General features: G+C 43.3%; 3 protein-coding genes across 5 annotated transcripts; 2 read left to right on the forward strand and 1 right to left on the reverse strand.

The window, feature by feature from the left end:
- Nucleotides 1-9,262: 9,262 nt before the first annotated feature.
- LOC115157001 (translation initiation factor eIF-2B subunit gamma-like) lies at nucleotides 9,263-56,469 on the forward strand. The gene is made up of 12 exons (XM_029704833.1): nucleotides 9,263-9,551; nucleotides 9,812-9,962; nucleotides 16,158-16,315; nucleotides 21,069-21,228; nucleotides 21,587-21,698; nucleotides 33,230-33,319; nucleotides 35,405-35,538; nucleotides 35,657-35,847; nucleotides 36,114-36,176; nucleotides 38,606-38,754; nucleotides 41,813-41,916; nucleotides 56,278-56,469. The coding sequence occupies exons 2-12, from the start codon at nucleotides 9,815-9,817 to the stop codon at nucleotides 56,328-56,330; spliced, it is 1,362 nt and encodes a 453-aa protein (XP_029560693.1). The 5' UTR covers nucleotides 9,263-9,551; nucleotides 9,812-9,814; the 3' UTR covers nucleotides 56,331-56,469.
- A 7,537-nt stretch (nucleotides 56,470-64,006) lies between these two features.
- ptch2 (patched 2) lies at nucleotides 64,007-93,830 on the forward strand. The gene is made up of 20 exons (XM_029704835.1): nucleotides 64,007-64,642; nucleotides 66,524-66,716; nucleotides 75,859-76,048; nucleotides 76,148-76,217; nucleotides 76,352-76,443; nucleotides 79,478-79,673; nucleotides 79,796-79,917; nucleotides 81,573-81,720; nucleotides 82,755-82,886; nucleotides 83,022-83,270; nucleotides 83,550-83,675; nucleotides 84,427-85,309; nucleotides 86,261-86,403; nucleotides 86,606-86,786; nucleotides 86,900-87,180; nucleotides 88,328-88,465; nucleotides 88,692-88,834; nucleotides 92,163-92,532; nucleotides 92,666-93,185; nucleotides 93,396-93,830. The coding sequence occupies exons 1-20, from the start codon at nucleotides 64,496-64,498 to the stop codon at nucleotides 93,428-93,430; spliced, it is 4,359 nt and encodes a 1,452-aa protein (XP_029560695.1). The 5' UTR covers nucleotides 64,007-64,495; the 3' UTR covers nucleotides 93,431-93,830.
- Nucleotides 93,831-105,772: 11,942 nt separating this feature from the next.
- LOC115157003 (kinesin-like protein KIF2C) lies at nucleotides 105,773-126,606 on the reverse strand. Of its 3 annotated transcripts, XM_029704836.1 has the most exons (22): nucleotides 126,363-126,606; nucleotides 124,220-124,314; nucleotides 121,233-121,316; nucleotides 121,075-121,123; nucleotides 120,951-120,983; nucleotides 118,931-119,080; nucleotides 118,584-118,697; nucleotides 118,266-118,366; nucleotides 117,577-117,672; nucleotides 117,441-117,495; nucleotides 117,183-117,345; nucleotides 116,891-116,981; nucleotides 116,722-116,785; nucleotides 113,699-113,790; nucleotides 113,406-113,548; nucleotides 110,804-111,008; nucleotides 109,497-109,607; nucleotides 109,151-109,218; nucleotides 108,985-109,081; nucleotides 107,996-108,079; nucleotides 106,288-106,381; nucleotides 105,773-106,137 (listed from the first exon to the last, which is right to left on the reverse strand). In XM_029704836.1, exons 1-22 carry the CDS (start codon nucleotides 126,421-126,423, stop codon nucleotides 106,061-106,063), a joined length of 2,127 nt encoding a protein of 708 aa, XP_029560696.1. In that variant the 5' UTR covers nucleotides 126,424-126,606; the 3' UTR covers nucleotides 105,773-106,060. The 3 variants fall into 3 exon arrangements, with proteins under 3 accessions (XP_029560696.1, XP_029560697.1, XP_029560698.1); XM_029704837.1 differs by lacking the exon at nucleotides 120,951-120,983 and having other exon boundaries at nucleotides 126,363-126,603; XM_029704838.1 differs by lacking the exons at nucleotides 118,931-119,080; nucleotides 120,951-120,983 and having other exon boundaries at nucleotides 126,363-126,604.
- Nucleotides 126,607-144,179: the final 17,573 nt, after the last annotated feature.

Consider the following 144,179-nt stretch of genomic DNA (forward strand, 5'->3'; position numbering starts at 1 on the left):
AATGCCTTGTCTGTCAGTCAGCACACCAGCAGTGCTTGGGGAATGGGAGATTGTGTCACGTAAACAAAAAAACTAAATGTCCCCAGCCAGATGTGACAATCCAAACAGTGACATGCCATGTGATTATTGAGAGGAGAGGCTCCAGCCAGGCCTGACATAAACAAAACATCCATCATGTCATCACAGGGTTTAATACAGACACAGCTTGGGATCCCACCATGGGAAGTTTGGTCTGTTCTAAGGATACCTCCCAAGTGGCACCTTATTCCCTATGTTTTCATCAGAGCCCGATGGGCCCTGGTCGAAAGTAGTACACTAAATAGGGAATAGGGTGCCATTTGGGACACGGTTTAAAAGAGCGATGGAACATATGCTGTGCAACAGGAGGACAGTCAGCAACAGTCATGAGTGAGTCCGTGTGGATTCTACCCCTTGGAGGTTGCCTCTGGCTTGGCCTCTGCGGCTGTGTGTGCGTGGGGACACCCAGTGGAGTTGTGGCTGCCTGCAGTGTTGGGAGGCCGAGGGGAGAGAATGGTGGTTAAAGGACCTCACAGACAGACAGAGGCCTGCTGGGCGGACAGAGACAGAGGAGAGGAGACACACACAGAGATCAGAGAGGCAGGGCAGCGTGCTGTTTGCACTCTTGTGGCTTTGCCTCACTGGGCTCCCCCCTAAAACAGGCCCCAGCAGAGTTAGGGCAGTCACCCACACGGCCAGCACCAGACACGCACACAGATGAATGTCCGCTTGCTAGCACTCATAAACACACACGCACTTACACATAGAGCACAGATGCACACACAATCATACCCCTAGAGGATAAACTATAAAGTGTGATGATGTGCTTATGTTTTAGTTACATACTTTAGATTTTGCTTTATAAACCACAATTGGTGCCAGAGAAGGGGAATTTCTGTTGGAACGACCAAGGAACAACCTTCATGTTTTTAAACAATTATAAAACCCACAACATACCTCCCCTTTCCCAGCTCACCCTCATCCATGTTTGGGTGGGACTGTTACTGTAAATCCAGGCGCTACATAAGGTAGAGTAAACTCCTATCTCTTCTTCTCTCTGCTCTGTTTTATATCAAGCTAGCCAAACTACAAGCTGCCCAGAGTTATGGGAATCATTAAGCACTAGAAATATGAACAGTGCCAGACATGTGTAAAACAGTCAAAGACTTGACACATGCACTCACCAGGCATAGCACTGCGCACAGACATGCCAGGCCCTTCCGACAGGGAGTTGCCCACTGTTTATTGCTTTGGCTCATCAAAACCACGCAGTCTAGATATTTCCTGTGTCTGGAACCCGTGTCTTGGACCTTTTCGTGTTGGAGTAAAAGGAGCTTTACAAATGTAAATGTGAAAAGAATGTATCCTAGAGGAATGTTTTATGAAGCAGATCAATGAAATGACAGTAATTATAATCACCAAACTCTAGAAATAGGATACACATCAACTGCTAAAAGGACCAGCTAAAGCTGTGGTTCCCACATTTTCTATAGTCCCGTACCCCTTGAAACATTCAACCTCCAGCTGCGTACCCCCTCTAGCACCAGGGTCAGCACACTCTCAAATGTTGTTTTTTGCCATCATTGTAAGCCTGCCACACACACACTATACGATACATTTACTAAACATTTACTGTACATTTACCCACTTCGTGGGAAGTGACTAAGAGCTCTTAGAGGACCAGGGCACAAATAATAATATAATAATAATCAATCATTTTGCTCTTTATTTAGCCATCTTACATATAAAACCTTATTTGTTCATCAAAAATTGTGAATAACTCACCACAGGTTAATGAGAAGGGTGTGCTTGAAAGGATGCACATAACTCTGCAATGTTGGGCTGTATTGGAGAGAGTCTCAGTCTTAAATAATTGTCCACACACCCCAGGTCTGTGCATGTATATAGTTTTCATGCTAGTGAGGGCCGAGAATCCACTCTCACATAGGTACGTGGTTGCAAAGGACATCAGTGTCACGTCCTGACCAGTATAAGGGGTTATTTGTTATTGTAGTTTGGTCAGGACGTGGCAGGGGTGTGTTTGTTTTGTGTTGTCAGGGTTTTTGGGTAGTGTTCTATGTTTTGTATTTCTATGTTCTATTTTCTATTTCTATGTTTAGTTTATTGTTTTGACCTTCAATTGGAGGCAGCTGTTCCTCGTTGCCTCTAATTGAAGGTCCTATTTTGTAGGGGTGTTTTTCTATGGGTTTTGTGGGTAGTTGTTTCTTGTTTAGCTGTGTGCCTGACAGGACTGTTTTCGTCGTTCTTTTTGTTCAGTGTTCATTTATTTAATAAAGAAGAAAATGAGCATTCACATCCCCACTGCATTTTGGTCCAATCACTACGACGCCCGTGACAGAACTACCCACCAACAACGGACCAAGCAGCGGAGGACGGAGCAGCACCAGGAGAGGAGCTATCTGGAATCGTGGACATGGGAGGAAATTCAGGACGGGGCTGGACCATGGCACAAGGCTGGGGAATACGTTCGCCCTAAGGAGGAGCTGGAGGCAGCCAAGGCGGAGCGGCGCCGTTATGAGGCATTATACGCGCAGATTGGACAGTGTGAGAGGCAGCCCTCCAAAATATTTGGGGGGGGGCTCACGGGGAGTGTGGCTAGGTCAGGCAAGAGCCCTAAGCCAACTCCCCGTGCTTTTTATGGGGAGCAGCGGATCATGAGAGCGCCGGTCTATGCGGAGGTGCGCACAATCTCGCCCATGCACACGCACAGTCCGGTGCGAGCGATCCCAGCCCCTCGCAAGTGCCGTGCTAGAGTGGGCGTGCAGCCTGGTAGGAGTATGCCTGTGCAGCGCATCTGGCCACCGGTGCGTCTCCTGGGCCCAGGCTACCCTGCGCCTGCTCTACGCACGGCAGCCATCAGGCTTCTGCACAGCCCTGTTCGCCCTGTGCCAGCAATCCGCCCGTGTAGGGCTACTGTGACTACCCAGCCAGGACGGGTGGTGCAGGCTGTGCGCTCCAGACCTCCAGTGCTGGTTCATGGCCCGGTGTATCCAGTTCCTGCTCCTTGTACTAGCCTCAAGGTGCTTGTCCCTAGTCTGGCGTCTCCAAAGCCAGCACCACGCACCAGGCCTCCAGTGCATCAGCCCAGTCCAGTACGTCCTGTTCCCGCTCCTCGCACTAGCCTTGGGGTGCGTGTCCCCAGTCTGGTACCTCCAGTACCAGCCCCACGCACCAGGCCTCCAGTGTGTCAGCCCAGTCCAGTACATCCTGCTCCTGCTCCTTGCACTAGCCCTGTGGTGCGTGTAAATAGTTTGGCGTCTCCAAAGCCAGCCCCACGCATCAGGCTTTCAGTGCGCACTCCCCATCCAGAGCATCTGGTGACAGTACCCCGTCCAGAGCTTCCGACGACAGTACCCCGTCCAGAGCTTCCGACGACAGTACCCCGTCCAGAGCTTCCGGCAACAGTTCCCCGTCCAGTGCTTCCGGCGACGGCCTACAGTCCGGAACCGAGAGAGACAGCCTACAGTCCGGAACCGAGAGAGACGGCCTACAGTCCGGAACCGAGAGAGACAGCCTACAGTCCGGAACCGGCGCAGCCAGAGTCGGCCTACAGTCCGAAACCGGCGCAGCCAGAGTCGCCCTACAGTCCGGAACCAGCGCAGCTAGAGTCGCCCTACAGTCCGGAACCGGCGCAGCCAGAGTGCCCTCTAGTCCAGAGCTCCCAGAGTCGCCCGCCAGTCCGAGGTCTCCAGCGATGCGCATCAACCCGAGATCTCCAGCGACGCGCATTAGCCCTGAGCCTTCAGCGGGGGTGGACAGGATAGGTTGGGGACTAAGGCCAGAGCCAGAGGCACCTCTGTAGTGGAGGATTGGGGAGGGGGGGGTGTAGCACAAGAACCGTCGGTGACGGTGGCCACCCTCCCTTCCCTCCCTTTAGTTTGGGTTTATTTTTGTGTTTTTTATGTTTAGGTGCATCCGGGGTCTGCACCTTTGGGGGGGGGGGGGGGGGACTGTCACGTCCTGACCAGTATAAGGGGTTATTTGTTATTGTAGTTTGGTCAGGACGTTGCAGGGGTGTGTTTGTTTTGTGTTGTCAGGGTTTTTGGGTAGTGTTCTATGTTTTGTCTTTCTATGTTCTATTTTCTAGTTATTCTATTTCTATGTTTAGTTTATTGTTTTGACCTTCAATTGGAGGCAGCTGTTCCTCGTTGCCTCTAATTGAAGGTCCTATTTAGTAGGGGTGTTTTTCTGTGGGTTTTGTGGGTAGTTGTTTCTTGTTTAGCTGTGTGCCTGACAGGACTGTTTTCGTTGTTCTTTTTGTTCAGTGTTCATTTATTTAATAAAGAAGAAAATGAGCATTCACATCCCCGCTGCATTTTGGTACAATCACTACGACGCCCGTGACAATCAGTGTCTTAACAGAGTGATTTGCCAAGGCAAGTAACTTTGAGCGCAGCCCAATCCAGAAATCTGGCCGTGACTTCTGTTAAAATTCAATTTTCACAGAACCGCTTGTTGCAATTTTGATGAGGCTCTCTTGTTCAGATATCGGTAGGTGGACTGGAGGCAGGGCATGAAAGGGATAATGAATCCAGTTGTTTCTGTCGTCTGTTTCGGGAAAGTACCTGCGTAATTTCTCACCCAGCTCACTCAGGTGCTTCGCTATATCACATTTAACATTGTCCGTAAGCTTGAGTTAATTTGCACACAAAAAATCATACAATGATGGAAAGACCTGTGTGTTGTCCTTATTAATGCAGACAGAAAAGAGCTCCAACTTCTTAATCATAGCCTCAATTTTGTACCGCACATTGAATATAGTTTTGGAGAGTCCCTGTAATCCTAGATTCAGATCATTCAGGCGAGAAAAAACATCACCCAGATAAACCAGATGTGTGAGAAACTCGTCATCATGCAAGTGGTAAGACAAGTGAAAATTATGGTCAGTAAAGAGAACTTTAAGCTCGTCTCTCAATTAAAAAAAACCTGTCAACACTTTCCCCCTTGATAACCAGCGCACTTCTGTATGTTGTAAAAGCGTTACATGGTCGCTGCCCATATCATTGCATAATGCAGAAAATACACGAGAGCTTTAACAAAGTTAACCATTTTCACTGTAGTGTCCAAAACGTATTTCAAGCTGTCAGGCATTCCCTTGGCAGCAAGAGCCTCCCGGTGGATGCTGAAGTGTACTCAAGTGGAGTAACGGACATATACCAGGAGCTGTGCCAGGCCCGCCACGTCTGTTAACTCATCCAGCTGTAACGCATAGAATTCACTGGCTTGTATGCGAAGCAGTAATTGTTTCAAACCATCTCCTGCCATGTCACTGATGTGTCGTGAAACAGTGCTGTTTGATAAAGCCATTGTCTGTATCGTTTTTTTTTTTTTCTCAGCATTGTCCAAGCCATATCCGCGGCAGCAGGAAGAATTAAGTCCTCCACAATAGTATGGGGCTTGCCTGTCCTAGCCACTCAGTAGTTCACCATATAAGATGCTTCTAGCCCCTTGTTATTAATGGTATCTGTTGCTTTTATACATGTCTTACTACTCGAAAGTCGTCTTTATTCTTGCTCAAAAAACTCCCGTGGCTTATTTTTCAATTTGCATGTTTAGTTTCTAAATGTCTGTTCAAGAGCAAAGGTTTCCCGTGAGAGAGTAATGGTTAATGTGATTGGGATGTTAATTATTTGACTAGGCTACCTGTATTTGAAATTGTTTTGTTATTTCACTGAACACTAGATTGTTTAATTTTATTTTTGGCAGTGAAACAAGGGTACTGAGGCAAGAAATAAACCTCACCCAAATGTATAGCCCCGTTGGAAAAAATAAATAAATAAAAAATAATATATATATATATATATATTTTTTTTTTATATATATATTTTTTTAATGTGAATCACGTTTTTATTTGGCGCACCCCCGAAATACACCCTCCTTTTCTCAAGAGTAAAATAGTTATATAGTTAACCTACATATCACTTGTCACTACTTCTCCCATAATCCTTAATCTTTCGGGCAGAAGATAAAACGAGTGTTTTCATACTGTTCAGCTTGTCCAAACAAGAATCTCACGCTTTGTGCTATGCTATCATTTCAGGGAATCCTGTGAACGACACATGTCCTTTTGCTGCTGCCTGTAGGAGAATAACATTTGAAATGTGTGGACGTACAGACAGGCTCAGAGAGAATGTTTATCTATGTCATCGGTGGATGACCGTGAATGGGCCTGTTTTTGTTTCCATGGCAGCTGGGGCCCCAATGCTGGCCCTGGAAGTGGCGCAAACACAAACCACACTGAACATGTTGTGCTTCAACCGCACTGCAACTCAGAGAGAGGCGGAGGTTGCCCGAGACAAACTCCTTGGGTGGTCTGTCCGGTGAATGTTTATGATCTAAACCAACCTAATCCAACTGGCTTGTTTAAGGGAATCGAGAATGATTTACAAGAGCTGCTAAAGCCAGGAATAGGAAATCTGAGGAAATCACGGCAGCCTTATGGATCAGGCAGGGCTTTTGCTCTATCTCTTTATTCTTATTATGGCCCTAAAAGAGTTATTTACATCAATGCCTTTGATTGCCAAAATGGTCAAGCTTTGATTGTCATGATCTAGGTCTCAGTGGATTTGCAATGGGTTATGAAGTTATGAAGTTTTGCACCTGCATTTCCATGGTTTCGCATCTATCAAATTACCCACAGAAAGAGGAACGACAAATCTTATTAGAGGCTAGGTTTTTTCTTTCTTTCTGAAAATACAATAACATGTGTTGAGTCTGTGCAGAGTTTGAACTTGAACGGTAAAAACACAACTTTAGTTTTAATACTCCCTCTTAAGTTGCACATTCTAACATAGTAGATCTAACAATTGGAAATTAGATATTACATCATTAGCCTAAATGTATAGGAATCATTGCCGTCTGGCCAGGGTTACTACAGGATATTAATAATATAAAAAATACATCTGATATTTTCAAAGCACTAACATTTGTTTCGGAGGTATAGCAAAGCCAGAAAATAGTATGGTCTCATAATACCTCTTATAAACGTTTGTTTACCCTTTTAAGACACTGCCTTGGTCTGTACTTTGTACCACACTACTAAGAGCACATTTTCTGCTACTTATATTATTATGAGATTGCAATTGGACCTCACAGTTGCCTCTTCATGTTTTGGGGCCAGAAATGTGGAATGTCATGCGAATGTTGTGAAAAAGGAAAGGGGATAATCTCACAGTCTCAGTGCTATGGGTTGACTTTTATGATAGCCTTAGTTTTAGCCAGAACCACTTTTAATGACAAGAGTAATGCCATCTGCATGTAGAAAACACCTTGTAACGGGGTTGATGGTGAGGACCAGGAGAATATAAAGAAACCGTTTGTAGTAGAAGCATGTCATGTGATCCAGATTTGAATAATGAAGATCTTTGGTCCGTGGCTTTTATTCCATCTCAGATTAGTACATGCTGCCATATTCTACATGAATCAACCATTGTGAGTGACAGGATCATCAGAGCCAGATTCTCATTCAAATTCAGGCAAATACAAATGTTGTACTTGGATGTTATGCATGGCTCGTCTCTATTTTTTCAATCATACTTGAATGTTTTGGATGAAACAAGGTTAAAGTGAAAGTTCACCCAAATTACAAAGTTACATATTGGGTTCCATACCCTGTAGACAGTCTATGGACAAGGTATGACAGGAATACATGCTTTGGTTTTGCTTACCTGGCCACTGTTTCAAATGCCAACTTCCTAGCATTTGTGGGACAAATCCAATGGAAGTCAATGGTACTAATATAAGCATTTTCACGCTTCATGTCCAAATCATCTATAAATAACTTAATTGAGTTACACAATCAGTTTTTCGATCCTTTAGGTCAGATGATTTGGACATTAAGCATGAAAATGCTAATATAATGTAGGTACCATTGACTTGCATTGGATTTGTGCCACAAATTCTCAAAAGTTACAATTTTAAATAGTGGCCAGGTAAACAAAAACAAAATAATGTATTGCTGTCACATCTTCTCCATAAACTGTTTACAGGTAAAGGAAACCAATACGTCATTTTATAATTGGGTGACTATCCCTTTAACCTTCCCTTTTCTTTCTGATAGGCTACCATGTGGTGATTTCAAATTCATTTTTAAAGGATGAACTAATGATTTCTGCCTTCCATATAATAAAAATAAAATGTGTGTGTTTAATTGGTTATAAAAATGTGAGTACTGTACAACTGATTTTTATTTGTGATCATTAAGTGGGATTTCATTGGCAAAGTGTCAGTGGACCAGTTATGTACCCTTGTATTGAGGAGGTAAACTACTACACTCCCTGCCAGTTGGCAAACTTCGCTGCCATCATTAACACATGATTATCCTGGTGGTCTAACTGCTGTTCTTCACCACAGTAAACATTCTTGTGACTAAGCAGCACTATGTCAAGGTGACCAGAAGGAGTTTAAAATGCATTCTCATAGTTGTGTCAGTGAACATTTACACAGTTTTCCTCTTTCCCTTCCCTCTCTTCAGAGTGAACTGCGACAGCTTGTCTTGTTATTTCAATGTTTCCACTACAGGCAGCTACCAATGAAGCTCATCTCCAGTCCAGAGAAAACAAAGCCACGCCACATTCCCAGAGTTAAATTTGCTGTTACGTCGGAAGTCTGAGAATTGGAGTTTGGGCTCTGTCTGGAGGAGCTGGGTGACTGGTAATCTGCACTGGTGGGGGCCTCAGCCCAACCTGGAAATTGCTGGTGTGAGTCCTTAGGAATCTCCCTGTAAAGACACACAAAGTACATTTTCAGCTTTCCTTTCCTAAATTTTTTTATGATAAAATCATTATAATAAACTTCATGAAAGCATTTTTAAACATCAACTTTTTCAAATGAGCATGTCAACCAAATAGCAAATTAACATGGTGATAGCCTAAATAAAAAATATGTGATAAGGATAAAATGCAGAACAGCAAACATGAAAAAGCAAAAAGTTATTTAATTCTCACAAAAAATAAACAACAAATGTATTGATGGTGATACTGATAGTGTTGGTTTTGTTTAATGTTTAAATCCTGAAATGTTTAGTTCTGACCAATGACTGTATGAACAAAATATATGATTTTAAATCTAGTTTTCTCCCTGGACGATTTTTGATGATGATGGTGATGATATGGATTTTGTTGTTTTTGTTGACTGTGTAAATCCTGAATTGTTTCATTCTGACCAATGACTGTAGGAACCAAAATATCCGTTTTTAGATATAGTTTTCTCCCGGACCGATTTCTTCAACGGTAGGAAGTGTCATCATACAAGTTAGCATGGTGCTAGTCAGTTTATCGAATTGTCTCTAATACTATTTTATTGTTTCACAAAAAGTTATTACCACGTAATGGTGAAGGTCTGTACATATAATAATAAGCTCATGAAATGTTTGATCTCGGTTGAGACTGTGGAACATTTCAGGATAGCGAACTATTGGTTAGCTTGTTAGAGAACACTAGTGACAGCACAGCGCTGTCATATTGGGGACAAGTATATTGCTGCTGAATAAATCCGTTGACGTTCTCCAATAGGTAGGTCACGTGATTTGCTTTATCTACTGGGAGTAAACCTGAAAATTGGTAAAACTGCTTGCAAGTACTTAATACGTTTGTTAGCGATTGAATTGTTGGCTATTAAGGTAGCTAGCGTTAGCTAACTGAACATCTTTGTGTGGGTTACGTTTTTGGGATAATGTAGAAACGTATTTACTGTATGACGTCAGCAAGAGAGCAGCACAATCATGTTGATGTGGTCATATAAATTGGACCGCTGGTGTGTGTATGTATAACAGAAGATGGAGCTGCAGGTAGTATTGATGGCTGCTGGTGGTGGTTCTCGTATGATGGACCTGACCTACAACACCCCCAAACCTCTGCTACCTGTAGGGAACAAGCCCCTCATCTGGTACCCCCTCAACATGCTGGAGAGAGTGGGGTTTGAAGGTAATATTCTCTACATTTATGGCTCGATCCAATCAAACCCACTTTGGTGTATTACTTTTTTTCATGTTCAAATAAAATCCCAGAATCATGGTGTTGGATACTACAACTACCAAGTGGACTCCCTCTGGTAGATGCTTCCTGTTTTCAGAATAAGAGGTGTGTGTGTGTGGGGGGGGGTCCAGTCGTGCTTCAAACTACCTCTTACAGGCTGCAATGACACTTTCAAGGTAACACAAAGGAGCTAAAAACTTCAACAATGTAAAAGATATTCACATTTCTGTGTGACCTGAATGCAACAGATACCACTTCTCCATGTTATTTAAGACTGTATGGGTAACACCGCCAGTGCCACCTCACCTCATCCCACATGACAGAGCAGCCCAGCATGGGAATGCAGTGTGACCCAATAACATCCCCACTCACGCCATATTTCAGGGTTCCCCAACTGGCGGCCCGGGCCGAATTTGGCCTGCAGGTGGTTTTATTTGGCCCCCTAAGTTTTCTGAGCAAGAAAAAACAGATTTTAATTTTGGAAATCTCTTCCCAAGTATTCCAACGCATAATAGAGACACGTGATCGTATACAAATGTGAGCAAGGTTTGAAATTATTGTTTTAGTCCAATATTATAACTGGGCTTCTTGCTGTCAATTTGCAGTCTACAAATTATTTGTAATTATGTTCCGGCCCCCGACCACCCGCTCAATACAAATCGTCCTGCTGCTAAATCTAGTTGATGATCCCGCCCATATTTGTTGATGCATGAACCAATGGCGCAATAAAGGCCACTTAGGGACTGTGAATAAAAAGTACTGCTCTAGTGCTGTCAGTGGCAGAGACATTATTTCTAAAAGGATGTATACCACCTTTACAACACCTTGGCCTCCTACTCCTATGTGCGTTTCTTAGTATTTGTTTCAGAATATAATGAGTTGGCTTATAGCCTAGCTAACATGTTTTTTGGAATACATGAGTCTAGCTAAGAAACTTGCAGTTAAGACAAAGTGAATGCATGGGTAGACCTATTTACAGTGTTTATAGGTCCCGGCAGTGGAGTCAGTTTGCTGCCAGGCCTCTATGTAGCTCAGACAGGCTGCATTTTGGTAATGATAAGTCAGAGGTAATTATTGGGGGATAAATGACTAAGATTGTTATAGAGAGCACTATTTTCTCCTCTAATCATGTGGCCCAGGGCTTGATATAGGACTCCTCTCGGCCTAGTTGTAATAGCCACCACTGTGGTCTGGGAAAGCTGTTCTTGGCCACCTTTTTGCTTCAGTAAAGTGCACATGAGGGCCCTCCACTGGAGTGTCAGTCTTCTGGAAGGTGTGGTGTGTCTGGTTAGGAGTGAGTGGATTTTGGGGTATTTTTTAAAATGATTTCTTGTTGAGTTCCTCATTATCCTTAGTGTTGCAGTAGCCCATGGTCATTTCCATGTAAAAGGAGCCATGAGCACCTACGTGAAGTTCACAGGAGCATGTCAAATTGGGTGTCAGGTGAAAGCTAAGAGTCTATATTTTAGAGAAATGAAATTATATGTATGTTTTCAACCATTTTCCATCCTAAAAATTTGGAATAAGCAAAGGCTTTGATTTCTTGTCAAAAGATGGAAAATAGATAGAAAACATCTACCATAAAAAGTCTTAGAAGGTATTTGAAATACATGAAAATAATAATGTTGAAGTAAAGACCCCTGCCAACTGATATGAACACTTTTATGTTTAGTTTAGGATAATTGTTTCTGCCTTCTGAAACATTGTGCTTTGAAATTCCATTACCAAAAACCCACATCTTTCAGATATTTTCTAATTTGTCTTCCTCATGAGGAGGGAGGATAATGACATTTCACAGAAGTAACAAGTAAAGGTAGACCTATCAGTTAGTGTTTTTATTGATATCAAGTAGAGTACAGTACACAGTAGAGCACACTGTGTTGTACTCTACTGTACTGAGCTCTCCTGTGCAAATAATACCCAAATATGCAAAGGATAATATTGCATATTTCTACCTTTTGTGTACCTATTTAGAATACATCACCATGAAGAGAATGACATTCATATCCATAATTATGTATTTCTGTGTAGTATAGATCAGGGAACTACGATGAAATTCCTTTACCACAATTCTGTTACTTGATATAATTCAATAACCAAAATAGTTTTCAAACTCAATGTGTCATGCCATAGCTGACACCATTCTTTCTGCAGACATCTTGAATCTTAATTCGGAGCAGATATTTAAGAGTTTTTGGGAAATGTGTTCACATAAAAACTGAGGGAGATTTTACATCTGTATCTGCACAGTTCTTTCAGTAAATGTGTTTAGTAAAATGTTCAGTGTAAATTGTCAAAAGTAGGCCTTGTGCATAGAATTTTATGGTTTGTTCAACTTTGTTTGGAATACATTTTAAGTAAAAAATCTGATTCTTCCTTAACCATGGAATTTCCCCTAAAGCAATGTTTTATCATACACATTAGGGGAATTTCATCATAAAAAAAGCTAACTGCTTATTGTTAATAGAGTCCAGTTTCACTAATTAGTGCATAGAAATAGGTGAAATTGAGTTTTCAAATGGAGATACTGTAGTGAAGGTTAACATACTATTCTAAAATTGTGTAGCTGGTCCACACTCAGTTTATTTTTAGTGTTTATTTCATTCAGGGGTAGGTAGATATACAAACGTTTTGGCCTAAACCTTCGTCAGTGTCATTAGCATCTCCTCTGAAGGTGTGCTTCTTTACTGTGGGCTCGTTAAGGGTAATGACTGACAGGTGCACATGACAATAATGCATTAAAAAAAAAAACTTTTTATAGTAACGCATTGGAAAAACATTGGGCTTTGGGCTGCTAATACATCTATTTCTTTCAATATGGTCACCTCTACGTTTATCCCAAATCTTTTCTATACCAATACACTGCAAGTCATCAGTTATATGGCCCGCTTCCATAACATGTCTGGAAACAGGACAGGCGACATCACAGCGCCAATGTAACATTTGTTTTTGCAGGGAAACATTAGCAAATAAACTACATGGGTAGTGTTGCAGGTAATACAGGAGTTTATATTATATTTACGGTTGGAGATGGGACACATTAAAAAAGGGTTGGTGATTGGATTTACAGTGCCTTCAAAAAGTATTCATACCCATTGACTTATTCCACATTTTGTTGTGTTACAGCCTTTGTTTTCTCACCAATCTACACACAATACCCCATGATGACGGTAAAAACATTTTCATGTATTGAAAATGAAATACAGAAATATCTCATTTACATACAGTTGAAGTCAGAAGTTTACATACACTTAGGTTGGACTCATTAAAACTCGTTTTTCAACCACTCCACAAATTTCTTGTTAACAAACTATAGTTTTGGCGGTTATGACATCTACTTTGTACATGACACAAGTAATTTTTCCAACAATTGTTTACAGACAGATTATTTCACTTGTAATTCACTGTATCACAATTCCAGTGGGTCAGAAGTTTACATACACTAAGTTGACTGTGCCTTTAAACAGCTTGGAAAATTCCAGAAAATTATGTCATGGCATTTGAAGCTTCTGATAGAGTAATTGACATAATTTGAGTCAATTGGAGGTGTGTCCTGTGGATGTATTTCAAGGCCTACTTTCAAACTCAGTGCCTCTTTGCTTGACGTCATGGGAAAATCCAAAGAAATCAGCCAAGACCTCAGAAAGAAAATTGTAGACCTCCACAAGTCTGGTTCATCATTGGGAGCAATTTCCAAATGCCTGGAGGTACCACGTTCATCTGTACAAACAATAGTACGCAAGTATAAACACCATGGGACCACACAGCCGTCATACCGCTCAGGAAAGAGACGCGTTCTGTCTCCTAGAGATTAACCTACTTTGGTGCCAAAAGTGCAAATCAATCCCAGAACAACAGCAAAGAACCTTGTGAAGATGCTGGAGGCAACAGGTACAAAAGTATCTATATCCACAGGAAAACGAGTCTTATATCGACATAACCTGAAAGGCCACTCAGCAAGGAAGAAGCCAGTGCTCCAAAACTGCCATAAAAAAGCCAGACTACGGTTTGCAACTGCACATGGGGACAAAGATCTTACTTTTTGGGAAAATGTTCTCTGGTCTGATGAAACAAAAATAGAACTGTTTGGCCATAATGACCATTGTTATGTTTGGTTGAAAAACAGGGACGCTTGCAAGCCGAAGAACACCATCCCAACCGTGAAGCCCGGGGGTGGCAGCATCATGTTGTGGGGGTGCTTTGCTGCAGGAGGGACTGGTGCACTTCACAAAATAGATGGCATCATGAGGATGGAAAATTATGTGGATATATTGAAACAACATCTCAAGACATCAGTCAAGAAGTTAAATCTTGGTCGCAAATGGGTCTTCCAAATGGACAATAACCCTAAGCATACTTCCAAAGTTGTGGCAAAATGGCTTAAGGACAACAAAGTTAAGGTTTTGGAGTGGCCATCACAACGCCCTGACCTCAATCCCATCTCAAATTTGTGGGCAGAACTGAAAAAGCATGTGTGAGCAAGGAGGCCTACAAACCTGATTCAGTTACACCAGCTCTGTCAGGAGGAATGGGCTAAAATTCACTCAACTTGACCCAAGTTAAACAATTTAAATGCAATGCTACCAAATACTAATTGAGTGTATGTAAACTTCTGACCCACTGGGAATGTGATGAAAGAAATAAAAGCTGAAATAAATCATTCTCTCTAATATTGTTCTGACATTTCATTCTTAAAATAAAGTGGTGATCCTAACTGACCTAAGACATGGCATGTTTACTAGCATTAAATGTCAGGAATTGTGAAACACTGAGTTTAAATGTATTTGGCTAAGGTGTATGTAAACTTCCGGCCTTAACTGTAAGTATTCACACCCCTTAGTCAATACTTTGTAGAAGCACCATTTCAGCAGCGATTACAGAGTCTTTCTCGTTAAGTCTCTAAGAGCATACCACACCTGGAATGTGCAACATTTACCCTCTGTTCTTTAAGAAATTCTTCAAGCTCTGTCAAATTAGTTTTCATGTCTTGCCATAGATTTTAAAGTAGATTTAAGTCAAATCTGTAACTCGGCCACTCAGGAACATTCACTGTCTTGGTAATCACCTCAAGTGTAGATTTGGCCTTGTGTTTTAGGTTATTGTCATGCTGAAAGGTGAATTTGTCTTCCAGTGTATGGCGGAAAGCAGATTGATCCAGGTTTTCCTCTAGGATTTTGCCTGTGCTTAGCTCCATTCTTTTTCTTCTTTTTTTTTGTCCTGAAAAACTCCCCAGTCCTTAACAATTACAAGCATAACCATAACATGAAGCAGCCACCACTATACTTGGAAATATGGAGCGGGGTACTCCGTAATGTGTTGTATTGGATTAGCCCGAAACATAACACTTTTTGCTGTATTACTTTAGTGCCTTGTTTCAAACACAATGCATATTTGGGGACATTTCTATTCTGTACAGGCTTCCTTCTTTTCACTCTGTCAATTAGGTTACTATTCTGGAATAACTACAATGTTGTTGATCCATCAGTCTTCTATCACAACCATTAAACTCTAACTGTTTGTGACTTGTTAAGCACATTTTTGCTCCTGAACTTATTTAGGCTTGCCATTACAAACGGGTTGAATACTTATTGACTCAAGACATTTCAGCTTTTCTTTTTTAATAGATTTTTTTTACTTAGAGATGGGGTATTGTGTGTAAGTCAGTGACAAATGTTTTTATTTTAATACATTTTAAATTCAGGCTGTAACACAACAAAATGTGGAAAAAGTCAGGGGGTGTGAATACTTTCTGAAGGCACTGTAGTTGATTTGGATATGTAACACGAAAATGCATACTATCCCACCTGAAAGACGTAGTCTAGTCAGAGCCATCCCAGTCCCTATAGTAACTTTATGTGTGGCAGTATTTACTGTTAGCAGCCAACTAGCAAAGCCCTGCAATTAGCTTTTACAAGGCTAAATACAGCAACAGTAAGCAAACTACTTTAGAAGGAAAATTTCTGCAGTCAAGACAACCGTTACAATGTTTTCGATGTGTAAAGAAGCAAGTATTACATTTTAAGTGTTTTGAATGATTTTTTTAATGCATATATTCTGCAAGTAAGTAAGTAATACATTCTGCCATTTGTCCCATATGAGTGACTGGGTTTAGTATTCCTAAACATCTTTGTTGGTCCTCAATAGAGGTAATTGTGATCACAACCAAAGAGGTGCAGAAGATGATCAGCACAGACCCCAAGACGAAGCTGGATGTGAAGATGAAGTTAGACATAGTGTGTATCCAGGAGGATGCTGACATGGGCACCGCAGACGCCCTCAGACACATTCAACAGAAAATAAAGGTGGGTCACAGACTCAGACAGTTGATCTCATAAAGTGCATCTCAAATGGCAGCCTATTCCCTACATAGTGCGCTCCTTTTGACAAGGGCCCATATGGAGGATAAGATTGGCTGCTCTCTGCCCATGCGTTGGCTAGATCTAATGTGGGAGCTCCTGGGGGTTAAATCCTAACCTTTACTTATGGGTGTATTACTAGGAAGTTGACGTAAATCATCCAATGAAGTCAATGGGAAATTTGCCCAAAAAATAATGTGGAGTTGAATAAACTGATTTCAGGTTGAGATTTGACTTTCAGCACTAAATACTGTTTAATGTATCATACTTATTGTAAACTGGAGATTTTAATGTGTTTAATGTCATTTTGAATGTGATATCTATCAATATACTGTACAGGCCTATCAATGCAGACCACATGAGTGTGCTGTATGTCCAAGACAACATGGTCTCATAGTAGAGCACCTTGTTGATAAGGTGGAATCAATGATTAATTGCTTTGGTATTTGGGGGGCACAGTTAGCTGATAATGGCTGATCATTTGAAAGAATGAGAAAATGGGAGAAAATGCCTGGACAAATGTTCTCAGAGTGTGTCAGTGTGGGTAGGGCTGTAGCTGGTGAAGGTGGTTCAGCCAGTGAGGGAGTGAGGGTACTACTAGCCCCAGAACGAGCCTATAGAAGACAGGCGCCCCATGTTTCACCTGGACACAGTATGGAAAGACTGAGGTCAGCGAGGCTATTAAAGCAGGAGATCCTGTGTGCCGCTGGGTGACCACTGACCCGTGCGTTCCTGGCCCCGGCTAAGCGAAGGGCCTCATTTCACCTGCTGCAAACCTGCCTCCCCCACTCCTTCCCTACAGCCGTTCCCCTCTCTCCCCCTCCCCTTGCTGCTCTTCAAACAGATGATGTCAGAAGCAGCCCGGTGCTGTCCAACGCACGGAGAGGATCACTGAAACCCACCCTGGTCTGTAGCATTCTGGAGCCAGGACAAGGAGACATGTTGATGGGTCTGGGATCACTGGGGTACAGAGGGGAGGGATATGGACTGTTGACTGGATGGCCTATCTTTCTATATTTTGTCATTTTTTTTGTTGTTGTCCAAATTAGATCATATTCAATGATTTTCGTTATGGTTTTATACACATTGATTTATTCTAGTAAGGAGTAAGTAAACCAGAGATGTTGTATTGTAACTGTATGAAGTATTAAGACAAGTTCAGACTCATGAGCCCCTATTCAGACTCTGTTTGCATTAAACTTACAGTAAAGCCACATTACAAAAACACAGACATATCCATTGACTGTCTGGGGGCAAACAGAACCAAGCGGGCTCAGCTGGCCTCCAGGGAGAGAAAGGGACTGGCTCCAGCATGCTCCCTCCCTCCTTCCCTCCCAGTGCCTCCACATGCTTTTATACCTAATCCAGCACAGTCACGTAGATTAAAGGCATTGAATTGCACAGTCCCCCAGCACACAAACCGACCCTGAGGTGATGAGAGAGGAAACCCGGCAATGGGGCTCCAAATCCCTGCATAGGAATTACTCTGTTGTCTCTCCCCTCCCAGACCATCCCATCAACACGAACACACTGCACCTGGGGAATGATGGGTGTATCTGACTAAATAATGTAAATTCCATTTGCCTAAAGTCACATATTGAGAAAAAGATTAGTGTACAAGGACTTTGTGTTCAGTGTAGTGATTTAAGCATTAAGCCACATTGACGTCTGTGATTTGGGCAGTATGTATGACACAGAGCAGGCTTCTCATGCGAGTGGGGACACAGGAGACATGGTTGAATGAGAGCGGGAGGTCAGGAGTTCTTACTATTCCCTCCCATGCACACGCACACACACACACACACACAGAGCTTTTGGTAGAGCTCCCCCTCAGTCATAAGTGCATACAATAAAAGAGACTACTCTTGAATAAGGCTAAAACAAGTTTGAACCAGTCAATATTTTTCTGATATTTCATTTTTGGGCAATTGTTGGTGATGAGGTATGAATAAGAATGATTAGAAAGTAATTGTATTGTAATGCAATTGTAACTATTGTGGGATATTATTAGCCTTAACTATGGGACAAAATGCATATTGAAAAAGGCCTCCCTCCGCATTATTATTCATGCACACATAACCCAAACTGTTAAATCCAGATCAGTTGTCACTGGAACGTCTCAACTGTAAATGCCAAGTTGAGAGTGCTCAGCAGAGACTTAGCCTTATGAAACCAGAGGTGTCTGGCTGATTGATTAGTCCGCTCAATGAGCGTGCGTGCGTGTTGTGTGTGCGTGCTCCGTGTATATGCTCAATGTGTGTGTTTGTGCGTGCCGTGTGTGTCCGTCTATGGACTGTGTAGAGACAGCAGGAATCGAGCGGGCAGGCACTCCTGTCAGATAGAGAGAGCACACCCTCTCCACAGTGCTGCGTGCAGGGTGGTCTCACCTGGCTGAGAGGGGAGGGAGCCTGGGAGGGGGAACAGGGCCTTGGGGCAACCAGGCAGAACCAGGCAGGGGAGGCAGGCAGTGTGGGTGGCCCTGACCTAACCACCAGAGATCAGGCCTGCTGAAAGGCCACAAACCCTGTCAGATAATCCTCCAGCTGACACCATTCCAGTGTCACATATTACGTCCCAAATGGCACCCTACTCACTGTCTTGCGCACTACTGTTGACTAGGGCCCACGGGGCTCAGGTCAAAAGTAGTGCACTATATAGGGAATAGGGTGCCATTTGGGACAGCCACAGAGTTGCCTACTGACGGTCTGACAACCCTCAGTCCGCCTCCGACCCACCAACCTACCACCCGACGGGACAGCGTGTGGGGCGACAGACAGACCGCTCCCTATTGACCAGCAGTAACAAAGGGCTTTTTGCCATTGGTTAACTTGGGGCTCAGAAATAGAAATGAGTGCTGTGTGTTTAACCATTAGGCCCTGTCTAGCAAATCAGTTTACTCTGACATTGTGACTTCACCTAATGGGGTTTATCCCAGCTGCGACAGTATACAACATTGTACAGCCAGATGTATTAGATGCGTATGTAGTTATGTGACCTGACCTGAATATAGTAAGTGTAGCCTATTTCTATTTATGTCGTGGTCATGTAACTTGTGCCTCAAAGAGACACTCAACGGGATATATTTCAAGCAAATGTTACTTCGTCACGATTTACTGTGAAAAGTTTTACAGAGCTTCAAAGTCTTTCTTGACAATATATGTTGAAAGCAAACCCTCACCCCCACACATGTCTGTTCTAACAACTAAAACCGGTCTGAAAACCATAGTGTTGGGATTAACAATAGGAGAAGATGCTCCGGTAGTCTCTCTCCAGTAGCACAGAGACAGACAGTGGAATTGGGGCCCCTGGCTCTGGCTTGGTTGTTATCTGTTGACCATGTGTGCTGTGGACTGTGGAGCAGAGCAGAGCCTCACAGAGCCTGACTGCTGAGCTGCGTGCCCCGTGTGCAGAACGTCACGGCAGGGCCTCTCCCCAGGCCTCCCCAATGAGGCATGCAGCCTTTATAGAGCCAGGCATGCTTTAACAGGCCTCACTCCTCACTCGCCTTCCCTGTTTATTTATCCACAGGCCCAAGATGGCCAGAGCAGATGGGAACCAGACATCTCAAACAGAAACAATGGCAAATGCAGCGCAGGATTAATCGCTGGATTCCCCTGTGCCCCTTGCTACACTACGCTAGGCTGCCTGGGAGTTAGGAGAGCGCAATGTTTATCAAGGAGGTTCACCATCCTTTAACGCTCCTTCTCGCTCTCTCTTTCTCTCCACCTCCCTCTCTCTCTCTCCACTCTCCCTTCCTCCCTCCATCTCTCTCCACTCTCCTCTCTCTCCACCTCTCTCTCCCTCCACCGCTCTCTCTCCACTTTGCCCACCCCTCTTATGAACCCATTTTTATTGTGACTGTCGTTAAGAAAACATGGCCAAACTTTTCATGCACTAAGGACTTTTTGAGCATCGTTGGCTCATATGTTCATGCATATATGCACGTCGTTTGAGACGAATGTCACAGCTGCGAAGAAGCTCGGGTGTTTTGAGCATAACGTAAAGCTGGACGAAATAAAGTGTATTTCAAGGCTGGAGTGCGTGATAAGTTGTTGAGCATTGGCTAGGGACAGCTAAATGTATTTTCAATTTCATTTGAAGGGTGTTCCTCCTATTAGGCAGAATAATGTCACGGACTCTGATGTGAAAGGGTCCTGGGCATGCTGTAGAAAAAGTTGAAGAGGATATTGTCCTAGGTCATCACTGTCTTTCTTTCCTTTTAGAGATAAATGAATTGTAACTTGTATGCCCTTTTGACTAGTGTCAGCTGTGATATTCTCCTATCCAAGTCATGAACTGCTATGTGTTCCGAGTTCTCTGTTGTATCTGTGATCCAATACAACCGTTTAGTGGGGCCTGACTGTCTTGAGTGAAAACCCATCCTCCTCTTCTCAAGCCACTAACTGTCTTAACATTAGTGTTGTTTAGGCTTGGGCGATACCCCGGTATACTGTATAAACGGTATATTTCGGCGGTATGATTTTCAATACCGTAATTTTGTACAAATATATTATAAATAAATGATATCCGGCTCAGCGCTCCAGCTATGCATTTGATTTGCTAACTTGCTAGCCATCCAAGCTTCTTGGTTACAGCAGAGACATTTAATCTCCTCCTGGGTCAAGATCCCTGTTGCCTAAATTGTTTTGTCAAGGCACGATGCTTATGAATCTCTGTGGTCCTCCATGTCTCCCTCCAGACGGACATCTTGGTGGTGAGCTGTGACCTGATAACGGACGCTGCTCTCCACGAGGTGGTTGACCTGTTCCGGGCTCACAATGCCACCCTCTCAATGCTGATGAGCAAAGCCCACGAGTTCACGGAGACTGTCCCCGGACAGAAGGGCAAGAAAAAAACGGGTACACAAGATTCACAAAATTACACAACTGCCAGTATTACACCAGGTCTGCACAAAAAAGTGATACACCGCACTACCACGTCATATAATCTGGCAGTAGTTTAATGGATGACATTGAGACTTTTGAAGTTGCATTTCCAAATAAGGCTATTCCTCGGTTAACTGTTCATTTGCTTGTAATATTCTACAATCAAACTCTTAAAAAAAAAAATGTTTTAAATCTGTCTTATTAAACCCAGTGAACATCCATAGGCCTGGATGTTAGTTTACAAGCCGGGCAGATAGCAAGCTTGTTAGCCGTGTGGTGAGATCTTAGCCATTGCTGTGTGATTGTTCATCTGGTGTCTTCCTTCTCCCAGGGGAGCAGAGGGACTTTGTTGGCGTGGACGGAACAGGGAAGAGGCTCCTCTTTATGGCCAACGAGGCCGACCTGGACGAAGGTCTGGTCATCAGGAAGTCCATCATGAGAAAGTGAGTATTACTTGAGCAGCACAACCAATGGTTAACATTGGTTATTACTCAAATGCATTGCTCAGAGGCATAATGTAGACTCCATAGGCTATATCGCGTATGGCTCTGATACTGCTCATTATCTACCAGGCAATGTATTTACTCTAATGGGATGTTATTGGATGCCTTGTAGGATTTTCATTCAAATCTTGTAATTGCTGTGTTGAAGTACTTAATAAATAATGCAACCTGGAACTGGGAAGCACAACAACTAACACCTCTCCGGTTTAGCAATTCAGGGATACATATTTTATAGCTATTCCTGTTCTGACTGCTAGCTTGCTATTTTTCTCCCAATCCTTATCAAGCCACCAGGTTTTTTTTTTTGTGTGCGTGTGTGTGCGTGTGTGCGCGAGTGTGTGTGTGCGCGCGTGCATGCGCGAGCGAGCACACAAGGTAAGGCGTGGGAGTGGAGGATTGTTGGAAGGAACAATGCAAACTTGCTCAGCTCTGACCCTTCATTTGTGTGGGATTGCTAATAAAAACACAGCACTCCCCAGCCTTGACTGTCATGAGACTTGCCAATTACTCCAGCTATACAGGGATTTGCTCCTGCTTTGGCTGCGTTCTGCTGTTTTTCCACGGCAGACCCCCTGTTCCAGCTGAGTGCATGCTGTGGCCCTTTTTCTTTTCTTTCACTTGTTCTCTCTCTTTTTCCAACATCCATTTAGATGTGTTTTTCAAGAGGCTTTAGCGTTGAGGTGTGTGTGTGTGTGTGTGTGCTTGCTTGCATTTGGCTGTTCCTAAGCCTTCTAGTTAAGGTCTTATTCCATCACCACCCTAAGTCTTAAAAGATTTCAAGCAGAATTAATGTTTGTTCAATTGCCAAAGGTGTAGCTTAAATCCTACATGTATACCTGGCCAGATGGATAAAATGACATATTGATGTAAAATACTTGTAGATGTGCTGCCCACCATGAAATACATCTTGGGATTAGGCTGTTTAGAGCTGATAGAACACCATAGGCATTCTTTTTTTTAAATAAATAGCTTATCTCAATAATGATCAAATACTGGTGCGAATCATGAACCCCTTTGTAGCATTATGTTGCGTCCCCAGTGTGGCATGTGTGTATGATGCCTGTGCTGCAATAGGAAGAGGCTGTGGAAGCTGTCAGCACCCTACCAGGGCCTGGACTGCAGCCCTGGGCCAGGATTCACACAGCATCTCAGAGTAGTGATATAGGATCGCTTTTACCTTCTAGATCGTAATAAGTTTACGTGGACGGGGGGGACTTGATCCTAGATCAGAACTCCTGCTCTGACACTATACTATAGATACGGCCCCTGATCCTAGATGGGCACTTCTACTCTGATACTATAGATGCGGCCCCTGATCCTAGATCAGCACTCCTACTCTGACTCTATAGATACGGCCCCTGATCCTAGATGGGCACTTCTACTCCGATACTATAGATGTGGCCCCTGATCCTAGATCAGCACTCCTACTCTGAGACACTGTAAATATGGTCTCTGCTCTTAGGCTTTGGTTCTGGGGTGTAGGTCTGGCTCTGGGTTATGGTCTGGGCTTTGGTCTTGGGGTGCTGGTATTGGGCTGTGGACTCAGGTCCTGGGCTCTTGGCTGGGCTGTGGGAGCTGGTCTGTTGGGAGCTCGTAAATACTTCAGGGAGCCAGAGCCACTGTAAATCCTGCCCAATAAGAGAGGGGCCGCAACAGCTGCAAGCACGCTTCCCTGCAAAAGGAAATCAGCCACACACACACACGCTAATGTGGAGATACACACACACACACACACACACACACACACACACATGTACGTACATACTAGAGCTGGGACGATAAACCAAAAAATATCGACACCGACCATATCAATCACTTATTGTTAGCATTTTTCTGATATCGTTGATTATGATAAGTAGCCTATACTAGAGAAATGTCAAGTTTGAAGTGGAATAAGTTTGCTAATATGGGTGATTGTGCAGTGCAGCCAAAAAGGTGATTTCCTGTGTTTTATATATATAGTGCCTTCGGGAGTATTCAGACCCCTTGTATATTACCACATTTTGTTACGTTACAGCCTTATTATAAAATTGATTAAATCGTTTTTTTCCCCTCATTAATCTACACAAAATACCCCATAATGACAAAGCAAAAACAGTTTTTTAGAAATGTTTGCAAATGTACACAAAAAAACTGAAAATATCACATTTACATAAGTATTCAGACCCTTTACTCAGTACTTTGTGATTACAGCCTCGAGTCTTCTTGGGTATGACACTACAAACTTGGTACACCTGTATTTGGGAAGTTTTTCCCATTCTTCTCTGCAGATCTTCTCAAGCTCTGTCAGGTTGGATGGAGAGCGTCGCTGCACAGCTATTTTCAGGTCTTTCTAGAGATGTTCGGTTGGGTTCAAGTCTGGGCTCTGGGTGGGCCACTCAAGGACATTTAGAGACTTGTCCCGAAGCTTAGGGTCGTTTTCCTGTTGGAACGTGAACCTTCGCCCCAGTCTGAGGTCCTGAGCGCTCTGGAGCAGGTTTTCATCAAGGATCTCTCGTACTTTGCTCCGTTCATCTTTCCATCAATCCTGACTAGTCTCCCAGTCCCTGTCGCTGAAAAACATCCCCACAGCATGATGCTGCCACCACCATGCTCCAGGTTTCCTCCAGATGTGATGCTTGGCATTCAGGACAAAAAGTTCAATGTTGGTTTCATCAGACCAGAGAATCTTGTTTATCATGGTCTGAGAGCCTTTAGGTGCCTTTTGGCAAACTCAAAGCGTGCTGTCATGTGCCTTTTACTGAGGAGTGGCTTCCGTCTGGCCACTCTACCACAAAGTCCACAGAGGAACTCTGGAGCTCTGTCAGAGTGACCATCGGGTTCTTGGTCACCTTCCTGACCAAGGCCCTTCTCCCCGGATTGCTCAATTTGGCTGGGCGGCCAGCTTTAGATAGCGTCTTGGTGGTTCCATACGTCTTACATTTAAGAATGATGGAGGCCACTGTGTTCCTGGGGAACTTCAATGCTGCAGAAATGTTTTGGTACCCTTCCCCAGAGCTGTGCCTCGACACAATCCTGTCTCGGAGATCTACGGACAATTCCTTCCACCTCACGGCTTGTCAACTGTATGACCTTTATATAGATAGGTGTGTGCCTTTCCAAATTATGTCCAATCAATTGAATTTACCACAGGTGGACTCCAATCATGTTGTAGAAACATCTCAAGGATGATTAATGGAAACAGGATGCACCTGAGCTCAATTTCGAGTCTCATAGCAAATGGTCTGAATACTATTGTAAATAAGGTATTTCTGTTTTAAATTTGTAATACATTTGTTAACTTATGAAAACCTGTTTTCGCTTTGTCATTATCTGGTATTGTGTGTCGATTTAATGAGTTAAAAAAAGAGTATCCATTTTAGAATGAGGCTATAACATAACAATGTGGAAAAAAGTCAAGGGGTCTGAATACTTTCCAAATGCACTGTATTTCCACACTATGAGGTTGGAATACTACTGTGAAATTGTGAACATGATTTGAATGCCCTTTCTAGTGTAAGAGCTGTTTGAAAAGACCGCCTGAAATGTCAGCCTGTTTTGGTGGGATGGAGTTTTTTGGTCTGCATCACCAAGCGGTAAATGAGTTAATAGAACAGTAAGAAAGAGTTCCAAACCTCTCTGCTAATAAGTTCGTTTTTAGTTTTCCCTTCCCCACTCAGACCACTCCTAGACAGGTACTTATTGTTACCCAACAATTATTTGATATTGAGATAAAAATGGCACGTTGGACCTTTATTGGGACAATTGATGGCTACAACCATCAAATTAGTAGTTTAAAGGATAATGAAATAAAAACTGTTGTGCATGTTGTTATAAACATATTGTTCTATTTATCATTATCACACCAATTCAGGCCATTTTATCGAAATATGGATTTTTGTCCATATCGCCCAGCTCTAGTAAATACACACACATGTATAGACACAGACCATGTGGACTTGTGACACTACATTCATTCTGAGCTTACTTAGACTGAAAAACGTGTGTGTTTGTGTGTATATAGGAAACATCAAGGCCTACCCAAGATGTAAATTGTATCCACACATAAACAGGCACAAACATGCACAACTTCAACTTATTTGCATTTTTTTAACATTAGCAACCGACCCTAGTTGAGCTTTAAAAGAGAAGTTGTCAATGAGCGCTAGGCCACTTATTGAGAGACTGAGGTGTAGTGAGTTTTATGATATCTCAAAGCTGTCGGCTAGCCTAACTCTTAAGCTAACCTAAGTATCGACGCTTTGTCGCTTATTTCAGCCTAAGATGTCAAAAGTCTCTTTGACTCCGTTTCCCCCATTAACCCTCTTTTTGCGGGTTAATGGGGGAGTGTGTAGGAAGTTTGAACACGGTGTTAAACGTCTGAAAGTCTCCAGTCGTTCCCTGGCTGTTTGTCTAAGCTGTCTCCAGAGTCTTTACTTGTCTGCCGTTGTATTTATACAGACATGGGCCGGGTGACGTATGGAATGGGAACGCTGGGCTGCTGTCACACATGCTGCTGTCCTGTCCTGTGGTACTGCTAACCTGGGACCTTTGATATCAATGCATGAGTTATGCGAATGGGCAAGTTACAAACGCTGATCTTGTGTTAGAATCTTAAGTTAGTATCCAGTCCTTAAATATAATGATCTCTTCAGTTATCTTACCGGTATTTTTTTTTTGTTTTGCAGTCCTCAAACTGCATGTTCTTGACCCCTGTCCTAGATTATCACCACATTTTCCCCATGCTAGTTGTCTGAGTGGTGACACCCTTCACTACCCATTTCCACATGTGAGCTGAAATGGAAGCTGAAAACCTTCTACACGTGATATGAGTTGGCCCTGAATTGATTTGACAGTGTGAAGGCTCCTGCAGGTTCCTCTCGCATACAATGTTGCTCCACTTTCCACTGTAATCTCAGCAGAGGTGAAGTCATAGCCTTCATACAGTATGTACTACCATACAGTGGCGTAGCTTCAGCCGGTGCGGTTGCACCAGGGCCCGCGACGTACATGGACCCCGGGTCTGCGGGCCCCCTATGTAATTTGAATACCGCGCCACCATACCCAAGTATTAATTGTTGACGCGGGTCCATCACATCTAGGATTTGACGAGAAGATCTTTCTTTAACCTAGGCTATGATAAATGATCCCACTGATGGTTTCACCGTCAAAATGTTTTTTTAACTACATAAGTCAGCATGATATTTTAGTGTATTGATGACAATAAATCAAATTAATTTGCTAAATAAATCATATTATTCGATTAGTTTCAATACCATCTTAAAAGATAATGAAATGCATTCTGGGATTCATTGTGCAAATACTCTCTAAAGCGCTGTTGTTTCTGTCATCGTTTTAAGCAACAGTTGAGCTAGCTATCAAGAGAACGGACAGAAAAAAATAATTAAAGAGAGAAAGTCGAGAATAGAAAATTACAGATTTAAAAATCAGCAATGTATCAACACAAAAGTGGAGTCCAAAAGAGGAAGGCCAAAAATGATAAAGCAAACGAAGTACAGTATTAAATTATTTTTAATTAGATTCATTTTTTAAGTGCAGTTCATGTGCAGCCATTGCTAGCACAAGCAATGTAGCAGGACCAGAAGAGGATGTAGGTTTCTCATCGCCAGCAGCAGCTTTTAGCGGGTCAAGTGAACCAAGGCCAAGCTGTTCCATCGTGCCAGAGAAGCAACTTTGACAGAGGATATAGGTTGTCAGGTATCGGCGGATACGACCCTGAGCACAAGTCAGGCCGGACAAGCTATCCCCGGGCGGGGAGGAAGAGGAGCAGGGCGAGGCTAGAATCGTGGCGGCTGAGGAAACAGGTGGAAGTGGGACAGACAATCTTTTTACCTATTCAACTGACAGGGGGCATTATGCAACAAATGTGGATGCAAAAGTTAAACGGCACGTTATTGCATTAGGCTCGTGTAAGCCTACTGGCCTATTCCCAAGAGATGACAAAAGGCGGTGTTTTTCCGTGTTGTGTTACACCACTACAACTAAGGCTGGAATCAAATTACCACGTACATGGCTATGTTATTCGGCCAAGCTAGATTGCGCATATTGTGAGCCTTGATTGCTGTTCGGAGATCGGAGTGCCACTTCTCTGATGCGTGGGTGAATGGGGTGAGAGATTGGCGCCATCTAACATCCAAAATAGCATGCCATGAGACATCCCAGATTCACATGGGTGCCTGTTTGGTATATGAGCAATGGATGCTCAATGGCACTATTGACGCAGAAATGGAGAGAGGCGTGCGTAACGCAGCAAATTTCTGGCGACAGGTGTTGGAGCGCATAGTTAATGTAACTCACACATGCATCATGTAATTTGGCGTTCAGAGGGCACCGTGAAAAGCTGGGGCAGGTCAACAGTGGGAATTTTCTCAGTATAATTGAACTGCTGTCATTTTACGACCCAGTTCTGAAAGAACTTTTAGAACGCCCTGCAGGATCCGTTAACTATCTCAGTCCTCAAATCCAAAATGAGCTGATTTATATCTTAGCCGAGCAAGTGAAGTGTGACATTCAGGGAGAGATGCAGGAAGCCCCATTTTTTTTCTCCCTTCTTTCTATTATTATGGACACAACACCGGACGTATCCAAAGTAGACCAGTTAAGCCAAGTTTATCGCTATGTGAAAGTGATAAGGGATGCAAATAATGTCGCCACAGATCTGACCATCACAGAGTTGTTTTGGGGATTTCTGGAGACTGCTGACACATCAGCAGCTGAGCTTCAACATCAAATCCTGGGCAGCATAGAGGATAATGGGCTGGATATTTCTAAATGTTGTGGGCAGGAGTATGATGGAGCTGCTAACATGAGCGGGGTCTATTCGGGTGTGCCGGCCAGAATATCCGAAAAAGAGCCGCTTAACCTGGCTCTCAACGACTCTGTCAAAAATGTGCCAGAGATTAAACAGTTTTATGATACTGTTATACATGGTCAATGTTGAGTGGTATATTTGATTTTGCATCAGAAAAAGATATGTGGACGTAATGAAGGCCCTCACCAAGATTGTGCTTTAAGTGACAAGAAGGACGAGAGGGGTGAATCAGCATTTAGTTGTTCTGCAGACTAAGATTTTAGAAAATGTGAACTTGGTCTCCAAAATGCTACAGGCCAAGGACGCAGACCTGCACAGGGCAGTCAGCCTACTCAAGGACATGATAGAGGTCCTGTCCGGATTCCGACAGGATTTTGAGAAGGCCAAAGTCACTGCAAAGAACCTTGCCGACAAATGGGGAGATCAGAACGCATTTGAAGACACTCGGAGAAAGAAGGCAAGGCGTCATTTTGATGAGCTATGCGAGGACGAGCGACTGTCTGATGGGGAGAGTCGTTTTAGAGTCAACGTCTTTAATGCAAACCTTGACATCGTTATCCACCAGCTGTCAACCAGATTTAAGTCTGCGGGCAACATCTAGTCAGTTTGACTCCATCCATCCCACTACCCTGGCCAACGCAGATGATAATGATGATGATGATGATGCGCTCTACAAGACCGCCAGCTGGCTGGCTGAACATTACAGCAAAGACATATCAGCAAGCTTCCATGGCCAATTACTCTCTTTCATGGCCTGTTTTAAGAAGGAAATAGCAAAGCACACTACAGTGAGAGACCTGGCCAAGATGCTCATTGTGGATTACAATTCAGTCACTGCTACATTTGGGGAAGTAGTTACAGCGATGCTCCTTTTTATGACTCTGCCTGTAAAACGGTAGCCAGTGCCGAGCACTCCTTTTCCAAACTGAAAATAATGAAATCATACCTGAGGAGCAGCATGAGACAGGAGAGACTGAGTGAGTTGGCCATTCTGTCCATTGAAAACACCAGGGCCAGAGCCATGGATATGAATGCCATAGTCAACGACTTCGCAGAGCGCAAGGCCCGTCGAATGTTGTTAAAAGACACGCTGCCATTTAAGAAATCTGTTTGAATGCTCCTCTTGATTGATTTGCTGGTGTTTTTGCTATAGGCCTCTGCGGGAGGCAGATCATTTGAAATACCGGTATGTCAATTTTGCCACCGTGCATAACCTCAGCGAGCATGTACTGGGTCATTAGCTGTTTTTCTGTGTTTCTGTCAAGAGATTGATCTATATGTTTAGGTTTTATAATATAGGCTATTGCCTATTATTTGCAGAAAAAATAGGGTGTTTTTTGACCGCTTTGTGCTTTCCTTGGTGCTGATCGACTTATACGGGTTAATTTCTGACTGCCGTCCATGGTGCTGAATGTGTTGGCTATATTGCGGCTTCTCTGGTAACAGCGTCAAATGTGCCCATAGATTAGGTTCTGCTCTGCTGTTACAATGCTTAGTAATATTAACACACAGCCTTACCAACAAAATTATTTAAATTTTAAGGGAAATATGGGTGGTGATAGGGGCCCTTCATTTTTTGGGGGCACCTGGGCCTGTCATGATTAAGCTACGCTACTGCTACCATAGTTTAATTCTCTTTCCAGATGAAACCATGGATTTGTTCATTCACTTGAGGTCTACAGTACCTGGTTCCCGCAACACTAAATATATTTGAAGAATGTAGTACCATTGCAAAACTAGTAATACAGTATGTGTCTTGTCCCCTGTGTGCCATGAAGCACACTCCTCAAACATTCCTCTCTTTAAATAGCGTCAATGTATTGTCCGATGGCAGGGAATCTATACATTTAACTGCACATTTTCCCAGCTAACTACCCAAGTCTGGACATTTTGGGGCCGTTTGTATTTACCTTCTGTGCTCAGACACGAGAGAGGACAAAGAGCCAAGGTCTTTATAGTAAAGCGAAATGTAGCTGGATGCTTGAGCAAATTTGTCTGGGCCTTGCAGTGGTGTTGACACAGACTAGGTCCAGAACAGCAGTTAGCACTGTCCCCTCAGAGAGAAGCACAAGGACTATTACCTCACAGCACTGCTGCCATGTGGAATGTGCTCATTTAGGAGGTAGATCCTACTTCATGCTGAGGTTTTTAGTAGTCAGTCATAACGCTTGGGAGTGAATCACCGTAGCCTGAGGAGTTTTGCAACAATGTTCTGTTTCACTCATCAGCCAGGCCTCCTAGACTACCAGGAATAACACATTAGACTTGTTTTGGAAATGCAGTGGCTTATGGCCAAACGATGCGTATTGTATTTCTACTAAAATTATCACCCAAATGGGGATCCTTCCATCAGCATGTAGACGGATAGACTAGGCCTGTAGCCGCTCCTGCTTGTGTTTAACCATGGTGTCCTGCTCCGTAAAGGGCACTTGTCGACCCCCCCCCCCCCCCCAACCGCTCCCATCCTCGCCAGACCACACCTGACCCCCAGCCACCGTACACTGATCCCTGGGTGTCTCTCCTGCTTGGCCTCCCTCCCTGCCCGCCCGCCCGCCCGCCCGGCCCCACAGGTGCCAAACAAGGATGTCAGATGCTGGGTGTTCCTATAAATCTTTGTTTACTTCCATCTGCATTTGGCGTACAGTTCACACACACACACACAACCTGTTTGCTGTGGTCTGTGTGTGGACCGGAGGACCACATTGGGACCACATGTGGGTGGTGTGATGTGCTAGAATATTCCTGTCTCTGTTTTCAGCCTCTTGTTGGTGGATTCAACACATGGCCCCTCTGTGAGCTGGTTAATGGAATGGCTCAAAGTTGTCATAATTTACCTCTTGCCTGTTTACCCTCCTCCCCCTCACAACGTGATTTATACGGCCCAGCATCTGGTTCTGAAATCTGCATCGCCAAACAGACCTCCTGACTTATTTATGTTTTAAATCGCATTCTTCACCCAAGAAAAGGAGGAGAGGGGAGGCTCTCACATAAAGCCCCGGAGATGAGATGGTTTTCTTATGGTTTCGCTTCATAAATGTCACATTAAGGGGAGACGGGGCGTATGGGGGGCCCAGTTGAATGTGACACCACCAGGCAGGCTGGATAGTCGGTTTGTTATGGTGGTGCTTCACCACTCTGATCATGGTGGGTGTTAGGGGGAGGGTTCATTTGTTTCACCTGGTGCTCTGATCCAGAGGTCATATAGAATATAGACTAGTGAGTGTATGATATGGCCTTTTATGATCCATTGCCTTGGTTCTGTCCAAGGAACTGTTTATGGAGTCGGGTCTCCTGGCCACTTTATGTGAGCAGTGCTTACAGAGGCCATCTCACAGGATGAGGCCTGCTTTCACCATGGCCATATCTACTGTGAATACAGTGCTAGCTTTGCTAACTGACATCACTGTCTTAGAGAATTGATGTTGGCTTCTGTAGGCAATTTCAACTGTAGGCTTAGATTTAATTCTGTAACTAACCACCATTCGGCAAGTATAGAACGTTATATTATCAAGATCATTTTACCCGAGGACTTCAAAAATAAAACCCAAACAGCAATTATTCTCAATTAAAGCGTTTCTACACGATACCACCACAATCTCTGATCCTGTGAGTTTTTCCCATCTCTTTCTTCCTGCCTGGTGCAACAACCTTTGGTTTGCCTTCAGCTGCAACTCAGAGACTTCCCACATCACTCAGACAGCCTGGCTGCTGCTGCTCTCAGATGAATTAGACTGGCCTCCAGGGCAGGCAAGCAGCCGCCTCTGGGCTGTGTCTCAAATGGCACCCTATTGCCTATGTAGCGCACTACTTGTAGTGCACTATAAAGGAAATAAGTTGCCATTTTAGCGCTGGGCTCTATAGCAGCCTGCCCTGCCTGAACACAGAGGATCTATACCCAGAGCATTGTCATGTCAATTGCAAGCTGTAAAACAATTGGGGGGTCCGCTGGTGTTGGCATCTGACCAGTTAACGCAGCACTCACTGCAGTTCAGACTGGACACGGTTGCCATGACAGTGGCAACCGTTTCTGGGGCAGGGCCTGTGGACAGAGGCTGGCAGGGGACAATACACAGATGCAGGACTTTTATATCACCTCTTTTCTTTTTATCATAACAGATGTTCTGTTCTGTCACATACTGCTTTCAACAGAGTAATTAAGGAGGTAGAATGAAAAGCTAAATGAAAGACTGTAGTTATTTTTACTCTTTGTCATCTAATTAAAAAAACATCTGGAGAAGAAAAACAAAAAGTGGTTTTGCTCATGTAAAGAAAGAGGCTTGGTGCCTCAGTGTCTGCTACAGGATACTTTATAGTGTGTTGTGCCATGAACAGTGACATTAACTGTGGTACTGGCACCACCTGTGTTCTCAGTAGCCAGTTACGGTTCCCCTTAAACCTGTGTAGTAACACTGTTATTACTCTAACAAAAGTGAAATAGGGAATAATCCTTAGCCCTCTCGGGTGATAGCAAAATTGCTCTCAACTCCAAACCAATTGCTAGAGTATGTAATAAGACATGTTAGTACAATGTTTCTATAACAACTACTATGTTACAACACAGTGATAGAGGTAATGCAATCTAAAACGTCTCCGATGGCTTTTTAGTTAACATGTGATTTGATTTACCCCCTACGTCTCTGTCTCTCTCTCTTTCATTTAGACATCCAAGGATGCACATCAAAACTGGCCTTGTGGATGCCCACCTGTACTGCCTGAAGAAGTCTGTGGTTGACTTCCTGGCGGATAACAAGTGAGACCATTTTACTTTGCTTGCTTCCTAAATGGCACCCTATTCCCTGTAAAGTAGTGCACTGTGTAGGGAATAGGGTGCCATTGGGATGTAACCTTTGTGCATGTAATTTTCTCACAAATGTGCTCGTGTTTTATGTTTAATGTATATCAAATGAGTTTAAGGTACCGATAACCATCCACATGAATGTGAATACAATGTATTGCTATACGCAGGTGAAATATTGAACAGCACCTTTCTTGCCAAGGTTCATGCGTGTTGAATTTGAGTTAATATGAGAACAGGCTGTGACTATGGAAAGGCTTTGAGGCTGGTAGGTATTGTTGTCAGGTGTTAATTTGTTTTACAATGTGCCACTTGAGCAGTTTATTAGGCTTTTAGCCCCCTTGTGCGTTAGTGTCAGAGGTACACCTCAATCACAACTGTGTTGATCATCTCACTTCCTCATACTTCTGGTTTTCTTTTAAACTGCAATCACTTTGGACCAATCAGAAAGTCTGTTTATTGCCCACAATGGGGCAACTTTTTGGGGTTACCATATATATTAGGACCACCGCCATAGACTGACATGTATCTTCCAACATATTGAAGTCATTTAATGGATCTCTATGGCCACCACCACCAGATTAAATGGTCCACAATTTAAAAGATGTACTGGATCATTAAAATCAAGGCCAAGCAATTGAAGGCACTGATAGATGCTTAGACCACTTAGTTGAAGTGTGTCCCACTTTGATAAATGTACATCCTATTGATGTAGCCTATATTTTTAGTGGTGTTACATTCATCTACTCACATTCACCTGCCCATACATCCTAGGCAGGGGATACTTCAGAACTGGGATGGGGACAGAACAGGGCTTGAATGAGAAATGGGTCTAGTAATTGCTAGCCCCCACCCTCCTGTTCTTACCCCTCCCCTCCCGCCACCACCAGCAAGACTAAAAGCAGCAGCATAACCTCTTCCTCCACCCACCCCCCAGTCCAGTACCCCAGTTTGTCCCCCCCGTCCCTTTTGTGCTTGTTAAACTGGCATTGTGAGGAGACCCAACAGCTCCTTTAAGTGGTGTTGAAAATAAGTGCAGGTGGCAATAATTGGGGAGTGCATTGACTCACTCACTCGCCCGGCCCACTTTCCCTCCAAATAGGAATTTTCTACTCGGGGTTTACATAAATACTCTGCATTGCAGACACTTGTTCCTGCTGCTTCCCATTGCTTTAACATTTGAATTCACCAGTCATCCTGATATAAATATAATTTTATGTTATCTGCCACCCAGACTTGGGAGACCTCAAAAGCACTAACCGCTTCTTTCTTTCTCTCCCGCATCAAAGTAGGTGGACTTTTTTTTGTCCCCCTTTTTTTCATGTTCTCTCCTTTTCCTCCCTCACTCTCTCTCTCTACCTCTCTCTCCATCTCTTTCTCTATCTCTCCCTCTTGAAGCTGCTCTGCTGTGGAGCACTCAAGGAGAAAAATGGACAGAGTAACTGTTGTTTCCTTCTCTGCATTCAGATGGAAATTCTAATCTCCCTTAAAAGAAACTAAAAAGAGTGAGAGATGGAGAGGGACATTGAGTGCAGTGCAGGAGAGCGGAGAAGGAGGAGAAAGTTAAATTGCCTACTGGGCTTACATGGTAGTTTGAAACCACGATTCAGCCTAATCTTTTTTAACCTGTTAGGAAAGCCATGAACGTGTACACTGTGAAATGATCGTGCTTGTTTCTTTCTTTTCTGGTTAGCGGTAACCCTCAATGAGCAGAGATGGGCCTAGAACTTGTGAAAGCGTTCAGTACATGGTCATTAGCCATGTACACTCAAAGGCATTCCCCCCCTTCTCACCCCCTCTCCCTACTTCCTACTTCTATCGTTTTGATTGGCCATGAGGAAATATCTGAATCAACATAGAAATATTATGAGTAGAATTGCCACGGTCAAATGTTTTACTCATTCTGATTCTATGCTATTACTTTTCAAAAGAGTTGGGGGTCAAATGTTGGACTAAATGAGAGTCAAATGTATTTTTTACTTTCAATGATTGTACATATTTCAACAACTGAGTAAGTATTGTATTTTGTTTTTCTCCAAGGTCTGTCTCTTCGATTCGGGGAGAGTTAATCCCGTATCTCGTCCGCAAACAGTTCTCTAAATCCATGACCTCTCCGAATGTCAACGATGAAGCTGATCAGAACCTTAAGAAAAAGGATGGCAATGCAAACTTGGGTAATGAAACTATACTTGAACATTTTAAGAGAGTTTCCATAGCTAGGTTGTAACTCACTTCATGCACACACACACACATACAAACTCAACTGTGTGTATCTGCTGTCTGTGTGTGTAGAGATTCAGATCTTGTCCAGGGATGAGGTGCTGCTGCAGCTAACCCGGGAGAGGTCCTGTTGGAATGACCATCGTGGGGACATGAGTGAGGCCTACCACGGAGGACGCCTGCGCTGTTACGTGCACATCATGGACGAGGGCATGTGTTACCGCGTCAACACGCTAGCGGCCTACATCGAAGCCAATCGCCTGGTAAGTGAGAGAGTGAAACTAGATGTACTAAACGTGTATTCATCTGTTTCGGACTGCTTCATGGCTAGCATGCTCTTCTCGTACACTGCTTTCTTTACCTGCCACATCAAACTAATAGCCGGCTCTGTTAGTAACCCTAACTTACAACTTTTAGATGTGATTAATATGACATTTTATCTGGTGAGGAACATGCTCCCTGTACATTACTGGCATTATTGTTTTATCCTCTTCAATGAACATGTATGCTATATTGTCTTGTGTTCCAGGCCCCTAAGCTGTTTGATGAGCCTGCAGTCCATCCATCAGCAGCGATATCTGTGCGCTGTCTGGTGAGTAGCTAGCCTAGTAGCTAGATGGGTGGTTCTCTTAGACGTCTGGCACAATGTTTATTTTCAGACTGCATCCATGAGTCTGTGTCTGAGTCATTAGCAGGTTGTAGTAGAATGAGCGTTGTGAGTGAGGATGCCATTAGAGTGAGTGTGTTTTGGTGAGTCACATGCTATTCTTATTAGTTGTCTATGAGGGAAGATGCTCTAGGTGTGTGTCATAGGGGATTAAGGAGCATAAGAGGCAGGGGAGGCCACTAGCAGAGGCCCTCAGCTCCTCTTGCCCTGTTCAACAGTTGGGGACTTTTGGCCACTACACCTCTTACAGATGTAGGATCTTAATTTGAGACAGTTTGCTACAGCAGGAATTATAATCCTGCAGCAAAAGGAAATGTGAATTTATTATGTGGATTATAATTACCATTTCAAAGTGTAAATTACAAACTTCAGAAGCCTTTTTAAACCTCAAATACATTAAAAGTTCCTGCATTTCTGGAAGGTTCTGCAACAGGATGATCAAATTAAGATCTTACAACTGTAGGTTGCCTCTCCACAATCTTTATGATCAAACTGCTCTCCAAACTGTCAAACTTTTGAATTCTAAAGTATAATCCTACTGTTGTTCTGTCTTTCCTATCATTCACAAATATATATATATATATATATATATATATATATATATATATATATATATATAAATATATATTTATATTAGTATAAACTTAGCAAAAAAAGAAACGTCCTGTCACTGTCAACTGCGTTTATTTTCAGCAAACTTAATGTGTAAGCAAACTTAATGTGTAAATATTTCTGTGAACATAACAAGATTCAACAACTGAGACGTAAACTGAACAAGTTCCACAGACATGTGACTAACCGAAATGGAATAATGTGTCCCTGAGGAGGGGGGGGGGGGTCAAAATCAAAGTAACAGTCAGTATCTGGTGTGGCCACCAGCTGCATTAAGTACTGCAGTGCATCTCCTCATGGACTGCACCAGATTTGCCAGTTCTTGCTGTGAGATGTTAGCCCACTCTTCCACCAAGGCACCTGCAAGTTCCCAGACATTTCTGGGGGGAATGGCCCTGCCCTCACCCTCCGATCCAACAGGTCCCAGACGTGTTCAATGGGATTGAGATCCGGGCTCTTCGCTGGCCATGGCAGAACACTGACATTCCTGTCTTGCAGGAAATCACGCAAAGAATGAGCAGTATGGCTGGTGGCATTGTCCTGCTGGAGGGTCATGTCAGGATGAGCCTGCAGGAAGGGTACCACATGAGGGAGGAGGATGTCTTCCCTGTAACGCACAGCGTTGAGATTGCCTGCAATGACAGCAAGCTCAGTCTGATGATGCTGTGACACACCGCCCCAGACCATGACGGACCCTCCACCTCCAAATCGATCCCGCTCCAGAGTACAGGCCTCGGTGTAACGCTCATTCCTTCGACGATAAACGCAAATCCAACCATCACCCCTGGTGAGACACAACCGCAACTCGTCAGTGAAGAGCACTTTTTGCCAGTCCTGTCTGGTCCAGCGACGGTGGGTTTGTGCCCATAGATGACGTTGTTGCCGGTGATGTCTGGTGAGGAACTGCCTTACAACAGGCCTACAAGCCCTCAGTCCAGCCACTCTCAGCCTATTGCGGACAGTCTGAGCACTGATGGAGGGATTGTGCGTTCCTGGTGTAACAGTTGTTGTTGCCATCCTGTACCTGTCCCGCAGGTGTGATGTTCGGATGTACCGATCCTGTGCAGGTGTTGTTACACATGGTCTGCCACTGTGAGGACGATCAGCTGTCCGTCATGTCTCCCTGTAGCACTGTCCTAGGCGTCTCACAGTACGGACATTGCAATTCATTGCCCTGGCCACATCTGCAGTCCTGGCATGCAGTCCTGGCATGCCTCCTTGCAGCATGCCTAAGGCACATTCACGCAGATGAGCAGGGACCCTGGGCATCTTTCTTTTGGTGTTTTTCAGAGTCAGTAGAAAGGCCTCTTTAGTGTCCTAAGTTTTCATAATTGTGACCTTAATTGCCTACCGTCTGTAAGCTGTTAGTGTCTTAACGACCGTTCCACAGGTGCATGTTCATTAATCGTTTATGGTTCATTGAGCAAGCATGGGAAACAGCGTTTAAACCCTTTACAATGAAGATCTGTGAAGTTATTTGGATTTTTACGAATTATCTTTGAAAGGCAGGATCCTGAAAAGGGACAATTCTTTATTTGCTCTGTGTGCGTGCGTGTGTATATATGTGTGTATATATATATATATATATATAAGAGTTTGATTTTTACACTGGAAATTTGATTCACTGATATAGTAAACTGTAGGAAGGGAACAGATTGAAGTGTACATTCTGGTGTGGTCTTTTCAGCCTATGATCTCTTTTTCCTGACAACGTTCTACCACGTCTGGTTATTGTCTGCCAGATTGGTGCTGACAGCATAATAGGAGCATCCTGTCAAATCTCAGACAAGGCATCCATCAAAAGGTCAACGATCGGCGCGTCCACCACCGTCAGGGAGAAGGTCAAAGTAACCAACTCCATCATCATGCACGGAGTTACCATTGAGGAGGGGTGAGTAGAGTCTACTGTATACAGATTTGGACCATTTCTACCACTGTGTCCTTAGACTTTAGAAGCTGTGATCCCAGGACATTTTACCAGGTAGTCATAGATGACACTTTATGGTAGAGAGAAAGCAGTGTAAGCAACACTGTTATTTCCATTTGGAAAAGACTGGGTAGTAAACTCCCTTCTCCAATTATGCCCAGTATAGTTTTAAACCACAAAGGGGAACCATCAGGTTTTAGAGGCCAGTGTGTATGGATGACTCCGGAGTATATGTGTGTTTTGGTTTTACTATCTTTGTGGGGACCAGAAGTCCTCACAAGGATAGTAAAACAAGGAACATTTCACTGGTCCCCACAAGCAAAATGCTTTTTTACGTTTAGGATTAGAATTAGGAGTTAGGGTTTGGGGTTAGGTTAAATATTAGGGTTAGGGTAAATAGGATTTGGAATGGGAATCAGTTGTTTGGTTCCCACAAGGATAGTAAAACAACTGTGTTTGTGTTTGGGTGGGCTGCAGTGCGAGGAGGGGACTGACTGCCTGAGGCTTGTTTTATGTGATATGTGGGGGAAACAGAGAACACTATGTTGACAATGTCCATTGGTGGGCAGTGAACCAGAGCACGCTTACAATGGCATACATAAACACATAGGTGATGAATATACATGGTTAAACTATGCTGTAGCTAGATTCTCAGCAACAACAACAACTTCCTTCATAAAATCACAAGTGGAATTTCTTTTTTTTCTTTTTTTTTACTTTTACCTGTTGTCTACCTTTTTTAAAGTGTCATATTCAACTATTTATTGTGGGTGGATTGCTGACTATGTAAACCTACTATGAATAGTTAATTTTTTTCAGTCTAGCATTGGGAGACATTTTTAATTAAAGTATTTTCACTCGTGCTGGCTGTTTGAAAGGATGTCCTGGCTGGTGATTTGAAAACTGCAAGCATGACATGAATCACAGGAGAGAGGCCACTGAGAAGTAGAAAAGGAGCCTGTTATTTTAAAATCAGACATCCTCAAATCCTGGGGAAGAGCTTTATCTGGCAGAGTTGGGCTTTAGCACAGTCCCTCTTAAAGACAGGGAGGCCTGAGCCAGCGGGGGTACCCTCATGTCCGAGTTAGTGCACGCATAAAGAGAAAGAAAGAAAGAAAGAAAGAAAGAAAGAAAGAGAGCGAGAAAGAGAGAAAATAGGAAAATAAAGAAATGGCAATTATTTCGCAACATAAAAAAAGATGTAAGAGGGGATTAGCAAATCCCTGGCATGTTAAAGAAGGCACTTGCATTTTTTGGTCCCTTTGTTTGCATGTAGGAGTGCTTGTTTACAAAGCAGAGGCTATTTGGGGGGGCTGCGGTCGAGGTCGCAGGGAGGCAGGCGGAGGATGTGGGTGGTTGAGGTGTGGGGGTGGGGGGTCACAGCGAGGAGGAGCACAGTGTCAGTAATTAGTGGTGTTTCAGTTGGGCTTCTTTGGTGGTCTCTCTGTTTAAAACTCCAATCCTTGTAATCTCCCATTGCCATCAACCCCCCAGCCGGTTCCCTCCCTCCCTGCTACCCCCCCTTCCTCTCCCTCCCTCCAACCCTACCACCACCACCTGAACAGCCCCAGTGCAGCAGCAGCCAATACAAACCTGCCTGTGTTAGTGGCTGCAGGGCCAAGCTCGTCAGTCTCTCTAGGAGGGAGAGACATGCATGTTGCTCCCCAGCCCGCCCCACAGAGCTCACTCTGTTTCTATCCTCCAGAGGAGACTTTATGGTGGCCTTAGTCCGGACTGCCAACCCAGGTGGTGCAGAGCATCAACCATCCCCGGGCAGGGTTGTCGGTTCCCCAGCTATCCTAAACTAACCCAACACAGCACCACCACCTCACAGACTTTCCATCTGTTGATATTCTGATTGTTAGCATGCCTTTGCCTGCCACCCAGGGTCTGGAGTTTCACTATGACAGTTACACGGGGGAAGATGAGATTATATCCTGAATTGAGATTCATTGATTAATTCCGGATTTTCTCTATTATTGATCAAATAAAATCATACCAAACTTTAGTTAAACATTTTAACATCTCAGTTTAAATGTCGAATAGACACAATCAAGGTAATGAAGGAACAATTAGATGTTTAAAACATGATATTAACAGTTAATGAGGAATTTGAAAGATCACGGTCTACTTACCATAGAGAATTGCTACCCCACTCAAATGAATGAGTATACTGCCTACCTAGACATCACATAAGCCTAATGTCTGAAATCCACTATTTAGACTGAGCTCAGTACCCATAATAATTATAACATAGGATCCAGAATGAGGGTTTTATTTTGACATGGGGCGTGTGCTTGGTCTCAGCCTTGATGAACACCTGTCTATGTTTTGTCACCACCGGCCCTCAACAATATAAAAAATAAACCTGACGATATCGAATACCTAATATTCTAAATGTTGATGATAGTGTATCATTTGCACACACACAAGGTAGAGGCTGGTGTTTTTCTTTAATATGTATGCTAATCTAGTTTCTTGAGGAAAATAAAACAGGACAGCTGAAAACTCTGAGGGGTCATGTTTCCTTTAAGGGAGGGGTTAGAGGCAGGAAAGGACAAGGCCCTCCCTCTGCTGTGCAATTAGCTGAAGACATGAAAGAGAAATTTCATTGTAAATATGCTCTTCATGCTCCAAGAAAAAAAAAGCTGGCCTGGCCCAGGCATGTTAAGTAAACATCAAACTGTGCACATAAAGTTATAAAGTTTTATGGTGCCAAAGTGATCCCATGAAAAAGTGTGTGTGCGCGTGCGTGAATGAATGAAAGCCTGTGCAGTTGAAAGCATCTTCTCAAATATTGCATCCAGAAAATGTCCTCCTTGAAAATGAAGCCTGGTCGAGTAAATGTTCAAATATAGTACACAGGATTTTAACTTTGCATTAGGTCAGAGAGCAAGTGTCCAATGGCCAGAAATCAACTCCTCTGCGATGTCTTCGCAGGTACCCACAATCTGCACAGAGTGATAGTGTACTAGTTCTCAAGGGGACGTCTGGTTGATGGTGCTGTGTGTTTGTTCTACAGGTGTAACATCCAGGGCAGTGTGATCTGCAGTAATGCTGTGATCGGCCGAGGTGCAGACATCAAATATTGCCTGGTAGGGAGTGCCCAGCGCATAGAGCCAGAGGGTGAGCATACTACTGCATATTACTGCCTCACCTCACCTTGCCATCACACACTCAAGTCCCACTCACCTCCACTTTATCCAGCAACAGTAGGGTTGCAAAATTCCAGTAACCCAAAATTCCTAGGTTTTCCAGAAATACTGTTTGTAAGATTCCTGGAATAAGGACGTAGAGAATACGTAGGAAATCTGGGATTTCTGAAAAATTTGGGAATTTGGGGAAAGGTACCTGAGTTTTGCAACCCTAAGAAGCAGGAAATAACACATGTTACTAGCCAAAGTAGCATGTGTGAACTTGTGTGGGTCAGTGTTTATGTGACTGTGATGCGTTTTATTCTACGCTTTCTTAGATCGCATTAAAACTGAACCCTCTGTGTATAATTGAGCTTTTACTTTTTGTATATTCCTAATCCCCTTGTCCATACTCTCTAGATGGAGCTGGGGGGGGGGGGGGGGGGGTGCTCCTGTGATTTAGTCAGTGTGTGTTTTTGGGATTGGGGGGTGGTGTGGGGGAGGAGGGGTCTGGGGGCTGTTGAATTCCGGGTGGTCCTGGCCTGTTCTCTAACCTCTCCATCAATGACACTGCCAGAGGCGCCCCTAAAATGTCCAGGGCCTGCTCAGCCTAATTGACTGAACAACAGGGTGTTGCTACACCACGGCCCCCTGCACCAAATACTGCAACATTACCCCCCTCCCAACCAACCCCCTTCCATCCCTCCCCATCCATGTTCCAAGTTCTCAGCCCGGCCCAGTTATCAGAGTGCAACTGGACCTGATTAGCCTGCCGTAACCTGGAAAGCACTGGCTTATGGAGCGGCTCCCAGAAATCCCAAATTACAAGCTAGACCCTTGTACTTCCCACACATTCAGCCCCACAGCCCAGCTCAACACAACCCAGCACAAACCCCCCACACAACTCCTTTTAAGTTTAAAGCACAGAAAGAGAGCACAATTCAAAGATATCCCTGAAAAAAGGCTAACCGAGTCTGTAACAGAGCAGAGGTTAATATAACCTATCATTATAAAAGCATTACTTATAATAACTGCAATAAATGTCTCGAAATAGCCTGGAGGATGACAACAACCGCTGTCTTTAAGTTCTACACTCAAAAGCCCTTTGATTTCATCATATCAAAGCTCCAATTTCCCGTTCAGTTTGAATGTTCTTAATCTTAATGAATTAAAAAGTAACATCTTTTTTTCTACGGACTGGCTGTGATTCCGGATTTTCTGAAACCTGGAAGTTTTCTGCGCATGTTTGGGATCCGCTGCGCGCTTCCCCATCAGAGTCCTTTCAGCTACTGCTCAGTGCTCATTCTCTCTGTGACTACGTTGCTGCTTCTTCGAACAAACTTAGTTCTTTGTCTGTTGTAGCAGTAATCAAAGCAGACATCAGCACGACACAACAGGCAGTCTAGCGATTTCATGTTCTTTTTTTCAGGAGGGGAGTTAGCCTTCATGCAGCTATTTAGGCAAGTTATATGTACACAGCATGTCAACAAGCAAGACGCAGACAGGCAGTCAATAGTGATTTAAAGTGCAAACATTAGCTATTGTAGTTATTTTTTCAGCAACTCTGACTATATGCCAGCATAACTATAAAGATTACATTACACAGAAGGCGGAGTTTTGCCCCAATGCAATGTGTAGACTGCGTCTTGCTTGTGCTATGGCAATATCTGTAACAACAGCCTTCATATACAGTACCAGTCAAAAGGTGACTACCTCATGAAGCTTGTTGAGAGAATGCCAAGAGTGTGCCAAGCTGTCATCAAGGCAAAGGGTGGATACTTTGAAGAATCTCAAATATAAAATATATTTTGATTTGTTTAACACTTTTTTGGTTACTACAATGTTCCATATGTATTATTTCATAGTTTTGATGTCTTGACTATTATTCTACAATGTAGAAAATAGTCAAAATATAGAAAAACCCTTGAATGAGTAGGTGTGTCCATCCTTTTGACTGGTACTGTGTGCATATGTATAAACTCAGCAAAAAAAAGAAACGTCCTCTCACTGTCAAATGCGTTTAATTTCAGCAAACTTAACGTGTAAATATTTGTGTGAACATAAGACTCAATGACTGAGACATAAACTGAACAAGTTCCACAGACATATGACTAACAGAAATGGAATAATGTGTCCCTGAACAAAGGGGGGGGGTCAAAATCAAAAGTAACAGTCAGTATCTGGTGTGGCGACCAGCTGCATTAAGTACTGCAGTGCATCTCCTCCTCATGGACTGCACCAGATTTGCCAGTTCTTGCTGTGAGATGTTACCCCACTCTTCCACCAAGGCACCTGCAAGGTCCCGGACATTTCTGGGGGGAATGGCCCTAGCCCTCACCCTCTGATCTAACAGGTCCCAGACGTGCTCAATGGGATTGAGATCCGGGCTCTTGGCCGGCCATGGCAGAACACTGACATTCCTGTCTTGCAGGAAATCACGCAAAGAATGAGCAGTATGGCTGGTGGCATTGTCCTGCTGGAGGGTCATGTCAGGATGAGCCTGCAGGAAGGGTACCACATGAGGGAGGAGGATGTCTTCCCTGTAACGCACAGCGTTGAGATTGCCTGCAATGACAGCAAGCTCAGTCTGATGATGCTGTGACACACCGCCCCAGACCATGACGGACCCTCCACCTCCAAATCGATCCCGCTCCAGAGTACAGGCCTCGGTGTAACGCTCATTCCTTCGACGATAAACGCAAATCCAACCATCACCCCTGGTGAGACACAACCGCAACTCGTCAGTGAAGAGCACTTTTTGCCAGTCCTGTCTGGTCCAGCAACGGTGGGTTTGTGTCCATAGGCAACGTTGTTGCAGGTGATGTCTGGTGAGGACCTGCCTTACAACAGGCCTACAAGCCCTCAGTCCAGCCACTCTCAGCCTATTGCGGACAGTCTGAGCACTGATGGAGGGATTGTGCATTCCTGGTGTAACTCGGGCAGTTGTTGTTGCCATCCTGTACCTGTCCCGCAGGTGTGGTGTTCGGATGTACCGATCCTGTGCAGGTGTTGTTACACGTGGTCTGCCACTGCAAGGACGATCAGCTGTCCGTCCTGTCTCCCTGTAATGCTGTTTTAGGCTTCTTACAGTACGGACATTGCAATTTATTGCCCTGGCCACATCTGCAGTCCTCATGCCTCCTTGCAGCATGCCTAAGGCGCATTCACGCAGATGAGCAGGGACCCTTGTCATCTTTCTTTTGGTGTTTTTCATTAATTGTTTATGGTTCATTGAACAAGCATGGGAAATGGTGTTTAAACACATTACAGTGAAGATCTGTGAAGTTATTTGGGTTTTTAAGAATTATCTTTGAATAAGGGGTCCTGAAAAATCGCCGTTTCTTTTTTTGCTGAGTTTATATATCAGTATACATGCATACAGTGCACTCAAAAAGTATGCAGACCCCTTGACTTTTTTCACATTTTGTTACATGACAGCTGTGTTCAAAAATGTTGTAAATAGTTTTTTTTCCCTCATCAGTTTACACACAATACCCCATAATGACAGTTATAAAATAAATAAAAAACTGAACTATCACATTTCCAATAATGTTCAGACTCTTTATTCAGTACTTTGTTGAAGCCCCTTTGGCAGTGATTACAGCCTTGAGTCTTCTTGGGTATGATGCTACAAGCGTGGCACACCTGTATTTGGGTAGTTTCTCCCATTTCTTCTCTGTAAATCCTTTCAAGCTCTGTCAGTTTGGATGGGGAACGTTGCTGCACAGCTGTTTTGAGGTCTCTCCAGAGATTTTCAATCAGGTTCAAGTCCGGGCTCGGGCTGGGCCACATTCAGTGACTTGTGCCGAAGCCACTCCTGCATTGTCTTGGCTGTGTGCTTAGGGTTCTTGTCCTGTTGGAAGGTGAACCTTCGCCCCAGTCTGAGGTCCTCAGCGCTCTGGAGCAGGTTTTCATCAAGGATCTCTCAGTCCTTGCCGCTGAAAAACATCCCCACAGAATGATGCTGCCACCACCATGCTTAATCGTAGGGATGGTCCCAGGTTTCCTCTAGATGTGACGTTTTGCATTCAGGCCAAAGAGTTCAGTCTTGGTTTCATCAGACCAGATAATCTTGTTTCTCATGGTCTGAGTCTTTAGCTGCCTTTTGGCAAACTCCAAGCAGGCTGTCATGTGCCTTTTTACTGAGGAGTGGCTTCCATCTGGCCACTCTACCATAAAGGCCTGATTGGTGGAGTGCTGCAAAGATGGTTGTCATTCTGGAAGGTTCTCCCATCTCCACAGAGGAACTCTGGAGCTCTGTCAGAGTGACCATCGGGTTCTTGGTCACCTACCTGACCAAGGCCCCATTCCCCCGATTGCTCAGTTTGGCCGGGCGGCCAGTTTTAGATAGTGTCTTGGTGGTTCCATACGTCTTCCATTTAATAATGATGCAGGCCACTGTGTTCTTGGGGACCTTCAATGCTGCAGAAATATTTTGGTACCCATCCCCAGATCTGTGCCTCGTCACAATCCTGTCTCGGAGTTCTACGGACAATTCCTTCGACCTCATGGTTGGGACCTTATATAGACAGGTGTGTGCATTTCCAAATCATGTCCAACTAAATCAACTAAATGTATTGAAAAAGTATTAATTTTCTAAGGTTTACCATAAGACATGAACAGAAAGCATCAGTGATTTGTGTTTCCTACAACTTTCTGAAGAGGCAACGAGAATGCCCCTTGTCTGTCTGTCTGTGTGCGGTGTCTACCAATTTGTGTAGCCGTTAGCTAATGAAAACAGTCTCTGGTAGATAGATAGAAAGTATTCTATGCTTAACTGGCAGAATGATATCATGATTATTATTATCAATCCAGTGGGTATTTGGTTTGCAAACTCATGTGTGCTACAATAACACTGCTAAACACAGCCTCTTGCTTCGTGCTCAATTGAATTAAAGGGTAAAAAACAAAGTACATTCTCAGCTTTTTCCCAGACCTCAAAGGTGATGTCTTGATGTGGTTTAAACATTGTTGTGCACTTAGAACATCTAATGTTGTTTTTGTGTAATTTTGAGAGTGGAAACCTGAAATAACTGTGAAAAACAGAAACATTCGAAAATGTGGGCTATTTACTTAATTTTTCTGCTTTAATAAAATAAATTAAACATTTCTGTTTTAATAAAATACATACATCAATCAATTGAAATAAATAAACTAGTCCCTAATCTATGGATTTCACATGACCGGGCAGGGGTGCACCCATAGGTGGGCCTGGTAGGGCATAGGCCCACCTACTTGGGAGCCAGGCCCAGCCAATCAGAGTGAGTTTTCCCCCACAAAAGGGCTTTATTACAGACAGAAATACTCCTCAGTTACATCAGCTGTCCGCGTGGCTGGTCTCAGACGATCCCGCAGATGAAGAAGCCAGATGTGGAGGTCCTGGGCTGGCGTGGTTACACGTGGTCCGGTTGTGAGGCCGGTTGGACATACTGACAAATTCTCTAGAACGACGTTGGTAGAGAAATAAAAATTAAACAGCTTTAGTGGGCATTTCTGCAGTCAGCATGCTAATTGCACACTCCCTTCAAACATGAAACATCTGTGGCATTGTGTTGTTTGACAAAACTGAACCTTTTATTGTCCCCAGCACAAGGTGAACCTGTGTAATGATCATGCTGTTTAATCAGCTTCTTGATATGCCACACCTGTCAGGTGGATGGATTTTCTTGGCAAAGGAGAAATGCTCACTAAAAGGGATGTAAACAAATTTGTGCACAAAATTTGAGAGAAATAAGCTTTTTCTGCGTATGGAAAATGTCTGAGATCTGTTATTTCAGCTAATTAAACACGTGACCAACATTTTACGTTTATGTTTTTGTTCAGTATAAATTGTAAAGTCATGACTTTCTACACAATATAACACATTTTTCCAATCTGGGTGTTAAAGTCGATAAAGTATTCAATAATTTCACTGTGTATTTTGGATAGAATCATGGCATTTAGAATGTACCAGAGGCCAGCAAAATGGAGCTATTGCAAAAAATTAACCTGGCTGTCTACTTTTTCTGGTACACTTTACTTTACTTGACACCCAGCGTCATATGTCATAACAGCTGACATACCTTATAACCTGTTTATAATATGGTCATAACACTGTCATGACACATATTTAGACCTGTTGTGACATCTATTGCATTATTTTATGGCTGGTTATGACACCTACAGTACCTGTGAAAAGGTTGGACACACCTACTCATTTCCAGGGTTTTTCTTCATTTTTACTGTTTTCAAAAAATATATATAATTGTGAAAACATCAAAACTATGAAATAACACATGGAATCATGTAGTAACCAAAAATTTGTTAAACATGAAAATATATTTGAGATTTGAGATTCTTCAAAGTAGTCACCTGGAATGCATTTCAATTAATAGGTGTGCCTTGTTAAAAGTTAATTTGTGGAATTTCTTTCCTTAATGCGTTTGAGCCAATCAGTTGTGTTGTGATAATACCTTGGTATACAGAAGATAGACCTATCGGGTAAAAGACCAAGTCCATATTATGGCAAGAACAGCTTAAATAAGCAAAGAGAAATGACAGTCTATCATTACTTTAAGACATGAAGGTCAATACGGAAAAATTCAAGCGCTTTGAAAGTTTCTTCAAGTGCCGTCGCAAAAACCATCAAAAACCATCTTGAAACTGGCTCTCATGAGGACCGCCACAGGAAAGGAAGAACCAGAGTTACCTCTGCTGCAGAGGATAAGTTCATTAGAGTTATCAGCCTCAGAAATTGCAGCCCAAATAAATGCATCAGAGTTCAAGTAACAGACACATTTCAACATCAACTGTTCAGAGTAGACTGCATGAATCAGGCCTTCATGGTCAAATTGCTGCAAAGAAACCACTACTAAAGGACACCAATAAGAAGAAGAGATTTGCTTGGGACAAGATGCACGATATTAGACTGTGGAAATCTGTACTTTGGTCTGATGAGTCCAAATTTGAGATTTTTGGTTCCAACCGCCGTGTCTTAGTGAGACGCGGAGTAGGTGAACGGATGATCTCCGCATGTGTGGTTCACACCATGACGCATGGAGGAGGAGGTGTGATGGTGTGTGGGTGCTTTGCTGTTGACACTGTCAGTGAATTATTTATAATTCAAGGCACACTTAACCAGCATTGTTACCACAGCATTCTGCAGCAATACGCCATCCCATCTGGTTTGCTCTTAGTCCCACTATCATTTGTTTTTCAACAGGACAATGACCCAACACACCTCCAGGCTGTGTTAGGGCTATTTGAACAAGAAGGAGAGTGATGGAGTGCTGCATCAGATGACCTGGCCTCCGCAATCACCTGACCTCAACCCAATTGAGATGGTTTGGGATGCGTTGGACCGTGGAGTGAAGGAGAAGCAGCCAACAAGTGCTCAGCATATGTGGGAACTCCTTCAAGACTGTTGGAAAAGCATTCCAGGTAAGGCTGGTTGAGAGAATGCCAAGAGTGTGCAAAGCTGTCATCAAGGCAAAGGGTGGCTACTTTGAAGAATCTAAAAAATATTTTTTTATTTGTTTAACACTTTTTACTTACTACATAATCCCATGTGTTATTTCATAGTTTTGATGTCTTCACTATTATTCTACAATGTAGAAAATAGTCAAAATAAAGACAAACCTTTGAATGAGTAGGTGTGTCCAAACATTTGACTGGTACTGTACATATTACATGCAACCTGAGAACAGTAGTTCTCGTATACAGAAATGCTATCCATATGAAGCAAAGAGCAGTTGCTTAAAATATAAATCACCTGAAGCAATTGCTCCTCAAGGGGCTCAGTATGCCTCTGAGCATCATCCGTATCAGGTGGTTCGCCTCTCTCATCAGAGGATAAATGAAGAGCACGGCTGGTAAAAGCATTACGCCTCCACTCACGAAGCAGTTAGATGGAAGTGTCTGTCTTCTGTAGAGAGAGACCACCCTGTCAGGCAGCCACAGACAGACTTAAGTCTGCTGACTGCGCAGACAGGCAGACAGTCTGGTGGTGGTGGGACTGCAGGTGTTGCTGATGCTTCATAAAGAAAACAGACTGTTCTCCAGGCTTCTGGGATACAGACACGCCCTTCTCTCCTCCACCTAGCCCTCTCCCTCACTGTCTCTTGGAAATACACTGCTCTCCTGGTGTTCCATGCTCTATTTCTCTTTCCTTCAAACTCTGAATGCAAAAACAGAGCCTTTCGGATTCCTTCACACTAAAATATGTCTTTATATGAATCATGAATCACTTTCCCCACAGTTTAGTTTGGATTAGTTGTCTTTGTCTGGATGGATAGCAGGCTCGCCTCATGTTTGTGTTTCAAAAGGCTGTTAGGCTTCGCCCTTATGTGAAGCAAGGAATGATCTGTTTTCACCTTGTTTTTGTCCTAAAATCCTAGTCTATCAGCTATATTTAAGTGTAGATTTGGCACATCATGAAGATATATACTTTTTGTCTGAGTTGAGCATGTTAACTACCTTATGACATTTAATTTCTGCTTGAAAAAGCACTTCAAAGACCAGAACATGACTTCAGTCTATCAAACACTTGTTTTACAAAAAGGTAATTCGACCTCAAAAAGCACAAGAAATAGGATTTTGACACCCATCATCTCAGATTGATTTGAAATCGTTTCTGTTAGAAACGGATAAGATTAACATTCCTGCAACATTATTTTGTTGAAATATAATTTGTTTCCTGAGAAATTAAGCTAATTTATTGCACCCAAATGGCCTATTTTTAATGTATAAGATTCCTATAATATTCAATAAATATAGTACCTAACATCTGATTTGGACCGAACTTGTAGGTAACAATGAGTTAGAGATGACTAATCCAAATAAATGGTAAAAAGCCATCCACGGGACCACACCACACCCCACGCCAATCCCACCCCAACAACAAGTATACAGTATCAGTTCTTAATATCTGATAAGTAGTATGGAGCTTATTGTTTCTTCATCCTATGTATTGCATTCTCAGTTAATTTGGTGATGATTTTCTTTTCCTGTTCAGAAAATGTTTTATTTGAATTATTGAATTAGTAATTGTTAGGTTCATGTCCCATCCTATTTCCTCGAAGATGGTGCCGATGGATATGCCAGCTCTGCTTCTAGCTCCTAAGCAACTTTGCAGTATTTAGTTTATTTGTGTGTTATTTCTTACATTGTTAGCCCAGAACGTTTTTTTGTGTTATTACATACAGCCGGAAATAACTTTTGGATATCAGAGCGGCAGTAACTCACCAGCATTTATGACCAGAAATACGACTTTCCCGAAGTTATTTATTTTGTTCGTAGCCCCCAGTGCAATTGAACTTATCCCAGAGGCTGCTCCAAGACACCACCGGCAGAGAAGAGATATTCGGAGTGGACTTCTAGTCGTACTCAGGAGGCGTGTACACCACCCAGACGAGCTCATTGTGAGGATCTCCTTTCAGAGAGACATCAGGGACTGTAACATAGTCTTTTTCACTGAATCTCTCCAGATATACTGTTCTCATCCATACAGCCAGCTGTGTTCTCAGTACATTGCACAGACAGGAATAAAAAAACTATCCAGGAAGAAGAAATGCGGTGGTGTATGTTTCATGATTAACTACACATGGTGTGATTGTAATAACGTAGAGGAACTTAAGTCCTTTTGTTCACCCGACATAAAATATCTCACAATCAAATGTCAACCTTATTACCTCCAAAGAGAATTGTAGCTGGGGATTTTAGCAAAGCAAATTTGAGGAAAATGCTACCGAAGTTTTATCAACACATTGCCTGTAGTACTCGTGCTACAAAAGCTCTTGACCATTGTTACTCTCCCTTCTTGGATGCCTACAAGGCCCTCCCCGCCCTCCCTTCGGCAAATCAGATCATGACTCCATTCTGCTCCTCCCATCCAATAGGCAGAAACTGAAACAGGAAGTACCTGTGCTAAGGTCTATTCAACGCTGGTCTGACCAATCAGAATCCATGCTTCAAGATTCTTTTGATCACGCGAATTGGGATATGTTCCGGGTAGCCTCTGAGAATAACATTGATGTATACACGGACACGGTGACTGAGTTCATCAGGAAGTGTATAGGGGATGTTGTTCCCACTGTGACTATTAGATGGCAGCATTCGTGCAAAACTGAAAGCGCAATGCACAGCATTTAACCACGGCAAGGTGACTGATAGATATGGTTGAATACAAACCATGTAATTTATCCCTCCGTAAGGCAATCAAACAGGCAAAACATCAGTACAGAGATCAAAGTGGAGTCGCAATTCACCGACTCAGACACGAGACGTATGTGGCAGCGTCTACAGACAATCATGTATTACAAAGGGAAACCCAGCCACGTCGCGGACATGAACGTCTTGCACCCGGACAAGCTAAACACGTTCTTCGCCCGCTTTGAGGATAACACAGTGCCACTGACACGGTCCGCTCCCAAGTACTGTGGGCTCTCGTTCCTCGGCGTACACATCACTGACAATCTGAAATGGTCCACCCACACAGTGTATTGAGGAAGGTGTGACAGCGCCTCTTCAACCTTAGGAAGCTGAAAGAATTTGGCTTGGCTCTCCCAGAGGTTGGTGCGGTGTGCCCAACGCATCACCGGGAGCACACTGACTGCCCTCCAGGACACCTACAGCACCTGATGTCACAGGAAGGCCAAAAAGATCATCAAGGACATCAACCACCCGATCCACGGCCTGTTCACCCCGCTATCATCCAGAAGGCGAGGTCAGTACAGGTGCATAAAAGCTGGGACCGAGAGACTGAAAAACAGCTTCTATCTCAAGGCCATCCAACTGTTAAATGGCCATCACTAGCCAGCTACAACCGATTACTCAACACTGCACCTTAGAGGCTGCTGCACTATGTACATAGACATGGAATGACTGGTCACTTTAAATGGAATACTAATCACTTTAATAATGTTTACATAGTGTTTTACTCATTTCATATGTATATACTGTACTCTACTGTAATTTAGTCAATGCCACTCAGACATTGCTTGTCCTAATATTTATATATTTCTTAATTTCATTTTTACTTTTAGGTTTGTGTGTGTTGTTGTTGTGAATTGTTAGATACTACTGCATTGTTGGAGTTAGGAAAACAAGCATTTCGCTGCACCAGCAATAACATCTGCTTAAATGTGTGTGACCAATAAAATGTGATTTCAGTTCATTTGATTTTGACATTACCAGGCTCTGACCACTATATAAAGCTGGTTTAGAGAATGCCAAGAGTGTGCAAAGCTGTCAAGGCAAAGGGTGGTTACTTTGAAGAATCTCAAGTATAAAATATATTTTGATTTGTTTAACACTTTTTTGGTTACTACATGATCCCATATGTGTTATTTTATAGTGTTGATGTCTTCACTACTATTCTACAATGTAAAAAATAGTAAACATTTTGAAAAACCCTTGAATGAGTAGGTGTGCCCAAAGTTTTGACTGGTACTGTATATATTTCTGTATTTCATTTTCAATACATTTGTAAACATTTCTAAAAACACTTTCACTTTGTCATTATGGAGTATTATGTGTAGATGGGTGAGAAATAAAATCTATTTAATCCATTTTGAATTCAAGCTGTAATGTATAAAAAATTGAATTAAGTCAAGGGTTATGAATACTTTCTGAAGGCAATGTATAACATTGAGTTACACAATCAATTTTTACATACTTTAGGATGACTTGGATATGAAGTGTAAAAATTCTAATATACAGTGAATATTAGAGTTACGTTACAGCCTTATTCTAAAATAGATTCAATATTTTTTCCTCATCAATCTACACACAATACCCCATAATCACAAAGCAAAACGTTTTTTTGAAATTTTTGCAAATGCGTAAAAAATGTAAAACCGATACCTTCTTCACATAAGTATTCAGACCCTTTGCTATGAGACTCGAGATTGAGCTCAGGTGCATCCTGTTTCCATTGATCATCCTTGAGATGTTTCTACAACTTGATTGGAGTCCACCTGTGGTAAATTCAATTGATTGGACATGATTTGGAAATGCACACACATATCTATATAAGGTCCCACAGTTGACAGTGCATGTCAGAGCAAAACCCAAGCTGTGAGCTTGAAGGAATTGTCCATAGAGCTCTGAGACAGGATTGTATCGAGGCACAGATCTGGGGAAGGGTACCAAAAAATGGCTGCAGCATTGACGGTCCCCAAGAACACAGTGGCCTCCATCATTCTTAAATAGAAGACATTTGGACCAAGACTCTTAGTAGAGCTGGCCACCCGGTCAAACTGAGCAATCAGGGGAGAAGGGAATTGGTCAGGGAGGTGACCAAGGACCAGATGGTCACTCTGACAAAGCTCCATGGTTCCTCTGTGGAGATGGAAGAATCTTTCAGAAGGACAACCATCTCTGCAGCACTCCACCAATCAGGCCTTTATGGTAGAGTGGCCAGTCGGAAGCCATTCCTCAGTAAAAGGCACATGACAGCCTGCTTGGAGTTTGCAAAAAGGCACATAAAGACTCTCAGACCATGAGATATAGGATTCTCTGGTCTGATGAAACCAAGATTGAAATATTTTGCCTGAATGCCAAGTGTCACATCTGGCAGAAATCTGTCACCATCCCTACGGTGAAGCATGGTGGTGGCAGCATTATGCTGTTGGGATGTTTTTCAGTGGCAGGGACTGAGAGACTAGTCAGGATCAAGGGAAATAAACAGAACAAAGTACAGAGAAATCTTTTATAAAAACCTGCTCCAGAGCACTCAGGACCTCAGACTGAGACGTGGGTTCACCTTCCATCAGGACAAAGACCCTAAGCACACAGCCAAGACAACGCAGAAGTGGCTTTGGGACAAGTAGCTGAATGTCCTTGAGTGGCCCAGCCCGAGCCCGGACTTGAACCCGATCGAACATCTCTGGAGAGACCTGAAAATAACTGTGCAGCAACACTCCCCATCCAACCTGACAGTGCTTGAGAGGATCTGCAGAGAAGATTGGGAAAAACTCACCAAATACAGGTGTGCCAAGCTTGTAGCGTCATACCCAAGAAGACTTGATGCTGTAATCACTGCCAAAGATGCTTCAACAAAGTACTGCATAAAGGGTCTGAATACTTATGTAAATTAGATTTCAGGTTTTTTTTGTAATACATTTGCAAAAATGTCTAAAAACCTGTTTTTGCTTTGCCATTATGGGGTATTGTGTGTAGATTGATAAGGGGGGAAACAATTTAATACATTTTAGAATAAGGCTGTAACGTAACAAAATGTGGAAGAAGTAAAGGGGTCTGAATACTTTCCGAATGCACTGTAGATACCATTGACTTGCATTGGGAATTGTTTTACAAATGCTAAAAAGTTATCATTTCAAACAGTGGCCGACTGCATATACGATAAGGAAACCAATATGTAATTTGGGTAAACTATCCCCTTCCCCCCCATGTATTCAATGTTTTTTCAATGTATAGCAGGAACAGCATTATCTAATGGTCAGACCCTGGTAATGCCAGGATGTAGGATGGGTAATGAACCTATTAACAAAGACAGTATTGGTATTTATTACCAGGGGGAAAAAATCTCACCAAATTCACTGAGAACAAATTAAATAGGATGAAGAAACATTACTCTGAGCCTCGGCTCCATACTACTTTTCAGACCTAGAGAACTGTTGGGATTTCATTAGCGTGGGGTGTGGGAGTCCGTGGGTGGCTTTTGACTTTCTTTGGATTCCTCATGACTTACTCGCTGTTAAAATAAAAACGTTTGGTCCAAATCAGATGTTGGGTACTATATTTATTGAATATTATATAAATCCTATAAATTAAAATTGCCAATTTGGGTGCCATCAGTTAAATGATATTTCAACAAAATAATGTTGCAGGAAGGCTATTATTATAATTAGTTTGATACTGCCATTTTCTCCCAACTTCTTGTCTCCCAACTTCTTGTCTCCTCGCTGCAACTCCCCAACGGGCTCGGGAGAGGCGAAGGTCAAGTAATGCGTTCTCCGAAACATAACCCGCCAAACCGCACTCCTTAACACCCGCCCTCTTAATCCGGAAGCAAGCTGCACCAATGTGTGGAAACACTGTTCAACTAATGACCGAAGTCAGCCTGCAGGCGCCCGGCCCGCCACAAGGAGTCGCTAGAGCACGATGAGCCAAGTAAACCCCCCCCACAGCCGAACCCTCTTTTAACCCGGCTTATATTTCTTACTACAGAAACAATTTCAGAACAATCTGAGATGGTGGGTGTCCTGGCTTGAGTAAATGACATTGAACAACCCGAAACCAATTAGCTAGTCTATTGCTACACCTGCTGAATACCAGGTTCTACAGAAGGACAAGGGGTCATAATCTTCTATCTTAAATGTCTAATTGTGAGTGCTTTCTTCTCACTCTGTAGCGGAAAGGACTAACGAGGTGATTGTTGGAACTGACCAGCTGATGGAGATCTAGACCAGGGGGAGACTGACCGAACGACCAGTCCTACACATTGCTGACAGATCCAACAGAAACCACAGCAGTGAGGCAAACTAACTGACCACCAGGCAGTGATGGTCCATTGTCTAAATAAAGCAACTTTGTTTATCCCTAGGCTCAGTTTCAGTGGTGTTCTTTGTCTGAATCTTGTCTGTTGTTTCTGGGTGATTCTATAAAGTTTTGTTAGGTGTTTGTTCAGTCAGTGTGTTCTCATCTATACATGCATTCCTCCACACAACTATTCAGCCTAGGAGTCTGTGTGTTCGTGCTGTGTGGTGCAGCAGAGGACCAGAGAAGCACAATGGGGGTTAAGTTTATTTGTACACAAAAATTGTGGGCCGGACCACCCAGTGAGATCTCATCAAGTAACACACAATCCCTCCCACTTTCACAAACTGATAGAAACATAAGAGTTGCTCTCTTTGTTTTTAATTTTCCTTCTTACTCTTTGCTGTCAATGATTTATTGCATTCCTTTGCCAGCTCATTTCTTAAATTACAGGTCTGAAGTTCCTTATTGAGGAACGACAGATCTCCAGGAAGATGCTCTGTCTTCATCGTGTGATTTAGTGGCCTGCTTTATAGTGTGTCTGTGACCAATAGAAGTCATTTAGTGTCATTGGGAGAGTAGTTATGTCTCTTGTCTTTTCTCATCTTTCCTCTTTTGATTTTGTCATTGGTGACGCTAGAATAATTACTTAACTTTCAACTCACTGTTGCTTTTTCATTTTGTCATCTAGAAAATGGATTCAAGTCCCGAAATAAAAGTTATTGTAAACTTTATTTCTGTCCTAATCGAAACTGCCAACCACAATCTTAAAGACCCCTGTTTTGTGGCCATTTAAAGACATAAATAAATGGTTATTCATAAAATAAAGATCAAAAGTGCCATACAAAAATATTATAATTATCACAAAACATTTTTTGATTATTTTTCTTCCTGCTTTAAACTTTAACCCTTTGAGCAGCCTCTGACCTGAGCATCAAGTCAAGTTTATGAGATCTGGCATGGGTTGTTTTGGAAAGCCAGGTTTGTATATTTATACAGCAGCCTACTCTGAGTCCCTGTGGCTGTGCTGGTTTGGTTAGGGGCTATCCAGCGCTGTGTTCAGCGTCAGTCCCCACCCCTCTGGGCCAAATGTGACAGATGCTTGTGTTTTCCAGGGTTCGGGATCAGATGTCATCCAACATATCATATATCGGCTGTCTCTGGGTAGATCTGGGTTAGTCTGCAGGCCCAGGCTGAGTTAGTCTCCATAGGGCTATTTGTTCCTATGATATAACAGGCCCTACCACCATGGACAGACTATGAAGGGTGAAATTGATCAGAGTGTTCATTCAACAGAATTGGGGGACTTTTTTGAAGTGATGAAATCAAATGTCCATGTTATATGTTTACTAGATCTACCGCTGTAATTGTTTGTTGATTCCCTCTGTCCACACCTCTCCGTACCTCTGTGTCAGCTCAGCTGCATAGTGTGAACATTGGCAGGCTCTCTCATCCAAATGAAGATGCTAATGTTAACAAGCAGGCAGTGGTTCAATGTGCCTTTTGGCAGTTACTGTAAGTAGTGTAAGTGCAGTGGTACTTGCGAAGCCCATGGTGGCATAAATCATGAATACATGATATAGACAGTGATATAAATACTGCCCAGGAGCTGGTCCAAGAGACTGTATCCCAAATGGAACCCTATTCCCTATTTAGTAGTGCATTGGGGACGCAACTACCGCCAGCTCTGGTGGAGCAGTACCCTGCCCTGGCTTACTGGGTGGTGGTCACACTGACCACTGATGGCATGGAACTGCCTTCCATCTCATAATGTGCAAATTAACAGCAAACCTGGTTAAAAAAACAATGTGAGGCAACACCTTACGGCACAATGCCTCTCCCCCATGTGACCTACTTTTTGTGTGTATGTATTGACATGTGTAACTGAAAGCTGCATACTCACACACGCACACTACATGTTAATGTTTTTAAATGTGCTTTATGTAAATTGTAAAGTCTGTTGTCTGTGATGTATTTTTTGATATGAGTAGTTGTCGCCATTGGCATCGGCTAATGAGGATCCTAATAAAATACAATAAAACCAAATGGCAGCTAGGGGAGAGAAGTTTCAGGGCTTGGAGCAAAAGAGGCCGTCACCCGCTCTGCTCAAAGGGAGGAGTGTGTGGTGGGGTGGAGTTTGGGACTTTGAGGGTGGGTGCAAGGTAGGTGGGTGGTTTTGGGGCTGGAGGGCTGAGCGTGTTGGAGGGTGAGAGACTGGTTAGGCCACCCAAGTGGCAAAAACCTGCGTGTTTGTTGCTGACCCCTTCACATTAACAGAACACTTCCTCCGTTTGTCTTCTGTGTTCTTGAGGCATAAACCAATTTCCTCCCTTTTTGCTGCACTATCATTTAAGACACTGCTGCGTCCCCCATGCCTCCCTCCAGCCCCACGCCCACTGCCAACACACACACACACACACACACACACAGTATCTTTAAGCAACTCAACAGAAAGAACACTTGCATATGCTACTTTTACAAAGGCTGTGTGTGGAGGAAGTAAGAGATTCATGTAGGGGATAATAAACTATAGGAACATGTGAGGCACACTTATTCAGATATCTCAGTAGTACCCCACCGTGGCTTTCAACTAGCTATTAAACAAAGCAGTAGGTTTGATCATTATCAACACCACAGTGCACAGCTTTTGTCACCAGCTAATGTCTTCAATTGAGTCAGACAGACAGCTAGTCTGGATCATTCTCTGTTTTTGTAAATTACTATTTTTATTTAGTGCTACCAGATCAAATGCATTCCCCAGTGTGATATGTTGTTTTCTTTTATGGATGAAAGGTTTTCTGAGTTACTTAACTGTTACTGTCTGGTGATATATGATATATGTTCTTTGCTTAAATGTACCAGCCCTGAACTTTGGTCAGTGTTACTAGCCAGCTACCACCCGGTACTCAACCCTGTACCTTAGAGACTGCTGCCCTATGTACAGTCATTGAACACTGGTCACTTTAATGTTAACATACTGTTTTCCCACTTCATACACTGAGTGTACAAAACATTAAGAAAACTTTCCTAATATTGAGTCCTCAGAACAGCCTCAATTCATCGGGGCATGGACTCTACAAGGTGTCGAAAGCGTTCCAATGGGATACTTGCCCATGTTGACTCCTATGCTTCCAACAGTAATGTCAAGTTGGTTGGATGTCCTTTGGGTGGTGGACCATTCTTGATACACACAGGAAACTTTTGAGCATGAAAAACCCAGCAGCGTTGCAGTTCTTGTCACAAACCGGTGCACCTGGCACCTACTACCAAACCCCGTTCAAAGGCACTCAAATCTTTTGTCTTGCCCATTCATCCTCTGAATGGCACACATACACAATCCATGTCTCAAAGCTTAAAAATCCTTCTTTAACCTGTCTCCTCACCTTCGGCCACACTGATTGAAGTGGATTTAACAAGTGACAATAAGGGATCATAGCTTTCACCTGGTCAGTCTGTCATGGAAAATATCAGCTGTTCTTAATATTTTATACACTCAGTGTACTGTATTCTATTGTACTAAATGTATGTAGTTCTGTCCTTGAGCTGTTCTTATCTATTGATGTTCTGTATAATGTCATTCTGTATTATGTTTCATGTTTCGTGTGGAGGCCAGAAAGAGTAGCTGCTTTTGTAACAGCTAATGGGGATCCTAATCAAATACCAATACCAAGGCTCACGCTATATAACTACTGCTGTACACACCTTTTCTATTCCTATACTGTCCATAAGGGTCTATAGACACCCTCATATACATATATATTCATATTCCGGACTCTTGACATTGCTTGTCCTGATATTTCTTAACTATTTTCTTAAAATGTTGGGAATTTGTGTGTATTGTTAGGTATTACTGCACTCTTGGAGCTAGAAACACAAGCATTTTGTCTGCGATAACATCTGCAAAATATGTACGCGGCCAATAAAACTTTAATTGATTAATGTGTCAATGGATCATGGTACAAAGATATGTCACAGTGCACTGACAACACATGTCAAAGCATTTGATCTATAGTCTGTTCTCCTTGCTTTCTCTCAGTTCAACCCACCTCACAATATAGTCACATAATGGTTCTCAGATGCATAAGTGATACATTGATGAGAGCCCCATAAACAAGCAAACGTCTGATTTTGCCTTAGTTGCCACATGCTAAAGTTTGACAGTACCTTTGTTAGAGAAACACAAACAAAGATGGACAGAAAAGTGTTCTTTCTTTTTCTTTAAGGAAACCATTCACTACAATGACAAAGGGGGAAAGAAATACATTATCATAATGAATCTTATCTCTGGCTGTGTGGCAGGTTTCTTCTTTTATAGACTGACAGAACCCTTACAATGCTGATCTGTACATGTCATTCTGTTACAATGCACTTTTTGGCTTACGAATATTTAAGAAAGCCCTTTGTAAACATTCATTAAACCTGCACTCACAGAATATTGGTTTAGTTTGTCTTTTTGTTGCTCCAAACAGTAGGCCAACAGTAGAACCATGACTTAAGAGCAAATGGTAGAAGTGAACATTACTTAAAATAAGATGATTTAAGAGTAAATAGGTCCCTCCATGGATTAAACATATGTATACTTGTGTTGTGTGCTTATTACTGTGTATAAATATACTACTGTATATACTACTGTTATTACTGTTATACTCTTATCACTTGTTGATTCAAATACATGATTGTCATATGTTTTTTGTTTTTGATTTAATCAAGCTAGAATTCCATTTAGTTAATAGTGATTGTAATAGATTATTGGTTCTGTTTAGACAAATATTGTTTTAAGGTGGACAATTTGTGTAATATATCTGATGCGTAAAGGAAAATAAGTTATCCTTATACCACGGCAACATTGTAATTACTTTGGCTACCAAAGTCCTGTATTCACACATACAGTAACAGCAATACATTTACACATAGCCCATCTGCCAACAGAAGTTACAATTAGTTACACTATTGTTAAGAAAATGTCAAATAATGTATCTCTATAAAGCTCTATAGCTTTAAAGTTACTTATTTTGTTGACTTTCAAATGATGTACCAAAAAGGCACAACATGTCAATTTATACTCTTATGGGGGGGTTTCACGGACACAGATTAAGCCTAGTCCTGGACTAAAAAGATAACTCAATGGAGAATCTTTGTTGAGGGACAGTTTCCCATACACAGATTAAAGAGATTCTCCGGTATAGTTTTTAGCCAGCAGTTCTATAAGTAGTGCTCATGAGCCAAAAGTGGTCCCCGGAAATTGCATAGTACGTCACATATGTGCAGATATGTGCACCCCATCATTACTCTCTCTCTCTCTCACTGTTGTTAGTGCATCTTGCTAGCTGTCACTCAAATGGCGAGGGGCTGAAACTCATTGTCTAGGACTCGTATTGCTAGGGGGTTGGCCCACTTGGGGGGAAATGTAGGGAAAATGTCACAGCACAGCTTCCAGAAAAACTATCATTTTCAAACTAGGGATCAAGTCTAATTAAAGTAAAATAGTCATTCTGCTCATAGATTATGCATGTATGAACTACACATTAACATATCCAGCCCAAAGTGGTAGGTTAAAAAGAAATGTAGTCGCCAAAGTTCCGGAACATGTCTTTAATCCTAATCCTGGAATAAAAACCTATTTTCAGGGAGAATTCCCATTGAGCATGCTTTTTATTCCAGGACTAGGCTTAATCTGTGTCCAGAAAATCAGCTCTTCTTAGGGTTTAAAACTTGAACTTCTCTGCATATACTATTTCTCAAAATTGTTTCCCACTTTGTATGTGCTAACTTCAACTGCAAATGATTTAACCCTGTTAGTTCATGTGAACTCTAACCTAGTAAAATGTGTGCCTGTCTCCATTGGGCCATATGAAAAAGAAATGCAAGCACGCCTAGGTTTACGATAAATAAACACATGGTCGACTGCAGCACAGCTCAGCTGTCATGTGATGCGTGAGTGTGAGAGTGGTTCTGTACTTTGCAATTGCACATACAGAACCAGGGCTATGCAGGCATGGCCAGGGCCAGAGAGAGAGCGGTTTATGTTGGGAGGCCTTGTGATGGCAGATATCTGGACAGCGCATGGTCATCTCTGGGGTTTATTTATCCAAGGCCTCTAGACCTTGGACCAGACCTCCCTCAGTTTGTTAGGCTTCAAGGGGCCACACAGGGCAATTCCTCACATTCCACATTAGCTCCAATTTCCAGCTGCCTTTTCCCCTCATCCAATTCAACAAATTGAGAAACTAGCTGATCATTAGTACCACCCCTGCCTGCCACCATGATATGAAATGAATATTGGGCTGAGTGTGTCCTTTCCCACTCATCTCTATCCACGCTCACACAGTATTCTAGACTAGGCACGTAGGTAAATTATATTGTTGCTATTGCACATATATGCTTCTCAAATATCAAACATTTGAAAAAAGTGAATGTAAATAAAATTCGCAGTCCAATTGTCATCTTGGAAGGGCTGGGTTGAAAGTGTTCTTGCTTCATGTTATCCACAAACTGAAATGTTTGCAGAAGTTGTATATCTCAGTCATGTAGGTGTGTGCTAATCTATTTAAATGTGAAGTCATTGCCTTCTCAGTTTTTGAACAATGTTCCAAGTGAAAGTATTATAGAGCTGTAGGAAAGTCTTCTTAATGGTTTCATAAAGTGGCAACTATTGCTGTTACACATCCAGAATGCAAGTAGCAAGTTTCTTTCATTTAGCAGTTTGTTGTCCAAGCTTGATACCATATTCATTTGTCGTTATTTCACTTTTTTTGTAATAAAGTGGTTATGAAGACAAGGGGATGGATTTCCAATACAGTAGAGCACAAATATGTATTTGATGCACAAAGCTATACTGTTTATTGTTTTTGTGTAGGCCTGCACCAAGCTGGTGTATACATGTCTATTGTTCACTCTATAATAAACGATATTGCCTTGAGACTCAGGTAAACAATGTTAGAATCAAGTACTTGACAATAGGCTGTGACAGAGAGGAAACAAATAACTACCTGGTTTAATGCCTTACACCAGGGCTAGTAGGCCTACAGCTGTCAATGTTAAAGACCCACACCACACACACTCATCACAGCTGTTTGGCAAACTGCACAGCACAGTGGAATTAAAAATGTGTCAGTAAGTCCTTAGCAATTAAGTATAAATAGACAAGACAACTACACAGATAATACAGTAACAAAGGGATTACATTGTTTAATGAAATAGTGAGATTGGTATAAATTAGTCCAATCAATGAGCAAAGTCAAGCAAATGAATGAACTTTGAAAGTGTGAATGATTAGCTACTTTAAAAGTAACCTTGATTGTAGCACAGTTAATAATACTGAGTTTGTTTATGAAGCTCTTGCCAGTGAATAAAGCTAGTTTAGTACACAATTTAGACTATTCAGTCTTTTCCCCCCTTTTATTTGTGTGAGAAACCACTCTGCATTCATTTATAATTTTGTTTATGTCAGACTGGATTAAATATAAAACTGTGTCTGTTGTATCAATATATGGCATGTGTGATTGCTTCTTATAACCGAGCTGAGGCAATTGGGAATGTGCAGAGCAGAGCCGGCAACAGTGTGCTGAGTTTATTGAAAGAGTTCCTCTCTCTGACGCCCCTTCGTTCTCCCCCCTCCCCTCGATTTGAAGGGCTGCCTGGGTGGTCTCCCTCTCTCTCCACTTTGGTGAGCTGTTGCTTAGCAGCTAATAATAGGAGATGTTTGCTAAGTAATTTGCCTCTTCCTTGGCCAATGAGAACCAGATCACTTTTCCACCAAACCACACTTTTCACGATTTGCAGAGGGGCTAGCTTCTCCAAATGTCACTGCTACGGGATCAGAGGCAGACTTAAATATCTGCTCGAGACTTTACTTCGAAACGTTGTTTTACAAGCTATCAGGACGGATGAAGACTCAAGGATCTATACGGATTTGGGCACATAATGTTGGGATGGAGTTGCAAGACTTTGGCTCAAGGAAAGACTAGTATATATTCTCCTAATTTTTACCCGGTGGATGCGCTAGTATTCTATCTTGGATTATTGTCGCTTTTGCTGAACTCGCACTGTTTCTCTCTTGCTTCGCTCTGTGCTTTGTTTTTCTTGTTTGGACTATGGCCTCGGATCCCAGAGTCCCAGGGGCCGGTGTTTTTGGAGATTTACCCCCAAGTTATACGCGTTCTCCGCCGCAAGTAAACTCAGATCTTCTCCGGAGACCCAGTTACTGCCACGCTGCTTTCGCATTAAAACAGATTTCTAAGGTGACAAAATGCTTTCAATGGAATATACTTTGCTGTTTCATTCATCTTCTCTGTGAATAAGTGCTATGTTTTGGTACTTCTGGAGAAACGGGTGTTATTACCACTCGAAACGAGGAATATGTTAGGGAGTTTTGTGTCCAAATGTGTTACAATGTGATATGCTGCCGTTTTGACATAATATTTCGATTTTACATTGTAACATTTACGAATCACTGGCACGCACAGATGTTAACCTTCGATCCCGATCCCACTATGAATGAAAATAACTCCATTAATTTTAGAAGCAATACAACTCATAATAGTTATTTCTACGTGTGTGGGATTTGTTCAATTCCATTAGTAAGAAGTTAGACTCAGGGACCCCGTTCTAGGCTAGTTTGTTTAAGGCTAGTTTGTTTGAAAATGCGGTGGGTCTTACAGGAATTCACTGATTAAGTTTTATCTGACAAAGCATCACTGGACCGCATGAACGGTTGGATATGTGTCAAAACTCCCAAGTGAAACCAAAACATCTGTCCAGTGTGTCTGTACTAGACCGGTGACATTGTTTTGTAAAGTTTGAATGGGTATAGTAGACGGTCTTCAGACAGTGTTTGAATTTTAAATGATAGGAGTAGGGCTTTTTGATATAGGAACTGCTTATTGTCAAATCCCTGCATAGCCTTTTAGAAGCTATGTGGCTTATTAAAGAAAGTATGGTATGCTACATAACTCCTGACTCAAATGTGTGCAATCTTGTAATCTTTCAACTTCCACTTAAAACTAGGAGTTGCGTTAGTGCCCAACAGCATTAGGTTTCATAGTTTTTACCAGGAGGTTGTTAGGGCAGCTGGCTGAGCATTTAAACATTCAATATAGGAAAAATGTTAGTCCTGGTCCAAATGCACAAAAGTGTTGTCAAATATATAGCCCCTAGTAGACCATAGATACTTATTCAACCTAATTGTTATTAGTGTATTATATATGTGTGTAATAGGCTACACCAGAACAGCATAGATTACTTGATATCCCATTTGACAAGTATGCCGTTTTTTTGTTGTTAAATCTGAACCCATGTAACCATGAAGTCTTGTGTTTTGACTCCATAGCAAACCCCCATGCCCCTGGTGATGAGTGGTAGACTCACCTGGCTTGTGCCAACTGTGAGGGCCCAATCTGAAGACTGGTCATTGCTTTACCCTCTTTGGTGTTGGGCCCTCAATTACCTACCATCAATGAGGGTGTCTTCTGACTGGTTATATTCTGATATTCACGTGGTATCTATATCTGACGTCAGTTCAGGTGATCCAATTCACATAGATATGATTTGCTTACAGGACAGTTGACATGAAGACATCACTCACGTATCTATCTAATACAGTAGATACTGTAATGTTGAACATGCTCTTAAGTATGCCACGCTATCACAGTCATACTCAGGTTATCTATTTTATTAGCATTCTCTGCCCTAGTAGGTCATTCTTAGTAATACTTGAAAGACCACTGTATTGATAGTTTATCTTACTTTTATAGATTTTTTTATGTAAGGCAAGTCAGTTGACAACAAATTCTTATTTACAATGACGGCCTACACCGGCCAAACCCGGACGACACTGGGCCAATTGTGCGCTGCCCTATGGGACTCCCTATCACGTCCGGTTGTGATACAACCTGGATTCGAACCAGGGTGTCTGTAGTGACGCCTCAAGCACTGAGATGCAGTGCCTTAGACCGCTGCGCCACTCGGGAGCAGTTAGATACAGTGTCGTCTTCCATTAGTGAATAGTTGTACTTGTCTATGCCATATCCATGCAGTCCATGTAGGGCAATATGTTGTTATTAATGTGTAATAACAATGTAATAAAAATGTTTTCTCTCTCCATGTTCCTCCTGTCTCTTTAGGGGAAGGCTGTGGGTCAGAAAGCCCCGTTGTGGATTCGGGCGCGGTTCCAGGCTCTTCTCTTTTCTTTGGGCTGTCACATCCAGCGACATTGTGGAAAAGTCCTTTTCATTGGACTGCTTGTGTTCGGTGCCTTGTCTGTGGGTTTGCGGGTCGCTGCCATTGAGACGGACATTGAGCAACTCTGGGTGGAAGGTGAGTCAGGCGTCCAGTTTCGGGGTATGGTTTGAGGTGTTGTCTGGGAAGGGGAGAGAGAGGGGTATTCTTCTTCCCAAATGAACTTGTTGTAGACGTTTTGCCATCCAGGCTACTGGAGAGGGGGACAATAAACTGTATGGGTGCTGTCTGACTGACTTGTTGCATCAGTATTTTTGCTCTAGTTTTTTGGGAGGTGCTGCTCTTTAGTTGTTATTCATGATTGGGTGGTGGATACAAAGAATTTGTAGTTTTTTCTTGAATTTGACCATAACTTAGTCATTTTTGTATTGAAAGTTATTTGAATGTATTCTAACCTCCGCACCTTTGTGTGTTGTTTGCTGATGACAAAGTTGCTTTGCAATGGGAATGGAGAGTAGTTCAAGAAATTCCAACTTTATTGCGTACAAGGAGCTAGTGTTGTTGTTCCTTGCACATGCAAGCCTTCTCTTGTTCTTCTCATCAGCCTTGTATTGTTTGCCATGGTGGTTCCATGTTCCATGTTTTATTTGAGGTCCTTTCTATGTGCAGGCTGGGTTATCTGTGCATATTCGGGCAGCTTTATTTGGTTTTCACACTGCCAAATTCCTTTTAAGCCCTCTAGGCTTTTGCCGCACTCCTGATCCCAAGAGCAGATGGGCTGTGTGAATCGTTAGCCATCTTTGAGGCGCTGACCCTCCCCCCTAGCTCTCTGTGTGGTCCTTAACTATTCTTGGATTCCATTCAACAATAAAGGCACCCCCTTTCCTACAAAAAATAAGTGAATACAGCTGAAGTTTACCCACCTGTTTTGCACACTCTAAAAAGAGTCACAACAGTTGTAGTACACTCTTAGAAAAAAAGGGTTCTGCGGCTGTCCCCATAGGAGAACCCTTTTTGGTTCCAGGTAGAACTCTTTTAGGTTCCATGTAGAACTCTTTGTGGATAGGGTTCTACATGGAACCCAAAAGGTTTCTACCTAGAACCTAACGGGTTCAACCTGGAACCACAAATGGTTCTTCATATGGTTCTCCTATGGAGACAGCAGAAGAACCCTTTTGGGTTCTAGATAGCACCCTTTTTTCTAAGAGTGTATAAACACTCCCTTTATTCCTTCCCAAAACTTTGGCTGGGAAGGGCTTAGATGTTGTCAATTAAATGCTTGTGGTCTGACACACTGTGTTTGAGTTTTGGTAAAATTGGTGAAGCCAAAGATTTTCAGATTTGACTCATTCACTTGTCAGATTGTAGTTGAGTGGAGTCTGACTCACAAACAAGATATGAAATTATCGCAGTGCAATTTGTCATAATCATAGTATTTTGTTCATGTACTGCTGTGTATTTCATACACATTAAAGAAGCTAACCGTTGGTCTTCTGAAAGGAGGTTGTTAGATAGGGTTTGTTGTGCCTAATCATGGAGTCATTCTGAGAGTGAAATACCCAAATGCTGAAAAGGAATGCTGTTCCTTTAAGAGGCAGTGCCCATGTTTCTAAAGTTTCTGCCTGTTGTTTCCCCAATAGCCCATTGACAAAGCTGCTCAGAGCTCAATGGAGAGTAAGTGGTTTGGTAACAAGGAGAGGTTGGTTCTCACACACGCACACACACAAACACACACACAGAGAGAGAAACACATGCACGCATCGCTCTCTCTCCCTCTCTCTCACTCACACTCGAACACATGCAAATGCAAACATAAACTCTTTCGCAAAACAGAGGAGATATATTTCCTAATAGGACAGAGAAGTGTATTGGTCTCTAAGAAAAGATGAGATGAGTGTCCAGACAGCATCATTTTCTATTAGTAGCAGTCAGAGCAGTATGTTTTAATTTTGAAGACAGGCATGTTTAAAGCTACTTTATAAATCAACAGCTTACGGTTGGGACTCAAACTTTCAAAATAACAGGTGTTGCAGACTTAGTATTTTCTCAATAGAGAACGTAAGTCTATGTGGTCTTCTTGTCAACACATGCAGAGTTGTATTCTGACCACATGAAGGATGAGGGTGCTGATATGAGGCCTCCTGGGCTCACACTTGGCCAGCTGGGAGTGCCTGGGAGCATATGCTTCCCATCATATATCCTCAGGCCATATCTGTCTCCCACCCCCACCCAAATGTCATGTTTGCCACCTAGCTAGGGTAAATGACCTGCTGTGTGTGATGTCAGACCACCAGGCTTTTCTAAATTGTTTCCTCTCGCCTACCCTAGCCTTACCCTACCTTACCCTAGCCTACCCTATACCCTACTCTACCTAGCCTACCCCATCCCAACCTAGCCTAGTTTGCCCTACCCTAGCCAAGGATAATGTGCTAACACTTGGGCCATAGGACTGTGGAAAAGAATGTTTTGGAGAGTATTTGTTTTCTCAACCTGATGCAAACGCTCCTGTACAGTGTGTCACTACAGCCTTAGCTGGGACTAGCTTGTCTGTTCTGAATGTTGATGGGATTCTGGTGGTAGTTCAACCAGTAGTTGGTGCCAGTCAGAAACATAGGGGAGAAGGTGTAGTAGTTAAAAACAAGGTACCTGTTGTGAAAGGTTCTGTATGTAGTTATGACCGATACTAGTTCAACTGTTCCGTCTCTAGGTGGGTAGACTCATTAGACTGGTTGGCTAATACAGACAGAGTGCAGAGTGATAAAACACACTAAATTCAGCTAAGGACATTTTTTTTGTCAGTCATGTTGTTTTCCTTTGGACATTTATTTTATGAAGTTTTCTACTGCAGAAGCAATGCAGAGCAAGAAATAACACAGGAAAATGGCCTGGCAGTCATGGGTGGGACCAGGGGGAGAATGTGACCTAGAGTGTATTGTCTCGAGGAAGAAAGGGGGGTAATAAAGAGGTGAAGTGCAGGCAGATGAGGATGGGGGTGGGGGAGCATTAGGGGCGAATGTTTTAGGGGTATACACTTTAACGTTTTCCTATTCCCTAAAAACAACAGTGTGGCCTCTTTCTCAGGACACATTTCTTTCACCAGTTCAAGCAGGACGTAAAAGAAAATGTATATTTGCTGGGTAGGGAGTTGTTTTTTCTGGAAGTAATATAAGCTTAGCTAGCGTTATTACTATTGCAACAGTCATGTAGATTTCCCAAAAGGTTTGATATTTGGTAGTGGGTAGAATTAATACCACCAAAGAGCACCACAACGTTTTGAATAGTGCATTTAGAGTGGGAAATAAAGGTTTACAAGTATGTACTTGTAGGCTATCCCACATTAACTAAACCCATCCTTCTTGACACAGTTTTGGTGATCTTGACAGACATGTACACACAGACAAGCTGTGCAAATATTGCAAAGTGCCAGGCCGCCATATGTTTTAGAAAGAGACTGTGTAGAATGGAGGAAAAGAACATATACACAGCATGAATGAGCTACTCCACATGGCGAGCAGTAGGTACCTTCCAGAGCCCTAGCAGCACAAGCCAGGCCTTTCGGAGGGGAACATGTGGACGTTTCAATGTTTGGAACAGTTATCTAAACAAAAAATGCAAGGTAAATGCTATAATTCATCAGAAAATACAGTCTTCCAGTTCAGGGCCTGCTAAAAGAGAAAGAAAGCTCTATGAGGCATTATTGGAGGTGAATGGAACGCCACAGTTCCCCAGCTAGATAAATAAACTCCAACTGCTGAGCCTCAGACCTCACCAGTAGAAAGAACAAACAAGGCCAGAGTCAACCTGGGTCAGTTGAAAATGTTTATTTCAACCCCCCCCAACCTCTCCCTCTCCCTCCCTCCATTCATCCCCCCCACCACCTCCCACCAGTCTGCAGTCCTCCAGCCTCAGTCCTCTCCTCAAGGAGCAAACACATGAGCTGAATACTAAACTTCACCAGATCCCTCCATTACTGAAGTCGCCATTAACCCTCCACTGTGTACTGAATTAATACACAGTGCTAATATCCTTTTTGGATATTTACAGTATTAAATCAGTGACTCATATAGCGGTGTACGTTTTCCCATGTTATGTGGTGTTTAGTATTCTAAGGTATTTAATAGAGACGAGATTTTATGGTACTTGGCTTTTTTACATTTACAGTAGTTCATTACATTTCAGCACTATACGTAGCCGTATACCTGTTTAGCGTCCTGTATTTGGTGTTGCTTGAAAGTCACTGTAGATACTGGGTCCATTTTTGGGGAGTGCTGAAGGACTATCTCTGTTATAGGAAGCACTGTCTCACACATCTCCTTTACACTCTCTGTGTTTCTTGCACTTTGACAGTTTTTATATCATGCCAATTAGAGATTGTTCTCCTTGGTCCACTTTAAATAAAGTTACACCAGTCACCATTTTGGGTAGAGTTTGCCTATTTTCCTCTTACACTATTTGCCCCCTCTGGAAAAAGAAGAAGGGAGAAAAACATTTTCTTGGTATTTGGGGGGAAATAAATGGTGCTTGGGCTCAATAAATTCATTTCTAGGCTGAATGAGACCAGCAATGTGGAAAAATTTTGCCTTTCACCATTGGATGAATGTATGTTTCAACCACACATTAAGCTGCATTAGCAGCCAGTGGAGTGCCTAATGTGACTATTTTTCACAGCAGCCAACACTGGGGATGATTAGCATAATTAGTACAGGCAAGGCTATACATATGGAAATAGCAAGTGCCTAACTGCCAACACCAGTGGAAATGTATGTCAATGCTGACAGAAGTATCAAGATCTGAATAGATTGTAACTGAAGCGGATTATTTTTGCCTTTTACTTTTGATGGCATTTTTACAGTTTTCCCTCTCAAATTGAACTTAATTTGTCATCCTCTCACTTTTTTTTGAAGGAATACCTCAAAATGTCCTTTTCCCACCCTGTCCAATTCACACACTCTCCCCCTCAAAAACGGACGCACAGACACACTGTATTTCTATAGGTAAGGTAGAAAGCCAAGCCCCCCACTCCCGCATTGTTTTATTTGCTGGGAAAAAGTCTTGGTCCATTTGCTTTTGTTGTGAAATTTCCCTCTTTATTTTTTCCTGTTTGTTGGGAAACATCTGAAAGAAATTCAGGAGGGGAATGACAAAAGCCTGTATTCAATCTCTTCTGCCCTGCCTGGATTTTCTCTGTATAAGGAGCTTCTCCATCTGCTAAGTAACACATTGGACTGGGATGGGGAGGTGATGCAGCACTTGGTAAAGGATGGCCTATTGAAGAGAATGGCAATAGAACTGAAGCTCGATTTCAATAAAGACTTGTTTCACTATGCCAGTCAGGGCCAAATCTATCCCTCTGGTTTTATAGTGCGTGCTTTTTAAAACCATGTTAAATGGATAACAAAGTGCAGGGAATGGGTAAGATGAGGGACTGACAGTTCCTAAGCAGAACCAGTCCAGCAAAGTCTATTTTCTGTGTGAATGTATAAATGAGGGAGTGGGTGAGTGGCGAGGCTATGTGTGCATTTGAGTTTGTACATTTGTGATTTTGTGTACTGTAATCTGTGCTACATTACAGTTAAAGCATGGTAAAGCATGTCTCTTTCAGCATGTCTCTTCCTTGTGGGACTTCCTCCAAAGCAGCATGGATCCTTTCAGTGGCAACATAATCCAGCTAATCTGGCCCACAACACTTTGAAGGTGGTCTCTGCTAATGGAGAGTGGATCTGGACCTAGAGCTAACATGTGAATGGTGTTGCTGCTGGTTCAATCCTATTTGCTAATTGTTTCAACAGTTGTGTTTTAGTGATGGCGCCTAACAGCCTCTGAGCCAAGCTGGAGAAATAGCTAGGCTACTTGTGTGAGACTACTTCCACATTTGATTGGATACATTGTTCTGTCTGTGACCAACACTTTTGGAAGATACTGTTTGAGTTTGATGGCAAACGTTTACAATCAGTAAACCTGTGCACTAGTATAGGCAGACAACATAGCATACAGGCAGACATGGAGAGGAAATACATTGATACAGTACAGTATGGCAACGGATCCCATACACAGACAAAAGCTCTTGAGGACCACCATTCACGGAGTCTGAGATTTTCTTTTAACATAAAATATCTTGGGGGTAAGATTTAGTCAATTTTAGCAGTGAATGTAACAAATTAAAGGCCTATTATTAATCTTAACATTTATGAAAAGTAATGTTAAATTGCTTATAATACCATTAATACCTCCACCTGTTATTCATTTTGGATGACAGGTTGGGAACCACTGCAGTATGGTAAGGGAAGGAAAGGGGGATACCTAGTCAGTTGTAGAACTGAATGCATTCAACTGAAATGTGTCTTCCGCATTTAACCCAACCCCTCTGAATCAGAGAGGTGCGGGGGGGGCTGCCTTAATCGACATCCACGTCTTTGGAGCCCGGGGAACAGTTCTGCCTTTCTCAGGGGCAGAACGACAGATCTTTACCTTGTCAGCTTGGGGATTCGATCCAGCAACCTTTCGGTTACTGGCCCAACGTACTGGTGTCTCCTGTGGTGTCCTGAGGTGTCCTGAGGTCTGTGGGGCTGGGCTAGGCTGGGTGGTGGTGGGCTGGACGTGAGGGAGATTACAGCTGACAGGGTCCAACAGTGGTCTAACACCAAGGAGCAGGGAGCTCCATCTCCTTGGTTAATTACATGCCACTTTCTATACTGCCCACTGAGAGGGGAGCTAGCACTCGCACATACACACACATCCACACCAGACTGACAGGCCTGCCTGGCCCTGTGTCCGGGCTTTGGGCGGGAGGCCTTCTCCCTGATACCTGCTACCATTGCCTGTCTGTCTCTCTGGCCAGCCCCAGCCTAGTCTCACTGAGATGCAGTGAGAACCCCATCTGGGTGGAGATTAGCTTTAGCATAGGAATGGCTATTGCAGGCAGTCCTCACTCCAAAATGTCTATGCTATAAAAAGGGTTGATTGATGGATCGTGTCCCTGCATATGCTTGGAAGATGAGATGGACCATAATTGTGGATAATTGGGCTGTATGGGGATGTCACCTCCGGGGGTTGATGTGAAAAATGGAAGAGAGGGAGAACAAATGGAGGTGCTTTGTTTGGAGCGCAGCATCCTGAGTGGCTTTGTGAAGAAGTATGAGCTCCCTGATCTCTTCTACCATGTTATGTTGATATTATTTACTGTTATCTTATTTGTTGAAGGATAACTACGTGTTACGTTTTGACAGTCTCTTCATGAAAAATGATCTGGGCCTAATGCTTCACATGACCCTTCACATGTGATTTCGCTCCACTTTTAATGTCAATACATCAGAGAATCACAGGCCCCAAAATCCATACACTTTCCTCAAACTTTTCTGACTGCTTGGTGAGAAGTATTTGGGCGACTGTCTCTTTAAGGGCTGTTGGTTGCAGGCTGAGCGGATAGGAGCAGAGCGGAACAGCCTCCATCTGGTGAGTGGCGGAGCTCTCTCTCTCGGAGCAGAACAGTGACTGAGTGGCGAGGCCGGGGCCCAGCCGGGGCTCTAGTTGGGTGGTCCAGATGGGCGGAACAAGACACAAATAGCTATAATTTACTTCAGGAGCCCTGTAATTACAGGCCCAAAGATTGAAAATCAGTTCCTGTAGATGCCCCCAATGTATTAAATATGAGCAGAATGTCTCAAGTGAAACAAAAGTGTCTGTTCTTAAGCGTGCTTTGATTCTGTGAATTCACAAAGTCAACGTAGGCTATGAAGGCTAGAAGAAAGCCCAGAAAGATTTTCCAACCCATTTAGAATCTAATCTTACACTTCGAGAGCCGGAGAGAGGATCATTTTTTCTTGTCCCTCAATTAGAGGAGCTGCGTCTGGATTGGTTAAGGTGGTGCCAGGAAGAGAGGGAGAGGGGGAGACAGAGGGAAAGAGTGGAAGAGAGAAGCTGAGGGGCGAGGTGGCTACAGTGAGAGCCAGCCTCTGCAGGATTGTCATGTAGTGGAACACGGAGGGGCAGACGGCCCACTCTGATCCAGAGCGGTGCGTTTCATGTGCCCTTGGCATTGCCGCAGATACCCTGCTCACTCTTTTCAGAGCAGCCTCTGGTAATTACGGGGCTGGACTCCAGAGTTTCCTCTCAGGGCTTTGATGCTTTCATCCCGGCTCTGCATACCAGATCAACAGCATTTCTGCCTCGTTGTTCTCTCCCATCCAACCCTGCCACCACCTTTATCTCTCTCTCGCTCTCTCTCTCTACTAGAATCTCCCTCTCCGTCTCTGATGGGTTAGTTCTGGTAAGGTGAAAGTCTGCTGTAAGAAATCGATGGTATGTTGTGCCTACGTTTTGTACTGAAACAGTCTGACTAGGCTAGAGGCTGTGTTTTTGACTGTTGTCAGTTTCTTACATGATCAGGTCCCAGGTGAAATAGACTGTGAGACTAGGGATGGTGGTGCTGCCATTCCGTGCCGTGTTGTTAGTGATGGGGTTTGGGTTTTGGGCACCAGGGCACAGTGAGGAGGAATTCCCTAACAGGACACATCTGTTTCACAGAGGGAGCCAATGAGAAGCTTTAACCAATTTCTCTTGGCTAGACGTTTTGTGTCTGAAGTGCCTTCAAAACCAACACTGGCAAGGGCGTTGGCCGATCTGTGTTCATGTGTATGTGCAGTGCATATGTGTACTACACTCACAATACTCACGCCACAGTTGTTTCAATACAGGGATCCAACTCGGAACTTGTGTGTGTGTTTGCGTGTCTGCAATGCTTGTTGCATTAGTGTGATTATAATATGAGCTGTGCATAGTCATATCCAGCAGATTTCTCTCCCAGTATATCTCGGTCTCCACCCCCCCCCCCCTCTCTCTGCTGTGGGTCTCTGTATCCTTTGGACCTGTGCCAAGGACTCTGGTTTGAACTACACAGCTATTTAGAATCCAAGTCTTGGGGAGTCGGAGGAGGGTTGGACAGAAATGTGAAAATTAGAAAAGCAGCCTAATTAGTGGCTTTTTTCCCCTCTACCCTGGCTGCAATGAAATTCAACTGTGAATCTTAAAAAGCTTCATATCTATCCCCAAAGCCCCCAGAACTGTACACTCTGTGGACCTTTCTGTGCTTCATTCACTCTGTTGATTGACGTTTTAGCTTGCATCATGCTTCCTCTGCAGTGGTAATGAGGGTCAGTTGTCTTGTCAAATCGCAGCGCAACGAAGAGAAATAACCCAATCACTCTTATATATGTGGGAGATGAGATGAGTCTTTAACCCAATCCCCCTTCTCCATTTCTCTTCTTCTTCTTCTCTCTTCTAGCCGGTAGCCGAGTGAGTCGGGAGCTGCGTTACACCAAGGAGAAGCAGGGAGAGGAGTCTGTGTTCACGTCGCAGATGCTCATACAAACCCCCAAACAGGAAGGAACTAACATTCTGACCCAGGATGCTTTGCTGCTTCACCTGGAGGCAGCGCTCTCGGCCAGCAAGGTCCAAGTGTCTCTGTTTGGAAAGTAAGTAGACCCATGGGTCACTGGGGATTACCCTACAACTAAAGAAAGGGGGTTGTCTGTGGTCACATATCTAACGTTCTGTATGTCTTCTCTCCTCAGATCATGGGATCTTAATAAAATCTGCTACAAATCTGGAGTCCCTATCATAGAAAATGTCATGATTGAAAGGGTAAGTTGAAAAAATGAAATATCCCCCTGTTATTTTTTGTCCATTGCTATAACCATGCATGGTTTCGGTTAAGGATCTGTTTTATGTACTTTTGATAGTGGATAATAACTGATGAATGTATCCATGTTTTGCAGATGATTGACAAGCTGTTCCCCTGTATGATTGTTACCCCACTGGACTGTTTCTGGGAAGGTGCAAAGCTCCAGGGGGGGTCAGCGTACTTACCGTAAGTTCCATAATATTTGTCCTTCAAATGGTGCAAATGATTTTCTTCCATATTACTTGGAAATACAGAATGTTTTTTTTAGTGTTTACACAAATCAGCTATCTTGAATCCCAGTATTAGAGTTACGTTAGGGCCCATGTCCAGCTAGCTTGGCCCCTTTCACCTTATTTATACATTGGGTTTGGCAGGGGCCAGGGAATGTGGCTTGGCTACAAAATCTCAATTGACCTCCTGGTTCTCACACACTCTTCTTAACAAGAGGCTTTAGTTTGGATCCAATACAGTGGCAGCAGTAATAACCTACAATGGTGGCAGTAATAACCTAACATCAAGCTGTGACTAAAGAGCCGGTTAGCCCTGTTGTTAGGAAGAGGCCTACTTCAGTTGTCACCTATGCTTCTCCTGTCGTCGTAGCTCTGAGTAGGCTAACACACACACACACACACACACACACACACACACACACACACACACACACACACACACACACACACACACACACACACACACACACACAGTCCCCCAGCCGTGCAGGGGAAGGCCCTCATGGAAAGGGGACAGGGAGCGGGAGGGAGGGAGGGAGGGGATGGCTGCTACTGGGTGGGTTGGTAAAGGGGGGGAGGGGAACCTTTGGGTCAGACAATGGTAAGCATTCTTTCAGTTTACGAGTGAGTGTCCATCAGTGAGGGGGCCCTGGAGGGGGGCTCAGCTTTGTCAGCAACGGGTAACACTGTGCATTCTCATGGTAATCGCCCGGGCTCCGAGCTGTAAGTTGTCCAACAAATAAAATGGGCATTATGCAAGTCTTGGTCCCCAAAGAGCGTACAAGAAATGAACAGTGGAGTTTGGTTATTTTAAGATGCTTTTTACCATATTCCTTGCGGGGAAAAAAATCCTAAAAGATAAGTATCACACTCTAAATTGATATTTCAATAACTCCAATTGTTTTCACTTTCCGCATATCAAATATATTGATTATAAATTCAGGTAAAATCAATAGTTCAGATTGAGGGTTTTGAAAATAGTTTTTTGCAGCCACAGGCGGGCACATTGAACAACAAACAGTGTTTTCTCCATTCACCTGGCAGGGAGCTCTCTCTCTCTGTCTCTCTCTCTGTCTCTCTCTCTCGCTCAATTCAATTCTAAGGGCTTTATCGACATGGGAAACATATGTTTACATTTCCAAAGCAAGTGATATAGATGTTAAATAGAAATGAACAGTGAACATTACACTCATAAGAATAGAGTCATACAGTACATTATGGCTATGTAAAGTATTGTAAAAATGTGCACATAGTGGAAGTACAAAAGGGAAATTAAATAAACATAAATATGGGAGTTGTATTTACTTCTCCTCATGTAGTGTGAGAGGAGAGAGAGGGGAAGGGCCTTTGATGATCACAGATCCACAAGTATTCCCCTAAATCACAGTGTTGAAATATCTTCTTAAAAAATGTCTGTGTTGTTATTTATTTGCCGTTTCTTTTTGCTGCGCTGAAGAGAGCTGGGGGTGGCCTGGCCACTGAGGCTAATGTCCCCTCTAGATTCCGCTTCAGTTCAGCCGAGTTTTTTAATGCAAAAAGAGGGAGAGAGGGAGAGTGAGAGAGAAAAAAACTTGAGAGAACAAAGAGCAGCAATCTATGGAAAAACAAAAGGGCCTAGGCCGGTTCACTCAAGCAAAAAATAGCAGATAAAGGAGCCTCTCTTTGCAAGCAGGAGCAAAGGCGCTTGGTATGTGGGAATGGGAGAGTAGCAGCTTTATTTGAAGCCACTCTCTTCATGAATCATTGGAGTGAGGTTGGGCCCAGAGTTAGGACACTTTGGGGATTCCTTTCTCTCTCTCTACCAACTCAAGTAAATGGCCTCAAAGTTTTTCGATTATTTTATTTATTTCTTTAAAGCATTTACTTTTTATATGATTGGTACAGCATTATTTTATGACTTGTAATGGTCTGAGTTCTTGTTTCTTGTAGATTTTTTGTTGTTGATAGTTTGATTATTGGATTTTCTGGAGGTGTGAGAATGTAAATTAGGAATAAAATAATACAATCGACCATGTGGGTTATATATATATATATATGGTACCATTTTAACACAGGAAGGAGGGAAAAGTAGAAAAGGTTCTGGCTGCTCCAGAAAACTGAGACATTACGAACTTACGGAACCGAGGCCATTTCTGGTTGTGTGGTGTATTATGGGTAATGTGGTAGAATACAGATGTTGCAAGGGCAATCCTGTAAAACAGAGGATGCTTCCTCTTGACAAGTACTCTCTTTGTACTGGTGGGAGCCACTGAGTTAGCGCACTGTACAAAGTTTACTTGGTACAGCAAAAGCTGTCAACTGACACCAAGCATTATCCCTCAGGCCACATAATTGCCTGCTCTTTGGAGAAAATTATAAATGTAGCATGGAGGAGGACCCAGAGGCAGCAGCAGCGAAAAGCCTCAGGATTAGGCCTTTTGAAAGGCTCTGTGAACATCACACCACTAAACAGCGTGAGAGGCAGGCAGGCAATCAGCCCAACAGAGAGAGCACACAGACAGACTCCCTGCTCAGCTCTCCCACCAGCCAGCCCTCTCACTGCTCCACTGCAGCCTTATCAAGATGTTTAGAGGCAGAGGTAATTGTTATGACTCAATGCACAAAGTTAAGAAATAGGCGCGAGCAGCCTGACGCCGGGTTTTTCCCTCTGCATTGTGGCCCCGTGTAACAGGATAATAAACGCTACTTTATAAACGCAGTATCTGCAGCTCCTCTTCCCCAGGGAGAGCCCAGCAGACGCAGGGCAAGATCAGAACCAGCCAATAGCATACAGGAAGGGAGATGGGGAGGTGTAGGTACGGTGGCATGGGTGCAGCTGGAGGAGGAAAGGAAAGAAAAAGGGAGGGGCAGAACGTGCTGCAGAAAGAGCACAGCTGAACTGGACTTAACAGGACTGTATATAAAGTGACGTAGATTGCTATGGCCATGGCATCGCTCTACTGTGCCCTGCGACTCCCACTGAGCCTGTATGTTGTTGTGTTCCTCTACAGGGGGATGCCGGACATCCAGTGGATGAACCTGGACCCTCTGAAGCTGATGGAGGAGCTCAGCCAGTTCACCAGTCTGGAGGGCTTCAGGGAGATGCTGGACAAGGCCCAGGTGGGCCACGCCTACATGAACCGCCCCTGCCTGGACCCCAATGACTCCGACTGCCCCCTCAGCGCACCTAACAAGGACCTGAGAGAGGTAGGCTGGTTCCACTCCCCCCCTCTCCTTTTAAAGAGGAGGGTATTTTTGTGAGCCTGATGTGCCTGGTTGTTAAATAAGCTAACTGTTAGCTCTGCCTGTCTGTCTCCCTCCCTCCACAGAGTCCTGACATTGCTGGGCAGCTCCAAGGCGGTTGCCACGGCTTCTCCAAAAAGTTCATGCACTGGCAGGAGGAGCTGATCCTGGGCGGTCGGGTCAAGGACACCCAGAATGCTTTGCAGAGGTGAGAGCGGGAGGGGGTGTACACCGGGGACAGGGGGAGATTGAGGGTGAGGGTAGTGAGGGCCTAGCTAGCACTGAGGAATCCCTCTGACTCCTAATAACCTCAAACATCTGAGGAATGCCTCTGACTCCTAAGAACCTCACACATCTGAGGAATGCCTCTGACTCCTAAGAACCTCACACATCTGAGGAATGCCTCTGACTCCTAAGAACCTCACACATCTGAGGAATGCCTCTGACTCCTAATAACCTCACACATCTGAGGAATGCCTCGGACTCCTAATAACCTCACACATCTGAGGAATGCCTCTGACTCCTAATAACCTCAAACATCTGAGGAATGCCTCTGACTCCTAAGAACCTCACACATCTGAGGAATGCCTCTGACTCCTAATAACCTCACACATCTGAGGAATGCCTCTGACTCCTAATAACCTCACACATCTGAGGAATGCCTCTGACTCCTAAGAACCTCACACATCTGAGGAATGCCTCTGACTCCTAAGAACCTCACACATCTGAGGAATGCCTCTGACTCCTAATAACCTCACACATCTGAGGAATGCCTCTGACTCCTAATAACCTCACACATCTGAGGAATGCCTCTGACTCCTAATAACCTCACACATCTGAGGAATGCCTCTGACTCCTAATAACCTCACACATCTGAGGAATGCCTCTGACTCCTAATAACCTCACACATCTGAGGAATGCCTCTGACTCCTAATAACCTCACACATCTGAGGAATGCCTCTGACTCCTAATAACCTCACACATCTGAGGAATGCCTCTGACTCCTAATAACCTCACACATCTGAGGAATGCCTCTGACTCCTAATAACCTCGCACATCTGAGGAATGCCTCACATGAAGCAGGATCCGTTTCCTCCTCTGACCCCTGCGTAGGACAGACCAATTAAACATGATGGACAGCCACATAAACTAAGGACAGATTTGTTGTGGAGGAGAGTGGGAGAAAGGTAGCCTGTCCTTTTAAGTCAGAGAAAGGAAAAGGGGACACCAACAATAATTCACAATACAGGGGTGTACTAGGATTTGTAAAACATCTTGATATACTGCCGTATGTGTGAGACATGATTCCTGGGCTCTTTTGAGTATTCTGAATACTTTCTTTCATTTCAATTTAATTTAAAACCACAGCACAAGTATGAATGGAGTGACAGTGTTGGGCCACTGCCCGGATCACGACCCTGGCAAATCTGGAGGGAAGGGATACAGTCCTTTAAAGCCACAGACTTTATTCCATGATTTGATTTACGGTAATCTCAATCACATTTTTACCCCAGAACTCCCACATCGGTGCCAAGTCGCCTTCAGGGCCATCTGTGCTCGCTGTGGAAAGGCAGCAGGACACCTGCTTTCCCCCGTTCAGGCGTTAGAGCCTGAGAACACTAGCCAACAGCTGACTTCTCCACCCACTTACACTGTATACAACCACCTTTGGGTTTATATGCCACAGATCAGAGTATGTAATATCTATGACAGCCAAGACAGGAGTCTCTTGACAAGAGGACTCCTAAGGTTCCTCTGTAGTATTTGGGGGGGTCTTGAATGGGGGGAACATGACTCCTGTGTGTGGCTTGAGCTCACTTGGCCGCAGGCGTCTGACTGTGTCTCTCTCTCTGTCTCCTGCAGTGCGGAGGCACTCCAGACCATGTTTCTCCTGATGAGCCCCAAGCAGCTCTACGAACACTTTAAGGACGACTATGAGATCCATGACATCAACTGGAACGAGGACAAGGCCACCGCCATCCTGGAGTCCTGGCAGAGGAAGTTTGTGGAGGTATGTATGGGTCTAAAGTAGTGCACTAAGTAGCACACTATACCTGGTCAATAGCAGTGGACTTTATAGGGTGTAGGGTTCCATTTGGGACGGAGCCTATGTTTCTGGCCCCTAGCTCCCCCGCCTTTGCCACCTGCACCTTTCACCAACCTGTCTCGACCCATTTGAGTAATATGCCGGCAAATAAGAAATCAGAGAGCAAATCATAGTGCGTCCTTAAAGTTGGCCTCGGGTTGGCTTGTTTTTCCCCTACCCTTTTAAGTATGAGTCATCCAGTTTACCTGCCACATGCATAGAGGAGGGGCTTTGGCCCAGGGACTGCAACGTCTGCCTGAATTCCATCAATCCTCAGCTGCCTAGTAAACGGAGTCCTCAAAGGAGGCCACTGACAGACTCCCAGTTATAGGAACAAGCTGTTTTTGTGATAGCTGACACCCAGCATGCTGACTGAATGGCTGGGGGGTCATGCCTCCAGCAATACCAGCTCGCAGGAGAGGAAGAAAGAGGGAGAGGAGAGAGAGAGGAAGAGGAGAGAGAGAGGGGAGAGAGAGAGGAAGATGAGGGAGAGAAGAGAGAGAAAGAGAGGAGAGAGAGAGAGATTGGGAGATGAGGAGAGGGGGATGGTCACTGTAAAAACAAAGTGCAGGGTGTTGGGTTCCCCTAAGGTTGTCGGCCATTCATGTTGCTGATGGAGTAGCTTGAGAGACCATGTGATCTCATTTGATCCCCCTGACCTTTGCTCTCTGGCATCTGTGGTCATTATTCCTCAGTTGTCAAGCTTCATAGGAGCTCAGCCATATCTTGTTTGTGTGTTGTTGATTTAAAATATGAAGTCATCTTTGAAGAATACATTGTTTGTATGGGAGAAGAATGTCAGGAGAGGAATTTAAGTGTTAACTGACATGACCTCAGGAGCCACAAACCAAACTAGGTCACTACTACTGGCGTACGTAATATTTTTTTAAAATAAACTGTACATTCTCTTTTTGACCCCTAACCTGTATTTAAATAAAGTTATTTTATTTTCCCTCCAGGTGGCTCATGGCAGTATCCCCCAGAACTCCACCTCAGAGATCCACGCCTTCTCCACCACCACCCTCAACGACATCATGAAGTCCTTCTCTGATGTCAGTGTCATCCGGGTAGCTGGAGGCTACCTGCTCATGGTAAGTAGTAGTAACCTACTCTCGCTACTGTAGGTTCATCATAGATGTCAGTGGTTCTATACTGATTCCTTTTTGCCTGTGCTGAGTTCAAAGTTCAAACTCTCACCTTCTCTCTTCTCTCTCGTCTTAATCTAGCTGGCCTACGCCTGTGCGACCATGCTCCGTTGGGACTGTGCCAAGTCCCAGGGGGCCGTGGGGCTGGCTGGCGTGCTCCTGGTGGCTCTGTCTGTGGCAGCTGGCCTGGGGCTGTGCTCTCTGCTGGGCCTGTCCTTTAACGCTGCCACCACACAGGTTCTCCCCTTCCTGGCTCTGGGGATTGGTGTGGATGACATGTTCCTTCTGGCCCACTCCTTCACTGAAACTGGCATCAACATCCCCTTTAAGGTAAGCTAGCTACCTTCTCTTCCCCAAGTCCCCTAGTTCAATCACCTGTTGACCCACTGTAACCTGGTACTTAGTCTCTGTCCCAAAAGAGAGACACCCTTTTCCCTATAGAGTGTACTACTTTTGACCAGCCAGGGTTCTGGTCAAATGTAGTGCAGTATATAAGGAATAGGGTGCCATCTGTGATGCATGCTTAGCTATGTTAGTTAGAACGACAACAGTTACTTGTATTCTCTGGCTTGTCTGGTATTAACTGTTGGCTGTGTTTTGTCCCTGCAGGAGAGGACGGGGGACTGCCTGAGGAGGACTGGCACCAGCGTGGCGCTCACCTCCATCAACAACATGATCGCCTTCTTCATGGCAGCCCTGGTCCCCATCCCAGCATTGCGCGCCTTCTCTCTGCAGGTACTAGACTGTGCTGTATGCCCCACTGTGTTTACACTGCCTAGCTCTGCCATGGAACCAGTAGTGCCAGGCACACACACCAAGGGAAACACACACACACACCAGTGGGCCGCAGGCCTCTGCCACAAAGAGAAAGAAAAACTTTTCAGAAGTGACATTTATTCAGAGGGGGATCTTTGTTCTTTTCTCTTCCTCTTTTTATTGCTCACTGCACCTACAGTGCCAGGACAGGCTCCCCCCCCTCTCTCTCTCTCAAGTGGGGAGGGCAGGGGGGAAATAATCAGAGGAGGAGTGGATCAGTATATCACTGGGCCGTCAGCCTCTAGCTCTGTGATCTTCCCGCCTCCCCCTGGGTGGTCCGTGGTGCAGTGAAACCATACCGACTATAATGTCAGCCCCAGGGCGGTAGAGTAGGGAGGTAGGAGGGGTCCTGCACAGACTCGCAGAGAGAGCAGCAGCAGCAGCCTTGCGAGTCCCCTTTCCTTTACCTCAGTTCCCTGGCTTGTTGACTATTTTCGCTGGTGATTTAGGGAGCGCTTTTTTTTCTTTCTGGGACTGAATCCGAGGCACTAAAACAGCAAGGGAGCTTGAATGTAGAGCCCTTTTTTGTGGAGCTCAAGCGGCAGCTGTGGAGTCGGGTGGCGGCGTGGAGCGATGTCGTGAACAGGGTTGGCCCCTCTCCTAAACAGTATTTCTCTCTCTCCTTTCTTTCTCCCCCTCCTTACCCCTCTCTTTCTATCTCTCTCCCTAGGCGGCCATTATTGTGGTGTTCAACTTCGCCATGGTGCTTCTTATCTTCCCGGCCATCCTGAGTTTGGACCTGCACCGTCGGGAGGTCAAACGTCTGGACATCCTGTGTTGCTTCTACAGCCCCTGCTCCTCCCGGGTCATCCAGATCCAACCCCAGGAGTTCTCCGATGCCAACGACAACACCACCCATAGCCACACGCCTGGCGCCCAGACTACAACGACCTACACAGGCTCCACCATCACCACCAGCACCCAGATCACCACCACCGTCCAGGCCTTCACCCAGTGTGACGCTGCGGGCCAGCACATAGTCACCATCCTGCCCCCCACCTCCCAGATCTCCACCAGCCCTCCATCTGTGGTGGTGGCCACCTCCCCCGCTCCCCCTTCCCCCACCGACCCCTACGGCTCCCAGCTCTTCACCCCCTCCAGCTCCACCCGGGACCTCCTGGCCCAGATGGACGAGTCCAAGGAGGCCAGGGAGTGTGTTCCTCTCCCCTTCTTCCGCTGGAACCTGTCAAGCTTCGCCCGGGACAAGTACGCTCCTCTCCTCCTGAAGCCAGAGAGCAAGGTGGTGGTCGTGGTCCTCTTCGTGGCTCTGCTGGGGCTCAGCCTGTACGGAACCACCATGGTCCATGACGGACTCTACCTGACCGACATTGTGCCCCGCGACACCAAGGAGTACGACTTCATCAATGCCCAGTTCAAATACTTCTCTTTCTACAACATGTACCTGGTGACCATGGACGGCTTTGACTACCCCCGCTCCCAGCGTCTCCTTATCCAGCTGCACAACTCCTTCACCTCGGTCAAGTACGTGGTGAGGGACAGTGACCAGCAGCTACCCCGGATGTGGCTGCACTACTTTCAGGACTGGCTAAGAGGTAAATACAGGTTGCCTAAAGGAGACCTTGTTTTATTTCATTCCAGAAGCCCCGTAGTGATTCTGTTGTTAGGCCTAGTCAGTCAGTGTGTTTGAAAAGGAACTCTGTTTGTGGATTCTTGCCCTAGGGGTATAGCGTTTTAGTGATGTCAGGGTCTTTAGAGGGAGAGGTTGGTTTTTGATGTTTATCTTCAGTGTAAGGACGAGGGTGGAGGATGGGAGGTGAATAGGAGGTGAGCGAAAGCCTGCGGCGGTGAAAGTTCACCCCCATCCAGCAGGGCTGGAGGCTAGATGATGTAGAAGAAAGGCCAGAGGTTATCTCCCTCACCTTTTGGCCTCTTCCCTCTGGCTAAAATATTTTGGAGGTCCTAGACTAGTCATGAGGAAGTATTAAGCTATGAGGCGAATCGAGGGTGGGCCGCGGGTAACCAAGCTCGACAATCCAAAACATGAGAAACTGAACTCTTCAATCGATTGAGAACTGGAGTGACATAAAAGACTCTCTCTCTCTCTCCACTCCTCCCAGGCTGTCCTTCCATGCTATTTCCTTTCTAGTCAGGTTCTCCCTGTAATTAGAGAAAGGCTGTCGAAACTGGTTTTTAACTGCCGCCAGACTTTGTCATTTAGAAAACACGAAAGGCTTTGCTGGTTAGTTTATTCAGCCCACAGACATATTAGGAACAGAGATGCGTGTTTCTGGATGTGTTTGTGTGTGGTTTTGTAGGAGGTTAATGTTCAGAACACTCTGTAAAACGTCTCATTTTACGTAGATGACTCATTCTAAACGTACCATCATGTTTTCACTACTCTAAAGTATAACTCCTGGCATAGTGCTCCAAACATCTCAGCTTATGTTGTGGCCCTGTCAGCTGTATAATATAATAAACATGAGAATGTGGTGGTGGATCAGATCGGTCTAACCCTGTGCTCTCCTGTGTTCTCTCTCCTCTAGGACTGCAGGCTGCCTTCGATGCAGACTGGGAGGCAGGCAGGATCACCTGGGATAGCTACCGTAACGGCACCGAGGATGGTGTTCTGGCCTACAAGCTGCTCATCCAGACCGGCTCCAAGAAGGACCCCTTCAACTACAACCAGGTGTGCATAGTCACAGTACCATGCTCCTACTGCGTCCGATAGAACTCTGTTCCCCAGGTCTCCCTTGGGGAAAAGGTTTTCTGACCTCAATGGGACTTCCTGGTTAAATAAAGGTTAAATGTAGCTTGAATATATTAGATGGTATAGTCCCAGTCCTGCTACTGAGAATGCTAACCCCAGTCCCTCTCTATATGTCTAAAAGCTGACTTCGCGTCGTCTGGTGGATGACGACGGTCTAATTCACCCAGACGTCTTCTATATCTACCTGACTGTGTGGGTGAGCAACGACCCTCTGGGCTATGCTGCCTCTCAGGGGAACTTCTACCCTCACCCCCGTGAGTGGATCCATGACAAGTACGACACCACCGGAGAGAACCTGCGCAGTAAGTCTCCCACTAGGCCTCTCTTTAAATTCACATGAAAATGCACCTTTTTTTAATGAAGTTTCTACCATGAGCCAAGGTCATATGGTCTAACCTCTCGTGGTGTATTGCAGTCCCTGCCGCAGAGCCCCTGGAGTTTGCCCAGTTCCCCTTCTACCTGAACGGCCTGAGGCAGGCATCCGACTTCATCGAGGGTATTGAGAGTGTGCGCACCATCTGCGAGGAGTTCACCCGTAAAGGCGTGCTCAACTACCCCAACGGGTACCCCTTCCTGTTCTGGGAGCAGTACATCGGCCTGCGACACTGGTTCCTCCTGGCGGTCAGCGTGGTGCTAGCCTGCACCTTCCTGGTCTGTGCCATCCTCCTGCTCAACCCCTGGACCGCTGGCATCATTGTAAGTCCCATCAGCTCAGCCCCCCTCTCCTTCTCTTTCTCCTTCTCCTCTTTCTCCTCCTACTCCTCCTCCTCCCAGGCTTCCCTCCCTCAGCACAGCTCAATAACCCTGCCACAGAGGGAGCGGAGGCCCCATCTCTGGGGAGGGCCCTTGGCGTGTTGGCCAGAGGGTGCTGCTCACACCCCCCAGGCCTTTGTCATTCTAATCTGTTCTGGCTGGGTTTAGAAAAGGAAATGCAAAGGAGCTCTCCTGAAGACTTTACCTCCAGCTCCCTTTGTCAAAAATTGGGGACAGGACGGATCTGCCCAGTCGCGACCTTGGCCTGCTAAACCCATCCATCAGGCCTGGGAGGGAGACGGCCTGTCAACTCAGCGGCTGGGAAACATTTCACAAAGCCTGGTGGTGAGGGGAGGGTCCCTGGGCCGCCCGCCTGGTCAGACCGCACTGAAGGGTGACTCTCGTGACCGACCGTTGGGGCTGTAGTGGCACAATTCAGTCAGTGTGGCACAAGTTTCAGTTGGAATTGGAATGTATTTAACTTCTCTATTTAAGTTGTCAGTCCTACTGAAAGACAGACGGCACAATCTTCAGCGAGAGAGAGAGTGAGGGGGGGGGGGGGGGTCCTTTCAGGCCTACATGTGCACAGTCACATTGTCTCTCTTTAAGCTGGAGCCTCTATAGTTTCACTGCCTATATGTGGCCGCGCAATAAAACAGAGTTTTATCATTTCCAATTTAACCGTGACCAAATTGGGACCCCTGCCAGCATCAAAGGTTCACGAGGCTAAGGATTTTCAAAGTCCTCTCTCTCTATCTTGTTAAAAAATAGGGGAATATAACCCCGAGAGAGGGAGCAGCCCGGGAGGGTGAGGAAGAGGGCTAGGGAGAGTGGGACTTGGGCCTGAGTGTAATTCGATGTCATGCAGATGACAGTGAGATCCTCCCAAATGTAGGGTCAAATATTCTGTTGGGTAAGACTTAACTCTTACCTAATAGAATCATGGAAATAGGCACTGAAGGTTGTGGGTGCAAGACATGCTGTGAAAATGATATCTCTCTAACATTTTTACCTACTCTTTAATGGATGTGTTTCATTGTGACTCCAGAGTTTTAGGCAGTGTCTAACCAACCCATGTCCCTCTACTCAGGTCTTCATCCTGGCTATGATGACGGTGGAGCTCTTCGGTATCATGGGCCTGATCGGCATCAAACTCAGTGCCATCCCAGTGGTCATCCTCATCGCCTCCGTAGGCATCGGCGTCGAATTCACCGTCCATATCGCACTGGTAAGCATTTCGCTGCACCTGTGATAACATCTGCAAATGTGTGTATGTGACCAATAAACATTGATTTGATTTGATTTTGGTAAGGATTTTTCCTCCCTCACTCTATGGACAAACTAGGAGAAATGGATGGAATGATGGTGTCGCCACGAGCCACTACTTTTTTCCCATGAGTCTGTTCTGGACAGCCTGACCCTAACCCTCTGCCTCTGTCCTCTCTTGTCCCCAGGCCTTTCTGACGGCCGTAGGGAATAGGAACAGGCGTTCTGCGGTGGCCCTGGAGCACATGTTTGCCCCTGTGATTGACGGGGCCATCTCTACTTTGCTGGGGGTCCTAATGCTGGCTGGCTCCGAGTTTGACTTCATCCTGAGGTGAGTGTGAGAGACTCTAATTCCTCCTGGGCAGATTCCCCCCAGTATTCCATATGTCGCCTTACGGAGGATGTGCTAGTGTTGTGTTTATGCTGCTGAGGGGTAGGCTGAGGGGGCGGATGCATGGAGACAGTAGTCTGTTTCCTCCTGGGGGAGGGAGCCAGGGTGGGTGGGGGGCCACAGCGGTGTATGCAGGTGGGAATGCGGTCCCCCCCCCCACCTGGCACTGTCTGTCAGTCCTTTGTGTTGCTGCCTGCAGGCCTCCCTCACCGCCCAGCGGTCTAGTGGCCCCACCCTCACAGCACAACAAATGGAGAAAACATCAAGGGTGTGGAACAGCTGCTCATAAACATGGACATGTTCTACTACCCACTGAGTGGTGGTGACTTGCGCACACACACACACACACACACACACACACACACACACGCACACGCACACACACACACACATACACGCAAACATGAGCGCAAACATACACACACATACCATTCTCATAAGGAATCTGTAAACTTTCCAATCATCCGGCTGAAAAAAATTCTGCCCAAATAGGGCACCACAATAAAAAAAAGCCTGGGTTTGAGCTGGTCAGTGGTACCCCTACCGGTAGTCACCACCACCACCTCCAACCACCACCTCCAAACACCCCCCCACCACCACCCTCACCCCCAACCAAGGCTTCTGGCTTCTGTTGGAGGGTTCTTTTTTCACTGCTAAAATGCTTCAGTGGAAAAAAGCAAATAGCAATGTTTTTCAGCTGAATCTGGCCTCAGCTGGAACCAAACCACAGCCTTGAGAGCAGCCTCAAACAGGCCTCAAACAGGCCCATGACATAAAAATTGCAGGGCAGCACATTGAAAATATAAATACGTTCAGGGTGGCTTTTTGGCAGAACCGCTCCAAGCATTCTCATTCTGTTTTTGTCAAGCGACATGGAGGAACTGGAAAGGATCCTTTTTCCACCAAAAAAGGGAGAGAGGGAAAAAAAGAGGAGAGGAGGAAGGACAAGAACAACAGGGTGGGAAAGAAAGAGGAGTTGGGAATAGAGAGTTGTTAGGAGGAGGAGGAGGAGGGTATGTGGTTCTAGGAGAGTGGTGGAGCAGGGGAGGTTGGTTGGAGAGCTAACTGTGTGCGTTGTGGCGGTGGGCTAGCAGGCAGCACGAGGACGGCATTCACACTAGGAGGTCCTGTTTAGATGTAGCAGAGCAGAGCCGTCCCTCTCACTGGGGAGTAGCATAAATACGTTGTTGTAAACATCTCCTGGCGGGGGTACGCTGAAGAAATAGGCCAGCGAGCTCAGCTGCCCCTATCCAAAGAAGCCAAACCTTCCAACCCCCGACTCCAAATGGAAAAGATTACAGTTTCTATAAACAACAGAATTCCTAACACTATGTCTTCTCTGGGGGTCTAACCCAACTGGGAACGTGGGTAGTTAAAGGGTCTCTTTTTTACCCCTTAAATAAATCAAGCTCCACTTTCTGAATGTTGACGTAGTAAAATAAACACGTTACTTTTTTTTCTTGACTTTTCACGGACGCAGGATAGTTATAGTGAGTGGCTCTATCTAACGAGTTGAACGTTAACTAGAGGTGAACGCTAATGGTTGTTTCTGTTTCATCTGGTTTTCTACTCTTCCTTAGGGCGTGTGTGTTTTCATTTGAAACTATTTTCAAGGGCATAAGAAGTGACCAGTCCCATTTGTGTGTCTTTTTGAAGTGAGGCATGGTCATAGCTGAGAAGACTGAACTGAAATGTTTGGTGAAGTATTTTATCATAGCAAGTTAAGTTGACTTCCCAGAGTAAAACAGAGCCGACTCCATTAGCCTTGTTAAAGAGACAGACACAGGGAGAGTGGAAGAGTAAATGGGAAGGCACAAGGGGAGCATGACGTGCAGAGAAAATATAGATACGCTCGATACCAAACTTAAAAGTGACCTTCCCTTCTGAGGTGTGACACCAGCAAAGCCGGAGTGGTAGATTCAGGCGGGGATGAAGGAACGTTCCAGAATGCTATTATCCTTGTTCTTGTTTTTCATAATCCACTCTATTTTTCTTACTTAAGTCTGGACCGCAGTTAAAAGAGCTGAGCCCTCTGTTTTCTGTTAGCGTTTAAGTGGAGTCCTCTCTAATTTTCTCATACACTCTTTCTTGTGGCAACCTCAGCCCTTCCTCAGAGCACAGAGAGGCTCACAGAGACCCAGGCAACCTCACAGCTCTGTGGCCCATTACAGAGCACCCTTCACCACGCAATCATTTAGGGCAGAGCTAGGAGCCAACACAACAGCTCCATACAACTCCAAGAGAGACAAAGTGAAGGCTCTTAACAGTACTACGAGCATCAAAGGATGTTTTAGTTGGAGCATGTTGAGAGTCTGATTTACCCCCTGCCCTTAACACACAAACACACATTTTTTTCCAGAGCAGCTTCCCATCCACTCTGGTTCCCTTCAGATACTAGACAGAGTAGACATTTTCCTCTCTGTTCTCATCACAAAGGGACACTGACTGTATATACACTACATGTATCTCTACTACCAATTGTGACCCACTCCACACACTGACCAACAGTAGTAATGTTCAATACAAAACAAGATAGTAGTAGTAGTAGCGCTGAGTGAGACTCATCCACCCAACAGGCCTTTGTTTATCTCTCTCATGTAGTGTCTGTGAGGTGTGATGTGATGTGGCTGACATAGGCAGGCAGGAAGAGCAGGCAGGAAGAGCAGGCAGGAAGAGCAGGCAGGCTCCACTGGCCAGCCCAGTATAAACACAGAGGTGCCTTGCCCTCGCCACGGTGAAATTGGAGCTCATTGACTTCAGATATTAAGTTGTTGAAGAGAAAATTACATTAGCGGCAGCAGCGGCTCGGAGGCCAGAAGGGGGACACTTCTTCTCCCCTAGCCTGCAGTGAGACAGGGAGGGGAGGGAGGGCCCTGGCGTTTCTGACGTGTAGGATCTGCTGGCTAATGTAAACACATATTTTCAGGAAGTGGCAGTGCTGTGGTGATAGATGAGGGCTCCCAGACGGAGAAGATGGAGCCCAGGAATTTTCTTCCAACTTGTCAAGTTGCCAGTAGTAGAGAGGGACGGACAGAGGGAGAGAGGAAATGCAGGGGAGGGGAGGGAAAGAGAAGGAAATGGGGCCAAACATAGGGCTTGAGAGAGGGTGGTCTGATTCTACCCCCCCCCAGCTCTGCAGTGTCCTCCCTTCCAGTGTGTCCTCGTGTCGCCTGTTTACTAATGTGGCTGAGTGCTGGTGGCCCCGCTTATTCCCATTCAGAAGGAGCCTTGGTGACTAAATGTTCTCTCTGTGTTGGTTGTGTTCCAGGTACTTCTTTGCGGTGCTGGCTATCCTGACCGTGCTGGGGATCCTGAATGGACTGGTGCTGCTACCCGTGCTGCTCTCCCTCATGGGCCCACCCCCGGAGGTCACCCCGTCCGACAACGGCAGCTGCCTGTCGCCGGAGCCCCTCTCCCCTCCCATGACCCACCACGGCTACTACGCGGGACACGGTCCACTCAGCCCGCGACAACAGGCCTTCTCAGAGTCCTCTGAGTCTGAGTGCTACTCTGAGACGACGACCACGTCAGGGATAGGGGAGGAGTACAAGTACTGTGACCGCAGTCCTTACATCACCCCTCCTACCTCCCACATACTGCTGGAGGCCAGCAAGAACCCCAGCTTCCCCAAGCTCACGGTATGAAAGCACCCCGGTATTAATTGCTACTTCATACATAATACAGCCCAAATACAGTATGATGTGCAATACATTGTTATTAACAATGAATATCATGATTCTAATCATGTCTGTTATTGTTCTGCTCTTCCAGGTGGTGAAACCGTTCAAAGGGAACCAATCTGTAACTCTTCAGAAAGAACTCTTAAATGAATCTTCTCCGAATGCGGTTAACTCGGTCAGCTCTCAACTCAAGCAGTGGGATAACAAACATGATTGCAATTCTGACCAGGGACCCAGGAGGCAACATTTACCCAGTGACAGGACCCAAGGTCCTGGGAGGACTAATCACTGTGGTCCCAGGTCTCAGACACACAAAGGGCCTCATCAGAACAGGACTAAGATGCCGGCCTATAATGGCGGTACCGTGCCCAGTAGTGCTGTTACTACCATGGTTACGGCCTCGGTGACTGTGGCGGTGCACCCCAGCTTGCCGGGGGCCTACCAGGGTTACATGCATGAGGGCTACGAGGATAGTGAATCAGACTGTTTTGAGGACACTAAGAGGACTTCACAATCTTGTGGGAAAGCTCCCCAATCTTCCAAGCGTGAATCCTTGGAGCTTCAAGACCTGGAATCTGTACAGAACCACTATCAGGCAAACCAGGCACAAGGTGAGTCTAACACTGAAACTTAAACACACTTTTACATACTTGGACATTCATTTTATGGTAGATCAACATTAGGCTATATTAGAACATTTTCACATTAACATTCTGGTGGTCCCAGGTCAGCTGTCTGTGAATATGTCTGTGTGTGCAGCTATGACTGGTGTTCAACAATGGTTCTCACAGTTTTCTTTCTTCCTTGCTCGTGTGTTCCAGGTGGCCCATGGATCCAGGCAGCCAAAGATTGCTAGACACCCTGCTACCCCACCCTGCCCCTATGTCTGGAATCCTTCTCTGGCTGCCTCCAATACCCAGCCCTTTCTCTTTGATCTGTACATAGACCTCACACAGACAAGAGGATTTATTTGTAAAGATATTAAAAATAAGGTCTTGTTTTAAGAATATATAAATTTATGAGTATATATTTTAATACTAAAAAGAGGGAAACAACTATTTAAAAGAGTACTGTATAACTTGGCTATTCTATTGTGTAGAGTCAGATATATAAGATGATTGGTGGGGGTTCCTCCCTTTGTATAGATTTAGAAGATGCTATATGTAAAACAGTTCAGAGTGAGGGGTTATTAAGATATTAGGTTATTGAAAATACAAGGTCAGTGTTTGTTTTTTTGCTGCTACACTTCAGAAAAATGGAAATGATTTGCAGTACCCCCCTCCCCGATCTAAGTTGAGAAATAACTTGAGATATTCTAGATGTTCTTACACTGAGAGTGGAGGGTGCCTTATTGATTAAGCTCCGTAACACACACACACATGCACGCACGCACACACACACACTATGATCTATTCAGATGATCCATTGTTGGTCATTGATTGCACTGTACAAATACAAACAAGCTCAGTAAATCTTTTCTTCCTCTTCTACCATTGTGCCTTCACAACACCTTCCCTCTTGGAATTCATAAGCACAGTATATATATTCAAAGTTGGATGTAAATATGATATCTGTCCTGTTTGTTTGAGAGCATCATTTCATACCTTTTTTTCGTGTTTAGAATCCCCTGATATGTACAAGACATGTCTTCATTTACTGGTGTGATATGATGCAAAATACTATTAGCAAAACAATAGCATATTCTCCTTTGGTTTCTTCCATAATACACAGGCTGCTCATCCAGAATAACGCCCGTGTTCAGACAGTAAATGAATATATTACCATGTATTGTTCCATTTCAATCACCTGTAGCTCTGTAATGCTCTGTATGTCTTTATGCAGTCAGCAACTTGACTTGGTGTCACTTTGGGTTGAAGTTTCTTGAGCGTCGTTCATTGTGTCCCAGCTCACTGGCATGTTGCATTATGATCGTTGTCTCGTTGTTATTTTGCAGTCTACATGTTTTATTACTTGAAGGAGCTATGAGAAGAGTTTTATTTCTTTCCTGGGGTTATCTAAGCTGTACATTGGGTAAGGCCTACTTTGTCATCCCCCTTGTCCTCCAACTCAACTGGGGTCTAAGGGGGTAATATTTGACTAATGCTGGTTGTTTACCCAATTCTATTCAGAAAGGGAATTTATATCAAATGCAAAGGGAGGTTTTTGTTTTCTTTTAAATGTTTTGGCTGCTTTAGGTTTGTGGTAGACATTATTTCAACCCTGTGCAATTGTTGACTAGGTAGTGCATTTTGAGCAGACAACTACTCCAAAAACCACTTACTGTGTCATGGAGGAAATCTGTGCTTTAGTGCAGTCTCTCTCTCTCTTTCTTTCTCTTTCTTTCTCTCTCTCTCTCTCCTCTCTCTCTCTCTCTCTCTCTCTCTCTCTCTCTCTCTCTCTCTCTCTCTCTCTCTCTCTCTCTCTCTCTCTCTCTCTCTCTCTCTCTCTCTCTCTCTCTCTCTCTCTCTCTCTCTCTCTCTCTCTCTCTCTCTCTCTCTCTCTCTCTCTCTCTCTCTCTCTCTCTCTCTCTCTCTCTCTCTCTCTCTCTCTCTCTCTCTCTCTCTCTCTCATGCTCTCTCTCTCTCTCTCGTCATTGTAGCTCACATGCAAGCCAGCATTTCTGTGATTTTGTTTTTGTTTAATTTGTACGTTTGTATTATGGACAAAGTTCAGTCGTTCAGTATTGGTCCCATCACTGCCAATTTAAATGCAGGGAAATGTAATAGATTTAAGTGGCAGCTTGGGTTTCTTTTGTACATAGAGTTATGAAAGAAAAATAAAGTAGCTACTGTGCATTCTGGAAGTAAGCAACAAAATAATAAGAGAACAACCTACATTCATTCACTGCTTCAATACAGAAATACCTGAGTGTGTAAGTTATATGAGTGGTAGGGTGGGGGTTCTTTCAAATGTGTGTCATGCCATATAAATTATTTATATAAAAATTTATTTTTGTAGTTTGTACAGATGTTAGTCACTAGACTGAAGTTCTATTTTTAAAGAGTAAATATATATTATATATAATTATATCTATTGTTACAGAGTTGTTTTTTGTTGTTTTTGTTTGTTTGGTTGCTATTATTTTTGTGAGGGGTGGGAGAGCGGGGGGGGGGAGTGGGAGGGAGTTGTCCACAATGAGTAGAGGGGGTTTCAGACAGACCCTGTTTTGTTTTTGTTTTTTGGAGAGAAGGGTACACTTGGAAAATGAAGGAGAGGTGTGGCAGACACTGTCCACCATGTTAAGTTTCCTTACCTTTCCTTCTTCATTTAATGATTTGAAGTTGTACTCTTTTTGTCGATGTCTAAAACACTGTGACTTCCGAAAACTATGCTCAAGAAAACCCTTGTGTGACCATTATTTTCCCTCACCTTCTATAGGAATTTAACTAACAAAATAAATTCAAATGAAAAAAAAAATCCTGTCTGTTTCAATGTGTCTTTTCTCAATCAACTTTTTCTGTGAGCTTCTATTAGCACAGTCAACAACTTAATGCCTCCCTAGGTCATCTTACGACTTGTTAGTGACAGATCTGTCTGTTGGGTAAATACACAGCCCATTTTAATAGCCCTGCTGACCACGACAAGTTCTCCAGGGCCTAACGTTTGGAAGTTTTTATCTTGTATTCTTTTGAACTTAACAACATGACTTGGGATATTTAGAGATGATTTAAGATTGTGTCTAGGAAACTCATTCCATCAACCTTATTGTGAAGCAGTGGACACAATCCTGACCTGCTGTCTTATCTTTAGACAATCATTCTCTTTCCAGAACTCCCTAACAGTCCACTTAAGGACTCTCCTAGATCAAGCCAATATAACACATCTTAAATACAAATAATGATTTGGTCATGTAGTAACACTATTTCCCCCTTCTGTAGGACTAACAAATGTTGAAACTTCAACTAGCCACCATCTTTGCTGCATGATGGGGCTGCAGGTAGCCTAGTGGTTAGAGCATTGGACTAGTAATTGAAAGGTTGCAAGATCAAATCCCTGAGCTGACAAGATAAAAATCAGTTGTTCTACCCCTGAACAAGGCACTGTTTGAATGGTGTCAGCAATTTTGATCTTGTATTCTTTTGAACTTAACAACAGGCTGTCATTGAAAATAAGAATTTGTTCTTAACTGACTTGCCTAGTTAAAAATAAAGGTTAAATATAAATAAAGCTAGCTATTGTTTGGAGGAAAGAAATAACCATGTTTAGTGAGTAGAGAAGACTAGAGGCCTCTCTGACTTTCTGCTTCATTGTTACGACTCCAACACCACTGTCCCCCACTGGCCCACCTGTGTAGATGAAAGCTCTATGCTGTAAATTCCTGTACTTCCCACAACAACATCTCAGTTGTCAGCTACCTTGGGCCTGTCTGAATCTGATATGTCTGGGACTTCTGAAGTTACTGTCGTGGCCCTAGAGCCTTGGGAGAGGGAAGGTGGGTGAGAGGAAGGCTCCTTCAGTATTAGCACACCGTGCATTACCTTCAAAATGCTAGGATTTAGTCAAAATGAAGGATATAATAAGCACTATTTTGTTCCAGAGAAAAGTCCAAAATCTACTTAAAAGCATATGTATTACCAATACGTTATAGTCATCATTTCAAATAGATGAATCAATGTGAAAGTGTTTATTCAACGAGAGTGTATTGTCTACTTTCTATTTCCCATAATACTATTAAAAAAAGTCATTGAAAAAGTAGCAGTCACTATTTACAGCTGCACAGAAGTGCTGGCAACCATGAAGTGGGAGAAGATGTTGCTTGCTGACCTCTATTGGTCAGTGTTGTGTTTGCTGAACTCCATGGAGTGCTTAGGACTGTGTGACTGCACCGCACCATCTGGTTAACCTCAAACTGTGGTTTACAATTCTCCTCCAAACAGTGTCCAGACAGTCTGTAACCTACAGGGCTCTTCTGTCTCCAACCCAGGATTCACTCTCTCTCACCCTCACAAATGTAGTTTACACCTAAATGGTTGATGAGGGAACCTGAAGTTTTCCATAGGAATGATTATATTGTACCTGTGTTTGGGACGACAGTTTTAAACACGGTAGTTGAAAATCATGTTTTTTCCTTATGGGTAAATAAAGAATGAGAAGTGAATTGAGACGATGCTTACAATATGCACGGCTGGATGCATTTAGAATGAAGCAGTAACACTCCATACTAGGGGATAAAAGCAAAACGTTTAGATTTTTCCAGTTTTCGATGGCATTGGTTCAATCAATTTCATTTAGATACGTTTTACAAAACAACTAGAAAGCCACGTTTTGGGGGGTGGGGGGGGTGGTAATGATGATGGCCGTGGAGGTCTAAGGTACACGTTTCACAGCTTCCATTGGGAAGCCCACAGAGTTTGGTCCTGACATAGCTTTAACTGCTTCTTCCTGTGGACCTCTGTGACGTAATGTATGGTTTCAACAGTAAGCATCAGGCTGATGGTGGGAGTTGATATGGCACTGCTCATTCATGCCTGCTCCCTGCCTGGCACAGCTCTGACTGCATAGGCACTGAAGCCAAGAATCAGACTGAGTGGCACTTTGGGCAGCAGCAAAATCATGGGGGAGCTCTATTCTGTGAACAGTTCTCTCTCTTTATCCCTCCCGCTTCTATGAACTTTATCAAGACAGATTAGTGTTGAAGTTTGAAAAGGGGGTGGAAGGGAAGGATAGCGTGGGGAAGAAGCATGTGTGTGTGTGGGGAGAGGGGGAGTGAAGCTGTGCGTATGTGTGTCCATTAGGTGGGGATGTGTGGAGGCAGGGGACAGCAGCTGGCACTAGCTGAAAGAACTTATCCCCCTTAAATAGTCAGCAATATGTGGGTGAGATAACAGCTGACATCTTTAACAACAGATAACTAGATCTTGAAGGCAAAAATCAGGACCAACCAGTCTCTGTAAAGAATTGGCTGAGGAGAAAAAAAACATATGGGGAACAAAAGAGCTAACATGATCTGCTTGTGCATCTTGGGTGGCCTGAGGATGAGCGGCCATTGTTGTTAGAATTCAATAGGGCTGATTAGTAAGAAGTGTATGTGTGTGTGTGTGTGTGTGTGTCTACATGCACTGGAATACTTGTTTGAGTGTGTGTGAAGGGGTTCTGTGTTTGCAAATTTGCAGCAACAGTGGAAAAAAGTAGGATGAATAGAATGACCAATGGAAAAAATGTACTAGTTGAAACATATCTCTCAAATCTCATTCCTTCTGGGAAGTCTTCAATTGGATTAATACCCCTAAAGCATTGTGAAACATTTTGTAACAGAGTGAATAACATCGCTTTAAAGAGGTACAACACAAATTACTAATGCTATAGTTTTCACTGGCAATCACTATCTTAAATAGAGTACGCTACAAATTGTATTACTAACTTAATAGTAGTAGCAAATTAGCACAATATTAAACTTGATGCAATTTGCATTGTGTTTGTGCAGGCAGGCACCTATGGAATGTTGCTCCTATAGAATGTTCCTCCATTTTGTTTCTTCTAATCAGTCGTCTGACTACACTCCATCACGTAGAGATCAATATTTACAAAATGTACGTCAAGCTAACAAATGTGTTTGCAATTTATACATTTTCTCTGACTGTATGAACAATATGAATTTCCAGGCCGGCCCCTGCAGTGTAAACATGTTTTAAATAAACAGGAACCAACGTAATGCCCTTTTAATTGATTCATTCTGGCCCGCCATGTTTACAGAAGGGCCTAAATATGAGCTCGTAATGCAAACCTAGTGTTTAGAAGTGGTTTGTTTGGTTAAAACAATAACAATTTGAATGCCAGCCACATCGGGGTTGATTGCATTGTGTTTCCATGGCTGGGGCTCCGTTTTGGGATGACAGACTAGCGAATCCCTGCTGGCTACTCTTTTACAAATTACACACCACATCTCAGTGTGACTGGGAAATAACATAAGACTGGGTTCTAAATTCTAAATTGGAATGAATAATCATAAGGTGGCATAGCATTGTACAGTGATCTGGAGAGGGAGAGAAGCAGAGGATTATAATTAAACACATGCAAGTGGCAGTAAAAGCTAATGAATAGTGCAGACTGGCAGGCATTTAATGTGGCCAGCTCAACATGGCGTATAGCTGTGGGAGCTGCACCATATGTCCCTCGCTCTGCGCAAACATCTCAGTTCTGTCCATAAAACAAGATGCTTGAAACCAATGCTAACAGCACACTGATATGTTTCTGCACTAGCTATTTATGCTCCTTTTTATGTTCTCCCTAGGCTAACATGCCTCTCTTTCTCTGTTCTGAATCCCAAGTGAATAGAATAGGATATGTTATTAGCCAAAACAGCATATGTTATATCTTTATCCTAACCATGATTTCTATAGTCTAAAAACGGCCTTGACTAATCATTTTGAGGAACGCGTCCCAAATGGCACCCTATTCCCTATATAGTGCACTACTTTTGACCAGGCTCCTATGGGCACTGGTCGAAAGTAGTGCACTAAATAGGGAATCGGGTGCCATTTGGGTTTCAGTCCAGGGCTTTGGCCTGCTGTTCTGTTCTATTCCAAACCAGAAGCCTGTCTGCTCTCAGCTCTACACTGAAGTCCTACACAGGGTGGAGTATCAAATCAAAGTTTATTGGTCGGGTACACAGATTTGCAGATGTTATCGCACGTGGAGCGAAATGCTTGTGTTTCTAGCTGCAATACTGCAGTAATAATACCTAGCAATACAAAACAATAGCACACAATCCAAAAAGCAAAAATAAAGAAATGATTAAATATCAGAACGAGCAATGTCAGTGTCCGGAGTAAATATGTACTGTATAATGTATAAAATGGTGTGTATAGATAGTATGGTTAGTATATGAAGAGAAAAGGTGTGTACAGCAGTAGTTACAGTATATAGGATGAGCTTTGACTAGAAAACAGTATGTAAACATGATTAAAGTGACCAGTGTTCAATGACTATGTACATAGGGCAGTAGTCTCTAAGGTGCAGGGTAGAGTACCGGGTGGTAGCTGGCTAGAACAGTGATTAAGGTTCAGGGCAGGGTACTGGGCGGCTAGTGGTGACTATTTAACAGTCTGATGGCCTGGAGACAGAAGCTGTTTATCAGGTCTCTCAGTCCCATCTTTGATGCACCTGTACAGTCTCCTCCTTCTAGATGGCAGCGGGGTGAACAGACAGTGGCTCAGGCCCTTGATGATCTTCTTGGCCTTCCTGTGATACCGGGTGCTGTAGATGTCCTGGAGGGCAGGCAGTGTGCCCGATGATGTGTTGGGCTGACCGTACCACCCTCTTCAGTGAGACTGAGGACCAATAGGGAAATTGAGAAAGACAGAGTGGCCCTACGGACTACTTACCACATGTAGAAAGGAGGGAAACTCTGCTCAAGCATAACAGCAGCTCCAGGAAAGGCCTCTGGAGAAAGACTGTTCAAGTGGGGACCTACACTTCTAACTCTAATACTGAGTGGAGCACCGAAGGTCATCAAAGCTACAAGTCTTACAACTGTAGTTATTAGATTAGGTCACGTTATATGACTGTTATACTTAACTCTACACTACAGTGCATAGGAAATCATGTTGGAAGCTGTAAACATAATTTCTAAAGACTGACACTGTTTTAGGTCTTAAGGTGCTAAGCACAATGAACTGTTTTCAGCTACAGTGTAATGGTTTGACTTGGAGGTTGAAAAGTATGCCATGCTAGAGGTTACAAATCATTAACCAAATGGCTTTCATCACCTAAATCCATCAGTGGTGGGGAGTAGGTTGAGCTCTTCTAGGAGCCAAGCCTACCTAGCCCAACCCCAGTTAACCCAGCTCCAGCCCAGATTGCATGCTGCCTGTCCCAGAGCTGACTCACTGGGTACCCACAGGGCCTTACCACATGAAACATGGGGTCTAGGCCAATGGCCTGTTCACAAAGACACATAAACTCAGCAAAAAAAGAAATGTCCCTTTTTCAGGACCCTATCTTTCAAAGATAATTCGTAAAAATCCAAATAACTTCACGTATCTTCATTGTAAAGGGTTTAAACACTGTTTCCCATGCTTGTTCAATGAACCATAAACAATGAATGCACCTGTGGAACGGTCATTAAGACACTAACAGGTGGCTGAGGTCCTTGACAGACAATTAAGGTCACAGTTATGAAAACTTAGGACACTAAAGAGGCCTTTCTACTGACTCTGAAAAACACCAAAAGAAAGATGCCCAGGGTCCCTGCTCATCTGCGTGAACGTGCTTTAGGCATGCTGCAAGGAGGGATGAGGACTGCAGATGTGGCCATGTCCGTACTGTGAGAAGCCTAAGAAAGCGCTACAGGGAAACAGGACGGACAGCTGATCGTCCTCGCAGTGGCAGACCACGTGTATCAACACCTGCACAGGATCGGTATATCCGAAAATCACACCTGCGGGACAGGTACAGGATGGCAACAACTGCCCGAATTACACTAGGAACGCACAATCCCTCCATCTGTGCTCAGACTGTCCGCAATAGGCTGAGAGAGGCTGGACTGAGGGCTTGTAGGCCTGTTGTAAGGCAGGTCCTCACCAGACATCACCAGCAACAACGTCGCCTATGGGCACAAACTGGACCAAACAGGTGGACGAGGTAGCTAACAAAAGACGTTTATCTATTGGTAAGGTTACAAAGCTGGACAGAATAGGACTGGCAATAAGTGCTCTTTACTGATGAGTCAAGGTTTTGTCTCACCAGGGGTGATGGTTGGATTCGCGTTTATCGTCGAAGCAATGAGCGTTACACCGAGGCCTGTACTCTGGAGCGGGATTGATTTGGAGATGGAGGGTCCGTCATGGTCTGGGGCGGTGTGTCACAGTATCATTGGACTGAGCTTGTTGTCATTGCAGGCAATCTCAACGCTGTGCGTTACAGGGAAGACATCCTCCTCCCTCATGTGGTATCCTTCCTGAAGGCTCATCCTGACATGACCCACCAGCATGACAATGCCACATACTGCTCGTTCTGTGCGTGATTTCCTGCAAGAAAGGAATGTCAGTGTTCTGCCATGGCCAGTAAAGAGCCCGGATCTCAATCCCATTGAGCACGTCTGGGACCTGTTGGATCGGAGGGTGAGGGCTAGGGCCATTCCCCCCAGAAATGTCCAGGAACTTGCAGGTGCCTTGGTGGAAGAGTGTGCTAACATCTCACAGCAAGAACTGGCAAATCTGGTGCAGCTGGTGGCCACACCAGATACTGACTGTTACTTTTGTTGCACATTATTCCATTTCTGTTAGTCACATGTCTGTGGAACTTGTTCAGTTATGTCTCAGTTGTTGACTCTTATGTTCATACAAATATTTACACGTTACGTTTGCTGAAAACAAACGCAGTTGACAGTGAGGACGTTTCTTTTTTTGCTGAGTTTATGCATTTGCTATTAACCATATTTAAGATTCATGGAGGGAATTCCCTTGCAAATGGGACAAGACACATTTGTTTCCCTTCTGAGAATGACAACAACCCAACCTAGAAACCTTATGTAAGCCCAAAGATATAGCTGAGGGAAAGGGGAAAACTAAACAGTTGCACAGCTGAATGCATTTAACCTTAATCAAGGTCCATGTCGTCGGTGCCGGGGTGTAGGTGTTGTTGGGGAGTTAATGTTAACAGCCTTGCTCAAGGGCAGAATAGCAGATTTTTCTACCTTGTTGGCTTGGGAATTAGAACCAGCTACCGTTCGGTTACTGGCCCAACGCTCTTAACCGCTAGGCTACCTGCCACCCCATTGAGGACTAGAGACTTCACATATCACTTCATTACCGTAAATAGGATCTTCAGTAAATGTTTTGCTATGATGTGTGTAGGGAAGACATATCTCCTGAATTAAGTAGTGTAGGCCTAATTCAATGTGTGTATGAAATGTGAAATCATTAGCAGTGCTTGTAACTACTGGTCAAACAAATAGTATGTGGTTGCACCTGTGTGTACCAATCTGACAAATCTTTTAGCGAAACTACACTAAAATGGGGTGGTTGAGCAAATGTGGATGGATGGTGGCAGTAAATTCAGTAAAATGTGCATACAATGCATCATTCTTGAGAACTGACATATCTAAAAAAAAGAACATATATGCATTGAGTTTCAGGCAAAATTCTACAAATGCGACAGGTTGGACATTGTGTAAAGAAACAAGAGGACATTTCAGGGTAGGCCACAATTTACAAGTATATACAGATTTTCTAGCATGCAGTTCTCTTTATTTAATCCCACTGAAAGACTATGAGTGGCCTACTTCATAGCAGCCCTGTATGTCTCCCCTGGTTGCAGTTAGACTGACCTCTGCTGGTTAAAATGCATAATGCATTATGAAACTCAGCACTCATTTACCAAAAACAGAGCCAATATTTCCAGCCAGCCAGGCAATTGCAATAACAGAACAAAAAGTTCTACAGATTTGTTTTACTAAAAGTGTCAAGAGAATGTGACTAAGATAAACAATCTTGTGTTAACTAAATAAAACAATTTAATTGCATCATAGGCAAAGACAATACATATATAGGAATTAAAACTATGCTTTCAGTCCCATGTTTGGCTTATGTATCCATAACTGGGTCCATTAAAAGGATCAGCTTGGTGTTTAGTACTGCAGACAGGACTAATGTTGACAGACACATACACGCTCTTGTTCAGATAACAAACACTAGAGACAGACAGCAGTCCTGAGAGGATTACAAGAGATAATCAGAGGGAACAAGGGAAGGAGGCAGGAAGAAAAGAAAAACAAGGGCTGGCCGGCGCTCCGCTCTCCTCTGATGGACTAACTCACTGGGTGGTTTGTCTGTTTATTTAGTCTGTGGAGGTGATGGGAACCGAGCAGCAGCCACTGCCAATTTTCTTTGCACAGAGAAAATATTCATGTGGACAGCTGGAATCCAGGGAGCAGTCAAAAATGGGGCACTGGTCAAAAGGTAGTGCACTATAAAGGGAATGGAGTTCTATTTGGGATGCATCCAAACAGTCTCAGAGCCAAGAGATACAGGCCCCAGCTCACATGAAACACAGCTCCCCATTCAAATATCAGCATCTGAGGCTTTTTTTACACCCTCCAAAAATCTGAAACATCTGGAATTTGAAAGGAGAGAAGGAAATTTGGCAAAGTAATTAACAATTCAAAGCAGAAATGATCAGTGTTGTGAAATAGTAGATAAGGGAGAATTAAGGTCAATCATGAGCCTCCATCAAATGAAAGATTAAACGATGTACTGCAACTGCTAGTCTCATAACTGAATGCAATAGGTTGAGGTTCTCTGTTAATCCACTATACAACTGCATAAAAGGGCCTTTATAAAACCAATAATACTGAACATCACTATAGAGATCAGAGCGGTTCCTGATATCGCTGTATTTAACATAACAAAAATGAACAATATGCTACCAGACGACTGAAGCACACAGCTGAGGGGGAGCGAAACAATTCAAATAAATTCTGAGAACCAAATCATTTTGTCAACACAACATGAGATGGACATCAAGAAGCTATAGAACTTTCAACAACTTGATGTGGCTACGTTGCGGTCCGTTTTCAAATTGTTTTCTAGGCGATCAAAAAATAAATAAAAGGCACCACAAATAATAAAAACACTGCTCGTTAACCATTATTGAAACGCCTAGTAAAAAAAAAGTTAATTTGTGTTATACTAGGCCATTGCAGTGTTTCGCATAGCACTTGCCTGTGAGAATGGGCAGACAAGACTGCTGGTTGGGGGAGGGTTGGTTTGGGAGGAGGGAGGGGAGTACCACCCAGTGAGATGGGGTGGGGGTTGTGCTCATAGGAAACAGTTGTGCTGCATGCAAGGCCTCACACCATGCTGTGGGGCCACCCAGTCGCCAGCAGAATTTGTTTATTTTTATTCTTTGGGGAAAATTGTTCAGTGTGAGATGTTTATTAGAGCTTTGATATGTCATGTGTCAGCTTTTGCTTGCAGGGTATGTGTATACACAAGCTGGACTTGTGTATAGTAGAGGTTGGGGTCGAGAAGCAGAAAGGAAGGAGGAAAAAAGAGGGAGGTAGAAACAAAGCCCCCACACAGAGTGCTAGGCAGATGTGCACGGGTCATCCACCAGCGGTCTCGGTTGATGTCATGGGGCTAGAACGCAGCTCCGTGGTATGGCATGTATACAAACACAGGGAAACACATTTAAACTTCTTAAAGGAAATTAAAGAGCATTAGCCAAATGGTTGGTTGATAAATGCTACAAAACAACATATTGGTAAATACCTTTATTATATTCACAAATCATTTAAATGCTGGACAAATCTCCAGTTTGAATACAAATCAATTTAAAACATGAACTGTTAACATACTTTCATAGAGATCTATGGTATGTAGTGAGAGGCTTTACAAGTTAGAGGTAATGTTTATGTACCATTAAATGAAAGTCAACAGAAGGGAATTTATGCCCAATTGAACCCTTGCACAATAATGAGTAGTTACTGCATGATAAAACTTATTAGAACATTATTTCCAAGTGAACAAGTAGAGGGATGTTCCTCTCAGCAATAACCTGATTTGGGTGACATCCTTGCCAGTCGCTCTCCATCAATGGCAGACTGCAATGCCAGGACCGTGTCTGTGAAAAAAATTAAATCAGCCAAGGCCACAGTGTTATAAAAGCTAGATGATACTTGGGATCAACATTGGCTTCAGACCTCAGGTTAGGCTGAGAATCTGTTGTTGATGGAATTACAAATGTAGCTGGTTTGTTAACACATCCACACACCCAGTAATTTTCTTGCGTAGTCCACAATATCAGTTGCCCCAGCCTCAATGTCATATAATGGCATCTCCATTAGCTTGATAATGTTACTTGCTCCCTGTACAACAGATAACAAGACAGACAGTTAAAATAAAGTCATTACACAGTATCATTTCAATTTTTTAACACTACAGTTATTTGTTATTTCAAGTCCAGTTGCAGTGATTAACTTTTCAGACACTTGTCCTTTGGACAACACAATCACCTTTTTGTACTTTGGACAAGTAGGACAGATTTTTTACTTGTCCAAAAGCTCAAATCACTTGCTCCCTCACCCCCCCAAAAAAGGTCTAACACCATGGACCAAAAAGGTGATTGAAAATGATGTAAGGAACCACTACACAGAATAACCATTATCATCACTGGTATTGACAATGGTATGCTGCTGGTCTCTGATCCCATGTACTATAGATCTCCTGCCGTTGAGGCCTTGAGCAAGGCACTTAACCCCCCCCCCCCAAACTTAAAAACAGCACTGACAGGCTACTGTATAAAACGCATTGGGTGCATCAACCCTTTATCTGGAGAGCTACTGGGGGTGCAGGCTTTTGATCCAACCATGCTTAAACACACCAGACTCAGCTTATCTGTTGAGCAGCTGATTGTTCAAGCAGGCCTGGAGCAAAAGCCTGCACCCCCAGTGTCTCTCGTGGATTCTCCAGGAGGGTTGGTCACGCTGCAACATTATTTTACAACCAAGTACTTTTAGTCTTATAAAATAATTCCCTCATTCAACGAACTAGGGATCAAATGGCTAAGGTGGACGAGGTAGCTAACAAAAGACGTTTATCTATTGGTAAGGTTACATTTTTTCGGTGCTCATGGGAGATCTTGACAGCATAGGAGTTACTTGTCAATTAGGCTATTCCAAGAATATTTTGTCAGAATTACATGGCTAGTATTTAATAGTGGAGAATGCTAGCTAATTTTTAGTGCTTGAGAGACTGTTTTTGAACCAGAGTATGCAGCATTGGTTTCAACTGTGTTTTGGCCAGTTGCAGTTAAACAATAGTGCCAGTGAAAAGTTATTTTAGGACATGGGACATGACATTAATGCATGCTAACAGCTAAATAGTTAATTAGTGAACTGGTTATCATCTAGTTAGTCTGTTGTATGTCATTATTTTACCTGTTGCACAAATGTCTTGTTCGCTCACTCCTCTGGTGCACTGACTCAAACGCAGATGATGCACACACTATGACTTTTCCAGGATTTTCATTGCTAACCAAAACGTTGCTTTAACTGGGCAAATAACTCACTAGAAATTATCAACAAATGTGCAAACGCGGCTAGGCTCATTTTGACCTCAAAAACACATCTGGCAACTGCATGATTGAAAGACAGCTCGTGACTGTCAATGCAGGCCTACAATAAATATACTCTGATGCATTCCGCAGAGATTGAGAGGACAGTGAGTAAAACGTCACATCTGCAGGACACTTTGATCTAATTATGATCAGAGTAGCCTAATTGTTTGACAGCGATTTTTATTTGTTTTTTTTACTTGTCCGCTCAGACAACTTAAATCTATAATCTGCCTGTCCAACAATTTGTTTTACTTGCCCCGGACAAGCATTAATGTCAAGCCCTGCAGTTGCATCAAATTATATTGCAATTCTAAGTCCAGGATGTGTCAAACAAAGAGTCTTTGGGACAGAGATATAGGTATACCGTTAACTCCTCGTGCACCCTCTCCTCCAGCTCAGAAACCTGGGATATGGCCTCATACACGTCAGTCATGGGTACAATGGAGTCCTGCAAAGACCAGAAGTTAATAACATGCTCAGTTTAGTACCAATATACAGATTTTTTTAAAGGAACTCAGACCGGCTTTAAAACGTACTCTTGAAAGTAGTAATAGTAGAACGCACAAGGTGCAATTTCAAAGTTGGGTAGTGCATCAGCTCCTCGTCAGCCATTGCATACTTTAGAGTTATTTATAACCGGTCAGAAATGTCCAGATCAAGTAGCCATGTCAGCTAATGTTTTTTTATTTAGTTTTTTGTAGCCCATAGATATTGTTGTAATGTTTTTGTCACCAAAATATCACATGAATACACATTAGACTTATAATTGCAATAAAAAGTTAGCTTTAAACCTGCAAAGTTCTCTCCAACAACAAGAGGGGTGTTTTTAATTTCACTAGGCCGCAGTTAAGAACAAATTCTTATTTACAACGACTGCCTACCCCAGCCAAACCCTAACGACGCTGGGCCAATTGTGCGCCGCCCTATGGGACTCCCAATCATGGCTGGTGATACAGCCTAGAATTGAACCAGGGTCTGTAGTGAAGCCTCCAGCACTGAGATGCAGTGCCTTAGACCGCTGTGCCACCCAGGGTGTGAACAGTTTGTGTCATGAACAGTGCTTGTGCCCATAGAAAGACATGGCATGTGCACAGGGTGGGCGCGGGATGTTCCCCAATGCTGGAAGAGCCCCCCCCCCCCCCCAAGAGTGAAAAAGTTTGGGAACCCCTGCTATAACACACTGAAGAACAGGAAGTATCTGGCATGATCTCTTTTTAAAAGCCTCATTAGCACAGTCTGTCCCCTGAGGACCAATCAGTTGTAAGCAACTAAACAGGGGTTGCATCTTATTCCCTATATAGTGCTCTAATTTCAACCAGTGCCCATGAGGGGCCCAGGGTCTTTTGAGCTCACCTCTTCTGATGAGGAGCTGTCCTCCACTTCCATCTCATCAATCTTCTTGGGAAGATCCGCATCATTCATCTTTAACGTTCCATTCAGTTCCTTCACTCTAACAAATAAAAAGTTACATTTAGGCCTACTACTGGAAATACCGATCGATCAATTGTTTTGACAGTACCTGTCTGCATAGCGTAGTGTGTTCACAGTAGAATCGCATGAGGACATTCCAGGAGACACCATTGCAATCTGGAAAATAAGAAAACCAATAAACAAACAACATTACGGCAACATTATGTCTACCGTCTAGTAATGTAGGGAGAGGGAAGGCCAATCTTTTAACTTTAAATAAAACAATGTTTAAAAAAAGAAAGTGGTGAGCACATTTTCCTTTTCAAGAGGGAAAAGAGGTGGGGGGACCACCACAGCTTAGCCTGGTCCCAGATCTGTTGCTTCTCGTGACAACTCCATTGCTGTCATTATCAAGCACATGTGCATCTACAGCTAAAACCCAAAGAAAGCCTTACCATGCATGTCCTGGAGTTCTCGCCGATGAAGGAGTCTCGGAGTACCTGTGTCAGCTTGCTCATCCTGAAGGGGATGTGGTGGCTGTCCATCCCCAAGGAGCGAATGCATTCCTACAGAGAGAGGAGGGAGCAAGCAGGGTTTAGACTAGGGGTGTCAAACATACAGATCCCATTAAATCCAGCACGTGGGTGGTTTGTGCAAAAAAATGTAATCATTTGTTTATTATGAGAGAAAAACGATCTCAATCGACACCGAAATGACTAAAACCTAGGGGTGAACACCTTTCCCATTCAAGACAACTCGATACGCATCTAGGTACATAGGCTCCAATACCATGAACGTTTTTGTTTGAAACGATTCAGTGCGATTTGGTTTGATTAGAGAATGAATCGATGCGATTTGGTTCGATGCAGTAACATCTAATTCATTTTCCATTCCAAATCTGCTGCTGGGCCTCCTGAGCTGGATCTGTCCAAGCTGACTTCTCTGCGTGCGTAAATTATGCATGTCTACGGCCTATACTACTCTATGTAGGCACCTAATCTGAGCCCATTACCAGCAAAACATTTGAATAGAAGATTTGTAATGTTTAAATCTATAATTCAATCGATATTGAAAAGGGAATCTCATGCTTAACTGAATACTTGTGGCCATTATTACGACACGTCATTAATTTCACAATGTAAGAAATCAACATTTGAACAATTGCTCTTTTGGATGGCAATTTATGAGAATTCAGTGTAATTTTCTTTTATCGGCATAAAACAGCATATCGGCAGATGTATCATATAGGTAAGCTTTAACCCCCAAAATCCGGTCACAAAAAAAATTATTGGTCTACTCCGGACCTCGGGGAAGATCGAACACACCTGCAAGGCTAAATGAGTTTGACACCCCTGGTTTAGAGTGAGTAAGAAGCTGCAGCTCACAGCATGGTTACATTTAGAAAGAAACCCTCCACAGAATTAGCTCCTCACTGAATATTCTCAAATCATACACATTTAAACTCATTTTAGGTTAAGATATTTTTTACAATGATACCACTGGTGACATTGCCAACACATTTCTGAAGGGTTTTGCTGTACATACAGGTGGTGCATGCCTGCTATATGATCATATTCACAAAACGGAAGAAAACTGACCGCAGAGGGACTAACTGAACATGTCCAATAAAAATAAAATGTCAGTTTCCATTTTCCGTTGCAGAACGTTTTGCTACCACGTGTGCACTAATGAATAGGACCCAGGTAAAAGGGAAGTCTAAAGAGTGAGAATGAACAGACAGTAGGCTAGTAGTTGTATTCACCTTGAGAGCCAGCAGGCTGCGGTTGATCTCGGCTGTCTCTACGAGGGTCTGTCTGTCGCTGCTGCGAACATCAATGCCCCTCTCGTTTCCCGCCAGGTCCACCAGGGAGAACTTCCCATGCACCTGGTTCCTCCTCCGCAGGATCACCTGCAGGATGGCGTGGGAGCGAGACGAGTTGGCGTTGGCTGACGTCTGGCCGGACGTCCTGAGAAAGAGGTGTGTCAGATCATTACTCCCAAGTTATTCACTACGCTGAAGTTAATATATCGGCAGGGGTGAAAGTAAAGTGGTGCGGTACGTCAAACCGACAAAAATAAATAGTGTGGGTACGCCGTACCGGTAAAAGATAAGCCTGTCACAATAATGAAAACCAAATGTCAAGAAAACTGTAGGTTAATAAACCATTAGTTATCATTACCACAAGTCAGAGGCATGAAACATTTGCGAATAGACTTGAATGGGTGGTATAGTTTACGCTCCAACATGCGATGTGGTTTGATGAGAACATTGACATTTTGCCAAGGCAGAGATGAGTGGCCGAAAGCGAACAGGGACAGCAGTGGAGGCATTAATTCTGTCCTGATGACAATCGCCAAATGTCTTTACACGTCTCTTTCCATTGACCTATTGTTTGGAGGCTTGAAATATGTTGCGAGTGAAGGAACATGCGCGGTTAGTCTAGTAAAAGGAGCCCTTTGAAGTTACTGACAATCAGATTAAAACAATGTGACTGGTAATACATTTTAAAAAGTCAAATCTTGATGACTCGGCCCACAGAGATGCTATTGAATTAATAGGGAATTTAAATAGAACTCTATGATTAGGTCACACAGCAGGCCCGCCCATTAGGCAGCTGCCTAGAGTGGCAGTTTGATGAGGGCGACATTTTCCGACCTAAAAACTGACCAACACATCACATTATTCTGCCCAAAAACAATGACAACTTCTCACCCAGTGGCATTAGGGCTATATAGATGAGCGCTGATGCCACCCCATGATAAGCAGTGCCCACTTTGCCAAAGGCAGGGTGCAAATATTTAGCTTGTCCATGCCCAGCACGCCTCTCCAAGGGATTGTTGGAGAGACGCAGCTCTGCAGTACTCCAGCAAATTCATTTAACATAGGCTAAATGATGTAGCCTACAGTAGAAAGAGTATTACCATATGTGGTTTTTCTGTAGCACATAGACTGGAGACCAAATGCATTACCATGTCACCAGACACATTTTTTTAATCATTAACTTATGAGGAGAGTGTGCAGGAGAAAGTCAACTAAAAAGGCAAACATCAGCTTTGGAGCGGATGTGGCATAATCAGAAGTGGAAAGCAAACAGTGCAGAAAATAATTCATTTAAACAATAGTCTTCATTTAACTAACAAAAGGGCTTTGTTGGAGCTCATTTCTTCCTATAAAAAACACAAATTAAGTAGGTCTACCTGTTTGACAGACTCAATTTAGCTATCCATAGATTTGTCAGTATAGCCAAATCCTCCAATACTATCACCATGCACTCAGTATAGACTGAGGACTTGGTGTTTGGTTAAAACCAGGACTCTAAATTGAGTGAGGATATGCCATACCCTTTCTTAAAGAGCAAAAGGGACTTCATATTTAAACATTTTTTAAAAAGTATCCAGATATAAAAAGTGTTTTATAACAATGCTTAACTCCATGATGCCTGATGATAGAAACAAGCTTAAAAATGGCCACAAAAGATGTGACTGATGCATATGGGGATATATTGATTAGTTTCTATGACTTTCTGAAGCGGAGCTGCAGCCTTAAATATTTTAGGAGACAAAATGTACTTTGCTCTTTTGTCCCCATTAATTGAGCTTTTCACTTTCTGAAAAGAGAAGATGCTTAATGATTGAGAAAATCAATAATAGGATATGTCATGGATATTGAAATGATTTATATAGTCTACTAACCAGATGTGTTAAAAGTAGTTTAAATTTGTAGCACAGGCATATGAATGGGCTGCTATTATGTTGCTCTGCTGCCTATTAGGTGAGAAATAAATTGGCCCAAGACCAAACCTACTGCCAGCCCCTGCTGTATCCTACACTACTCTAGTTTAGCGGGGATAGGAGGGGGACAATTTTGTCTCTTCTAGGGCAGCAGAGCGTACAGGCCCATAATGCCGCAGATTTTTTTTTTTTTTTTTTTTTACAGTGCACACACAGGAGGTCCCGTACCGAGAAGAAATGTCTGGAGACAGGAAAAGACTTAGAGAAAAGATAAGCAGTGCTCCGATGCAATGCTGCTTGCTTTTCTTTCCTCTTCTGAGAAAGATATTGGTGCCATATGTCAAAAAACAACCAAGAACACAACACACACGATTGACAAAGTCAAGAGAGAAAGATAAAAAAGGGGCCTGTTCAGGAGGGCGCAATGTTACAGAACGTTCAGATAGAAAAGTATAATGTAGAACAGATAATTGTCTATCAAGTAGAATAGGTAATCATGTCAACCATAAGAATTTGTTCTTAACCAACTTGCCTAGTTAAAAACATTCATTACGCTTCTATCTGTAAAGTTCTGAGTGTTCAACCTCACTGAATACACCCTGGGTGGAGTAAAAAAAAAAAGTAGTGTGTACCTGCATGCACTGCCCATCTCAATCATCTTGATGACGTCTTCAGCACACGAAACGTACATCTCCTGCAGGCCGACCACCTGGACCTGTTGTTTCTCATCCTCTAGCACTCGCAGCTTGGCCTTCTTGTTCAGCAGATCAAATACCTGAAGAGTAAGCAAGTGTGTTAGCAAAATGTCAAATGAGTCTTCTCTACACTTTTGTCCTATTATCATGGATTCTCCACCCAAAAAAAACATGTCAACCATCCAAACCACCAAGCTGCTTGAGGAGCACTGTGAGCTTTTCCTTCTCACCTTGCTGTTGTAGATCTCAAAGAAGGTCACGTAGGGACACAAGTCCAGACTGGAATATCTCCTCTGCTTCAGGAGGGCGAATACATCCTGAGCTGAAGAACAAATAAGAGGAACAAGGAGTTACAGGACACTGAAAGACACCATTGAACTATGTCCTAAGTAAAGGTTATTCACATAACCGTCACGTACAAAACCTTTTACTTTGTATCTAAAATGTGAGGTGGACAGATCTATTCCTTAGTACTGATCTCAGAAATATCTAGGACTATCAAAATATTTCCTAATCAAATAAGTTAATTGCTCGCGTAAACAGGTTAGCAGATGTTATAGTGGGTACAGCAAAACACTTGTGGTTCTAGCTCCTAACAGTGCAGTAAAAATGTAAGACAAGTACCAAAATCTATAAAAAAAATGAAAGGATACCTCATAGGGATGCGCATATTTCCCTTTAAAGACGTTTCAGTAAAAAAAAAAAAAAAAAAAAATTGATATGATTCAATAGGTGTTGCATAAACATCCAATTTCCATTCTAAATTCATATCTGCTCCTGATGGAGCTTATGAGCTAGGCCTCTCTGAACTGACCGTGTGTGGAAATGATTTATACGTCTATGGTGCATGTAGGCACCGGAGCTGAGCCATAAGGGAAACTTGGTATCTAGCCAGCAGCGTTGCAGTTTAACAGAAACCTCTGTCTTGCCCATTCACTCTTTCCAAGAGACTGACCAGCTGAATGCTATGATCCCTTATTGATGTCACTTGTTAAATCCACTTCAAATCAGCGTAGATGAAAGGGATTTTTAAGCCTCGAGACAATTGAGACATGGATTGTGTGTGTACCATCGAGGGTAAATGGGAAAGAAAAGATTTAAGTGCCTTTGAACAGGGTATGGTAGTCAGTGCAAGGCACACCGGTTTGTGTCAAGAACGGCAATGCTGCTGGGTTTATTAGGAATGTTTGGTACACAATTCATATCTCAAGGTTTAAAAATCCTTCTTCCACCCGTCTCTTCCCCTTATTCTACACTGATTGAAGTGGATTTAACAGGTCACATCAATAAGGGATCATAGCTTTCACCTGGTCAGTCTCATGTAAAGAGCAGGTGTTCCTAATGTTTTGTACACTCAGTGTATAGCACAACGTCTCATAATCGAATGGTTTAGACCTTTTGGAAGTTGACAGATTCGGAGAGAGCTAATCTTGTTCTCTCAGTTGGACCATGCAGTACGGGTGGCAAAAGTATCCCGCGGCAGATGGCTATATAGGTCCGCTAATACTCTGTCTGGACCTCTGGCAGTCTCTATGGGGGTACCACAGGGTTCAATTCTTGGGCCAACTCTTCTCTGTATACATAAATGATGTCGCTCTTGCTGCTGGTGAATCTCTGATCCACCTCTACGCAGACGACACCATTCTGTATACTTCTGGCCCTTCTTTGGACACTGTTAACAACCCTCCAGACGAGCTTCAATGCCATTCAACTCTCCTTCAGTGGTCTCCAACTGCTCCTAAACACAAGTAAAACTAAATGCATGCTCTTCAACCGATCGCTGCCTGCACCTGCCCGCCTGTCCAGCATCACTTCTCTGGACGGTTCTAACTTAGAATTTGTGGACAACTACAAATACCTAGGTGTCTGGTTAGACTGTAAACTCTCCTTCCAGACTCACATCAATCATCTCCAATCCAAAGTGAAATCTAGAATTGGCTTCCTATTTCGCAACAAAGCATCCTTCACACATGCTGCCAAACATACCCTCGTAAAACTGACCATCCTACCAATCCTCGACTTCGGCGACGTCATTTACAAAATAGCCTCCAATACCCTACTCAACAAGCTGGATGCAGTCTATCACAGTGCCATCCGTTTTGTCACCAAAGCCCCATATACTACCCACCACTGCGACCTGTACGCTCTCGTTGGCTGGCCTTCGCTTCATAATCGTCGCCAAACACATTGGCTCCAGATCATCTACAAGACCCTGCTAGGTAAAGTCCCCCCTTATCTCCGCTCACTGGTCACCATAGCAGCACCCACCTGTAGCACGCGCTCCAGCAGGTATATCTCTCTGGTCACCCCTAAAGCCAACTCCTCCTTTGGTCGTCTCTCCTTCCAGTTCTCAGCTGCCAATGACTGGAACAAACTACAAAAATCTCTGAAACACTTATCTCCCTCACTAGCTTTAAGCACCAGCTGTCAGAGCAGCTCACAGATCTCTGCACCTGTACATAGCCCATCTTTAATTTAGCCCAAACTACTACCTCTTCCCCTACTGTATTTATTTATTTTATTTATTTTGCTCCTTTGCAACATTTTATTTATATTTTAACTTTCTTCAAACTACAAATCTACCATTCCAGTGTTTTTCTTGCCATACTTTATTTACTTTGCCACCATGGCATTTTTTGCCTTTACCTCCCTTCTCTCACATCATTTGCTCACATTGTATATAGTCTTATTTTTTTCTACTGCATCATTGATTGTATGTTGTTTTACTCCATGTGTAACTCTGTGTTTTTGTATGTTGTCGAACTGCTTTGCTTTATCTTGGCCAGGTCGCAATTGTAAATGAGAACTTGTTCTCAACTTGCCTACCTGGTTAAATAAAGGTTAAAAAAAAAAAAAAAAAAAAATACAGGACTATTAAAGTCCCAGTGTGCTACTTTTGTGAACAATATATATATTTTTTTATTAATGGTGTGATGCAGCACCCCTACATCCCACAGCTGTGCTTGAAGATCAATGACTGTCAACATAATTACATGCTTGGTTGTCACAGAAAGTAGTAAGAAAGAAATTTAAGCCAAACAATTTCATGAACCCAAGATTCGTAAAATTTGAATCTATTTTCTGACCGTTGCATGCTACATTTGGATCGGTTAGGAGTCCCAGCCAGATCAATACTCTGTCTTAAACATGTGAACCAGGGACCGATGCGTAACGGTGAATTGTTACATCCCTAATAACTAAGCCAAAAATGTTGTGTTGTTGAAGCCAATAGCAGGGAGACACAATGAATTACCTGCCATGGCATAGATCCCTTTCGCACTGTTCTGGCTTTTCCCTGAAAAATCTCCTCCCATTGTCTGGATGGGGTAAAAGACGGGTACAAATTTTACATGACATGTTAAAAAAACCTGGTGGACAAAACTGCTCTAGTGTCAGCCTGTCAGGTAAACGGTAAGACTTACATGAGTTTTACCACTTCCAGTTTGTCCGTAAGCAAAACAAGTTGCCATCCCACCGTCGAAGATGGTCTGGACAAGGGGCTTGGCAGTGAACCTACCAGTGAAAAATATTAGTATATAACCATCTTGCAAAAACAAGTAATGAGGATACAAACTTCATACAAGAGAACATACTTGCAAAGGTTATTTGAACAGAATAAAAAAATATATATAACAAATTTAAGTCAGCAAATTGTAAAATAACCCTGATAGAAAAAAACAGAACACTTGTTTAGAAACCAATAAATGTGAATACCTGTACACTAAGTCATTGGTGGATGACTCGTCAAAGGAGTAGTCGAAATGGAAGACCTGGTTGTCAAGGTACTTTGTCAGGTCCACTTTCTGCTTGGGCTCATGAAGGAGCAGCGTTCCATTACCAGGGATAGAAACCACATCAATATCGTTCTTAGTCACCTCTAAGACAACCACACATAGAAAGTCAACATGAGAAGCAGCTTGGTGGATACAGGTCAGTCAGATAAAAGGTTTAGTTTGGTCAATTAAAAGTAACCTTTATTGTTGAGAGGACGCTTGCGAACGCACACACAAATTCTATGAGCTTCAACCTGTGAATCAAAAAGAAAATTACATAGCTGATAAACACTAGTTAAGAAAGGCCACATTTGAATTCTTCTCCTCCGTCTTACCGTATCAGACAGAGATAAAGGAAGTACTTCCAAGGTCTCTCTGAACTCTTCAATCATCTGGTAAAACTGCTTGTTCGGTCGATTTGTGTCTTCAAACTACAGCGAGCAGAAATACATGTAAACAGAGAAAGTGATGGGTAGTAATATTGCCAATACATTAGTAAAGGCTTTTAATGTGTCCACAACTTCAAATGAAAATAAGAGGAAATTGACAGTAAGTTCGATCTACAAAAATAATTTAGGCAGGACATGGGCCAATAGTCCTAGGTAAACAGACAAACAGTGGCCGTGTCTTAATACCCATACTAGAGTACTTGTCTTTTCCAACAGCTGATAATCAGATATATTGACACGCTGTACTAAAATTAACAAATGGCGAAGTCATTGCAAGTACACATTAGGAGTACCATTTTCAAAATTTCACATATTATAAAACTTTATTTTCTCGCATACCATTTAGTCATGACCTCGACTAACCTGTACCCCCGCACATTGACTTGGTACCGGTAGCCCCTGTATATAGCCTCGTTATTGTCATTTTATTCTGTTATTCTTTTTTGCAAATATATATTTTTTTAAACTCCATTTCTTGAACTGCATTGTATTCGGCGCATGTGAAAACAAAATTTTTATTTGACTAATATGGGTATTCGGACATGGCCACTGTCTCATGTGATCAAATCTCTTACTTTTCCTTTCTTGGGCACCATATCCAAGCTCTTGACTGCATTGGACAATCTTTTGTTCACTGGTTTGCTCATGTCTTGGGGTAGCACTGATCTCCGTCTGCCTGATAGAGTGAAGTATCTAACGTGATGAAGATGCTCACAAAAGATAGCAGGGCGTCTCATACTAGGATCAGGTCCCCCGATCGATTTCATCTTATTCATTGTGATCTACAAGGGAAAACTGATCCTAGATCAGCACTCCTCTTATGAGGCTATTTAAAAATACAGGCCCAGGGAAATTAACATAGTGATGTGTGACTCAAAGTTCCTAAAGCTCACTTGAGGTGACTGAGGAAACACTCTTGGCCTCATTCTCCTTCAGGGCCTCATTGACTGGGGGCAGGACAGCAGTTGGTCTCTGACTGTTCCTCTTCCTCTCTCGGTTGGGCACACCTGGAAAATGAAGCATGATGACAAAGGTGAATATCAAGAGGTCTCCGAGTCACTGAGTGAAGCATTCAGAGGGTAATGGGATAAATTATGCCAGTATGTTTGTGCCTTCATGCCAACTCCTTGTCACGCCAAACAAAGGCTTGACAATGACTACAATGGAGTTGGCAAGAGCACAAACAGATCTGGGACCAGGCTAAAGGCAATAAGTCAGAAATCATTGAGGCACCCCCCACCTGAAGCTTTGAGGACAGAGGGTGGATACTCTGAAGACAGGGAGTCATGCTTAGACAGGGAGTCATGCTTAGTCTTAGCAGCAAGCTCAGAGACAGGAGCAAGGGTCCGGAACAAGCATGTCTGCCGTGTAGACTTTCTTGGAAGTGGAACTGAGAGGAAATTAGTACATTTACCACTAGTTAAATGAAGTAGATTAATAACTCCTGTTCATCATCCTACTGATCCCAACACTAGACACCAAACCATAAAAATAATGATTTATATGTAGTCCTATTAAAACAGATGGCCACCTTCATACCACCACTAATAAGTGGGTTCAATTTTAGTTGGGTGAATCTGGCATGCCATAATCAAATGAGAATTGCAGCAAATGCATTCTTTTGATTTCAACATAAGCTGTAAAACAGAGATGAAGCAGAAACAGTGCCGTGTTAAAAAGAAAAAAGCAGACAGTAGCTTTGGGAATGACTTCAGTGCTTATTAGAAGGAATTATGGTGAGTTTGTGGAAACAAAGAACACATACTACTGGTATGCTAAGAAATAAAATCCAAATCACTGAGTCTGCATTTCACTAGAAAGAGTGATAGTACACTTACGCAGACTGCTTACGTTCACTATTCGAATTGTATAGACATATTTACACGGTCTTTTGGAACCCATCACATAAGGAACCTTTTGTCACAAAATGGCATTCTTTACTGAACAAAAATATAAAAACAACAATTGTTGGTCCCATGTTTCATGAGCTGAAGTAAAAGATCCCATACATTTTTCACATGCACAATTTTGTGCAGAAATGTGTTTACATCCCTGTTAGTGAGCATTTCTCATTTGCCAAGAAAATCCATCGACTTGACAGGTGTGGCATATCAAGAAGCAAATTAAACAGCATTATCATAACACAGGTGCACCTTGTGCTGGGGGCAATAAAAGGCCACTAAAATGGGCTGTTGTGTAACACAATACCACCGATGTCTCAAGTTGAGGGAGCATGCATTTGGCATGCTGACTGCAGGAATGTCTACCAGAGTGGTTGCCAGAGAATTGTAATGTTAATTGTCTACCATAAGCTGCCTCCAACAGCATTTTAGAGAATTTGGCATCACAACCGTAGACCACGTGTAACCACACCAGCTCAGGACCTCCACATTCGGCTTCTTCGCCTGCAGGGATTGTCTGAGACAAGCCACCCGGACAGCTCATGAAACTGAGGAGTATTTCTGTCTGTAATAAAGCCCTTTTGTGGGGAAAAACATTCCAATTGGCTGGGCCTGGCTCCCCAATGGGTGGGCCATGGCTGTGCCCCTGCCCAGTCATGTGAAATCCATAGATTATGGCCTAATGAATGTCAACTGACTGATTTCCTTATATGAACTGTAACTCAGTAAATTCATTGAAATTGTTGCATTTATATTTTTGTTCAGTATAGTTTACAGGTAACTGCCAAAATAAATGAAACACCAACAAAGTGTCTTAATAGAGACGTTGGGCCACCACGAGCCAGAACAGCTTCAATGCCCCTTGGCATAGTTTCTATAAGTGTCTGGAACTCTATTGGAGGGATGCAACACCATTCTTCCACGAGAAATACCATCATTTAGTGTTTTGCATTATAGTTGGAAACAGTACACTCCACATTAATCAGTTATGTACAGAAAACATACGGTCCGGTCCCACTTTTGAAACAAGGGCATGTCCACTCAACCCCACTAGTAAGTAAAGACAAGACTAAAATGATTGTGCACCTGAAGATGGAACCACATAATGGCCTGTATCTTCAAATCAAGGTATCACACTGCCCACAGGGAGCCCCATTCTGATATTTTGCCCAATTATTGGCAAAAAATCTGATCTGATTGGTCAAAAGACCAATTAGTGTCAGAAGATCAGAATTTGGTTGCCTATGTAAACACAGCTTAAAGTGTGTGTGGAAATAGGCCTATATGATGTGATTCCATCTCATATAAAGTGATTTAGCATATGATTTGCTTAGAGAAGAACATGCATTGCATGCAAACCTGTCTCCTCAGGAGGACCCGCTGGAGTAGAAGCTTATGAAGGAAATATCCAAAATTAACCATCAAACCCACACCAATGAAATCCACACTTAACACATACTAGAACTAGGCAAAAATCACTTACGACTGGAAGGAGGAGGGACCCCGGATGAACGAAGACGGCTTTCAAATTTCTGGAGAAAAATCACAGGCAAACATCGCTCCTGACGTTAGGACCACAAACTTTCAAATGAATGTACTTTGAACCTCAAGTTCCTAGGTCCATCCCTAGAGTACACTTACCTTCTCTGGAGGAGCAGGTATATTAGCTGGTTTCATGTGCTCAAAAAGCTCTTCGTTCAGGGACCATAATTCATTCATTTCAAGCTAAAGAGCAAAGGGCAGGAATAGTAGTATGTCAACAATCAGTTTCAGTTGACAAGACTTACAGCACATAGTATCTTTCATTGATCAAGCTACGCTAACATCCGTTAGTATTTTGTTAATTACTGCACCGTTGATATGTCAGCAGTAAAGTTTACAAGATGGAGCATTTTCAGTACAGAGCAAGAAGTGTGATGATGCAAAATGCATAATCATGACACTTGTTGAATTGTACATAACAGGCTAAACTCAACAGTGAAGGAAGTTCACCACAGAGTGGAATTTAGTCCAATATCTGTACAGGGATGCAAACTGGTGAGGGCCCAAAAAGGTGTCACTTTTTTTTGTTGCACTGAAACATGTAAAAGAAATCCCTGCTAGGGGGAAATACAGGTTAACTAATTAAACAAAGAATATGATATACATGATCAGTCTGTGTGTAAAATAAGTGGTTAATGTGAACCTAACTCACAGCTAAACAAATGTCATAAGCAATGTTATTTGTTGCCTAGACTTCACTGCAAATGACACTCAAGCCTTGAGAAAAAAAACAATACACTAAAATTGCTGTTAGCCATGACAGCCTTTATAATAGAACGCTTGTGGCACTTGGGAAAAAACATCTTAAGTAGAAATAGAATGAAACAGGCATTATATTTTTGCTCTATTATAGTGGCCATTATAGTAGACGTCGATCAAGTGCACAAGGCTACGTGTGCAAAAATAACATTCAACGAGTAAAACATTTAATAAACCCCCCCCTCACACACGCGTTACTGTTACACCATGTTACATGTTACACCATGGCCTTTTTTGCCTTTATCTCCCTTACCTCATTTGCTCACATTATATACAGACTTATTTTTCTACTGTATTATTGACTATGTTTGTTTTACTCCATGTGTAACTCTGTGTTGTTGTATGTTGTCGAACTGCTTTGCTTTATCTTGGCCAGGTCGCAATTGTAAATGAGAACTTGTTCTCAACCTGCCTACCTGGTTAAATAAAGATGAAATAAATTAAATAAAAGTGTCAAGTTCAACACAACAAAAGCAATATCTTTGGGCTACACTGCATTGTACACTTTCTGCCTGTGGACATCTATTCTACAATGTGCCAGCAGAGCATGACACCCTTTGTTGGCATAATTGATCTCTTTCAGGCAGAGAGTACACCTGGCATAACTCTTTTAATCCACTGTATTGAAAAAGTGAGGAAGAGGGACAGTGTGTGGTGTTCCTTTCACCTAGTGGCATCCAGCTTAAGCCAGGCCCAGCTCCACTTGTTTAAAAAGCAAAATTTTATTTTCACCTAATTCTCTCATTCTGAAAATTAACCACATTCTGTAAAGGGAAAATATTAGTTCATTAGCTAATTAACAGTCACACAGAATGCCAGGGTCCAGTAAGCAACTAACACGTTATAACTTGAGGAACGGTGTTGTGCCGAAAATCTCTCCTCTGCCAGAATTCTCCCCACCTTTGCGTGAAAGCGCACTCAAGTCATTGCTGCGACTTGCTTGCTAGTTGAGATTTCTGCCCTTCACTCCATTGTCAGTTTAGCCTACATTTCACTGATCTTAGTAGCAGAAAGCATTTTTATTTTATTTGTGTCCTTCAATGCAGCTGTCAATGATCACGTTAGGCTGCGTTTCATTTTATATGCCGGTTTGATCGCGGGGGAGGCACTAGTAATGTCCTCATTTTTCGGTTTGGCTATTAGTCTATAAATAAATCTCTTTGCCAAATTGAAATGTTTATTGCCTGCCTACATTTTACTCCCTCCATGTTTAATACAACACATACATGAATTATTCATTTTGGTTGCCTATCCTGACATGAAGTTTGTTCTATAGAAAGTATTTGACTCTAGTGACAAAAATAAGGAAATTAGAAGGGGGGGATTTCAGCAAGGCCATTTTCTTGCCTGCCGAAACACCCCCCCCACCACCACCCCACTTTGGGACTACAAGGCCCCTCACACTTCATAATCATTTTGGTAGCTCATGTTGACCAATAGTGAGCGCCACAAAAAGTATTTGACTCTAGCCACAAAATTAAGGAAATTAGAAGGGGGGGATTTCGGCAAGGCCATTTTCTTGCCTGCCGAAATCCTCCCCCTCTTCTAATTTCCTTAATTTTGTGGCTAGAGTCAAATACTTTCTGTGGCACACAGAGTCAAATACTTTCTATAGAACAAACTTCACGTCAGGATAGGAAACCGAAATTAATAATTCATGTATGTGTCTTATATTAAAACAGAGGGAGAAAAATGTAGGCAAGCAATACACATTACAGAACAACTACTAGTCAAATAAGACATGGGAGAGATGATGAATTTTGGCAAAGAGATGTATTTATAGACTAATAGCCAAACCGAAAACTGCAGACATTACTAGTGCATTCCCCGCGATCAAACTTCCATAAAAAATTAAATGAAACGCAGCCGAACGTGATCATTGACCGCTGCCTTGAAGGACACAAATGCTTTCTGCTACTAAGATCAGTGAAATGTAGGATAAATTGACAACAGAGTGATGAACAGAAATCTCAACTAGCAAGCAAGTCGCATCAAATGAAGAATTGAGTGTGTGCGTGTTCACGCGAAGGGGGTCGGCACAACAACCGCAAGGAGTCGTATAACGTTACCAGTTAATATAATAGCGAATTGGTTTGGTTACTAACGTTAGCTGTCTGACTTCATTAGCCAGCAAATTTTCACACCAATGAACTCAATTCTTTGATCAGTAAAGTTGGCTCTTGCACAACATTTATCTGGCTAGCAAATGACGTTGGTCACCTATTTTGGATTCAAAACGGTGAACTTCGCCAAAAGGTGACTAGTTTGCATCCCTGAATCAATCTGTAACATAGATAAGGCACTTGTCTCGCTCTCGAGCCACTTACCTCTTTTCCCCTGCAAACAGATTTCTCAAACCATTCAACCATCACAGTACGCTTTGTGGAATCCACAGTTTTGACATTTGCAGGATGCACTCGCCCTGTAAAACACATTTAGAAGTAAGTAGTAATATCATGTAAATTACACCCCGTTTGCTAGGCCACACCAACGCCCTAGACCAGAGCTACAGTTACATTTAAGTCATTTAGCAGACGCTCTTATCCAGAGCGACTTACAAATTGGTGGATTCACCTTAAGATATCCAGTTCTTTAAGAAAGTATTCACACCCCTTGAATTTTTCTACATGTGTTACAGCCAGAATTTGAAACTTTGTCACTGGCCTACACAAAATACCCCATAATGTCAAAGTGTAATTATGTTTTACTTAAAAATTTTTTTTTTTTTTACAAATTAATAAAAAAGTAAAGCTTAAACGTCGAGTCAATAAATATTCAACCCATGTTAAGTCAAGAGTAAAAATGTGCTTAACAAGTCACATAAGTCGCATGGACTCACTGTGTAATAGTGTTTAACAAAGGTGTAAAGTATTTAAGTAGTAGTTGAAAGTATTTTTACTTAAGTAGTTTGTGGTATTTACATTTGACAACTTTTACTTCACTACATTCCTAAAAAAAAATGTACTTTTTACTCCATACATTTTCCCTGACACCCAAAAGTACTAGTTACATTTTGAATGCTTAGCAGGACAGGAAAATGGTTTAATTCACACACTTAAATAGAACATCCCTGGTCATCCCTACTGCCTCTGATCTGGCGGACTCACTAAACACATGCTTTGTAAATTATGTCTGAGTGTTGGAGCGTGCCCCTGGCTATCCGTAAATTGAAAAAATAAAATAGTGCTGTCTGGTTTGCTTAATAAGGAATTTGAAATGATTTATACTTGAGTATATTTTAGGGCCATTTGACCAAGGAGAGTGATGGTGCTGCATCAGATGACCTGGCCTCCAGTCACCCGACCTCAACCCAATTGAGATTGTTTGGGATGAGTCCGTATCTGATATGACCACCATTTGCCTCATGCAGCATGACACATCTCCGTTATAGAGTTGATCAGGCTGTTGATTGTGGCCTGTGTGAAGTTGCTGGATATTGGTGGGAACTGGAACATGCTGTAGTACACATCGATCCAGAGCATCCCAAACATGCCCAACGAGTGACATCTGTTGAGAATGCAGGCCATGGAAGATATGGGACATTTTCACCTTCCAGGAATTGTGTATAGATCCTTGCGACATGGAGCAGTGCATTATCATTCTGAAACATGAGGTGATGGCGGCAGATGAATGGCACGACAATGGGCTTCAGGATCTTGTCAAGGTATCCATGTGCAATCAAATTGCCATCGAATAAAATGCTATTGTGTTTGTTGTCCGGAGCTTATGCCTTCCCATACCATAACCCCACCATGGGGCACTCTGATGTCAACATCAGTAAACCGCTCACCCACACAACGCCATACACACGGTCTGCTATCTGCCCGGTAATGTTGAAACCTGGATTCATCCGTGTAGAGCACTTCTCCAGCGTGCCAGTGGCCATCAAAGGTGAGCATTTGCCCACTGAAGTCAGTTATGACGCTGAACCTTTTGTCCCCAGCACAAGGTTCGCCTGTGTAATGATCATGCTTTTTAATATGCCACACCTGCCAGGTGAATGGATTATCTTGGCTATGGAGAAATGCTCACTAACAGGGATGTAAAGAGAAAAGCTTTTTGTGCATATGGAAAATGGCTGATCTTTTATTTCAGTTCAGTGTAACGTTAGGTCACCTAACTTTATCACTACAACGGCCATAACTAGTAAAAACAAATCAAAGAATTGCTTCATTATCCTATAGCTAGCTGTGTCTACTAGCAGATAACTTAACCACACAAGTAACGTTAACCGCACATGCACCAATAACAATACGTTTTTCGATTATCTTGAGTGGCATTCAAGTAGCTAATTAAATTCGTCGAGTTGAACTTATTCACGTATAACTTACTGACATGCGTTAAAGTGTATTACAACAAATAATGTTGTTCATATTAGCTAGGTAACGTTAAATCATTTGGGAGGTAAATCTGGCTAACTGCAACACTAACAAGCGAAATAAACGAACATAGCTAGCCAAATTAGCTCACCATCGCTTCTTTGGATGTTGACTGAAAGCCCAACAAGAAGGTTCGCCATAGTTGAATCCATGTTAATGCGTGAGCTCACTTGCCAAGTTTGTAAAAGTTATTTACATACAACCTAGCGTGAGCTGGCTACAGTCAAGCACCAAACAAATCCCAATCAACCGCCAAATGTTTGAAATCCGTTTCTCGTCAGCGGATGAAGTAGAAAAGGGTGATGCTGATTGAAGCAAGGGCGTTCTCAAATATTGCCTATCAGAAAAAGTAGATCGGTAGCCAGATATCTATGTGGTATTATTGCATTTTTTATTAAGCTCAGTGAGTATAACCAATAACGATACATTTGAACTAATATAGTTTGGACATTGTGAAACATTGATTGCGTTTCCTGTTTTAAATACAGGTATATGATGCAATGTCATACATAACCACAGTGTGGCAGTAGCTAGCTACTATACAATTTTGGAACCTCTGTAGCTACCCATTGCATGGCATGTTTGTTTGGAACCTCAATAATCAACCATTTGTTACTTTGACTCATTGCAAAGACACTCATTATTTGCTTATTATGTTAGTGTAATAAGTGCATAGGCCTATAGTCTTGAGCTTGATACTCCCAGCCCTGCCTGACCCCCCAAATGTTTTTGGGATCTGCCTTTATGAGGACATCCTTACATTTTTCAGGGTGAATTGAGGGTAGTTACTTTATCTGCCATTTTATCCAGTTGTTTGGGATAATACAGTCATTTTGTTGGGCAATATGGTCAAACTAAAGGGCTACAGTTTGTTCTCTCCTTTATTTGTGGGTGGGTTTGAAAAAATAACTAGCCTAATCCATACTTAAAAGTGGTTATAAAAAACTATTTACCAATACAGAATGGCCATGAACCATGAAAGAATATTTCCCCTGAGATCAACTAACTGTGGATGATAACCTTATGAGTCTAGATTAGAGGTAGATTAGACTCAATCAAAACCGAACCTGGCCAGAATAGACATATTGTAGCTAAGATTGGGAACAGATGGACTGCGCTTTCTCTGTCAAAACCTCACTGACATGAGTTACAGTTTGGGGAGGGGGTGTTTACTTCATTGAACTCAATGAGCTGTGATGATATTGTAAACATAGTTAGTGATTGCAAATGTGTCTAATAAAAACATTGCATTCAACCTCCCAAATTATTAATGCATTGCTTTTATTGTCAGAAACCACAGAATTCCATGCCTGCAGCTGCACCCAGACAACCTATGATGCTCAAATAACATTAACTTTATGCAATGTATTTATGGCTGGTATAGCTCAGCATGATGCTCAACTGCTCTGATCATTGAAGCACATGCTCTCTCCTGCAAACCAAATGTAATGAATACACAAAGAAATAACATGAGGATGATGGATCTAATAATCAACAAAAGAAGCCCTGTTTTACTCCTCGACGTTCATAAAACTAATGATTATGACTCTAAATGAATTAAGTTGCATTTATGTTACAGTAGATTAGTCGCTAAATGAAGTCTGAGCTGTAGACGTGTGTGATCTGTTACTCAGTCACAGGCAAATATTTACACTGCTTCTGTGTGTGAGAGCACAGGGAGTCTGACAGGATGTGCCAGGACTTCAGTGAAGTACAGTAACAGCAGTGATGTGTGGCCACATGCATGATCTGTTGTTCCCATCATGCCATGGGAAGTAGCCATCTACATTGGCTGGGTGTTGTGTGTGTGTCACTCTCTTGTTTTGTTTTTTAAATGTATTTAACCTTTATTTAGCTAGGCAAGTCAGTTAACAACCAATTCTTATTTACAATAACGACCTACACCAGCCAAACCTGGACGATGCTGGGCCAATTGTGCACCACCCTATGGGACTCCCAATCATGGCTGGTTGTGATACAGCCTGGAATTGAACCAGGGTGTCTGTAGTGACACCTCAAGCACTGAGATGCAGTGCCTTAGTCCGCTGCACCACTCAGGAGCCCTTGGATGATGGATGATATATGATATCCGTAGAAATGACCACACCCATTGAAATGTCACCTTCAAATCTTCAAGCTACAGTAGTTATACTGTATGACCCCTTCACTTCCTCTAATAGTACTTCAAGTTGATCAAAAAATATATTAAATTCCAGTCTTAGAAGAATGACAGATACTCGAATGACTGCTAGAAAATAAATATTGTTGTTTGGGGTGAAGAGTGTCTGAGGAAGTTCCTTTTCCCACTTCAAGTGATGTAGGCCTATTCTGTGAGGTAGCATTGAATGGCTATAAGTGTAAAAAGTGTTGTGCAACGATATTGACCAGGGGTTTATGATTCACCACTCCTGCTGAGGTGGGAATAGGTTTTTGGGGGGAAGAGCCTATGAGGAGAAAGGTTGTGTCACAAATGGCACCCTTTTCCCTATGTAGTGCACTACTTTTGCCTATGGCTCATGCCCTGGTCAAAAGTAGTGCACTACTTAGGGTACAGGGTGACATTTGGGATGCCTTTATGCCTGAAGTGGTGTGAATGAACCTTACAAAACCCTGTGAACAAAACCAGCCAGTGTGATCTGAGTACTTAAATCTGTGTCTTATAACTGGTTTAGGCCCAGAATGCTAAACCAGCTTTCTATGACAAAATTATGCCATATAAAATCTTCTGCACAGTAAAAACTCAAGGGATTCTACTCAGGGTTCTTTCACTGACATAAATACACACAAGCGGTAGATTATTTTGATTGCCGAAGCAGAGCCAGTAGCAGAGCCAGTGATGTCATGAATCTTAAACTCGTCTTTTTAGTGGATTTTGTGACCATGAAAGACGACAGTTGTTCTTTCATTACAGTTCGGTCTTGTGTGAGGACTGAGGAGGGAGCTGGATTGATAGACCAAAATAGGTTCTGTTTCTACTAAATCTGTGTGAGGCCTATAAGACAAAGTTCCCCCAACCACCCTCTCTTGTACACATTTTTCTCTGACTCCATCGGAAGATGAGACATTGAAGACAAACATGATCATTCAACAGAAAATATTAGTTTTCCTTTCCTGTTTCCGTTTTATTGGATTTCTTCACAGTTCGATTGATTCCTTCCAACCCCTAAAGACAAAGACAGATTGCTTTTTTATTGCTGACTAACCCATGTGCTGTTGATTTATGGCTGACAAAGGGAAGAGCGAGGCCAGGATCCGTATCCATAAAGCGTCTCAGAATAGGAGTGCTGATCTAGGATCAGTTTGACTTTTCAGATCATAATTGATAAGATTATCTGGACAGGTGGGGTCCTGCTCCTAGATCAGCTCTCCTACTCTGAGATGCTTTGTGGATACAGGCCCAGATCCAACTCTGGTGCTTCATCTCAGATGACTCATAGACATAGTATGAGAATATATGTCATATTTTTATGGACTGCCATAATGACTGACTCGCTGAGGTTTATTAGTAGCAGTGGGACACTGGGTTATTTCACAGACTAAAAGGACAAAAACGGAGAACAATACTTTTTTGAATGAATCTGGAGATTGCAAAGGTTATTGCAAAGGTGATTGCAAATGTGTCTAATAAAAACACTGCATTCAACCTCCCAACATATTAATGCATTGTTTTTATTGTCAGAAACCACAGAATTCCATGCCTGCAGCTGCACCCAGACATCCTATGATGCTCATATAACATTAACTTTATGCAATGTATTTATGGCTGGTATAGCTCAGCATGATGCTCAACTGCTCTGATCATTGAAGCACATGCTCTCTCCTGCAAACCAAATGTAATGAATACACAAAGAAATAACATGAGGATGATGGATCTAATAATCAACAAAAGAAGCCCTGTTTTACTCCTCGACGTTCATAAAACTAATGATTATGACTCTAAATGAATTAAGTTGCATTTATGTTACAGTAGATTAGTGTATAGATTACGTCTGAGCTGTAGACGTGTGTGATCTGTTACTCAGTCACAGGCAAATATTTACACTGCTTCTGTGTTTAAAGCACATGGAGTCTGACAGGATGTGCCAGGACTTCAGTGAAGTATGGAAAGAAAGCCTCAGTAACAGCAGTGATGTGTGGCCACATGCAGGATCTGTTGTTCCCATCATGCCATGGGAAGTAGGCGTCTACGTTGGCCTTGGCAGGGTGTTGTTTGTGTGAGTCACTCTCTCGTTGAGTCAAGCTTATAGTCCAGAGATGGATGATATCCGTAGAAATGACCACACCCATTGAAATGTCACCTTCAAATCTTCAAGCTACAGTAGTTATACTGTATGACCCCTTCACTTCCTCTAATAGTACTTCAAGTTGATCAAAAAATATATTAAATTCCAGTTTTAGAAGAATGACAGATACTCGAATGACTGCTAGAAAATAAATATTGTTGTTTGGGGTGAAACAGTGTGTGAGGAAGTTCCTTTTCCCACTTCAAGTGATGTAGGCCTATTCTGTGAGGTAGCATTGAATGGCTATAAGTGTAAAAAGTGTTGTGCAACGATATTGACCAGGGGTTTATGATTCACCACTCCTGCTGAGGTAGGAATAGGTTTTCTTGGGAAGAGCCTATGAGGAGAGAGAAAGGTTATGTCCCAAATGGCACTCTATTCCCTATGTAGTGCCCTACTTTTGACTATGGCCCATGCCCTGGTCAAAAGTAGTGCACCACATAGGGAAAAGGGTGCCATATCGGACACCCTGATGCCTGAAGTGGTGTGAATGAACCGTACAAAACCCTGTGAACAAAACCAGCCAGTGTGATCTGAGTACTTACTTCTGTGTCTTATAACGGGTTTAGGCCCAGAATGCTAAACCAGCTTTCTATGACAAAATTATGCCATATAAAATCTTCTGCACAGTAAAAACTCAAGGGATTCTACTCAGGGTTCTTTCACTGACATAAATGCACACAAGAGGTAGATTCTTTTGATTGCCGAAGCAGAGCCTTTAGCAGAGCCTGTGATGTCATGAATCTTAATCTCATCTTTTTAGTGGATTTTGTGACCATGAAAGACGACAGTTGTTCTTTTATTACAATACGGTCTTGTGTGAGGACTGAGGAGTGAGCTGGGTTGATAGATCAAAAGAGGTCCTGTCTTTACTAAATGTGCATGAGGCCTATATAGCTGCCAGACAACGAAGCATAAAGTAATGGTGGCTTCAGTGATTAGTTGGGCCAACACACATTTACATTTTATATTTTAGTCATTTAGCAGACGCTCTTATCCAGAGCGACTTACAGTAGTGAATGCATACATTTCATACCTTTCATTTCATGCATTTATTATTATTATTTTTTGTACTAAAACACACCATGTACTGGCAAAGTGGCAATTCTTTATTCACTTATTGTCCACTGATTTTGGAATCAATTTCAGTCGATGGTTGAGAACAGGGGCACAACTTTCACTGGGGACAAGGGGGACATGCCCCCCCCCCCCACACACACACACATTCTGAAAGTGCATTTTTGTCACCTCCCAGTTTTATCATTGGAATGTGATACAAAATGAGTGTGCTTTAGGACCATATGGACGCCTCCGAGTGGTCTGGTAGGCTGTTTAGAGTGCTTATCCGACTGGATAGAAAATAATAATAATAATAATAATTCTGTCCTCCCAAATTTTAAAACCAAAGTTGCACCCCTGGTTGAGAATATCAGCAAAACACAGTGTCCTTGAGGAGAATGACAAGATTCAAGTCAGTGAAAGGGGAAGTACTACAGTTAAAAAGAAAGAGAAATTCTATCCCTATAATTTTTTGCTGTCAGTTCTATCAAACCGCAATCGTATCAAATATTTTAAGAAGACTTAGGCTCTAGATGTCCATAAACAAAACATTGGACTATGCCCTGAAGTTTGTGACAAACGTATATAAAAAAAGAAAGCATTAGAGGCGATGAAAATTGCATCTGTCAAGTACCAAGATCATGTTTATGTAAAGATACGTTTTAAAAGAGAAAGTTCCTCCAACCACCCTCTCTTGTACACATCCCTTGTACACATTTTTCTCTGACTCCATCGGAAGATGAGACATTGAAGACAAACTTGATCATTCAACAGAAAATATTAGTTTTCATTTCCTCTTTCCGCTTTATCGTATTTCTCCACAGTTCGATTGATTCCTTCCAACACCTAAAGACAAAGACAGATTGCTTCTTTATTGCTGACTACCCCATGTGCTGGTGGTTGATGATTGACAAAGGGAAGAGCGAGGCCAGGATCCGTATCCATAAAGCGTCTCAGAATAGGAGTGCTGATCTAGGATCAGTTTGGCCTTTCAGATCATAATTGATAAGATTATCTGGACAGGTGGGGTCCTGCCCCTAGATCAGCTCTCCTACTCTGAGATGCTTTGTGGATACAGGCCCAGATCCAACTCTGGTGCTTTATCTCAGATGACTCATAGACATAGTATGAGAATATATGTTATATTTTTATGGACTGCCATAATGACTGACTGGCTGAAGTTTATGAGCAGCAGTGGGACACTAGGCTATGTTACAGACGAAAACAGAGATTAGTATTTTTTTGGAGTGAATCTGAAAGGAAGAGCTTTTAATAAGTGTGTGTGTGCATGTTCTACATTAAATGTATGGCTTTGCAACTGCCTCTTTAAAGGCACTTTAAAATCTGACTAGATGTGGTTGCCTAGTGAGTGAGGATAGCTATTAGAAATAGAGACACAGTACATTGAGTTGTTGGGACATACAGGGTTATGTTGCCATTCATATTTACTTTATTTGATGTAAATGTGCAAAATACTGTTACACAAGATACACTTTAAAACATATGGTCTATGGTAGCCTCGGACACAGTGTTTCTCCAATATTAATTTAGCAGTGGCGCAAAACCGCTGCTAAATGGTTGTCGCCATTAAAAAAAATATACAGTTGAAGTCGGAAGTTTACATACACCTTAGCCAAACACATTTAAACACAGTTTTTCACAATTCCTGACATTTAATCAGAGTAAAAATTCCCTGTCTTAGGTCAGTTAGGATCACCACTTTATTTTAAGAATGTGAAATGCCAGAATAATAGTAGAGAGAATGATTTCTTTCTTTCATCACATTCCCAGTGGGTCAGAAGTTTACATACACTCAATTAGTATTTGGTAGCGTTCCCTTTAAATTGTTTAACTTGGGTCAAACGTTTCAGGTAGCCTTCCACAAGCTTCCCACAATACGTTGGGTGAATTTTGGCCCATTCCTCCTGACAGAGCTGGTGTAACTGAGTCAGGTTTGTAGACCTCCTTGCTCGCACACACTTTTTCAGTTCTGCCCACACATTTTCTATGGGATTGAGGTCAGGGCTTGATGGCCACTCCAATACCTTAACTTTGTTGTCCTTAAGCCATTTTGCCACAACTTTGGAAGTATGCTTGGGGTCATTGTCCATTTGGAAGACCCATTTGCGACCAAGCTTTAACTTCCTAACAGATGTCTTGAGATGTTGCTTCAATATATCCACATAGTTTTCCAGCCTCATGATGCCATCTATTTTGTGAAGTGCACCAGTACTTCCTGCAGCAAAGCACCCCCACAACATGATGCTGCCACCCCCGTGCTTCACGGTTGGAATGGTGTTCTTCGGCTTGCAAGCCTCCTCTTTTTCCTCCAAACATAACAATGGTCCTTATGGGCAAACTTTCCCGAGGCGGATCCTCTTTTTGGTCCACCACCCAGGACAATGGATCGGATCCCAGCCAGCGACCCAAAACAACGGCGCCGCAGAAAGGGCAGACGGAGCGGTCTTCTGGTCAGGTTCCGTAGACGGGCACATTGCGCACCGTTCCCGAGTATACTACTCGCCAATGTCCAGTCTTTTGACAACAAGGTAGACCAAATCCAAGCAAGGGTTGCCTTCCAGAGAGACATCAGAGAATGTACGTTCTTTGTTTCACAGAAACATAGCTCACTCGGGATACGTTATGAGTCGTTACAGCCACCTGGTTTCTTCACGCATCGCGCCGACAGAAACAAACATCTCTCTAGTAAGAAGAAGGGCGGGGGTGTATGCCTTATGATTAATGAGACGTGGTGTAATCATAACAACATACAGGAACTCAAGTCCTTTTGTTCACCTGACCTAGAATTCCTTACAATCAAATACCGACCGCATTATCTACCAAGAGAATTCTCTTCGATTATAATCACAATCGTGTATATCCCCCCCAAGCAGACACATCGACGGCCCTGAAAGAACTTCATTGGACTCTATGTAAACTGGAAACCATATATCCTCAGGCTGCCTTTATTGTAGCTGGGGATTTTAACAGGGCTAATCTGAAAACAAGGCTCCCTAAATTTTAGCAGCATATCGAATGCACGACCCGGGCTGGTAAAACCCTGGATCATTGTTACTCTAACTTCCGTGATGCATACAAAGCCCTCCCCCGCCCTTCTTTCGGAAAATCTGACCACGACTCCATTTTGCTGCTCCCAGCCTATAGACAGAAACTAGAACAGGAAACGCCCGTGCTCAGGTCTGTTCAACGCTGGTCCGACCAATCGGATTCCAAGCTTCAAGATTGCTTCGATCACGTGGACTGGGATATGTTCCGCATAGCGTCGGACAATAACATTGATGAATACGCTGATTCGGTGAGCGAGTTTATTAACAAGTGCATCGGTGATATTGTACCAAGAGCGACTATTAAAACCTTCTCCAACCAGAAACCGTGGATTGATAGCAGCATTCGCGCAAAACTGAAAGCGCGAACCACTGCTTTTAAGCAGGGCAAGGCGACCGGAAACATGACCGAATACAAACAGTGTAGCTATTCCCTCTGCAAGGCAATCAAACAAGCTAAGCATCAGTATAGAGACAAAGTAGAGTCGCAATTCAACGGCTCAGACACGAGAGGCATGTGGCAGAGTCTACAGTCAACAACTTCTTTGCTCGCTTTGAGGACAATACAGTGCCACCGACACGGCCCACTACCAACACCTCTCCTTCACTGCAGCCGACATGAGTAAAACATTTAAACGTGTTAACCCTCGCAAGGCTGCCGGCCCAGACGGAATCCCCAGCCGCGTCCTCAGAGCATGTGCAGACCAGCTGGGTGGTGTGTTTAGGGACATATTCAATCAATCCTTATCCCAGTCTGCTGTTCCCACATGCTTCAAGAGGGCCACCATTGTTCCTGTTCCCAAGAAAGCTAAGGTAACTGAGCTAAATGACTATCGCCCCGTAGAACTCACTTCCGTCATCATGAAGTGCTTTGAGAGACTAGTCAAGGACCATATCACCTCCACCCTACCTGACACCCTAGACCCACTCCAATTTGCTTACCACCCCAGTAGCTCCACAGACGACGCAATCGCAATCACACTGCACACTGCCCTAACCCATCTGGACAAGAGGAATACCTATGTAAGAATGCTGTTCATCAACTACCACTCAGCATTTAACACCATAGTACCCACCAAACTCGTCATTAACTTTTTAGGGTATAGGGGGCAGTATTTTCGATTTCGAATGAAAAGCGTGCCCAGAGTAAACTGCCTAATACTCAGGCCCAGAGTCAAATATTTGCATATTATTAGTAGATTTGGATAGAAAACAATCAGATGTTTCTAAAACTGTTTGAATGATGTCTGTGAGTATAACAGAACTCATATGGCAGGCAAAAACCTGAGAAAATTCCAACCAGGAAGTGTGGAAATCTGAGAATTGTAGTTCTTCTTTTGAAACCCTATCAAAACTAGTGTCTGTGGGGTCACGTTGCACTTCCTAAGGCTTCCATTGGCTGTCAACAGCCTTTACATTTTTTTTCATCCTTCTCCTGTTACTGGGCAGAGAATAGTAGCTCAGTCAATGAGTGGACTGCCTATGGACAAAGGGCTTGGTGATGCGCGATCCCGCGAGCGCGCCGTTCCTTCTTTTTCTCCTGGAATGAATACGCTATTGTCCGGTTGGAATATTATCAACGTTTTATGTTAAAAACACCCTAAGGATTGATTGTAAACAACGTTTGACATGTTTCTACGACCGGTAATGGAACAGTTTGAGTTTTCGTCTCTGGTACTGCGCTCGCGCGTTATGCCTTTGGATAGTGATCTGAACGCACGAACAAAACGGAGGTATTTGGACATAAATATGGAGTATTTCGAACAAAACTAACATTTCTTGTCGAAGTAGGAGTCCTCGGAGTGCATTCTGACGAAGATCAGCAAAGGTAAGAGAATATTTATAATACTAATTCAGAGTTTTGTTGATGCCAGAACTTGGCGGGTAGCTGTATAGCTTGCTTCGATGGCTGAGCTATGTACTCAGAATATTGAACAATGTGCATATTCTAGTTTCTGGGCCAGAGTAGTAACCAGTTTAATTTGGGTACGTTTTTCATCCGGCCGTGAAAATACTGCCCCCTATACTTTAAGAAGTTAAGTTCCTCGGACAAACTGAAATGGTCCACCCACACAGACAGTGTGGTGAAGAAGGCACAACAGCGCCTCTTCAACCTCAGGAGGCTGAAGAAATTCGGCTTGTCACCAAAAAACACTCACAAACCTTTACAGATGCACAATCGAGAGAATCCTGTCGGGCTGTATCACCGCCTGGTACGGCAACTGCTCCGCCCACACCGTAAGGCTCTCCAGAGGGTAGTGAGGTCTGCACAACGCATCACCGGGGGCAAACTACCTGCCCTCCAGGACACCTACACCACCCGATGTCATAGGAAGGCCAAAAAGATCATCAAGGACAACAACCACCCGAGCCACTGCCTGTTCACCCCGCTATCAACCAGAAGGCGAGGTCAGTACAGGTGCATCAAAGCTGGGACCAAGAAACTGAAAAACAGCTTTTATCTCAAGGCCATCAGACTGTTAAACAGCCATCACTAACATTGAGTGGCTGCTGCCAACATACTGACTCAAATCTCTAGCCACTTTAATAATAAAAAATTGGGATGTAATAAATGTATCACTAGCCAATTTAAACAATGCCACTTTATATAATGTTTACATACCCTACATTACTCATCTCATATATATACCGTACTCTAAACCATCTACTGCATCTTGCCTATACCGTTCGTCCATCGTTCATCCATATATTTTTATGTACATATTCTTATTCATTCCTTTACACTTGTGTGTTTAATGTAGTTGTTGTGAAATTGTTAGATTACTTGTTAGATATTACTGCATGGTCAGAACTAGAAGCACAAGCATTTCGCTACACTCGCATTAACATCTGCTAACCATGTGTATGTGACGAATAAAATTGGATTTGATTTCATTTTACAACGTTCCTCACTGAGTTCCCTGAATTCCTATTGGATCTTGTAGTCATGGCAGATAATATTTTCATTTTTGATGACTTTAATATTCACATGGAAAAGTCCACAGACCCACTCCAAAAGGCTTTCGGAGCCATCCTAGACTCAGTGGGTTTTGTCCAACATGTCTCCGGACCTACTCACTGCCACAGTCATACTCTGGACCTAGTTTTGTCCCATGGAATAAATGGTGTGGATCTTATTGTTTTTCCTCATAATCCTGGACTATCGGACCACCATTTTATTATGTTTGCAATCACAACAAATAATCTGCACAGACCCCAACCAAGGATCATCAAAAGCCGTCAAATCATCAAAACCCAAAGATTCCTAGATGCCCTTCCAGACTCCCTCCACCTACCCAAGGACGTCAGAGTACAGAAATCAGTTACCACCTAACTGAGGTACTCAATTTAACCTTGCGTAATACCCTAGGCCTAGATGCAGTCACACCCCTAAAAAGAAAAAAATATTTGTCATAAGATACTAGCTCTCTGGCATACAGAAAATACCAGAGCCCTGAAGCAAGCTTCCAGAAAATTGGAACGGAAATGGCACTACACCAAACTGGAAGTCTTCCGACTAACTTGGAAAGACAGTACTGTGCAGTATCGAACAGCCCTCACTGCTGCTCGATCATCATATTTTCCAACTTAATTGAGGAAAATAAGAACAATCCAAAATTAATTTTTGATACTGTCGCAAAGCTAACTAAAAAGCAATATTCCCCAAGAGAGGATGGCTTTCACTTCAGCAGTGATATATTCATGAACTTCTTTGACGAAAAGATCATGATCATTAGAAAGCAAATTACGGACTCTTCTTTAAATCTGCGTATTTCTCCAAATCTCAATTGTCCTGAGCCTGCACAACACTGCCAGGACCTAGGATCACGGGAGACACTCAAGGTTTTCAATACTATATCTCTTGACACATTGATGAAAATAGTCATGGCCTCTAAACCTTCAAGCTGCATACTGGACCCTATTCCAACTAAACTACTGAAAGAGCTGCTTCCTGTGCTTGGACCTCCTATGTTGAACATAAAAAACGGCTCCCTATCCACCGGATGTGTACCAAACTCACTAAAAGTGAGTGAAAAAGCCAAACCTTGACCAAGAAAATATAAAAAACTATCGGCCTATATTGAATCTCCCATTCCTCTCAAAATGTTTAGAAAAAGCTGTTGCGCAGCAACTCACTGCCTTCCTGAAGACAAACAATGTATACGAAACGCATCAGTCTGGTTTTAGACCCCATCATAGCACTTGTGAAGGTGGTAAATGACTTTTTAATGGTGTCAGACCGAGGCTCTGCATCTGTCCTCATGCTCCTAGACCTTAGTGCTGCTTTTGATACCATCTATCACCACATTCTTTTGGAGAGATTGGAAATTCTAATTGGTCTACACGGACAAGTTCTGGCCTGGTTTAGATCTTATCTGTCGGAAAGATATCAGTTTGTACCTTTAGATGGTTGGTCCTCTGACAAATCAACTGTACATTTTGATGTTCCTCAAGGCTCCGTTTTAGGACCACTATTGTTTTCACTATATATTTTACCTCTTGGTGATGTCATTCGGAAACATAATGATAGACATAAGGAAGTGGATGGCGTCAAATTTTTCTACTTTTAAACTCAGACAAAACAGAGATGCTAGTTCTAGGTCCCAAGAAAGAAAGCAATCTTCTGTTGAATCTGACGATTAAACCTGATGGTTGTACAGTCGTCTCAAATAAAACTGTGAAGGACCTTAGCTTTACTAGAATCTTAACTAGAACCCACAAATCTGATCATATTACTCCAGTGCTAGCCTCTCTACACTGGCTTCCTGTTAAGGCTAGGGCTGATTTCAAGGTTTTACTGCTAACCTACAAAGCATTATATGGGCTTGCTCCTACCTATCTTTCCAATTTGGTCCTGCCGTACATATCTACATGTATGCTACGGTCACAAGTCGCAGGCCTCCTCACTGTCCCTAGAATTTCTAAGCAAACAGCTGGAGGCAGGGCTTTCTAGAGCTCCATTTTTATGGAATGGTCTGCCTATCCATGTGAGAGACGCAGACTCGGTCTCGACCTTTAAGTCTTTATTGAAGACTAATTTCTTCAGTAGGTCCTACGATGTAGTGTAGTCTGGCCCAGGAGTGTGAAGGTGAACGGAAAGGCACTGTAGCAACGAACCGCCCTTGCTGTCTCTGCCTGGCCGGTTACCCTCTCTCCACTGGGATTCTCTGCCTCAAACCCTATTACAGGGGCTGAGTCACTGGCTTACTGGTGCTCTTCCATGCCGTCCCTAGGAGGGGTGCGTCACTTGAGTGGGTTGAGTCGTGATCTGACGTGATCTTCCTGTCCGGCTTGGCACCCCCCCTTGGGTTCGTACCGTGGGGGAGATCTTCGTGAACTATACTCGGCCTTGTCTCAGGATAGTAGGTTGGTGTTTGAAGATATCCCTCTAGTGGTGTGGGGGCTGTGCTTTGGCAAAGTGGGTGGGGTTATATCCTGCCTGGCCCTGTCCGGGGGTATCGTCGGACGGGGCCACAGTGTCTCCCGACCCCTCCTATCTCAGCCTCCAGTATTTATGCTGCAATAGTTTATGTGTCAGGGGGCTAGGGTCAGTCTGTTATATCTGGAGTATTTTTCCTGTCTCATCCGGTGTCCTGTGTGAATTTAAGTATGCGTTCTCTAATTCTCTCTCTCTTTTTCTCTCTGACCTGAGCCCTAGGACCATGCCTCAGGACTACCTGGCCTGATGACTCCTTGCCGTCCCCAGTCCACCTGGTCGTGTTCCTGCTCCAGTTTCAACTGTTCTGCCTGCGGCTATGGAACCCTGACATGTTCACCGGACATGCTACCTTGTCCCAGACATGCTGTTTTCAACTCTCTAGAGACAGCAGGTGCGGTAGAGATACTCTGAATGATCGACTATGAAAATCCTGAGGTGCTGACCTGTTGCATCCTCTACAACCACTGTGATTATTATTATTTGACCCTGCTGGTCATCTATGAACATTTTAACATCTTGGCCATGTTCTGTTATAATTTCCACCCGGCACAGCCAGAAGAGGACTGCTCACCCCTCATAGCCTGGTTCTTCTCTAGGTTTCTTCCTAGGTTCTGGCCTTTCTAGGGAGTTTTTCCTAGTCACCGTGCTTCTACACCTGCATTGCTTGCTGTTTGGGGTTTTAGGCTGGGTTTCTGTACAGCACTTTGTGACATCAGCTGATGTAAGAAGGGCTTTATAAATACATTTGATTATAAATACATTTGATTGATCACAGGAGCTTGGTGGCACCTTCATTTGGGAGAACGGGCTCGTGGTAATGACTGGAGTGAAATCAGTGGAATGGTATCAAATACGTCAAACACATGATTTCCAGGTGTTTGATGCCATTCCATATGCTCCGTTCCGACCATTATTATGAGCCGTTCTCCCCTCAGCAGCCTCCACTGCAAGCACATGATAATTGTTGTATCTTTAAATCACCCCTCTTTCTAACAGATATTTCCATCTCTGTCCAGGAAACCACTTGCATGTGCTTTGCGCATTTTAGAAACAATGCAAATTGCATTTTGGAACATTCACACGAAGGCCTACTGCCGTGTGTACATTGCTTCGCCTAAAATATTAAGGAATAATAGTTGATCAACATTTTAAGCTAAACATTCCGATCTGTATCATCAGCCCTGTTAATTGATACAGCTTATACCTCCACTACACTACTTTGATAGTTATCAGCAGGGGCGCAACTCTGGATTTTAAAAATTGGCAGTCGGATAAACACTCCAAACAACCTACCTGACCACTCGGAGGAGTCCGCATGGTCCTAAAGCACACCGTTGCCTCGTTTTGTATACACATTCCAATGGTAAAACTGGAGGGGACAAAAATGCAATTTCAGAATGTGGGGGGCATGTCTGTCCCCAGTCAAAGTTGTGCCCCTGGTTATCAGTGGGGATCAAGAAGTGAGTATATGCATTCTCCACTGAAAAATAAGTGGATATACGGAGTATACCTGCGTATTCCCTCCATTACACAACTGGTCCTGGTCAGTCCATGGACGGGAGACCAGATGCTGCTGGAAGTGGTGTTGGAGGGCCAGCAGGAGGCACTCTTTTCTCTGGTCTATTTTTTTTATCCCAATGCCCCAGGGCAGTGATTTGGGACATTGCCCTGTGTAGGGTGCCGTCTTTTGAATGGGACGTTAAACGGATGTCCTGACTCTCTGTGGTCACTAAAGATCCCATGCACTTATCATAAGAGTAGGGGTGTTAACCCCGGTGTCCTGGCTAAATTCCCAATCTGGCCCTCATACCATCTTGGCCACTTAATCATCCCCAGCTTCCAATTGGCTCATTCATCCCCGCTCCTCTCCCCTGTAACTATTCCCCAGGTTGTTGCTGTAAATGAGAATGTGTTCTCAGTCAACTTACCTGGTAAAATAAGGGTAAAAAAAACAATCTTGTGCTCAGACTGGTTGGTCCTTTCTGACACAGAGGGAAAAAAAATCTCACATTGAATAGACATAGAAGTTGAGATGTAGAAAACTAGATGCTCCAGTAGAAAATACATCTGGAAAAACTCAGCAGTATTCCTCCATGGGCTCGAGTTAGTGGATGACTGGGGTGAACCAACTTCTCTCTGCCTTGATTGCTGATTGCTCTCTGTTTTTTGATTGCCATGATTACGTGAAGCCTAATGTTGACGTTTCATTTCTTAAATTGTTTTTAGAAGGCATAACTCCGGTTCCTGCTGAACTGAGCCAGTGCTCATTATATCAAACTGTTATCAGCTCAGTAGGCACAGGAGGTTGAGCCCCGCGACTCGCAAAGTTCTGTTTTCACCACAGGGGGGCATACCCTCAATGTGGTGGGAGTTATTGTGAACAGTCCCTTTGTCCAGATAGATACACAGCTGAGTCCATGTGAGATCTGGTGGACTAGTCATTCCAAGAACAGCAGTCGTCATGATTATGATGCATACACCCACATGGTAGATTGTTTTCACAACATGAGGATCTAAACATGAGACTCAAAATCACATGAGCACAGAGTAAACCTAACTACATAATATAATAACATAATGACATTTCATTCATAATTCATTTCCTTACAAATTACAAACGCATTGCACATGCTGAGATAAATAGACTGTACTGAAAAATAAACCACTCGAAACACTTCACAGACACGACATGATATAAAGTGTTTATATTTCTCAAGAGCAATTTAGAACGGCTTTGACCGTACCCCTCGACTTGACCCCCCTGATTGAAAATGTGAGCATTGTTCACAATTAGATTGTTTCTGGTTTTCCCAATGGGACATTTTCTGTATTTCCTTCCTGTATGAGACGGAAATACAGCTCTCCCCTCTCTCGACAGTGTTCGCTCGCCCCTCCATCATGTCCAGGGTCTCACTCCACTGCTGATGAGAGAGGGCCTCTGAGGAGCGGAACTTAGCCACTGTGAACATAGGCTTTCACAGATCTGTTCACAAAGCGAGCTAAGTCCTGCACCTCACGAAACTCTGAACCCCTTATCATTAGATCCAGATGTCCTCCATCTCTCTTGTATGTTCACATATTTCGGTGTGCACGTTTTTTCTTTTTTTATCCAGAAAGTACGAGCTTTCAGCTATGGATCAGCATTGTGTTACCTTTGCTGGTGGAGATATTTGGAGAAGATGGCTTAGGGATAATATCCTGGATGTTTTATCCCTGCATGAATAAAGTGCTAGAATATATTTACCAGTTCAGAGTGGGTTGTTGAGACTGAACAAGGGACTGGGAAACCACAATTAGATGTTGAGGAACATTTCACATTTGTAGCAAAGAATGCTTGTCTGTGGCCGTTAGCTATATCCTGACCATGAGAGCCATTGGCCTCAATAGTTATGATCCTCATCCCCGGTGAGCTTCTGAAGGAACATGTAGCATGGGGACAGTGGAGAAAGGTTGAGGAAGGCAACAGGCTCCAGCGGGATTGGATGGGGATGATGTTGAAGAGTGTGGCATGCAGCTGGTTGGAAATCCCTGGCAATGTGATTTTATGATACAATACCAAATCACTCTGCCAGGAATCCCACTGGCTGCCCCATGTAGGATGGAGAGAGAGAAAGAGAGAGAGAGAGAGGGGAGAGAGGCTGACAGACGGACAAACAGAATACAATAGCCTTATAGTCAGGTAGAGAGCAGACTGATGACAGGTGTCTGTGCAGTATGGCCGAGTCCAGCCACTTATCACCCTGTAATTACAGTTAACACACGTCCCTCCCTGAGCTCACTGTTCCCCTCCTCATTCTCTATTTAACAGTCCTAAAGGAACAGTCCTGTAGGAGGAGGGGCTCACATTCACTGATGCACCTGAGCAAACACACTCAATCTCTATGCCTGTTTAGAAAACCCTCGAACTGGACTGGATGTAGTTACACTTTCCACATCCTTTGACCACATGCTTCTTCATTACCTTTTGACCTGTACTATTAAATAATTCATTTTGCATTGTATTTACAGTCATACATACAGTACAAATTATGTCAATGAAATAAATGATTATGTCATTTAGA

The sequence above is a fragment of the Salmo trutta genome, chromosome 21 (genome assembly GCF_901001165.1).
Source record: "Salmo trutta chromosome 21, fSalTru1.1, whole genome shotgun sequence".
NCBI lineage: Eukaryota > Metazoa > Chordata > Actinopteri > Salmoniformes > Salmonidae > Salmo > Salmo trutta.

Coding starts and splice junctions, on each gene's coding strand:
- LOC115157001 (XM_029704833.1), top strand. CDS start 9,815: ATGGAGCTGCAGGTAGTATTGATGGCTGCTGGTGGTGGTTCTCGTATG. Junction 35,848..36,113: donor ACATCGAAGCCAATCGCCTG/GTAAGTGAGAGA, acceptor CTTGTGTTCCAG/GCCCCTAAGCTGTTTGATGA. Junction 38,755..41,812: donor GGAGTTACCATTGAGGAGGG/GTGAGTAGAGTC, acceptor TTTGTTCTACAG/GTGTAACATCCAGGGCAGTG.
- ptch2 (XM_029704835.1), top strand. CDS start 64,496: ATGGCCTCGGATCCCAGAGTCCCAGGGGCCGGTGTTTTTGGAGATTTA. Junction 83,271..83,549: donor GCATCAACATCCCCTTTAAG/GTAAGCTAGCTA, acceptor TTGTCCCTGCAG/GAGAGGACGGGGGACTGCCT. Junction 85,310..86,260: donor CTTTCAGGACTGGCTAAGAG/GTAAATACAGGT, acceptor TCTCTCCTCTAG/GACTGCAGGCTGCCTTCGAT.
- LOC115157003 (XM_029704836.1), bottom strand. CDS start 126,423: ATGGATTCAACTATGGCGAACCTTCTTGTTGGGCTTTCAGTCAACATC. Junction 121,317..124,219: donor CTGTTTGCAGGGGAAAAGAG/GTAAGTGGCTCG, acceptor TTTGCTCTTTAG/CTTGAAATGAATGAATTATG. Junction 118,698..118,930: donor CTCTGTCCTCAAAGCTTCAG/GTGGGGGGTGCC, acceptor TTCATTTTCCAG/GTGTGCCCAACCGAGAGAGG.